The 144179-nt window shown below is 37.9% G+C and overlaps 11 protein-coding genes and 1 non-coding gene across 17 annotated transcripts; 8 read left to right on the forward strand and 4 right to left on the reverse strand.

Annotated features, from left to right (window-relative positions):
* Positions 1-2702: 2702 nt before the first annotated feature.
* Positions 2703-3269, reverse strand: LOC138891874 (uncharacterized). The gene has a single exon (XM_070175555.1). It carries the CDS (start codon positions 3267-3269, stop codon positions 2703-2705), a length of 567 nt encoding a protein of 188 aa, XP_070031656.1.
* A 936-nt stretch (positions 3270-4205) lies between these two features.
* LOC138891875 (uncharacterized) lies at positions 4206-4670 on the reverse strand. The gene has a single exon (XM_070175556.1). It carries the CDS (start codon positions 4668-4670, stop codon positions 4206-4208), a length of 465 nt encoding a protein of 154 aa, XP_070031657.1.
* A 19125-nt stretch (positions 4671-23795) lies between these two features.
* LOC104113937 (UDP-glycosyltransferase 75C1-like) lies at positions 23796-25911 on the forward strand. The gene is made up of 2 exons (XM_009624259.4): positions 23796-24140; positions 24708-25911. The coding sequence occupies exons 1-2, from the start codon at positions 23827-23829 to the stop codon at positions 25795-25797; spliced, it is 1404 nt and encodes a 467-aa protein (XP_009622554.1). The 5' UTR covers positions 23796-23826; the 3' UTR covers positions 25798-25911.
* A 31941-nt stretch (positions 25912-57852) lies between these two features.
* On the forward strand, positions 57853-60226 carry LOC104113936 (large ribosomal subunit protein uL13w-like). Its single transcript, XM_009624258.4, has 4 exons — positions 57853-58213; positions 59236-59352; positions 59441-59528; positions 59890-60226. Exons 1-4 carry the CDS (start codon positions 57942-57944, stop codon positions 60031-60033), a joined length of 621 nt encoding a protein of 206 aa, XP_009622553.1. The 5' UTR covers positions 57853-57941; the 3' UTR covers positions 60034-60226.
* Positions 60227-61967: 1741 nt separating this feature from the next.
* Positions 61968-65984, forward strand: LOC104113946 (probable pectinesterase 29). The gene is made up of 5 exons (XM_018776913.2): positions 61968-62209; positions 62779-62938; positions 63020-63232; positions 63901-64145; positions 65760-65984. Exons 1-5 carry the CDS (start codon positions 61968-61970, stop codon positions 65926-65928), a joined length of 1029 nt encoding a protein of 342 aa, XP_018632429.2. The 3' UTR covers positions 65929-65984.
* Positions 65985-78678: 12694 nt separating this feature from the next.
* Positions 78679-84019, forward strand: LOC104113935 (ubiquitin carboxyl-terminal hydrolase 2). Its single transcript, XM_009624257.4, has 3 exons — positions 78679-78780; positions 79676-82425; positions 83520-84019. The coding sequence occupies exons 2-3, from the start codon at positions 79682-79684 to the stop codon at positions 83755-83757; spliced, it is 2982 nt and encodes a 993-aa protein (XP_009622552.1). The 5' UTR covers positions 78679-78780; positions 79676-79681; the 3' UTR covers positions 83758-84019.
* Positions 84020-84298: 279 nt separating this feature from the next.
* Positions 84299-86574, forward strand: LOC104113945 (xyloglucan endotransglucosylase/hydrolase protein 2-like). Its single transcript, XM_009624268.4, has 4 exons — positions 84299-84458; positions 84548-84648; positions 85244-85437; positions 86068-86574. The coding sequence occupies exons 1-4, from the start codon at positions 84299-84301 to the stop codon at positions 86447-86449; spliced, it is 837 nt and encodes a 278-aa protein (XP_009622563.1). The 3' UTR covers positions 86450-86574.
* Positions 86575-86793: 219 nt separating this feature from the next.
* LOC104113934 (O-fucosyltransferase 1) lies at positions 86794-94720 on the reverse strand. Its single transcript, XM_009624256.4, has 9 exons — positions 94508-94720; positions 94252-94402; positions 92891-92969; positions 92697-92767; positions 91197-91285; positions 90134-90257; positions 89770-90053; positions 89303-89432; positions 86794-88040 (listed from the first exon to the last, which is right to left on the reverse strand). The coding sequence occupies exons 1-9, from the start codon at positions 94513-94515 to the stop codon at positions 87426-87428; spliced, it is 1551 nt and encodes a 516-aa protein (XP_009622551.1). The 5' UTR covers positions 94516-94720; the 3' UTR covers positions 86794-87425.
* A 979-nt stretch (positions 94721-95699) lies between these two features.
* Positions 95700-95794, forward strand: TRNAY-GUA (transfer RNA tyrosine (anticodon GUA)). Its single transcript has 2 exons — positions 95700-95736; positions 95759-95794. It is a non-coding gene; the product is annotated as a tRNA-Tyr (tRNA).
* Positions 95795-100821: 5027 nt separating this feature from the next.
* LOC104113933 (protein PXR1) lies at positions 100822-103895 on the forward strand. Its single transcript, XM_009624255.4, has 2 exons — positions 100822-101323; positions 103605-103895. Exons 1-2 carry the CDS (start codon positions 100895-100897, stop codon positions 103773-103775), a joined length of 600 nt encoding a protein of 199 aa, XP_009622550.1. The 5' UTR covers positions 100822-100894; the 3' UTR covers positions 103776-103895.
* Positions 103896-104399: 504 nt separating this feature from the next.
* LOC104113932 (alkaline ceramidase-like) lies at positions 104400-109332 on the reverse strand. Of its 3 annotated transcripts, none has more exons than XM_009624252.4 (4): positions 109159-109332; positions 106561-106834; positions 106433-106480; positions 104400-105251 (listed from the first exon to the last, which is right to left on the reverse strand). In XM_009624252.4, the coding sequence occupies exons 2-4, from the start codon at positions 106812-106814 to the stop codon at positions 104738-104740; spliced, it is 816 nt and encodes a 271-aa protein (XP_009622547.1). In that variant the 5' UTR covers positions 106815-106834; positions 109159-109332; the 3' UTR covers positions 104400-104737. The 3 variants fall into 3 exon arrangements, with proteins under 3 accessions (XP_009622547.1, XP_009622548.1, XP_009622549.1); XM_009624253.4 differs by lacking the exon at positions 109159-109332 and adding an exon at positions 107202-109059; XM_009624254.4 differs by lacking the exon at positions 106433-106480 and having other exon boundaries at positions 109159-109316.
* Positions 109333-110524: 1192 nt separating this feature from the next.
* Positions 110525-116419, forward strand: LOC104113944 (triacylglycerol lipase 2-like). Of its 4 annotated transcripts, XM_070175501.1 has the most exons (9): positions 110525-110716; positions 111175-111282; positions 112358-112498; positions 112606-112716; positions 113344-113487; positions 113581-113621; positions 114311-114390; positions 114470-114565; positions 115812-116419. In XM_070175501.1, exons 1-9 carry the CDS (start codon positions 110552-110554, stop codon positions 116129-116131), a joined length of 1206 nt encoding a protein of 401 aa, XP_070031602.1. In that variant the 5' UTR covers positions 110525-110551; the 3' UTR covers positions 116132-116419. The 4 variants fall into 4 exon arrangements, with proteins under 4 accessions (XP_070031602.1, XP_070031603.1, XP_070031604.1 ...); XM_070175502.1 differs by lacking the exon at positions 114470-114565; XM_070175503.1 differs by lacking the exon at positions 113344-113487.
* Positions 116420-144179: the final 27760 nt, after the last annotated feature.

Consider the following 144179-nt stretch of genomic DNA (forward strand, 5'->3'; position numbering starts at 1 on the left):
GATTTAGGGGAGGCGGCGGGCTAGGGTTCTTCAGAGGGAAGGGAAATGAGGGCGGCGGTCTTAGAAAAGTGAGGATTAGGGTAGAGATGAGGGATATAAGGGAAGGGGTCATTAGTTGTGGGCCGTTGAACATTTTTATCAACGGCCAGGATTTAGGCGGATTGGGTTGGGTTTAATGAATGGGTAAGGGTAATTGGGTTAGGGGTATTGGGAATGGGCTGGTTTGGGTAGTTTTAGGTTCGAATTATTTATAGAATTAGGGCCAGATTTTAAATACCCGATTTTAATAAATAATAATTTATAAAAATAATAGATAAATAACAAAATATATTATTTGTGTATGAAAATGATTTAAAACAATTTTTTAACATTATAAAAAATATAAAAGTTATTTTTTGCATAAATAAAGTAATTATAAGTACATATGGGCTATTATTGCAAAATGTACAATTTAGCCTAAAAATCCAAATGTAATTATGACAAAATGTAAATAAAATATTTAATAGATAAAATGTAAAAATCCAAATACAATCTTCATAAAACTATTTATAAGGTAATTAATAGATATTTATATAATAAAATGTAGGAATAAATTGATTTAAAGCCTTTTAAAAAATAAGAAATTCATAGAAAATTATGAAAATTGCTTGTATATTCTTATAGATCAAATGATGGTGAATATGAACTATTTTGAAAGTATATATATATATATATATATATATATATATATATATATATATATATATATATATATATATATATATATATATTTGAAAACAAATATGAGGGAAAAATTGGGTATCAACAGCTGCCCCTCTTTACGCGAAAAGGATGAAAGAGTTGCCGGGTAAAGAAATAATGACCGATTTTGACCGAATGAGGTGATTTGAAAAAATATAGGCCGCACTCTGTTCTCTAAGTTGCCTATATATCCCCGGTTTTACAAGAATCAGGCCACGTGTAGTTTTGGATCCAACGGTGGAACGAACCGATGAAGTTGTTGTAAGAACAGACAAAATATTCTGGATAGGACAAATCGGGATTGAGAATGGTTATGGATACTTAAGTAGGTATCAAATGAGAATGGGTAACGGACGATGATCGGTTACGTTTGAAATAATTGAAGGATATGGACGCTGAATGGAAACTGGAGCGAAGATTGCTCCCATTAGGATAACAGTTACTTACTGGATTACCTGCAAACTCAAAACACAATGCATATAGATTATCGCATAAATTTAAACATGATGCAAATTCCCTTTGGACCATGGAGATTGTCTTTGGACGGTGAGGATGACGTCCTTAGACCATGATGTCATGGGCCGTGAATTATGCGGTAAAGGATTCACAGGCCATGAAATGATGTTCTGGGGCTATGAAGATGGTTCCTCCGAACCATGATGCCTTTGAATAATGATGTGCAAGATTAAGAGATCCTCATGCCATGGCATGGTATCTTCCGGCTATTAGGATGATGCCTTCAGACTATGACCTCTTTGGATAAAATGGCGATGTTTCAGCCCATGATATGCAAAGACATGATGCTTGACATGAGACAAGACATAGCTTAATCTTGTGTAAGGTCAGAGGCCGAGCTCAGCCTCGAGAGAAGAGAATGATGTAAGGTTTTTGGAATAGAGCAACATTTATGGTCATGCAAGGAGAGACAATGCTTAGTCTCGTGGAGGGGGGAGGCAGAGCTTAGCCTTATGCAGTTGAGAGACAGGGCTTAGCCTCATGTAAGATTTGAGACAATGTTTAGTCTCATGCAAAGGGAAGGCAGAGCTTAGCCTTATGCAATTAAGGAGGCAGGGCTTAGCCTCATACAAAGATTTGAGACAATGTTTAGTCTCATGCAATGGGAAGGCAGAGCTTAGCCTTATGCAATTAAGGAGGCAGGGCTTTGCTTAATCTCATGCAATGGAAGGCAATGCTTAGCCTTATGCAGTTGAGGAGGCAGGGCTTAGCCTCATGCAGGATGGAGACAATGCTTAGTCTCAAGCAAATGCAAGGCAATTCTTAGCCTTATGCAGTTGAGGAGGCAGGGCTTAGCCTCATGCAGGATGGAGACAATACTTAGTCTCATGCAACAAATAAGTAATAAGTGATAGCGGAGTATTTCTTAGTTGTGTATGAGTTCGATAGCCTTGTAGTTGTGAAGACAGTGATTCTAAGGTGCGCATGTACTGGCGACTATCTCTTATTCCTGCATTCAAAGAAAAATTGTGAGTTTTGCGGGGGAGGTTGGTTCGTGCTTTTGTCTGCTTGTTTTGCTCTATTCCGCTTTGAAATCCTTTCCGAGTTACCATGGGTAGCATCTGACTAAGAATAAAGTTTTCAAAAAATATGCATGCATAATTATTGAAAACATAGTAATGTGCAATTTAAAAATTGATTAGATGAACCAATAACTGTGACACTGTTAGAGACATTGCGACCTTCTTGCCATAGAATTTTGAGGGTCCTCCTCAAAATTCTGCCCCAGTTATTCAGAAGATTTTCTGGATATTCCGCACACAGTGTCGTTGGCTGAGCTTGCCTCGGACTTTTGAGGGTCCTCCTCAAAATTCTACCCCAATTTCTGATTGTGGGGAAAATAAGGATTTTATTGAATTGTGACAGAACCCACAGGACTTCCTACGTATCCCCTCTTAAATGGAAATCAGGTCAAGCGTAGTTCAATTACATCATATGCAAAATGTTTAGACATAGTATCTTTTTACTGCGTCTGAATTAATAGGCTTTGGCCAAATTTCTACATCTATCGCTGCGAGTATGAGTGATCCTCCTATTAGTACCCTGTGAACCATATAAGGCCCTTGCCAGTTGGGCGAGAATTTTCCTTTGGCTTCATCCTGATGTGGAAAGATCCGTTTCAGCACTAGCTGCCCCGGTGTGAACTGTCTAAGTTTAACCTTTTTGTTGAAAGCTTTTGACATTGTGTTCTGATAAAGTTGACCATGACACACCACATTCATTCTTTTCCCATCAATGAGATCTAACTGATTGTAGTGGCTTCTTATCCATTGCGCATCACTGAGCTCAGCTTCTTGCATAATTCTCAAGGAAGGAATTTCCACCTCGGCGGGGATGATGGCTTCAATACCGGAGACCACTAGGTAAGGAGTTGCCCCGGTTGACGTGCGGACTATGGTACGGTATCCCAATAAGGCAAATGGTAACTTCTCATGCCACTGCTTGTGATTCTCTACCATCTTCCTTAGTATCTTATTAATGTTCTTGTTGGCGGCCTCCACAGCTCCATTCATTTGGGGTCGGTATGCTGTGGAGTTTTTGTGCTTGATTTTGAAGGTTTCACACATGACTTTCATTAGGTCACTGTTGAGATTGGCGGTATTATCAGTGATGATGGATTCTGGAACCCCGAATCAACAAACAATACTGTCCCTGACAAAATCTGCCACGACTTTCTTGGTTACAGCTTTGTAAGATGCATCTTCAACCCACTTTGTGAAATAGTCGATGGCCACTAGAATGAACATGTGCCCGTTTGAAGCGGTGGGCTCGATCGGGACAATGACATCCATTCCCTAGGCCGCAAAAGGCCAAGGTGTGCTTGTTGCATTAAGTTCATTTGGAGGTACTCGTATCATATTTGCGTGTATCTGGCACTAGTGACATTTCTGGACATACCGGATGCAGTGTGTTTCCATAGTCATCCAAAAGTATCGAGCTCTGAGTATCTTCTTGACTAGGATGAAACCATTCATATGTGGGCCGCAGGTTCCGGCGTGTATCTCTTCAAGCAGTTTGGAGGCTTCTTTGGTGTTAACACATCATAATAGCAATAGATCGGGAGTTCTTCAATACATAATTCCTCCTCTTTGGAAGAAATGGTTGGACAACCTCCGAAGTGTGCGTTTCTGGGTGTGGTTTGCGTGCTCTGGATATTATCCTTTTGTCAAATATTCCCTGATATCATGGAACCATGGATTCCCATCTGTTTTTTCTTCAACATGAGCACAGTAAGCCAACTGATTATGGATTCTTACCGAAATGGGATCAATGAAGTTCTTGTCCGGGTGTTGTATCATGGAGGACAAAGTGGCCAATGCGTCTGCGAACTCATTCTAGATTCTCGGGACATGTCTAAACTCTATCTTCGCGAACCTATTCATCATCTCTTGCACATGATATAGATATGGTAATATCTTGGTATTCTTTGTAGCCCATTCTCCCTGCACCTAATGTACCAGCAGATCTGATTCGCCAATTACCAGTAATTCCTGGATATTCATGTCAACGGCCAAATTGAGCCCTAATATGCAGGATTCATATTCCGCCATATTATTGGTGCATGGAAACCTGAGTTTTGCGGACACTGGATAATGTTGACCGGTTTTTGACACCAAAATGGCTCCGATACCGACTCCTTTGAAATTTGCAGCTCCATCAAAAAACATTCTCCAACCGTCGTAGGATTCAGCAACAACTTCTCTTATGAAATACACTTCTTCATCAGGAAAATACGTTTTCAGTAGTTCATATTCTCCTCCTATAGGATTTTCTGCAAGATGATCTGCTAATGCCTGTCCCTTGACTGCCTTCTGAGTTACATAGATGATGTCAAACTCACTCAACAATATTTTCCATTTGGCCAGCTTTCCTGTTGGCATAGGCTTCTGAAAGATGTACTTCAGTGGATCCATCCTCGATATGAGATATGTGGTATAAGCACAGAAGTAGTGCCTCGATTTATGGGCTATCCAGGTCAAAGCACAACAGGTGCGTTCCAGCAAAGAATATCGTATTTCATAGGGTGTGAACTTCTTACTCAAATAGTATATGGTTTGTTCTTTCCTTCCCGTTTCGTCGTGTTGTCTCAAGACAAAACCGAAAGCCCCATCTAGTACAAAAAGGTAGAGTAGTGGTGGTCTACCAGGTTCTGGCGGGACTAGGACTGGTGGTGTGGACAGGTATTCCTTGATTTTGTCAAAAGCCTTTTGACAGTTTTCAGTCCAGCTAGTGGCGGCATCCTTCTTTAGTATTTTGAAAATTGGTTCTCATATTACAGTTGATTGCGCTATGAAGCGGCTGATGTAGTTGAGACATCCTAAGAAATTCATTACGTCCTTCTTGTTCTTTGGTGGTAGTAAATCCTGGATAGCTTTGACTTTTGACGGGTCTAACTCAATTCCTCGGCGGCTGACACTGAACCCTAACAATTTTCCGGCAGGAACTCCGAAGGCACATTTTGCGGGGTTCAGTTTCAGATTGTACTTCCACAACCGGTCGAAGAACTTTCTCAGATATGCTATGTGATCTGCGGCCCTCTTGGATTTGATGATGACGTCATCCACATATACTTTTATCTCCTTGTGTATCATGTCATGGAAAATAGTTGCCATGGCCCTCATATAAGTGGCCCCAGCATTCTTCAGACCGAACAACATCATTTTAGCAGTACACCCCCCATGGTGTGATAAAAGTTGTCTTTTCAGAATCCTCTTCATCTATCTAGATCTGATGATATCCCACGAAGCAATACACAAAGGATTGGAGTTCATTCTTGGCGCAATTGTCGATGAGTATGTGTATGTTGGGTAACGGAAAATCGTCTTTGGGACTTGCTCTGTTTAGGTCCCGATAATCGATGCATACTCTGACTTTCCCATCCTTCTTCGGAACTGGCACGATGTTAGCCAACCACGTTGGATATTCAACCACTCTGAGAACCTTAGCTTTGATCTGTCTAGTGACTTCTTCTTTGATTTTCAAACTCATATCTGGCTTGAATTTTCTGAGCTTCTGCTTTACTGGCGGACACACTGGGTTGGTAGGTAGTTTATGAGCCACTATGGACGTACTCAAACCGGTCATATCATCATAGGACCATGCAAATATATCCTCATATTCCTTCAGGAAACGAGTGTATTCTTCTTTCTCTGATGGTGACAAGTGAATGCTTATGCGAGTTTCTTTGACTGTTTCGGAATCTCCCAAGTTGACTATCTTAGTTTCGTCCAGATTGGACTTGGGCTTGTTCTCAAAATTCTTGACCTCTCTGACAATTTCCTTAGGTATCACATCTTCTTCTCCTATTTCTTCCGAGTCACTATCCTTATGTTGCGTTATCTCATTACATGCCATAGTCGTAAGTTCATCGGGGTAGGTAATAATAATGCTGTAGAAAAAGAAAATGTAAAGAATAATAATAAATACTAAAAACATCAATGCATTTAGATAAATCTTGAAAACTTCAAACAGGTGCGACTCGATGACCCGAGCAATTATTTCAAAACAAAACAAGCTTAAAATAAAATGCTGAAAACGTCTTAAATGCTCATAAAATTTACTTTTAAAAAAAATGATGCTAATTGCTAGGCTACCCAGGAACTCGATGGGCCCTTGATGGTGCAGCAGTCTAGTTCTTGAGAACGGCTCCCTTCTCCACTGTTTGGATGATGAGGCTTTCTTCCTCCTCCTCCTCAACTATCACACTGCAATCCATGTCTTCACCTTCCAAGAACAAATTCCTTAAGCCACCTAGAACTTCATCTTCTTCAGATCCCCACATCATGTCGACCTGATGAAAGGATTGGCTCAAATATGGTACCGGCTGCTCAAGAGTGTAATAAGGACCACGCCATGGCGGCGACCAATCGTCATACTCCTGCCAGGTGTACTGATATCCAAGTCCAAAGGTCGTTCCATGATGTTTTAGTTGTATCGGTTTGGTAATACCTTGGAGGTTTTTTCCGAGCCCTTTGCCAGGTTCATACCCTGCCCACGCTAGTATGATTTCTATTTTGCTTCTCCACCACTTGACTTTCTCAATTGCATTGGTGGGCTCGATGCGATGATAAGTCTCCCCACCTAACTTCCTTCTATTTTCCACGACCGGAACAATTTGGTTGGTATAAATGGGATTACTCCCGTCTCCATGAATGATCACCTCCTGATGATTCCATTCGAACTTTACAGCATGGTGCAAAGTAGAAGCCACGGCCCCGGTGACATGTATCCAAGGTCGTCCCAACAACAGATTGTATGAGGCGGATATGTCTAGCACTTGAAATTCAACATCAAACCAAGTCGGGCCCATCTGCAAGCATAGATTGGTTTCCCCAATTGTGTCCCTTTGAGACTCATCGAACACCTTCACATTCATAGTCCCTGCTCGTATTTCATGCAAACCTTTACCCAACCTTTTCAGAGTAGTCAACGGACAAATGTTGATATTGGACCCCCAATCTATCAAAACCCTGGCAATGAATTTATCCTCGCATTATACTATGATGTGCAACGCCCTGTTGTGGCTTAATCCCTCTGGTGGCAGTTCGTCTTCATGAAAGGTGATCTTGTGGCTCTCCAGTACTTGCCCTACCATGTTAGCCATCTCCCCACTGGTGATATTGTTAGGTACATAAGCTTCATTAATTACCTTCATCAAGGCATTCCTATGTGCCTCAGAATTCTGCAGTAATGATAGGATGGATATCTAAGCAGGAGTTTTGTTCAGATGGTCTACCATAGAATATTCTCTCGCTTGCACCTTTCTCCAAAGATCATCCGGGCCAGTTTCAATGATGGGTTGCTTGGAAGTAGCTTCTATACTCGTTCCTCCAAAATTCTCAGGTGTATAAATTCTACTAGTCCTGGTCATCCCTTGTGCTGCACCAGATTCTTCCATTTTTGCTTTTCCTTTCCTCCTGGCTTCTAAAAACATAGTCCCAGGGTACGACATTGGATTTAAAGGACGGTGTGGATGCTATCGTCAGAGTGAAGGGTGTGGTTACTTCTACTTCGAATGGAGTAGGTACAGCTGCAGGTGTTGTTTCCACCTCTAACGGTGTTGGTGCGGCTACTTCAACTTCAACCGGTGGTTGTATCTGTACCACAATAGGAGTAAGAGTGACCGCAGGTTTCTTTGGGTCATCCCCTTCTTGAATAAGCACAATCAACCCTTCTGGGTCCCATTCTTCATCAGTATCTATCACATTTATTCCCTCGCCTCTATGATCCGGGAGGGGATTGTTGCGGATATTAGGTGTAGCCTCATTTGCTTGTATAACCTTGGTATCGATTAGTGTCCGGATCTTGTCTTTCAGGGTGCGACATTCATCAATGGTATGACCTTTCATGCCGGAGTGGTAGGCACATGTTTTGTTTGGATTAACCCATTGAGAGGAGTTTTCCATGGCAACAACGGGAATATGGGTGACATATCCAGTAGCTTTCAGTCTCTTGTATAATTGTTCGATGGGTTCAGCAATAGGGGTGTATTGTCTGGGTGGCCTGCGATCGAAATTTGGTCTGGGTTTATGATAGTTTTGGCGGGCTGGCAGTGAGTGATAATATGCTGGCTAGGTGTTATAAGTGTGGTAGGTAGTGGCGGGTTGTGGATATCTGGGAGGTGAAGACTGATATGTGGGTGGAGGTGTTTGGTATGTAAGAGGAGATTTTGGACCTTGGGCTACCATCACGTCCCCTACTTCTTTCTTCTTGGATATACCCCCTGACTGTAATGCTTTGTTTGTAGCCTGTAATGCCTCAAAATTAGTTACCATTCCTCTCTTGATCCCTTCTTTAATCCTTTCCCCCAATTTGATGATGTCGGAGAATTTGTGATTCTCGATAACTATTAACCTTTCGTAGTATTGTTGATCCTGGGATCGGACGAAGAACTTGTTCATCTGCTCTTCTTCCAATGTCGGCCTTACATTCATAGCTTCCGATCTCCATCGACTAGCATACTCGTGGAAAGTCTCTGTTGGCTTCTTCTTGAGATTCTGGATATAGAAGACATCTGGCGCATTATCCGTATTAAACCTGAACCGATCCATGAAATCTGATGCCATGCTTACCCAGCTAACCCACTTCTTTGGATTTTGGCTGATGTACCACGATAGGGCGTCTCCAGTGAGGCTTCTCATGAACAGTTTCATGCGAATCCTTTCATCTTTTCCAACTTCTACGAGCTTATCATAGTATGTCTTTAGATGTACATTTGGGTCACCTATTCCGTCAAACATCTCGAACTTAGGAGGTTTGTAACCCTCCGACAGTTCTACGTCTGGCTGAATACACAGATCTTCATAATTCAAACCCCCTTTCGACACCCTGAACACGGATTGTGGGCTTCTTAAGAACGGATTGTGGGCTTCTTAAGTTCCTCTGCCATATTCTTGATGAGTAGGTCCTTCTCGGCGGATTCCGGTGTGTATGGGGTTTGTTGAGTGGGGTGAGGTAGGGTTTCTACATATAGGGTGTTACTTTGTTGGATACCGGGAATTTGGGTGTAGTGATGATCATTGGTTGAGTTCTGCAGATCGGGGGTAGGTTGCAGTGTATTTTGAGGAGTATGGTAGGTAGTAGTTTGTGGATACTGAGTCGGAAGATGTTGGTGTTGAGAAGGAGTTGGCACTGGTGGAGGGTTAGGATTTTGAGGAGGTGTGGCGTATTGATGAGGTGCGGGAGGATTTCGTGGATGTTGGTTTGGTGTGCTTTGAGGAGGTGCTGGGTTTTGGGAGTTCTGTTGGTTAATATCCGGGATGTTTAAGGTGAGGGAGAGGTTTGCCAAGTTGCGGACCTGCTCAAGTTCCTTGTAATTCCAGTATTTTCTGCTCCAACCATAGAACAAAATCATTATGTGCCGGAGTACTCCGACCTTCTAAAGTTTCAACATTTTCCGCATGTGCAACGTTATCTTTTTTGATACCACTCATGTCATCCATATTAGCCTTTCCCTTACTTTTAGGATCACTTGGAGGAGGAGGTGGTAGAGGGCCTCTGGATCTGGTATGATATGCTGATGATGCCAGTATGCAAGAGTCAACCTTAGGGGATGGGAATAATCAAAACAAAGAAAAGCAAAAAGGTAAACAAGTTAGTAGGATATTCTGGAAGGATATTTGCATGTATTGCGGAATTATAAATTCACGTCCTAATTTTTGGGGACCTCATTGTGCCTGAGGTAGGCCTAGAAACACATAAATTTGGAGAAACTTGATGATGATAACTGCCTCATTTCATTAATGTAATAAATAGATCAAACCCCCTATAATGACAATAATTAAAAGAGTTGCTAGTGGCATTTGCCTTATTACAATCAATTTCTAAAATGACTCTAGAAAAGCAAATAAACAACAATTCTATTCTATTTGGTCCCAGAGGGACCCTCTCCAAGCTTGGCCTTCTTGGCTCCATCGATCAGATTCCCCAGGTCGCTCATGTCCAGCAACAGATATGCCCTTGCTAGGTGTCCTCCTGCGTTGCCCTCTACATTCTGACAATCCACGATCCTTTTCCTCATCTTCCCTTCAAGTTCCATCAGACCCTGCTCTAAGTACTCCATCCTCTCTGTTGATTTTGTAGCAACTTCCCTCCATTCATTGATTGATTCCATGTCTATCTTGTGTTGTTCCAAATGTCTGGCTTCAGACTCAAGGATTCTCTTGCGCAACTCTTGTATTTTACTTATGCTTCAGCAGCATCGTCTGTGACCCTGTTTCCTCGATCGATCCATGGCTCGACTTCTCCTGCTATGTCATCATCCAATCATGATAGGTAGAAATACACATGACCGGCATGGTACCGATCTGGTTTGATGGTATACTTTTCCAATATAATCTTCAGATGCCACATGTGTTGGGCCTCACACTTGAATGGAATGGCACCACCCTGAAAGTCTGCTTTATAGTGAACCATCTTAGAAACTCGCGATATGACTTATTTTCTCCCAGCCTGTCTCATGACCCTGATAGGAGCATAAGGATAGATACCCCTCAACCCGATCAGCACTAAGTGAGGAACATCCCTGGACCTGATGATGAACTCGCTAGTAGGGAACCACCCGAACATCCAGTGGACCTTGTCATCAGTCAAATTGCTAAAGAAGTGTACCCTATCCATGGCGTTTTCCGGTTGTGCAAACATGTCTGGGATGAAAGTCATTCTTTTTGGATGGTTAAAAGCTATGTGGTCATTCCATGGTCGCCGCGGAAATTCCTGACGGTACTGTCCTCTTTGAAGATGCTCCAATAACCATATTTGCAATAACAAATTACAACCCTCAAAATGTCTGAATCCCTTCTTACAACGGTCCAAAGCTCGGTATATCTCTGCCACGATCATTGGGACAGTAGTGTAAGTTTGTCCCTCAATCCCTTCCATTAAGTTCTTGGTAACCATAGCCAAACGAATGTGAATCCTGTCTCCTTAAATTGGAAATACTATCATACCCAAAAAACAAATGATGAACACGAAAACCCGATGATGAGTCCAGCCCAGGGAAGTGATGGCAAACTCTTCATGATAGATATGATAGGATGTGTTGTTCCCATAATGCTCGTAGAGGAAGTCGAAAGGTATGTAGGACTTTTTCAGGCAGACTAACTCTAGAAATATGATTTTCCGGTACCAGCAGACCAGGGCTATCCAAGGGTAGCCCGGCAAAACCTCTTATTTCCTCAAGAAGGGGGGTCATCTCTATGTTACCAAAACGGAAAACAACCATCTTTTCATCTCAGAACATAGTAGCAGCCTCGATCAGTACATTGTTTGGCTGAATGTCCAACAAATGAGGTAAATTTCCAAGAATTATTTTCGCATGGTTCTTGTCGCTTGGCGAGAGATTTTCCCACTAGTCTAGAAATAGAGGTGAGATACTTCGGACCATGCCGAACATGGGGACTTCGTGCCTCATTTCTATAAAACAAATAAAGTTAGCCCTTTCCCCTCCGGGTTTGACTACTTACACATTAATGATTAGCATATCGGCACATTTTCTCCAAATAATGCACATATCATGATCGTGCCCGTTGGGATTATAGAAATCCCAATGGACTTTGGGCAAGGCTTTTCTTAGAGAGTTATTATGCGAACAACATTCTAACTTATGGTAGGTTTGGACATGATGCATGCACAGTTAACATCATAGTAGGGTTTTCTATAAATGTCTAGACCGGTACCCTTAAGCGGACAACTTGAGAGGGAAATGCACGGAACCGTCGACTGCACCGCTGATCGACTAGTTTTACCGCAAATAAGCATTTCCAAATTTAAAAAGAGTAATATAGGAAGAGTGCAGACACTCATCAAGTGCCGCTATGGTATTAATTGCGCACGAGTGTAATATGATGTAAAGCATGTAATTATGCAACAAAAAAAATACCTTGTCAAGTATTTTGCATGATGAAGGCGATAAATGTGGTATTTAATAAATGTAAAGAGAGGAAAGAAAGAAAAACAAAGAAGGAGTTAGTTCGCATAATGAAAAAATTATAATAAAGCCGTAAAAGGGGTAGGGATTGGGGAAGACATGAAGATTGAAGCCAACAAACAAGGTTAAACAAAACGTTGCATGTAAATTCATGTAAAAGGGAAAATAGGGAAGGGGGTCATGTAGCAAATAAAAGGTGAATTTGAGCATAAAATAATAAAGACACGCTTATCGAGGGAGACTAATTCACACAGACCAAGTTCATTATGGTAAGAGCCTAAGGATATCCCCAGCAGAGTTGCCATATTGTCGTGCCCCTCTTTCTCGCAAAATAGGGTTTCGGCATCGTGACAACTCTTTTAAAAAGGGAGGAAGGGTTATTAAAAGAGAGAGAGTTGCCACCTAATGGATTAAGGTGCGTTAGGGAACCTATTTGCAAATGACTCAGGTTTACTAGTTTGAGTCACCAAAGATCGGGTAAGGGCTCAAATTACCTCGAGGAGAAGGTGTTAGGCACTCCTCGAGGTCCACAATGGTGGGTCCTGGCCGAACTCAAATCATGTGAATTAGTCTAAGAGAAAAGAAATAATTTGGACAAAGAAAGAACTATTTGAACATGAATGGGGGGTCCTAAGTATTTTAGCCTAAAGGATCACCCCGTGCAACATAAATAATACTTCGGAACTCCCTCAAGACAGGGTGTTACTCATATTATTCAGCGGGCACAGACTACCATCTCCTGCTACCCGATTAATATCTTTAAGTTATTTTCCTAAAGTGCTCTATTTGATTCTAAGTCGTACCCTATGCGTGCACTACCCGTCCCTTGCCTATGGCCCGGGAGGCGTTTGGACCTCTATTTTGGATGGTTCTAGACTTAACTTAGGTTGCTCAAAATGATAAAACTAAGCGACATATAAAACAAGTTGGACATTTATGTAAAAGCAAATAAGGGCTCAAGTTAGCCTCCACACTTAGGCAGCAAATGCACGCAAAGAAATTAGGCGTTTTGACAGTTTCAACAATTAAAGTTGTTAAGTCCTATAGACATGATTTCTATATGATTTTGGATTTTAATCATGCGAGTAGTTATGCAAAGTATAATTCCTGCGTGACTGCACAATTGCCTACTGATTATGGGTATAAGCGGTTAAAACCTATAGACATGCTATCTAGATGATTTACTCAGTATTTGGCAGTAATAAACACGAGAGATATTCAGAATAACTCAGTAGTTCCTATAGGCATGCTTTCTACTGGCGCTCAACGAGGCAGTGTTTTAAAGCCTGATTTTAGTGCTTAACACAGATAGTGATTATCCTATAGACATGATTCCTACCCTTGATGATTAAAACTGGTTTTAATTTTTATATACTAAATGAGCAAATATGACAATAGCATATCAATCAATTAAGAACCCTATGGGCATGACTTCTAAAAATGCATATTTATAAATGACCCTATGATCATGATGCCTAATGAATATGCTGCAATACAAATTGAACTTTGATTATTTTATTCCCTATAGGCATGGTATCTAAAAAAAACAGAATAGGCAGGTTATCCACAGAGCTTATTCGAGCAAAATAAATACCTATAGGCAGGTTATCTAACATACAATAGCATAATGTATTTGAATAAAGTAAACCCCTATAGGCAGGTTATCTAACACAATAGCAGAATGAGGAAAGTAAACACCTATAGGCATGATTTCTAACACAATAGCGGAATGAGCAAAGTAAAACACCTATAGGCGGGATTTCTACCCATTCTCATGCAAATGTTAAAATAAACCCAGTTTCCCAATTTACTAATACCCCAATTGTTATTACAAATAATTATTACAGACCAAAATTTATTGAATGAATTACAAAGTATATAAAACTATAGGAAGTCTGCAGCAGACCCAAATGCACCTGGACAGGCCAAGCCTTCAACTCATAGTGGCTCCAAAAGCCCATGTTCATAGATACACCATAACCGGCGGTGAATGATTCACCCATATCTCAAGGATAAGCATACATAACCCAAATCTCTAGTGTGTCAGAGTTTTCAAGGGCTTCAAGAACCCAGGGCAGTGCTCACACTAGAGAAGAATGATCTGAACAGTTCAAAGAAGACTAGGGACCAAATCCTAGTGTGTCAGAGTTCACGAGGGTTTCATATAAACCTTGAGCAGTGCTCACACTAGGGAGGCTAAGGGACAAAACCTAAATTGATTTGGCTTTCAGCCAGCAAATAGTGATAATTCAGGAGAGTAGGATGGGATTATAGGTACAGAATCACACATAGAACACAAACAAATAGCAACATATTTGAACCTAGGCAAACTTAATTCAGTTTTCAGAAAATAAACTCAATCACATGCTAACAAGACAAGTCATAAAACAAATTTATAATGATAAAGGAGGATCCAGATTAAGTTAAGTGCAGAAACTAGTGTCATAACAAGAAATCAATTAGCAACAGATCATGACATGTTAGGAACTAATTAGGGCAGTTACTAGGCGTGTCAAAATATAACAGAAACAAAGTCAAACAGGCCACATTATGATGCACTCAGAAATGGACTGGTTATCCTATTAAGGAAGACACTTATACCTAGTTAACTATTCTATACTAGGAGATATGAGAACATGTTCAAAGAGCAAGATAACAACAAACTTAAACTTCAAGAGATTGCTATCAGTGACATATAGGTTAAGCAGAATCGAACTAACAAACTCAAAGTAGATTCAAGCATGTCTCAAACTACAAATGTAATAGCATTTAGGATAACATAGTCTAATTGCAGTAGCACATTAAACAAATAATCAGAATAAAATGGCAGAGATATGATAACTCACTAGTTAAGATGAAGCAAGGAAGAAGGAAATCCAACAGTATTGTGAGTATCACCAAACAAAGCAAGAACTTAGCAATTTCTGGCCTTGGCTTTCAGCCGGCCAGGAATAAAAAATACAGAACAAGTTTATTCGAGAATGAAGAATGTTAACCTTGGTTCATAGTTTTTTTTTAATGGGATTTACCAACCTAACCAAAAGGGAGTGGGGAGCGTTTTAAATAGTGTAGGAACTAAACACATAAATATGGAAATATAATTATTTCAAACAATCAGTAAAGAAGAAAAATTTTGAAACCCTAGTTTATAGGTAAACTCCACAAAATTGGCAGAAATAAAGGCAAAGAGTCACATATTGTATAAAATGAACATAGACATGAATAGTATTCACAAAACACAGAACCGAACCAGATTTGGTTCAAATAAAAAAGGATTTGAAACCCTAATTTAGGGCAAGTAAAAAGAAATCGGCAGAAATAGACAGATTCATACATAATAAGGCGAATATAGACGAGATAGTACTTAATATTAAAGCTTGAACCAATTTCGGTTATAATCAAAGAGAATTTGTAAACCCTAACCTTAGGGTTAAGTATGAATCAGCAAGATACGAACAAATCGGACTCACACTGTGCAAAATAACGTGTTTGGACTTAATATCATCCAGATTCAAGAGATGAAGATCGATTAGGACAGAATCAGAGTAGGGTACTTGCCATGTTTAGGCAAGTACTAAGTAATACCGTAAAGAATTAACCAATAAAGGAAATATGTCGAAATGGTAAGTAAATGGGAAGAAAATCCCATTAGGAACGGGATTAGGGGAGGATTTTGGGGAGGCGGCGGGCTAGGGTTCTTCAGAGGGAAGGGAAATGAGGATGGCGATCTTAGAAAAGTGAGGATTAGGGTAGAGAGGAGGGATATAAGGGAAGGGGTCATTAGTTGTGGGCGATCATTTTTTATCAACGGCCAGAATTTAGACGGATTGGGGTTGGGTTTAATGAATGGGTAAGGGTAATTGGGTTAGGGGTATTGGGCTTGGGCTGGTTTGGGTAGTTTTAGGTCCGAATTAGTTATAGAATTAGGGCCAGATTTTAAATACCCGGTTTTCATAAATAATAATTTATAAAAATAATAAATAACAAAATATATAATTTGTGTATTCAAATGATTTAAAACAACTTTTTAACATTATAAAAAATATAAAAGTTATTTTTTGCATAAATAAAGTAATTATAAGTACATATGGGCTATTATTGCAAAATGTACAATTTAGCCTAAAAATGCAAATGTAATTATAAAAAAATGTAAATAAAATATTTAAAACCTAATATGGGTGTAAATGAAAAGTGTAGATGATAAAATCATCATAAAAATGATTTATAAGGTAATTAATAGATATTTATATAATAAAATATAGGAATAAATTGATTTAAAGCCTTTTAAAAAATAAAACAAATCATAGAAAATTATGAAAAATGCTTGTAGATCAAATGATGGTACATATGCACTATTTTGAAAGTATATATATATATATATTGAAAAGGATAAATTGGGTATCAACAATACTAATCCGGATACTAGGGTGGAGTCCCTCAATAAAACGATGAACCCTCTCTCGAACTGTGGCAACCAAGGCCGGAGCATGTCGGGCCAAATCACTGAAACGGACTGCATACTCTGACACAGTCATAGCACCCTGGCACAGCTGCTCAAACTTTGTGCACCATGAGTCCCTGAGGCTGTGAGGGACATACTCTCTTAAAAACATGTCCGAGAACTAAGTTCATGTAAGTGGGACTGCGTCGTCCGGACTACTCAACTCATAAGCACGCCACCACTGATAGGCTGCTCCTCTAAGCTGAAAGGTGGTAAAAGAAACCCCACTCATCTCCGCTACGCCCATAGTACGAAGAATACGATGACACTCCTCTAGAAAACCATGAGCATCATCTGTATCCAATCCGCTGAAAGTAGGTAGGTGGTACTTCTTGCGCCCCTCAAGTCTGAGTTGCTCTGCCTCAGAAACTGCTTCCCTAACCTCGGGTTGAGCTGGAGCTACCGGTTGCATCAGTAAAATCTCGGGAACCTGGTCGACCTGAACCCGCTGCTCTGGAGTACCGGCGACAGGAGTCTGTGCTCCTCCCTCGGCCTGAGATGTGGCAGGAGCAAGTGGAATCAATCCAGCCTGAGCTATGGTGCTGAACATGCTTAGAAACTGGGCTAGAGTCTCCTGGAGGGCTGGTGTAGCAACAGGTACCTTAGGTGTCTGCCCTCCAACTGGAGCTACTGGGGGCTCCTCTGTAGCAGCTCGTGCAGGTGCTCTGGCTGGACCGCGTGGACGCCCTCGGTCTCTACCCCGGCCCTGGCCCCGGCCTCTCGCGGCTCTAGCAGGGGACGCAGGTGCCTGGTCAACAAATCCTCTGATACGGGTCCTCACAATCTGTGGGAAATAATATAATACAGAAGTTTAGAAATTTTGATGTCAACAAATTTCGCACGACAAGGAATCAAAGAAGTATAATTTTTTCTAACAGTTCCATAGCCTCCCGAAGATAAGTACAGACGTCTCCGTACCGATCCGCGAGACTCTAATAAACCGGCTTGTGACTCACGACACCTATGAACCTATAGCTTTGATACCAACTTGTCATGACCCAAACTCCCGCCGTATAACGTCGTGACGGCACCTAGTCTCTACGACTAGGTAAGCCTAACAAATTGCGGTTAATAACAAAACGAAAGTAAAACTTGGGAACTAACAGCAGTGGATAACTAAATAGCTAGCAACAATGCCGCTCAGCATGTACAATAACCAATACTCTATAAATATACAATCTTCCCAAAACCCAAAACATCATAAATCATAAGCAACAGGAGGAAAACTAGTATCTCTATACACCAGATTCTAACAAAGAAGTACGGAAGATAAATGACATAGGAGAGAATAGAGGGAAACTCCGAGGTCTGCGGACGCGGCAGATGTACCCTGAAGTCTCCGTACAACAGCAAGAACTCTCAGCTAGTAACGAGGCTGATAAGAAGTACCTGGATCTGCACAACAAAACATGTGCATAAGAGCAGCATGAGTACACCACAACGATACCCAGTAAGTGCCAAGCCTAACCTGGGTTGAGTAGTGACGAGGTCAGGTCAGGCCAACTGGTATATAATAAATAAAGTAGGAGAATATACAGTATAATAAGAGACTAGAATTTAACAAAAGGAAAACACAGCAAGGCAACAGTGCAACACACAGGGGTAAACAATAGGGGATATCCCGAGATACCATCTCGTAGTCCCAAAATAAATATATAGGGAGAACTCCCGAGGTACCGCCTCGTAGTCTCAAAAGTAAATATGCAGGGAGAACTCCCGAGAAATCGTCTCGTAGTCTTAAAAGTAAATGTGCAGGGAGAACTCCCGAGGAACCGCCTCGTAGTCTCAAAAGTAAATGTGCAGGGAGAACTCCCGAGGAACCGCCACGTTGTCTCAAAATTAAATATACAGGGAGAACTCCCGAGGAACCACCTCGCAGTCTTAAAAGTAAGTGTGCAGGGAGAACTCCCGAGGAACCGCCTCGTAGTCTCAAAAGTAAACACGCAGCTCAAACCGAAAAATACAACAGTTAACAACAAGATTTCTACAGTTATACTGATAAAGAACAAGAAAAAGCAGGGAATCAACTAGGCATGCTTCACAGAGTTCAAATAAGCAGTTAAAACACGTAGACATGCAATATTAGACTAAACAGGATAACTATACATATTGGAATAGCCCAATTTAGTATGAAAACAGACGAATATTCATTTAAACGGTATAACTATTAAAGAAAAACAGGCTGCTACTCAGTAAAATAAATCGGCTTTTTCAACAAATACCTGTGTACGTACTCATCACCTCACGTACACGGCGCTCACATATCACAACAGTGCCAAATCCTATGGGGATTTTGCCCACACAAGGTTAAGCAAGCCACTTACCTCGAACCAAGCTCAATCAATCGGTAACAATGTCTTTTCCACGAATATCCGACTCTGAATGGCCCAAATCTAGCAAAGAATAATTACATATCATAAATACAACTATAATAGACTAATATAATTAATGAAATTAAGACTTTAACAACAATTTCGAAAATCGTCCCCAAAAGTCGACCCGGGCCCACGTCTCGAAATCGGGTAAAAGTTATAAAATATGAACACCCATTTACTCACGAGTTCACTCGTACCAAAATTATCCAAATCCGAATCGAAACTCAAAAATTTATTTGAAGAATTTCTCCCATTTTCCCCAAAATTTTCAACCCAAATCCGAAATTAAAAGATGGAATTAATGATAGATTAATGGGATATAACCAAAATGGAGTGTAGAATCATTACCCAATCGATGTCTCTGAAAATCTCTCAAAATCACGTCCAAATCTGAGCTCTCAAACTCAAGGTTTGATAAAAATGGTCAAACCCTCGTTTTGAAATGATATAAGTCTGCCTAGTGATTCCTTAATCGCGATCACGGAAATAGCCTCGCGATTGCGAAGAACAACTTCGCTGCCCCAGGATTTAACCCTATGCGAACGCGTAAAACACCAAGCGAATGCGATGTACTAGCTCTCAGACTTACGCGATCACGAACGTCCTCACGCGTTCACGATGAGCAAAGCGCGTGGCCCAGCTTTAGTCTCCTTAACTCTACTCGAACGCGACATTGGCCACACGTTCACGAAGCACCATTTCACACCACTATACGTTCGCATCCTTCTGCCCGCGAACACGAAGAACAAAACTTCTTCTGCCCAGATAAGCCTACGCGATCGCGGACCCTCTCTCGCGATCGCGTATAAGGAAACCAGATGCACCATATCACAGAACTTCAACCATTTCTCTAAGTCCAAAACGCATCTGATAATGATCTGAAACACACCCGTGCCCCCCGGGACCTCAATCAAAGATACCAACAAGTCCTAAAATACCATACGAACTTAGTCGAGCCCTCAAATCACATCAAACAATGCTACAAACACGAATCACCCTCCGATTCAAACTTAATGAACTTGAAACTTCCAATTTCTACAACCGATGCTGAAACCTATCAAACTATGTCCGATTGACCCCAAAATTTGCACACAAGTCATATTCAACCGTACGGACCTACTCCAACTTTTGGAATCGGAATTCATCCCCGATATCAAAAAGTCCACTACCGGTCAAAATCTCCAAAAAATTTGGCTTTCGCCATTTCAAGTATAAATGAGTTACAGACCTCCAAAACACAATTCGGACACGCCCCTAAGTCCAAAATCATCCAACGGAGCTAACGGAACCGACGGAACTCCATTCCGGAATTATCTTCATACAGTTTCGACTACGGTAAAAAAATCCTAAGACTTAAGCTTCCGTTTAGGGACTAAGTGCCACAATTCACTCCGAAACCACAACAACAATCTCCCGACAAGTCACATAAGCAGAAAAAGATACGGGGGAAGCAGTTAATAGGGGATCGGAACTATTACTCTCAAAACGACCGGCTGGGTCGTTACACGCTCGCATAATGTGGTTAGACCTTTAGGCAACTTTGAGCCAACCTGGACTGTCTCGTGCCTGCACAATGAGTTCATGGTGTGAGCTTGAGCCGCTACGGACTGTTTGGCGCCTGCATAGCGTGCTAAGCTATGACGTAAAGTATCTGAAGAATTTCCCATGACTTCACGAGATATACAAGCAACATGATTATTGCATATGTTGATTCTTATTAAAACACTTGTACCAACTTTTAGAGGCGCTTCGAGTTATACATCACTCCATTTGCTTCTACTAGTGAGCCCCCACTTATGATTCTGTGGCGGCGTTTTAATTATTATAATTCTTTTTTTTTTCATAGTTGGGTTTGTTTTTGCATTGCCAATGTCCCTTGTTTAGACTTTATTTTGAAATGAAATGAATGTCCCTTGTTCAGTCCTTTTCTGTTATTTTGATATCCCTCTAGATTTAGATAACCTCTAAAGCTTTAGAGACGAACACAAATTACTTACAAGCATTGGAATAAAATGGGTTTGAATAAAATGAAGTTTGATGTTGTTGATCAACTTGTTTCTTCCTTTCATCAAGTTAGCAATTTTAAGACGAGAGAATAATGCATTATATGTAGAGATCCAAGGTTTGGACCAGGTGATTTGGAGAAAATAGAAGAGCTAAAAAATAGCAGCAAAAAAATTGAATATTTTGAGCTTTCACGAGTATTTTACTCGTACGATAGACTGTATCAATGGATATAATTTTGGTGTATTCCGATATATTCAATTTACTATATTTATTGGGTTGTATTAAAAAAAATACAACGGTATTTGGTTGTATTCATTAGTAGCTATTTTTACACTATATTCGATTCGGCTGTATTCAAAAATAAAAATATTCAAAAAATACATGCTAAAATACAAAAAAGTCTCTTTCGAAATACAAAAGTATATGTGAAATTGCAAAAAGATACATTGTATTTACACTCCAAAATAACGAATACACTCAAATCCAGCCAGATCTAAGAAATACAAGAAATAAAATACACTCAGATCGGAGAAATACAATAAAATAAAATATAATAGTATAGCTACGGTAGGTAATTAATTTAAATTATAGTTACCGTAAGTAAAAACCTCTTAGATGTTATCTACACCATGTAAAAATTACTAAAAAGAAATAGAATGTGATTGAAACTGTGATCCAATAGATCCTATACTTGCGACATAATAACTAGGTGGACCGAATAATACAAAGTACATTTTCCTAATAAAATAGAACAACTTTCACGTACCATTAAAACAAAGAGTACCACAACATGAACTAATAAACAATGAGCGATAAAGTACTATACCTCCTTCGTGTTAAAATCCGGAGTCCGCTTCTGCCTTCGAGTCTGTAGTTTTGAACTGCCAGAATCTAATTTCAAACCCCGAGTCTAAAGTTCTTACTTAGGTCAGTGAAAAAAAACTTAGAGGTACCCACCTTTTTGAGTGCTTAGGGGTAGGAGGCAGTGGCAGTGGCAGAGCTACTCTTTGCCAAGGGAAATTAAGTGACACTCATTCGTCCTAAAATTATACTACGTATACAAATTAATTTTTTATTTTTTATATATATTTTATATATGTTGAATCTCCTTGATTTCTTTGTATGTTTATTTATTTATATTTTAACTCTCCTTAATAAAAATCCTGGCTTTGCCACTGCTAGAAGGTACCATCATTTTTGTTTTCAACCTTGAAATCCTAGGTAGGCTATAGGTATTTTTATTATATCTAAAGATGGATACGTAATATTACAAATTTATGAAAGATGCACATAAAAAGAAACTAATATCAAGAACTCTAGTGCTAGGATTAGGTACATAACATACCAAATCTCCTAGTAATACAGAAGCACTTCTATGTAAGAGGAATACTTCTCACATAGGATTTATCATAAGACAGCGAAGCTATCTACTTCGATTAAGTATTGACTAGGCAAGTTATGACAGGAATACAATAAAGAAGATCCCGAAATAGTCGGTTATTCAATCGTTTACACTAAAAATAGTCGATGAATGTATACTCTATATATATAATATATTTATAATTATGTATAATCAGTGTACAATCTATATATACTGACTAGGAAAAGTAAATTGTGAATCCGGCCTACTATTTATGTAAAAATTCCTACAAATTACTTGCGTTCGCTCTAGTGATAGTTGTAGGATGTTGCGTGAAGGACAAGTAGTTAAAGGTAGTAGAATAGGGTGAGGTGGTACCACTTAGATTGCGGCCAATTTTTCCATCTGCATATCATATGGGTGAGAGCGTGTGAAACTCATAACTACCTCGTAAAGGTGTTGAAATTAGTGCATATAAAACCACACATTTTGTAAGGTTTATTACAATGTTGTCCTTGGAAGAACGACTCGCTTTATAATGTTGACACATAAGATAAGTTAAAATTTGAATTGTTTAATGCTTGAATAAAAGAAAAACATATTTGTTAATATGTTACTTCTTGATTTTTGTATAATATAATAGATAACCACTATATTAGTAAAAGGAAATGTAAGTCTGAACTATTGGGATTGTTTTTAACATGCTCCATTATAACCTATTAATGATAGACATGAGACAACTAAGGATTGTGGTGGAGTGATAAGTAATTATTCATCTTTAACTAGAGATTGCGAGTTCGAGCCTTGGATATGATGTTGTTTTTGTTTGGGAGCGTTTTACCCATCTCTCCCCCTCCCACAATAACAAAAACTATTGAGTTTGATAGAATCTGTAACTGACACTCTAGCTCAGCCTCTAAAATAGATATGCTAATCGACATAATGCCATAGGCCACCCAATCTAAATTGTCATCATAATACACTGATTTAAAATTTTCCCCACAAAGGGGTTGTTTAATCGGTTGGTACAAGTTGCCAAATATTATATCCTCTTACGTTGCCAAATATTATCCTTGCTTTCATGTGACCAAATCGCAGGGTAAATTTCACAAATTGTCATATAATTATGACTTTTTTTTTTTATTAAAGTCATATAATTTTATTTTCTTACATAAAAATCATAAAACTTTTACTAACTCTTATAAAAATCATAATGACCGAAAAACACAATTTTAGATCATATAACTATTACGGTAGTATTTTCTTATTCAAGTTTTTTGTTTTGTTTTGTTTTCCGTTTTTTTTTAGGTTACTTATTCTGAGCTTCATTCATAAAAATTGAACTCTTATATATAGGCTTCAAACTTCTTTAGCTTACATATCCAAAGACACAAAATAGATGGCAAAACTGAAAGATAATTGTCATGTTCTTCTTGTAACTTTCCCATCCCAAGGCCAAATTAATCCATCTCTTCAATTTGCCAAGCGTTTAATCAAGCTTGGAGTAAATGTCACCTTCTCCACAAGTCTATCAGCACTAAACTGCATATCTAATAATCTTCCCTCTGTCGAAGGCTTAACTTTGGCTCCATTTTCTGATGGCTATGACAATGGCTACCCCAACGTTGGCAAATCCCTCGATGAGTATCGAGAGTTCTATGCTTCCTTCATTGCTCTTGGGTCCGAGTTTGTGTCCGAAATCTTTACTGACAGGTACTACTAAAAAATAGGAATTAGCGACAAATATTTTGGTAATGTTGGGCTAAGTTAGCTCAAAGATACTGTTAATATGATATGATATCATCCGCTTCGAAACAAGTTTGCACTATTAAGAGTATATTACAATTTATATGTAGCTTCTTTTCTTTTTAACTATCAGTGTGGGAATTCAACAACAACAATAACAAACCCACTATATTCCACAAGTGGAGGTATTGGAAGAGTAGAGTGTATGCAAACCTTACCCCTGTCTAGTGAAGGTTGAGAGGTTATTTCCAATAGACCCTCGACTCAGAAAGGGTGAGAAGAAGAAGAATATAAGGAGAAAAGAGCGAATAAGGACATAGATATATATGTGAAAAATCATTAAAATTTACACGAACATAATTAATTTCAGCCCATAATTATAGAAGTATGATGAAAGAACCTTAAAGGTTGACTCTATCAAATTTATATTCTGGAGTTGCTTCTAGTCATTAATCCGACGTTAAATATGATTAGCGACGAACTTTTCTGTTTAGCGACGAAATTTATCCTTCGCTAATTCCTGTTTTTTTGTAGGGCGAAGGAGGGGCGCCCATTTTCGCGTATTATCTACACGGCCGTGCTCTCTTGGGTTGGCATAGTGGCAAGAAGGCTTAATGCCCCAGCCACACTTCTATGGATTCAACCAGCCACACTTTTAGACATCTACTACTATTACTTCACTAGTTACAAAGAAGCATTCAAGAATTGTCCTGATGAGGACAAATCACTTGAGATTCCTGGGCTTCCATTCTTTGTAGGTACTCGTGAGATTCCATCATTTTTGCTTTCGAGTAATGGACTTATGGATTGGCTAATTCAAACAATAAAAGAGCATATTGAGTTAATAAATAGTGAAAGTAATGAAATAGTACTTGTGAACACTTTTGATGCTTTGGAATTTGAGGCATTGAGGGCTATAAAGAATGTGAATATGGTAGGGATTGGCCCTTTGATTCCTTCAGCTTTTCTTGATGGAAATCCTTCTGATACTTCTTATGGAGGCGATTTGCGACAATGTTCAAAAGATTACATGGAGTGGTTGAATTCAAAGCCTAATGCATCTGTAGTTTATGTAGCATTTGGTAGTTATACTGAATTACCAAAACAAATGATGGAAGAGATTGCTCAAGGATTGTTACAAAGTGAGAGGCCATTTTTGTGGGTAGTTAATGGAGAAAATACAATGGAAAATTTAAGTTGCAAAGAGGAACTTGAAAAACAAGGGAAAATAGTGTCTTGGTGTTCTCAAGTGGAGGTTTTACAACACCCTTCTTTGGGTTGTTTCTTGACTCATTGTGGATGGAATTCGACTCTGGAGAGCTTAGTTTCTGGGATTCCTGTCGTGGCGTGTCCACTTTGGACCGATCAAGGTTGTAATTCTAAGCTTATTCAAGATGTTTGGAAGACTGGTGTGAGAGTGAATGTAAATGAAGACGGCTTTGTTGAAGGGGCCGAGTTCAAGAGGTGCATAGAAATTGTGATGGCGGATGGAAAGGAAGGAGAGGAATTGAGGAAAAATGCTAAGAAATGGAGGGACTCAGCTAAAGATACTATTCAGGAAGATGGTTCATCTAATGTGAATCTCAAGGCTTATGTTGATGAGGTTCTTAATAGCCATGCATAATCTAATAAAGCAAGAACTATAATACATAGATTGATATGGGATTGTACTACGATGTTTAGTTTGATGTATTCAAAATTTTTATACAATGTATAATAAGAATGTGTTTATTTTTTATTTTTTTTTAGCTTATTTGCTATTAAAACATACTCTATCTGTTTCAAAAAGATTGACATTATTTTCTTATTAGTCTGTTCCAAAAAGATTGGTACCTTTCAATATTTCCTTAATGGGAAGTAATTACAACCACACAAACGCTATGGCAGGTTTCAGACCACAAGTTTCAAAAGTTTTACCATTACACAAGTGTTATGGCTTATTTAAGATCATATATCTTAAAAGTCTTACCTTGTTTATTAAAGTTTATGTCAAGTCAAACTAAAACATTTTTTTTGAAACGGATGGAGTAGTTCGTTTTGTAACTTTAGTTATTTTTAGTCCATACATTACTAATACTTACATTTTTATTGTACATTTATCAGGCATAAAATAATACATTGCGCAACTTCAAAAAGGTACTGTACAATAACCAAACATTGTGTTAATAATACTAGACTTCATGTGGACATCAGTTTTTCCTATCAAACCAACCAAATGACTCCTAAGGATTCGTTTCTTCACCAATGGCTGTAGATTATCCAAAGAATTGCACGATCCAAAATCCTGCCTCGAGGTCGTGATGGTACCTAGCCAAACTTGCTAAGCAAATCAACTCACAATCCACAAAATAAAATTCATTTCCTTTATTAACAATGATATAACATTAGTAAAGACAATAATAATCCAAAATAGTTTTTAAAAAAAAGAAGAAGGAAGATTTGATAAAGTCATAAAACGGTCTAAACACGGCCAATACCATATAACCCCTAAAATTAGGTGGCATAAGTACACGAGTAAACTAAGAAAATAAGATCAAGTCCGCATACATGTCAAGCTTTCTGAAATATAAATAGATAGGAATAATAAAGGAGCATGGATTCGGGAACTACGAAGTAGATCCATGAAGTGCAGCTCACCCTATGTCTCTGTATAATCTTCTAGCTCAATCAGGAAGCTCTGCTAGGAATCACTCGAGGATCTGCACAAAAGATGTGCAGAAGAGTAATATGAGTAATCCATTATCGGTGCCAGTAAGTATCAAGTCTAACCTCTAAAAAATAGTGGAGAGGCTATATGCTTTCGGGTACTTACCGCCGATATAATAATAGAATTAAGAGTCGAAACAATAGATAATATCATGAATAATAAGAATCATACATATCAGCAGTTGAAGAGTATTAAGCATGCTTTTCCAGTACAGAAATAAGCATAAAGCTACTCGGATATAATAATAAAAGATAGCATGCTCAAATAACGGAGTTGGGACTCCAAACTAGTATATAAGGATGTCAAATAACAATTAACATTTAAATGAGTACTCCTAAATGAGTCAATAATATGAATGCATGCTCAAACTGATACAAGGTCCATGTATCAACGTAACCCGATACAAAATTCATGTATTAACCCGGTATAAAATCTATGCACCAATCACTCTCACATGATCCAAAGGGTTATCACCTAATTCTGGAGGGACGGATCCAAATTCAAGCGCAAATAGGGGCATAATGGCATCCCTCATAAATCAATATCCGATCATCATTCTTATGTGCCATAATTGTACCTCAACTGCACGCTTACCCTTCATGCCAATATCCTCAGTCCAAATCAAGTATCATCATTCAACATGTATATATATGCTCAAGAAATACAGGTTAAAGGTGCGTAAGGACTTAATAAAAACTCATATGGATATGTGCTCATAAAATCTTTATATGACTACGGACAATTTAAGCAATTCAACATATCAAGGATAAGTTCTCATGCCTTCATAAATAATCATAAATGTAAGCATGATTTCTAACATGAATAAGAGAGCAAAATAGTCATATACATCAAAGAAATCCTGAATCAAATGAACATATAGTCAAAATAAGGCATAAAATATTTCAACTCTACACCGGTCATGATATAAATTCGGTAAAAGCATATCACTCGCCTCCACATATATACACCATCCCCAATACCTTAAACACATAGCAAACAAGTCAAATCCTAGGGGTTTTCCTCGTAACAAGGTTAGCCAAGAAACTTACCTCTACCCGACAATCTAAAATCACCAAAAATGCAAAATTCTCAAAATTCAACTCCAAACAGCTCGAGTCTAGTCAAATACTGCCCAAAAACGTCAAACAAAGCCTTAGAAATTGAACCTAAACAATAAAGATTAGATGTTTAATCAAATACTCAAAGTCAAGCAAAAAGTTAGTCCGGTCCCGCCTCCTGGAACCCGACAAATCTCATAAATCCCAAACACCTCAAATTAGAGTTCAAATCTTAATTATTCACTTTTCAAAAGTTTTGTCAACCCCACTCCACCCACCTCACTCAAATTTTACTTTAAAATTCAAGTTTTTAGGTGTAGAAATCCATGAAAAATCATGATATAAAGTCAAATCTAAGTGTAAATTGCTTACCTCCAATGATGTAGTAAAATAGTTGTTCAAAATCTCCCACTCTCGAAGTCTAGGACTCAAGGTATGATAAAGTGGGTCAAAGTCCCAAAATTTCAACTTAAAGTGGTTTTGTCGAGGCCCCGATTCTCCTAAAATATTTCAGGCCCATAAAAAATGACCTAAAGAACAATAGTCTTTTTTCGTCATGACCGTTCCTCGTTTTTGGCATTTTAGAGCCATAAAACAGGAAATTAGGTCGATTCCCAGATTTTCGTGTGCTATAGTGCACGTCATTTACATGATTTCAAGCGACCGACCCCATTTCTCCTAAAATTTTGTGGGCCCATAAAAAATGACCTAATGAATAATAGTCATTGCTTCTCCATGACCATTCAGGACGATTCCCAGATTTTCGTAAACTATAGTCCATGCCATTTGCATGAATTCGGGTGACCGTCACTGAATCTCCTAAAATTTTGTGGACCATCAAACACAACCTAATGAACAATAGTCATCCCATCACCATCTTTTTTTGGCATTTTAGATCCATAAAAGAGGAATTCAGGACGATTTCCAGATTTTTATTTGCTAAAGTCCACGCCATCCGCTTGAATTCGACCGACCCCGAATCTCCTAAATATTTCGGGCCAATAAAAATGACCAAATTAATAATAGTTATTGCTTTGTCATGACCGTTCCTTGGTTTTTAACATTTTAGGACCATAAAATAGGAAATCGGGACAATTTTCAGATTTTCATGTGCTATAGTCCCCGCCATCTACATGAATTAGGGCGACCGGCCCCAAATCTCCTAAAAATTTTCTGGCTCATCGAAAATGACCTAGTGAACAATAGTCATCGCTTCGCCATGACCGTTTCTCATTTATTTGCATTTTAGGGCTAAAACAGGAATTCATAACGATTCCTAAATTTTCATGTGTTATAATCCACGCCATCTGCATGAATTCGAGCGACCAGCCCTGAATCTCCTAAAATTTTGCACGCCCATCAAAATCGACCTAATGAACAATAGTCATCACTCCGCCTCGACCTTTACTCATTTTTTGGTATTTTAGGGCCATAAAACAAGAATTTAAGACGATTTTCAGACTTTCATGTACACTCCATCTACATGAATTCGAGCGAACAACCCAGAATCACCTGAAATTTTGTGAGCCCTTAAAAAATGACCTAATGAACAATAGTCATCGTTTCGCCATGGCCCTTCCTTATTTTTTTTTTTGTTTTAGGGCCATAAAGCACAAATCTAGTACGATTCCTAAATTTTCGTGTGTTATAGTCCACGCCATCTGCATGAATTCAGAGATCGGACCCGAATGTCCTAAAAGATTATGGCCCATCAAAAATGACCTAATGAATAATATTTATCGCTTCACCCTAACCATTCCTCATTTTTTGGCATTTTAGTGCCATAAAATAGGAATTCAGGACGATTGCCAAATTTTTATGTGCTATAGTCCACGCCATCTACATGAATTCTGGCGACCGGCCCCGAATCTCCATAAATTTTGTGGACCCTTCAAAACCACCTAATGAAAAATAGTCATTGTTTCTCCATGATCGTTCCTCATTTTTTTAGCATTGTAGGGCCCTAAAACAAGAATTCACGATGATTCCCAAATTTTTGTGTGCTATAGTCCACGCTATCTGCTTGATTTCAGGCGACCGTCTCGGAATTGTCACGACCCAAACCGATGGGCCACGATGAGTGCCCGAGTCCTACCTGTCGAACACCTCTGAGCATGCAGCTAAGATATAAACATAAATAACATCTGCTGAATTACGAGAATAACATACATGAGGGAAATATGCCCAAAAGACATATGTACACATATGTGCGGAATACGTAGGGCGAGCCGACAAGGCTGCTATAGACAACTATATACCCAAAACTGGAAGCCGGCAAGGCCACATACTATCCAACTATACATACTGTCTACCGACCTCTAATAGAATATACAACTGTACAAGGAAGGGATTGGGCCACGTCATACCCATATATGTATACAAGCATATTGTACCACAATCAAAGGCAGCTCCGGATCAAATGGAGCACGCCAACTCTCGCTGATCAAGGATCCTAGAAGGGGGACCGTCTTCTTGTCCACCTGCACCTGCGGGCACGAAACGCAGGCCCCGGGAAATAGGGCATCAGTACAAATAATGTACTGAGTATGTAAGGCATAAAAATCAATACATAACAGACATAGATGAAACATGGAATAAAGAATTTCGTCTGTAAGTCTAAATCATTTTGTAAATCCTGAAATATTTATAATGTCATTCACGTGTGTGTAAATGTCGTGTCATGCATGGGTATAGGTGTACATAATATCATCAAGCCTCTGAGGGCATCCCATCATATCATCTCGGCCACTATGGGTAAAATCATCAACATATACCAGCTGATCAGGTGGTGTACGTATATAACACTGTAACCTTTTCCATATCCCATATATATATATATATATATATATATATATATATATATATATATATATATATGCGTATATAACGTTATCTGGTCATGGGTCAATGTATATGTATAGATGAATGTAATGCATGAGAAGTACGTCAATAAAATCTCTCGAAATGTTATAAGACCATTATACCTCTGATTAATATCATGAAATAAACTTTATCAATTTACGTATTTTCTGAGACCCATGAACAGACGATATAGTAATAAGACATATGGGAATTCCAGAACGTAGGCACCTCTAATACTTCTATGAACAGAGTCATTTATGAAAGTTGTGCATTTGCTCGTTTCGTTTGTGTCGTATAGGTCATGCCAAAAAGAAAGAAGGGATAGCCTTAGCATACCTGAACCGATTCTCTTGACAATCCTTCTAACACACGCCAATCGCGACGAAACATGTAATAGCGAGATCGAAATAGGGAACAATTCGTATGAAATGCTTGAAGCAATAACGTTGCTATTGCAAAATCATCTCTGTTGAAACTTTCTTCTTAAGATATGAGTATCACGTTGCTTATGCACAATAATGTTTGCTAAAACTCTTTCTTAAGAGAGGAATATTAACGTTGCTATGCAAAGTAAGCTTTTGCTGAAACTCTTTCTTAAGAGCAGAGTATTAACATTGATATGCAAAGTAAGCTTTTGCTGAAACTCTTTCTTAAGAGATTGCAATTGATTTTGAACTAGTAATGTTACTTTAGGTGGGAACCACTTAGGATGAATAATCCTTTGCTAAAGGCTTCTAATTTGGCCACCTAGATGTAATGAATCCTATTCAATTCTTGGGGCTGCCACGTTTTTGGGCCTCTTAGGTCTTATCCCAACATCTTAATTAATTACTAATATCTTATTTAACTAATTAATGTCTCATTAACCAATAATTAATCTATTATCCACATAATTAAAAATTATCTCAAATTACTTAAAATACTACTCACTTTTAACACACTTTATGTACCCTACTATCGCGGTCATGTGGTACCTTGTATGGCACTAGTCCATAAATACCGGGTATTATCGGTCGGACCGTATTTTAACCCAAATCAACAACCTTCAATGAAACTCATTTTCTTTGATTCGTTTACCCTTTAACCTTTACGGTACTTACTTATCACTTGTTATAAATAGCATAAATTCTCATAACCTCAAGAATAATTTCATCCCCGAGTCTACGTCGATTAACTTACGATGAAACTTTTACATACAAAATGCGGGATATAACATCCTTCCCCCTTAGAAACATTCGTCCATGAATGTTTAATTCCCCGGGATCTATATAAACCTTGGCAGAGTCGCCTTTGTAATAGTACTACTATCAATCCTTCATGTAGAGAACTCAATAATTCAATGCCACACGTTGCCACAACTATCACTCACGATAATGGCCTCATACAACCAATGATAATAACTAATACAAGAATCCATACACGTACCTTAAGGTTGTGATGTCTCAGTCGGACCCTTCCCTGGGAGAGGAAATAAGTGAGGATATCTAGACTTCATGTCTTCTTCGGCTTCCCAAGTCATTTCTTCCACATTATTGTTTTTCCAAAGTACTTTCACCGAAGCTACGTCTTTAGTCCTCAATCTCCGAACCTGTCCGTATAATATAGCAATGGGAGTTTCCTCATATGATAGTTGTCCTGTGACTTGAACGTCGTCAACTGACACAACTCTGGAAGGATCTCCGATACATTTACGGAGCATAGAACATGAAAGACTGGATGTACAGATTCCAATTCAGAAGGCAAGTCTAACTCATAGGCTACCTGGCCTACCTTGCGCATGATCTTATATGGTCTAATGTACCGAGGGCTAAGTTTTCCTTTCTTTCCGAACCTCATAACACCTTTCATCGGTGATACCTTTAGGAATACCCAATCGTCAACCTGAAACTCCAAGTCTCGCCGTCGATTATCTGCATAAGACGGCTTTGAGCTGCTAATAGCCTTTCCTGTATAAGATTAATTTTCTCGATTGCCTGTTGTACCAATTCTGATCCTACAAACATAGTTTCCCCAATATCGAACTACCCTATAGGCGACCTACACTTCTGTCCGTAAAGAGCCTTGTATGTAGCCACCTGAATACTAGAATGATAGCTATTATTATACGCGAACTCAATAAGCGGCAGATGATCATCCTAGCTACCCTTGAAGTCTATCACACAAGTCCGTAACATATTCTCAAGAGTCTGAATAGTGCGCTCAGCCTGTCCGTCTATCTGGGATGAAATGCTGTACTAAGACTTACCTGAGTCCCCAATCCTTTTTGGAAGGACCTCCAGAAATTAGTTGTAAACTGAGCTCCTCTATCCGAGATAATAGATATAGGGACATCATGCAGTCGTACTATCTCCTTAATGTAAAGCCTTGCATAATCCTCTGCGGAATATGCAGTCCTAACGGGCAGAAAATAGGCTGATTTTGTAAGTCTATCAACAATTACCCATATATAATCGAACTTACATTGGGTACGAGGTAAGCCTACGATGAAATCCATATTGATTACTTCCCACTTCCAAGTCGAAATCTTCATAGCCTGTAATAATCCACCGGGGTTTTGATGCTCAATTTTGACCTACTGACAGTTAGGGCACTGAGCAACGAACTCTGCTATATCCTTTTTCATTTCGTCCCACCAATATATTTCCCTGATATCATGATACATCTTTGTTGCTCCTGGATAAATGGAATAACGAGAATAGTGAGTTTCTCCCATGACCTGCCGACGTAGCCCTGCAACATTAGGGACACATAATCGTCCTCGATTTCTGAGGACCCCATCTTCTGTACTCTCAAATGGTGTCTTCTCCTTCTGAGGGGTTGTATCCTTATAATGAGCTAACACATGATCCTCGTATTGGCATTCCTTTACTTCAGTTACTAAAGAGGATGTTGTCGTGTCCTGAATAGTAATTCCGGTATCACCTGAATCCAATAATCGAACTCCAAGACTGGCTAGCTGATGAATCTCATGGGCTATTCCCCTCTTCTCTGGCTGTAATATGACAGGCTACCCATAGATCTATGGCTGAGGGCGTCGGCTACCACGTTCGCCTTCCCCGGATGGTATAAAATATCAACGTCATAGTCTTTAAGTAGCTCCAACCATCTCCTTTGATGCAAATTCAATTCCTTTTGCTTGAAGATATACTGGAGGCTCTTATGATCCGTATAAATATCAACATGAATGCCATACAAGTAGTTCCTCCACATCTTTAGCGCATGAATCACCGCGGCTAACTCTAAATCGTGGGTCGGATAATTCTTCTCGTGCTTTCTTAGCTATCTAGAAGCATAAGCTACAAACTTACCATGCTGCATCAGTACACAACCCAATCCAATGCCCGAAGCGTCACAACCTTACATAACCGTCAGTCTATTTTGGGAGCGTTAGAACCGGTGCTGAAGTTAATCTATCCTTTAGTGCCTGGAAACTCCGTTCGCAAGCATCAATCCATTGAAAATTTGCTCCCTTATGAGTCAACTTTGTCAAAGGTGCCTAAAGAGAACAAAATCCCTCTACAAACCTCTTGTAATAACCTACCAAACCGAGAAAGCTACGAACCTCTGTCAGTGTCGTGGGTCTAGGCCAAGTCTTTACTGCCTCAATCTTTTGTGTATCAACCTGGATACATTCACTTGAAATGACATGCCCAAGGAAAGCTACAGAACTCAACACGAATTCACACTTAGAGAATTTTGCATACAACTTTTCTCTTTGTAGAACTCTGAGCACAGTATGCAAATGATCTGCACGCTCAGTCTCTGAACGAGAATACACCAATATATCATCAATAAATACAATTACGAACAGATCTAGAAAGGGTTTGAACACATGGTTCATCAAATCCATGAATACTGCTGGGGCATTAGTTAAACTGAATGGCATAACACGAAACTCAAAGTGCCCGTATCTGGTCCTGAATGTTGTCTTTGGAATATCTTTCTCTTTAACCCTTACCTGATGGTACCCGGACCTCAAGTCTATTTTTGAGAAACACTTGGCACTTGCAACTGATCAAATAAATCATCAATCCCTGGGAGGGGGTACTTATTCTTGATCATCACCTTATTCAACTGTCTATAATCTATGCACATCCACAAGGAACCATCTTTCTTTCTCACAAATAACAGAGGTGCTCCCCACGGTGATGTACTAGGTCTGATAAAGCCTTTTTCAAGCAAGTCCTTTAGTTGTTCCTTCAACTCTTTCATCTCTGCGGGGGCCATTCTATAGGGAGGAATAGATATTGGTTGAGTATCTGGTAGTAGGTCAATAGTAAACTCAATTTCTCGCTCTGGCGGAAGACCCGGAAGCTCATCAGGAAAAACATCGGGAAACTCATTAACCACAGGGATAGATTGAATGGTTGGTGACTCTACTTTCACATCCTGAACCTGAACTAAGTGATAAATACAGCCATTTCTGATCATCTTCCTTGCCTTGAGATAGGAAATAAATCTACCTCTCGGCGATGCCGTATTACCTTTCCACTCCAAAATAGGCTCCCCTGGAAATTGAAATCGGACCATCTTTGATCTACAATCAATGTTGGCATGACAAGAAGCCAACCAATCCATACCCATTATAACATCAAATTCTACAATATCTAACTCGATTAGGTCTGCTACTGTAGATTGACTATGAACTACTATTATACAATCTCTATATACTCGCCTAGCTATCACTGAGTCCCCAACATGTGTAAACACCTCAAAAGGTTTAACCAATTCAGGTTTTATTCCAAACTTACTAGCAACCAACGGAGTGACATATGATAAGGTGGAACCTGGGTCAATCAGTGCATATACATCATATGAGGAGACTGATAATATACCTGTAACAACATCGGGTGATGATTCTTGATCCTGCCATCCTACTAACGCATAAATGCGGTTCTGGGGACCTCTCGAGCTAGATGCTCCACCTCTGCCTCTACTACAACCCATTGGTGTTTGTGAACCTTGCCTAGGGGCGTACTGATGATGACGAACCAGCTATAGATCTCGTTTGTTGAGCTATGCTTGCATCACCTCTCGTCGGACAATCCCTCGTAACGTGGCCTGGATAACCACAAGTATAACAAACACCCAACCCCATACGGCATTGCCCGGCATGCTGCTTACCATACTGAGCACATCGCGGCAAGGATGGCCTTATCTGTCTTGACTCACCCCTATACTGAGAACTTGAGGCCCTGGAATTCTGACCATGCCCCGAATATGTGGAACGATCAAATCTTTTACCGGTAAATTAAGAGGGTGCGCTAGCCGATGGTTGGGCTGGATACCTCGGGTATTGTTGTCTCTGACCACCTCGAAACTCACCAGAAGAACCCGAAGACCTCGCTCTCTTATTCTGGGCCCTATCATGCTCACGATCGTCCCTCTGCTTCTGCTTACGCTCCTCTGCACCCTGAGCATATGCCTGGTTACGAGAAATATCCATGTCTGTCTGAAGTGAGACCGACATACAATCGTTAAGCAGGTAAGGCTCCAACCCCATCACGAACCGATGAACCCGATCCTCCATCTTAGATACAATAGTGGGAGCATACTTAGCCAATGGGTCAAACTGAAGACTGTACTCCCGAACACTCATGTTACCCTACTGAAGGGTCAAGAACTTATCAACTCTGGCATGTTTGAGCTTTGGTGGCAGATAATGACGAAGAAAAGCCTCTGTAAACTCCTGCCATGCTGCTGGAGGGGAATCCTCACCTCTGGACAATTCCCAAGACTCTTGAGTCTATATGAAGCTAGCTCAACTGACTCAGTCGCAGTGGCCTTCATTACCCTTAAAGTCCTCTGCATTCTATCGATAAATACCTGAGAGTCCTCATTTGGATCTGCTCCAGTGAATACCGGAGGGTCCAAATTAATGAAATCATGAACCCTCGCACTAACGGACCTATCTGCATGACCAATACCTACTTCCTGACGCCGAGTCTGTGCGGCTACTAATCGAGTTAATAGCTGAATAATATCTCTCATCTCCTGACCCGGTGCATCTGGTTGAGGAGCTGGATGTACAGGGGGGCGCTGGAGCTGGTGCCCCTCGGAGCTCTTCTGGAGGGGGCGGGGTACGTGAGGTCTGAGATGGAATCTCACTATGAGACTCTCGTCGAGCCCTAGTAACTTGTGGCGTTTGACTAGTAGTCTCACCAGCCACAGACTTGCCCTTCTGGGCGGCTGTAGTCTTCGGAGGCATCGCTGAAAACGTAACATATCGTTAGGAACATGAATTCTTATATCGCACGATCTAAGATAAGAAGGGAGGATAACATCATATATGTCCTGTAGCCTCATGTCTATAAGTGTGGTGTACAACACACCCATAAACAAGACTCTACTAGACACGGTCTGTAGATAACCCTAGGACAAAACTGCTCTGATACCACTTTTGTCACGACCCAAACCGATGGGCCGCGACGAGTGCCCGAGTCGTACCTGTCGAACACCTCTGAGCATGCAACTAAGATATAAACATGAATAACATCTGCTGAATTATGAGAATAACATATATGAGGGAAATCTTCCCAAAATACATATGTATGTATACATGCGGAATACGTAGGGCGAGCCGACAAGGCTGTTATAGACAACTATATACCCAAAACTAGAAGCCGGTAAGGCCACATACTATCCAACTATACATACTGTCTATAGACCTCTAATAGAATATACAACTGTACAAGGACGGGACTGGGCCACGTCATACCCATATATATATACAGGCATATCGTACCACAATCAAAAGCAGCTTCGGATCAAATGGAGCATGCCAACTCTCGCTGATCAAGGATCCTAAGAAGGGGGACCGTCTGCTTGTCTACCTGCACCTACGGGCGTGAAATGCAGGCCCTGGGAAATAGGGCATCAGTATGAATAATGTATTGAGTATATAAGGCATAAAAATCAGTACATAACAGACATAGATGAAACATGGAATAAAGAATTACGCATGTAAGTGTAAATCACTTTGTAAATCCTGAAACATTTATAATGTCATGCACGTGCGTATAAATGTCGTGTCATACATAGGTATAGGTGTACATAACATCATCAAGCCTGTGAGGGCATCTCATCATATCATCTCGGCCACTATGGGCAAAATCATCAACATATACCAACTGATCAAGTGGTGGTGCGTATATAACGCCGTAACCTTTTCCATATCCCATATACATATATATACATATATACGTGTATATAACACCATCTGGTCATGGGTCAATGTACATGTATAGATGAATGCAATGCATGAGAAGTACTTCAATAAAATCTCTCGGAATGTCATAAGACCATTATACCTCTGATTAATATCATGAAATAAACTTTATCAGTTTACATATTTTCTGAGACCCATGAACAGACGATAGAGTAATAAGACATATGGGAATTCAAGAATGTAGGCACCTCTAATACTTCTATGAACAAAGTCATTTATGGAAGTTGTACATTTGCTCGTTTCGTTTGTGTCGTATGGGTCATGCCAAAAAGAAAGAAGGGATAGCCTTAACATATGTGAACTGATTCTCTTGACAATTTTTCTAACACACGCCAACCGCGACGAAACATGTAATAGCGAGATCGAAATAGGGAATAATTCGTATGAAATTCTTGAAGCAATAACGTTGCTATTGCAAAATCATCTCTGTTGAAACTTTCTTCTTAAGATGTGAGTAATCACGTTGCTTATGCACAATAATGTTTGCTAAAACTCTTTCTTAAGAGAGGAATATTAACGTTGCTATGCAAAGTAAGCTTTTGCTGAAACTCTTTCTTAATAGAGGATTATTAATGTTGCTATACAAAGTAAGCTTTTGCTTAAACTCTTTCTTAAGAGTATGCAATTAATTTTGAACTAGTAATGTTACCTTAGGTGGGGCCCACTTAGGATGACTAATCCCTTGCTAAAGGCTTCTAATTTGGCCACCTAGATGTAATGAATCCTATTCAATTCTTGGGGTTGCCACGTTTTTGGGCCTCTTAGGCCTTATCCCAACATCTTAATTAATTACTAATGTCTTATTTAACTAATTAATGTCTCATTAACCAATAATCAACCCATTATCAATATAATTAAAAATTATCTCAAATTACTTAAAATACTACTCACTTTTAACATACTTTATGTACCCTACTATCGCGGTCATGTAGTACCTTGTATGGTACTAGTCCATAAATACCGGGTATTATCGCTCGGACTGTATTTTAACCCAAATCGACAACCTTCAACGAAACTCATTTTCTTTGATTCGTTTATCCTTTAACCTTTACGACACTTACTTATCGCATGTTATAAATAGCATAAATGCTCATAACCTCAAAAATAATCTCATCCCCGAGTCTACGTCGATTAACTTACGACGAAACTTTTACGTACAAAATGCGGGATATAACAGGAATCTCCTAAAGTTTGTGGCCCCATAAAATTGAATTAATAAATAATTGTCATCGCTTCTCCATGACCGTTCCTCATTATTTCTGCGTTGTAGGGCCATAAAATAGGAATTCAGGATAATTCCAGATTTTTGTATGCTATAGTCCACGCCATATGTGTGAATTCGGGCGACGACCAAGAATCTCCTAGAATTTTGTGGTCCCATAAAAATGACCTAATAAACAATCGGCATCCCTTCTCCAGGATTGTTCCTTATTGTTTGGCGTTTTAGAGATTTAAAACATGAATTCAGGAAGATTCCTAGATTTTCATGTGCTATTGTCCTTGTCGTCTACATAATTCGGGCGATCGACTCTAAATCTCCTAAAATTTTACGAACCCGTAAGAAACGATCTAATAAAAAATAATCATCGCTTTGCAATGATCATTCCTCATTTTTTGGAATTGTAGGGCCATAAAATATGAATTCAGGACGAATCCAAGATTTTCATGTGCTATAGTCCACGCCATATGCATGAATTGGGGCGACTGGCCCGAATCTCCTAAATTTTGCGATCCTATAAAAAATGACCTAATGAACAATAGTCAATGCTTCGCCATGACTGTTCCTCATTTTTAATGTGTTAGAGCCATAAAATAGGAATTCATGATGATCATCAGATTTTCACTATCTGATGATCCACGCTATCTGCATGAATTCAAGCGACCGGCCCCGAATCTCCTAAAATATTGCGAGCCCATAAAAAATAACCCAATGAACAATAGTCATTGTTTCTCTATGACTGTTCCTTATTTTTGGCATTTTTGAGCCATAAAATAGGAATTCAAGACGATTCCTAGATTTTCATATGCTATAGTCCATGTCATCTGCATTAATTCAGGCGACCGGCCCCGAATCTTCTAAAATTTTGCAAGCCCATAAAAACGACCTAATAAACAATAGTCATCACTTTTCCATGACCGTTCCTAATTTTTTAGCATTTTAGGACCATAAAATAGGGTTCAGGATAATTCTCATATATTCGTGTTCAATAGTCTATGCCAGCTGCATAAATTCGGGCAACCGGCTTCAAATCTCCTAAAATTTTACATGCCCATAAAAAATAACCTAATAAGCAATAGTCATTGCTTCGCCTTGACCGTTCCTCATTTTTGGCATTTTAGGGCTATAAAACAGCAATTCACGATTCCTAGATTTTCATGTGTTATACATCTGCATGAATTCGGGCTACCGGGCCCGAATCTCTTAAAATTTTGCTGGTATATCAAAATCGATATAATGAACAATAATCATTATTTCTCTATGACCAGTACTTGTTTGTAGGCGTTTTAGGGACATAAAGCAGGAACTCGGGGCGATTTCCAAATTTTCTTGTACTATAGTCCACGCCATCTGTATGAATTAGGTTAACCGGCCGTGAATCTCCTAAAATTTGGCCCATAAAAATGACCTAATGAACAGTAGTAATCATTTCTTCATGACTGTTCCTTATTTTTTTCCGTTTTAGGGTCATAAAACAAGAATTCAGGACGATTCCCGGATTTTCGTGTACTACAGTCCATGTCATCTGCATGAATTCGGGCGATCTGAATCTCCTAAAATTTTACGAGCCCATCAAAAATAATATAATGAACAATATTCATCGCTTCGCAACCGTTCCTTAGTTTTTATCGTTTTAAGGCAATAAAACAGGAATTTTAGACTATTTCCAGATTTTTGTGTGCTATAGTCCACACCATCTGCATGAATTTGGGCGACCAGCCCCGAATTTCCTAAAATTTTACAGGCCCATAAATTGATATTATCATTAATTATTGTTTTAATTTTTTCTGATTTTCTTAAAAACAAGCTCAAAAAAGGAAGCGTGTTTTCGGGGAGAACCGAAGAGAAGTTCAGCTTCCATTCCCCAAACTGTTAAAAAATAAAAATTATTTTTTTTAGCATTACTATTCCTGAGTGTAAGTTCAATGATTCATGCCATGTTGGATGAGCAAGACATGCAGAAGATGGGCCTTGTCTAACAAACAACGACTTTCGATTCTTCACTACAAGGAGTAGAATCGATGCCCAACCCTACCTACATAAAAGAAAAAGAATAGTTCAATAGGTCCAGAGAAATTCTACCTTATTTCCATTATCCTGACACTCATGTGTCCCCTTTCTTCCACTCTTTTAAAAGCTTTCAATAAAGCCTTCTTAGTTGTGGAAGCAGCAACAGGTGTTGGAACCAAAAATAATATTAGTCATAGTGAGTATTGCTCATAAGGCTAAATCTGATGGATATACCAATTTTTAGGTCGATCGAAGTCCATCAACCAAATTTAGAAAAGTCATCATGTATATAAACACATGAAAAATAAACAAATTTTTTACTTCCTATTTATGTGGTAGTACATAATATTCTTATGACCTCAAAATGCTAAAAATTATGTTACTCATGGTGAGTATTGCTCACAAAGCCGTATCTGGTGGATCCATCAATTTTTATGTCAATCAGAATCCGTCAACCAAACTCAGAAAAATTATCATGTATATAAACATACGAAAAATAAACATACTCATTAATTCCTATTTCATGATTACGAAATGCCAAAACACGATGTTCTTCATAACGAAGAAATGAGTATTAGTCATCAGACTATTTCCGATGGATCCAGTAAATTTTAATTCAATAGGAGTCCATCAATTTTTTGAGCACCGATAGGATCCAAGAGTGGTCGTGTATAACATGAGTAGGTTCCACATGGTCATACATAATACTTTTATGAGCACAAAACGCTAAAAACAATGTTAGTCATGGTGAGTATTGCTCATAAGGCCATAGTTGATGGACCCACCAACTTTTAGGTTGTAACGACTTGGAAGGTCATTTTGAGTGTATTAGCCCCGATCCTCAATTTACTATTTCTCCCTTACCTTTTTCTGCTTATGTTACTTTCCGGGAGGTTTTTTTTTGGGTTTCGGAGTGTTTTGGGACACTTAGTCCCTAAAATAAGAGCTTAAGTCTTAGGATTTTGACCGTAGTCGGAACTATGTGAAGACGACTCCGGAATGGAGTTTCGTCGGTTCCGTTATCTCTGTTGGGTGATTTTGGACTTAGAGGCATGTACGGATTGTGTTTTGGAGGTCTGTAGCTCATTTAGGCTTGAAATGGAAAAAGTTAAATTTTGAGAAATTTTGACCGGTAGTGGACTTTTTCATATCGGGGCCGGATTCCAATTCTAGAAGTTGGAGTAGGTCTGTAATGTCGAATATGACTTGTGTTCAAAATTTAAGGTCAATCGGACGTGATTTGATAGGTTTCGATATCGGTTGTAGAAGTTTAAAGTTCATTAAGTTTGAATCGGAGGGTGGTTCGTGTTTTAGCGTTGTTTGATGTGATTTGATGGCGCGACTAAGTTTGTATGGTGTTTTAGGACTTGTTGGTATATTTGGTTAAGGTCCCGAGGGCCTCGGGTGTATTTCGAATGCTTAACGGATTGAATTTCGACTTAGGCTAGTTGCTGAAGATTTTCTGGTTTCTGGTGTTTTCGCACCTGCGGAGGGGAGACCGCAGGTGCGGGATCTCGCATATGCGAAGGAAGAGCCGCAGATGCGGCCAAGAAGGAGTTGGACAGGAACCGCAGGTGCTATGCATTTTCGCACCTGCGATAGTCGCAGATGCGGTCGCATAGCCGCAGGAGCGGAACCTGGGATTCTAAGTGGAATCCGCACCTGCGATGGCATTTCCGCAGGTGCGGCGTCGCAGATGCGACAGAGAGTCCGCATGTGCGATATTTCTGGACTAAACACTTAAATGCAAAGGTTCGTGATTTTTGCTCATTTTTAACATTTTAAACTCGGGTTTAGCGATATCTTGGGAGCATTTTGAGGGGTTTCTTGAGGTAAGTCCCTTGTGCTTATTTTTGATCAATAATCTTGCTTCCCCATTTATTTTCCCACCTAGTTAGTATATATTTAAAGTGGAAATTGGTAGTTGGAGGTTAGGGATTTGAAGAGTTTGATTTGGGATTTTGAGTAGTCATTTGAGGTCGGATTTTGATAAATTTGGTATGGTTGGACTCGTGAGAGAATGGCTTTCGGATTTTGTGAGTTTTGCCAGATTCCAAGACGTGGGCCTGGCTCGACTTTGTAGGGCGAATTTTGAAATTTTTGTTAAAGTATTGATTTCATTAATTAGATGAGGCTATTATAGTTGTATTTATGATATATAATTATTTTTGGCTAGATTTGAGCCATTCGGAGTCGGATATTCGTGGAAAAGGCATTGTTACCGATTGATTGAGCTTTGTTCGAGGTAAGTGGCTTTTCTAACCTTGTGTGGGGGAAATCCCCTTAGGATTTGGACTGTTTTTGATATATGAGCGACGTGTACGTGAGGTGACGAGTACGTACACGGGCTAATTGTGTAAAAACCCGATTTTTCTACTAAGTAATAACCTGATTTCTTTCTTATTTGAGTTTCATCAGCATGTGTAGTATCCTGCTAGATTAGAATAGCATATCTACTTGCCCTAACTGTTTGCTTGAACTACGTGCAGCATGTCTAGTGAATTTACTTGTCTTTCCTTAACTGGTACTTAGGTTGAACTGTAGAATTTTGTGTCGTAACTATTGAATTCTATTGTTTAGCTGCATATTTACTTTGGGACTACGGAACGGTATTCCGGGAGATCCCCTTGTACTGCATATTTACTTTGAGACTACGGAACGGTATTCCGGGAGATCCCACTATACTGCATATTTACTTTGGGACTACGGAACGGTATTTCGGGAGATCCCCCTGCACATTTACGTTTGGGACTACGAGACGGTATCTCGTGAGATCCCCTGTTGTTATCTCTGTGTACTGAGCTGTTGTCTTCTATGATTTCATTTCTGTTAAATTTCAGTCTTTATTTTACTGCGGTATTTCATTCTACCTTGTTTTTATTATATATATATATATACTTATATATATATATATATATATACTAGTAGGGCCCTGACCTGACCTCGTCACTACCCGACCGAGGTTAGGCTTGGCACTTACTAGGTACCAATTGTAGTGTACTAATGCTACTATTTGCACATATTTTTCGTGTGCAGATCCAGGTGCTCCTTATCAGTGAGCTGGGACAGCTTTGGAGACTTCAAGGTATATCTGCCGCATTCACAAACCTCGGAGTCCCCTTCTACTCTTTCACATGTCTATTATCTTCTGTATTTTTCTTTTGTTAGACTCTGATATATAGAGACACTAGACTTTCCTTCTGTAGTTTGTGATTCACGATGTTCCGGGTTTTGGGATTATTATGTATTTTTGAACAACTAGTTGTTAAATTTATGTTTTCATTTCATTATTCCGCATTGTTAGGCTTACCTAGTCGTAAAGAGTAGGTGCCGTCACGACGTCATACGGAGGGGAAATTTGGGTCGTGAGAAGTTGATATCAGAGCTCTAGGTTCATAGGTGTCGTGAGTCACGAGTCGGTTTATTAGAGTCTCGCAGATCGGTACGGACACGTCTATACTTATCTTTGGGAGGCTATGGAACTATTAGGAAAATTTCACTACTTTGATTCCTTGTCGTGTGAAAATTTTTGACTTCAAAAAATTCTAAACTTCTGTATTCTATTCTCTCACAGATGGTGAGGACATGTACAAGCGGATCTGATGACCAAGCACCCGCGCCCCCTGCTAGAGTCGCGAGAGGCCGGGGCCAGGGTAGAGGCCGAGGACGTCCACGTGGTGTAGTCAGGGCACCCGCACGAGCTTCTACACAGGAGCCCCCAGTAGCTCCAGCTGGAGGGCAAACACCTGAGGTACATGTTTCTGCACCAGCCCTCCAGGAGACTCTAGCCCAGTTTCTCAGCATGTTTAGCACCTTAGCTCAGGCTGGATTGATCCCACTTGCTCCTGCCACATCTCAGGCTGGGGGAGGAGCACAAACTCCTGTCGCCGGTACTCTAAGGCAGCGGGTTCAGGTCGACCAGGTTCCAGAGATTGTACCGATGCAGCCGGTAGCTCCAGCTCAGCCCGAGGTTAGGGCAGTAGCTTCTGAGGTGGAGCAGCTCAGACTTGAAAGGTACAAGAAGTACCACCCACCTACTTTCAGCAGATTGGCTATAGATGATGCTCAGGGTTTTCTGGAGGAGTGTCATCATATTCTTCATACTATGGGTGTAGCAGAGACGAGCGGGGTTTCTTTTAATACATTCCAGCTTAGAGGAACAGCCTATCAGTGGTGGCGTGCTTATGAGCTGAGTAGTCCGGATGAGGCAGTTTCACTTACATGGACTCAGTTCTCGAATATATTTTTGAGAGAGTATGTCCCTTAGAGCCTCAGGAACTCATGGTGCACGGAGTTTGAGCAGCTATGCCAGGGTGCTATGACTGTGTCATAGTATGCAATTCGCTTCAATGATTTGGCCCGACATGCACCGGCCTTGGTTACCACAGTTTGAGAGAGGGTTTGACAGTTTATTGAGGGACTCCACCCCAGCATCCGGATTAGTATGGCCAGGGAGTTGGAGATGGATATTTCTTATCAGCAGGTTGTGAGTATCGCTATGAGATTGGAGGGCATGCTTGCCCGGAATAGAGAGGAGAGGGAGGCCAAGAGGTCTTGAGAGACTGGTTCTTATTCTGGTGCTCGTGCCCCAGCAGCTCTCCATGGTAGGGGTTATGTGAGCCACCCCGTTCATTCAGCTCTTCCAGCCGCCAGCGATGTTCCAGCTCCTTCTAGGCCCCAGTATCTAGTGTGCCTCCTGCATAGGGTGTTCCTAGAGGCCAGTCCAGCAGACCTGGCCCGAGCCAGTCACAGCAGCCACGCCCTCTCAGAGTTTGTTTTGAGTGTGGTGACACTCCCCATATAGTGAGGGATTGCCCCAGATTTAGGATGGGTGCACCTCCACAGACTTTTCAGCCACAACGTGCTCCACCAGGTCCTCAAGCTATGATTACAGCACCAGTGGCCACCCCACCTGCTCGGCCAGCTCGAGGTAGAGGTCGGGGAGGTAAAGGTCTCCCTAGAGGGGGAGGTCAGGCCAGATATTATGCCCTTCCTGTTCGTACAGAGGCAGTCGCTTCTGATTCTGTCATTACAGGTATTGTTCTAGTCTGTCATAGAGATGTGTCGGTATTATTTGACCCAGACTCTACATATTCTTATGTGTCCTCTTATTTTGCCCCATATTTAGGCGTATCTCGGGATTCTTTGACTTTCCCTATTTATGTATCTACTCCTGTGGGAGATTCTCTTGTTATGGACTGCGTGTATCGGTCGTGTTTGATTGCTCTTAGTGGTTTTGAGACCAGAGCCGATTTATTATTGCTTAGCATGGTGGACTTTGATATTATTTTGGGCATGGACTGGTTGTCGCCCCATTATGCTATTCTTGATTGTCATGCCAAAACTATGACACTAGCTATGCCAGGATTACCGCGATTACAGTGGAGAGGTACCTTAGAGTATACTCCCAGTAGAGTTATTTCATTTCTTAAAGCTCAACGAATAATTGAGAAGGGGTGTGATGCGCATCTAGCTTATGTGAGAGATGTCAGTATTGATACCCCTACAGTTGAGTCAGTCCCAATAGTGAGGGATTTTTCAGATGTATTTCCAGCTGATCTTCTGGGCATGCCGCCCGACAGAGATATTGATTTTGGCATTGATTTGTTGCCGATCACTCAACCAATCTCTATTCCTCCATATCGTATGGCTCCTCCTGAGTTGAAGGAGTTGAAGGAGCAGTTACAGGAGTTGCTTGATAAGGGCTTCATTCGGCCCAGTGTGTCACATTGGGGTGCTCTTGTCTTATTTGTGAAAAAGAAGGATGGTTCTAATCGGATGTGTATTGATTACCGCCAGTTGAACAAAGTTACAGTGAAGAACAGGTATCCATTGCCTCGTATTGATGACTTATTTGATCAGTTACAGGGTGCCAAGGTGTTTTCCAAGATTGATTTACATTTTGGCTATCATCAGTTGAAGATTCGGGAGCCAGACATCTCGAAGACTGCTTTCACGACTCGGTATGGTCACTACGAGTTCCTTGTGATGTCTTTTGGGCTGACCAATACCCCAGCAGCTTTTATGCACTTGATAAACAATGTGTTCCGAGCTTATCTCGACTCATTTGTCATTGTGTTTATTGACGACATTCTGGTATACTCCCGGAGTTGGGAGGATCATGAGCAGTACCTGAGGATTGCGCTTCAAACTTTGAGAGAAAAGAAGTTATATGCAAAATTTTCAAAGTGTGAGTTTTGGCTAGACTCAGTGGCATTCTTGGGTCATATAGTATCGAGTGAGGGGATCCAGGTGGATCCGAAGAAGATTGAAGCAGTGCAGAGTTAGCCTAGACCGTCCTCAGCTACAAAGATCCGGAGTTTCATTAGATTGGTGGGGTATTACAGTCGGTTTGTTGAGGGATTTTCATCTATTGCAACGCCTATGACCGGGGCTGACCCAGAAGGGTGCTCCATTCAGGTGGACAGAGAAGTGTGAGGAGAGCTTTCAGAAATTCAAGACAGCTTTGACTATAGCCCCAGTATTGGTATTGCCTTCAGGTTCGGGGCCTTATGCAGTTTATTGTGATGCGTCGCGAGTTGGTCTCGGCGCGGTGTTGATACAGGACCGTAGGGTGATTGCCTATGCGTCCAGACAGTTGAAGGTGCATGAAAAGAACTATCTTGTCCATGACCTTGAGCTAGCAGCTATTGTTCATGCCTTGAAGATTTGGAGGCACTATTTGTACAGTGTCCCTTGTGAGATCTATACAGATCACCGGAGTTTGCAGCATCTGTTCAAGCAGAAGGATCTTAATTTGCATCAGAGGAGGTGGTTAGATCTACTTAAGGATTATAACATCACCAATTTGTACCATCCTGGGAAGGCCAATATGGTGGCCGATGCTTTGAGTCGTCGGGCAGAGAGTTTGGGGAGTTTAGCATATCTACCAGTACCAGAGAGGCTTATGGCATTGGATGTTCAGGCCTTAGCCAGCTAGTTTATGAGACTGGATATTTCTGAGCCGAGTCGAGTAGTGGCTTGTGTGGTCTCTCGGTCTTCTCTTTATGATCGTATCAGGGAGCGTCAGTATAATGACCCACATCTACTTGTCCTTAAGGACACGGTCCAGCACAGTGATGCTAAGGAGGTCACTAATGGGGATGATGATGCATTGAGGATGCAAGGCAGTCTATGTGTGCCTAATATGGACGGTTTGCGTGCGTTGATTCTCCAGGAGGCTCACAGTTCGCGGTACCCTATTCATCCGGGTGCTGCAAAGATGTATCAGGACTTGAGACAGCATTACTGGTAGAGGAGAATGAAGAAGGACATAGTAGAATATGTAGCTCGGTGTCTGAATTGCCAGCATGTAAAGTATGAGCATCAGCGGCCAGGTGGATTGCTTCAGAAGCTAGAGATTTCGGAGTGAAAATGGGAGAGGATCACTATGGATTTCATTGTTGGACTCCCACGGACTCAGCGGAGGTTTGATGCAGTTTGGGTGATTATAGATAGGCTGACCAAGTTATGTCATTTCATTCCTGTGATGACTACCTATTCTTCCGAGCAGCTAGCTCGAATCTATATCCGTGAGATCGTCAGGCTTCACGGCGTACCGGTATCTATTATCTCTGACCGGGGTATGCAATTTACATCACGGTTCTGGAGAGCTATACAGCATGAGTTGGGTACTCTGGTTGAGTTGGGCACAACATTTCACCCTCAGACGGATGGACAGTCCGAGCACTATTCAGATACTGGAGGATGTGCTCTGCGCTTGTGTGATAGATTTTGGGGTGCTTGGGACCAGTTTTTTCCATTTGCGGAGTTTGCCTACAACAACAGTTATCAGTCCAGCATTCAGATGGCACCATATGAGGCTATGTATGATAGGCGGTGTCGGTCCCCAGTGGGATGGTTTGAGCCGGGCGAGGCTAGATTATTGGGTACGGACTTGGTTCAGGATGCCTTGGAGAAGGCTAAGGTGATTCAGGATAGACTTCACACAGCCCAGTCCAGACAGAAGAGTTATGCGGATCAGAAGGTTTGCGATGTTGCATTCATGATTGGAGAGCGGTTCTTGCTTCGGGTTTCTCCTATGAAAGGCGTTATGAAGTTCGGAAAGAGGGGCAAGCTGAGCCCAAGGTTTATTGGTCCCTTTGAGGTGTTGCGGCGAGTTGGGAAAGTTGCTTATGAGCTTGCCTTACCTCCCAGCCTAGCAGGAGTTCATCCGGTATTCCACGTTTCTATGCTCCAGAAGTATCACGGTGATCCGGCTCATGTATTGGATTCCAGCTCAGTCCAATTAAACAAGGATCTATCTTATGTTGAGGAGCCAGTGGCTATTTTAGACAGGCATGTCAGAAAGCTAAGGTCAAAGAACATTGCTTCTGTGAAGGTTCAATGGAGGGGACAACCGGTCGAGGAGGTGACTTGGGAGACCGAGCAAGATATGCACAGTCGTTATCCTCATCTTTTCACCACTTCAAGTATGTCTCTATGCTCGTTCGAGGACGAGCGCTTATTTTAATAGGGGGAGGATGTAACGACCCGGCCGGTCGTTTTGAGTGTATTAGCCCCATCCCCTATTTACGTTTCCCCCGTACCTTTTTCTGCTTATGTGACTTTCCGGGAGGTTTTATTTTGGGGTTTCGGAGTGTTTTGAAACACTTAGTCCTTAAAACGGGAGCTTAAGTCTTAAAATTTTGACCGTAGTCGGAACTGTGTGAAGACGACTCCGGAATGGAGTTTCGTCGGTTTCGTTAACTCCTTTGAGTGATTTTGGACTTAGGGGCGTGTACAGATTGTGTTTTGGAGGTCTGTAGCTCATTTATGCTTGAAATGGCGAAAGTCAATTTTTTGGAGATTTTGACCGGTAGTGAACTTTTTGATATCGGGGTTGGATTCTAATTTTGGAAGTTGGAGTAGGTCCGTATTGTCGAATGTGAGTTGTGTGCAAAATTTGAGGTCAATCGGATGTGATTTGATAGGTTTCGACATCGGTTGTACAAGTTTAAAGTTTCAAGTTCATTAAGTTTAAATCGGAGTGTGGTTCGTGTTTTTAGCGTCGTTTGATGTGATTTGAGGGCTCGACTAAGTTTGTATGCTGTTTAGGTCTTCTTGGTATGTTTGGTTGAGATCCCGAGGGCTTCGGGTGTGTTTCAGATGCTTAACGGATTGAATTTGGACTTAGGCTAGTTGCTGAAGATTTTCTAGTTTCTGGTGTTTTCGCACCTGTGGAGGGGAGACCGCGGGTGCGGGATCGCATGTGCGAAGGAGGAGCTGCAAATGTGGCCAAGAAGGAGCTGGGCAGGAACTGCAGGTGCGATGCATTTCCGCACATGAGATAGTCACAGATGCGGTCGCATAGCCGCATGAGCGGAACCTGGGATTCTAAGTGGAATCCGCACCTGCGATGGCATTTCTGTAGGTACGGCGTCACAGATGCGACAGAGAATCCGCAGGTGCGAGATTTCCAGACAGAACACTTAAATGCAGAGGTTCGCGATTTTTGCTCATTTTCAACATTTTGAACTCGGGTTTGGCGATATCTTGGGAGCATTTTGAGGGGTTTCTTGAGGTAAGTCCCTTGTGCTTATTTTTGATCAATAATCTTGCTTTCCTATTTATTTTTCCACCTAGTTAGTGTGTATATAAGGTGGAAATTGGGAGACGGAGGCTAGGGATTTGAAGAGTTTGATTTGGGGTTTTAAGTGGTCATTTGAGGTCGGATTTCGATAAATTTGGTATGGTTGGACTCGTGAGTGAATGGGCTTTCGGATTTTGTGATTTTTGCCTGATTCCAAGACATGGGCCCGGCTCGACTTTTTAGGGCGAATTTCGTAATTTTTGTTAAAGTATTGATTTCATTAATTAGATGAGGATATTATAGTTGTATTTATGATATGTAATTGTTTTTGGCTAGATTTGGGCCATTCGGAGTCGGATATTCGTGAAAAATGCATTGTTACCGACTGATTGAGCTTGGTTCGAGGTAAGTGTCTTGCCTAACCTTGTGTGGGGGAAATCCCCTTAGGATTTGTACTGTTTTTGATATATGAGCGACGTGTACGTGAGGTGACGAGTACGTACACGGGCTGATTGTGTAAAAACCCGACTTTTCTACTAAGTAATAACCTGATTTCTTTCTTATTTGAGTTTCATCAGCATGTGTAGTATCCTCCTAGATTAGAATAGCATGCCTACTTGCCCTACCTGTTTACTTGAACTACGTGGAGCATGTCTAGTGAATTTACTTGTCTTTCCTTAACTAGTACTTAGGTTGAACTGTAGAATTTCGTGTCGTAACTATTGAATTCTATTGTTTAGATGCATATTTACTTTGAGACTACGGAACGGTATTTCGGAAGATCCGCCCTGTACTGCATATTTACTTTGGGACTACGGAACGGTATTCCGAGAGATCCCCATGTACTGCATATTTACTTTGGGACTACTGAACGATATTCCGGGAGATCCCCATGTCTTGCATATTTACTTTGGGACTACGGAATGATATTCCGGGAGATCCTCCTGCATATTTACGTTTGGGACTACGAGACGGTATCTCGGGAGATCCCCTGTTGTTATCCGTGTGTACTGAACTGTTGTCTTCTATGATTTCATTCCTGTTAAATTTTAACCTTTATTTTACTGCGGTATTTTATTTTACCTTGTTTTTATTATATATATATATATATATATATATATATATATATATATATATATATATATACTAGTAGGGCCCTGACTGACCTCGTCACTACTCGACCGAGGTTAGGCTTGGCACTTACTGGGTACCGATTGTAGTGTACTCATGCTACTCTCTGCACATGTTTTTTGTTTGCAGATCTAGGTGCTCCTTATCAGTCGCACTATCAGTGAGCCGGGACAGCTTTGGAGACTTCAAGGTATATCTGCCACGTCTGTAGACCTCGGAGTCCCCTTCTACTCTTTCTCATGTCCATTATCTTCTGTATTTTTCTTTTGTTAGACTCTGATGTATAGAGACACTAGACTTTCCTTCTGTAGTTTGTGATTCACGATGTTCCGGATTTTGGGATTACTGTGTATTTTTGAACAACTAGTTGTTAAATTTATCTTTTTATTTCATTATTCTGCAATGTTAGGCTTACCTAGTCGTATAGACTAGGTGTCGTTACGACATCATACGGAGGAGAAATTTGGGTCGTGACATAGGCCAATCAGAGTCCGTCAACCAAACTAAGAAAAATCACGATGTATATAAACACACACACAAAAAAAATGGATATAATCATTAATTTCTATTTCATGTGGTCATGCATAGTATTCTTATAACCCCGAAATGCTAAAAATGAGGTTAGTCATGGTTAGTAATGCTCACAAGGTCATATCTAGTGGATCCACCAATTTCTAGGCCAATTGGAGTCTAGCAACCAAACTCAGAAAAATCATTATTCATGTAAATACAAGAAAAATAGACATAATCATTAATTCATGTTTCATGACCCCAAAATACCAAAAAAAATAATGTTAATCATGGCTAGTATTGCTCACAAGGAAGTATCCAATAGATCCATGAATCTTTAGGCCAATCGGAGCCCATCAACCAAATTTAGAAAAATCTACATGTATATTAACACACGGAAAAATAAACATAATCATTAATTTTTGTTTCATGTGATGTGCACAGTATTCTTATGACCCTAAAATGCTACAAACAATGTTAGATATGGTGAGCATTGCTCAGAAGACCGTACATGATGGATCCACCAATGTTTAGGTCAATCGGCGTCCGTCAACCAAATTTAGGAAAATCATCATGTATATATACACACGAAAAAATGGACATAATCATTAATGTTTCATGATCCCAAAATGCCAAAATATGATATTAGTCATGGTGAGTATTGCTCACAAGACCGTATCAGATGTATCCACTAATGTTTAGGCTAAGCGGAGTCCATCAACCAAATTTAGGAAAAATATAATGTATATAAACACACAAAAAGTGGTTATAACCATTAATTTCTATTTCATATGACCGTGCATAATATTATCATGACCCCAAAAGTTAAATGTTGTTAATCATGGTGATTATTGCTCACAAGAAAGTATCTGATGGATTCACTAATTTTTAGGCTAATCATAGTCCATCAAGCAAATTTAGTAAAATCATCATGTATATAAACACATAAAAAAAGGACATAATTATTATTTCGTGTTTCATGTAGCCGTGCATAGCATTCTTATGAACTTGAATGCTAAAAATCTATGTTAGTCAGTATTGCTCACAGGACTGTATATGGCGGATCCACCAATTTTTAGGTCAATTGGAGTCCGTCAACCAAACTTAGGAAAATCATCATTTATATAAACTCACAAAAAATGGACATAATGACTAATTCCAGTTTTATGATTCCAAAACGTCAAAATTTGAGATTTGCCATGGTAAGTATTTCTCACAAGGTGTCACGATCCCAATTTTCCTCTGTAGGATGTCGTGATGGCACCTAGTCTCTAAGACTAGGTAAGCCTAACAATTTGCGGAATAACTGAATATAAAACTGAACTCAAATCTCAACACATGAAATGTTAATAGAACATACAATTCAAATAATTACAACTCCCAAAATCCGGTAGAAATAAGTACAAGCTTCTAAGATAAAATACTAAGTGTCTCTATACATCAGAGTCTAAAGATAATAAGGAAAACAACATAGTAAGGATAGAGGGGGACTCCGAAATCTGTGGACGCTGGCAGATATACCTTGAAGTCTCCATGTACGGCCCAGCTCACCGGTATCTGGTATGGTTGGAAGAACCTAGATCTGCACAAAAAGATGTGCATAAGTGTAGTATGAGTACACCACAACGGTACCCAGTAAGTGTCAAGTCTAACCTCGGTAGAGTAGTGACGAGGTCAGGTAAGGGCCCTACTGGAATAAAATGACATGAGGCAGAAAATATAATAATACAATGAAATGACTGAGAAATGAACAACGAGGAATTACAGAAAGGTAACAGCACAGCAAATAGAGGTAAACAACATGGGCGCTCCCGAGGAATCGCCTCGTATTCCCAAATGTAAATACACAACAGGGGAATCTCCCTAGGTACAACCTCCTAGTCCCAAAAGTAAATATGCAATAGGAGATCTCCCGAGGTACTGCCTCATAGCCCCAAAAGTAAATATGCAATAGGAGAATTTCACGAGGTACCGCCTCGTAGTCCCAAAAGTAAATACACGACAGGGGGAGCTCCTGTGGTACCGCCTCGTAGTCCAAAAAGTAAATACGCAACTCATAACCTATGGAACAATGAATTTACAACAAGAAATCATACAGTTAAAGACTGAATACAAGATCACGAAAGCAAATAATTCGACTAAGCATGTTGCACAAATTTCAAGTAAAAGTTAAAACATGTAGACATGCGATACTAGGCTAAACATAACAGCTACACATACTAAGGCAACTCAGTTAAGGAATTTAAAAGAAGATTACTCAGCAAGAACTAGAATTTCCACATTTAGCCCGTGTACGCACTCGTCACCTCGCGTACACGGTGCTCACATATCACAAATTGTTACAACAGTACCAAATCCTAAGGGGAGTTTCGCCCACACAAGGTTAGACAAGTCACTTACCTCAAATCTCGCTCAGTCAATCGATAAGAATGTCTTTCCCTCGATTTTCTGACTCCGAAAGGCCCACATCTAGCCAAAAGTAATTACATACTATAAATACGACTACAAGAAACTAATTTAAATAATAAAACTACGACTTTAGCAAAAAATTAAAAAATCATCCCAAAAAATCGACCTGGGCCCACATCTCGGAATCAAGTAAAAATCACAAAATATGAACACCCATTTTATATCGAGTTCACCCATACCAAAATTACTCAAATCCGATACAAAATTCTCGATCAAAACCTCAAAATTTGGCCTAAGGAGTTTTTCACCTTTTTCACAAATTTCACAACCCAAATCCTTAATTAAAGGAAGAATAAATGATATCTTAGTGGAAATTAATCAAAAACAAGTCAAGAATCCTTACCCAAATGTTTCCTCTGAAAACCCCTCGAGATTTCGCCTCAATCCGAGCTCTCTAGGTTCAAAAAATGGAGAATGAAATTAAACCCTCGAAATTGGCCCTTTTTCGCCCAGCGAAGTCACACCTGCGAATCCACAGCCGCATTTGCGGCTCCGCACCTGCAGTCAATCTTTGGGCAGTTGCACCAGAACTGGTGCACTTCAGCCATTCTTTAAACTTCAACTTGATCCGTTAACCATCCAAAATCAACCTGAGGCCCCGGGACCTCAACCAAATATACTAACAAGTCCTAAAACATCATATGAACTTAGTCGAGCCTCTAAATCACATCAAACAATGCTAAAAATATGAATTGCGCATCGATTCAAGCCTAATGAATTTTAAAACTTCAAACTTCTACATCTGATGCTGAAACCTATCAAATCAAGTCCGATTGACCTCAAATTTTGCACACAAGACATAATTGATATTATGGACCTACTCCAACTTTCAGAATCGGAATCCGACCCCGATATTAAAAATTTCACTCCCGGTATTAAACACACAAAAATTGAACACACAAAAAATGAACATATTTATTAATTCATATTTCATGTAATCGTACATACATTATTATGACCCCAAAATACTAAAAAATAATGTTAGTCAGGGTGAGTATTGTTCAAAAGGTCATTCTCAATGTATCCACCAATTTTTCGGTCAATCGGAATCTGTCAACTAAACTCAGGATAATCATTATGTATATAAACATACGAAAAATGAACATAATCATAGATTCTTGTTTCATTTTCTCAAAACGCCAACATTTGATATTAATCATTGTAAGTATGGATCACAAGGCAATATTCGATGGATCCACCAATATTTTAGGCCAATCGGAGCCATCAAGCAACTTTTAAAGAAATCATCACGTATATAAACACACAAAAAAGGGGACATAATCATTATTTCGTATTTTATGTGGTCGTGCATGGTATTCTTGTGAGCCCGAAATGCTAAAAAATGATGCTAGTCATGGTGAGTATTGCTCACAAGACCGTTTGATGGATCCACCAATTTTAGACCTATGGAGTCCGTAAACCAAACATAGAATGAAAAATGGACACAATCAGTTAGTCTTTCATGATCCCAAAATGCTAAAAAATTATATATGTCATAGTGTGTATTGCTCACAAGGCCGTATTCGATGGATCCACCAATTTTTAAGCCAATCGGAGTATATCAATCAAATTTAGAAAAATCATCATGTATATATCAAACAAAAAATTGGATATAATCATTAATTCCTGTTTTATGTGATCGTGCATAGTATCCTTGTGACCCCAAAGCGGGTCCGAGTAGGAATAAATTGACTAAGAAGTAGGGCATACAACAATAGATCATTCATTCAACGAGATTTGTTCAGATCAAACCAGGATGAATGGGATTAGTCTGACCTCTCGCTCGGATGTAAGACTCCCGCCGCTGACAGATGTCCCATGAGCTAAAACACGAAGGTAGTCATGGTGAATATTGCTCACAAGGCTGTATCTAATGGATCCACCAATTATTAAGCCAATCGAAGACCAACCTCAGAAAAACTATCATGTATATAAACACACAAAATGTAGATAATCATTAATTTCTGTTTCATGATCCCGAAACGCCAAAAAACGGTGCTAGTCATGGTGAGTACTGCTCACAAGGCTGTATCTAATGGATCAACTAATTTTTAGGCTACTCGGAGTCCGCCAACCAAACTCAAGAAAATCATCATGTATATAAACACAGGAAAAAATGGATATAATCACTACTTACTATTTCATGACCCCAAAAAATAATGCTAGTCATGGTGGGTATTGTTCACAAGCCGTAATTTGATGGATCCACCAATTTTTAGGTCAATCGAAGCCCATTAACCAATATTAGAAAAATTACCATGTATATAAACACACAAAAAATGAACATAATCATTAATTCATATTTCATGTGGTCGTGCATAATATTCATGACCCCAAAACGCTTAAAATGATGATAGTCATGGTGAGTATTGCTTACAAGGCCTTGATTGATGTACCAATTTTTAGGTCGATTGGAGTCCGTCAACCAAACTAAAAAAAAATAATCATGTACAAAAATGGACATAATCATTAATTCATGTTTCATGACTCCAAAAATTCCACCCTTAATTTCTTAGCAATTTATTTGCACTGTATGACCTTTTTTTTAGATTACTCTTTCAATTCTAACCCTATTTGTCCAATGAGATAAATTTTATCATTAATATTAGTCGAGTGAATTTTTATTTTTGCAGATAAATTTTGCTCACAGATCTAATTGATGACTTAATTTAAACAGTGGCATAAAATAAGGGATCTTTATATAAATAGCCGGCCATATTTATTATTTATTTTTTCTAGCCATATATATAGATTATATATTAATTATATACAATCATACACATTTAATATAAATTATGTATATATTATACCTCCACCGACTATTTTTAATTTAAGTTGTTGGGCAGGCGGCTATTTTGGTTAATGTGTGCAAAAACCTCATTACTAGCCGGGCTCTACTGGACCAAATACAAAAAAAGCCCAAAACATGTACCCATTAGCTCACCTCCATATAATGAAACCCTAATCACTTCGTCTTCAAAAACCCTAGCCTTTTCCCATTTTTATTCCGTCAGCTGTTTAGCAAGAAAAGAGAGCAAAAAAATGGTGTCAGGTTCAGGGATCTCCGCAAGGAGGGTGGTGATTGACGCTCGCCACCATATGTTGGGCAGATTAGCTTCGATTTTGGCTAAGGAATTGTTGAATGGACAGAGAGTTGTGGTTGTTAGGTGCGAAGAAATTTGTTTATCGGGCGGACTTGTGAGACAGAAAATGAAGTATTTGAGGTTTCTTCGTAAGAGGATGAATACTAAGCCTTCTCATGGTCCTATTCACTTTCGTGCTCCTTCTAAGATCCTCTGGCGTACCATTCGTGGGTTAGTTTTTTTTTAAAAAAATTTTGCTTTGGGTTTTAATTGATGATTGTTTTTAAGTAGTTGTTTTGCTTAAGATAGAATTATTTTTTGATTTTGTAGATTTAGTTGTAACTGTGTGTGTGTGTGTGAGTATTTGTAACTGTGTGTGTGTGTGTGTGTAGGTGTGCATTCGTTATTTGTAGATTTACTGTGTTATTCTCTTGTACTTAGTTATCATACATGTATACACAGTTCATGAAATGAAAATTGAAAAACTAGGGAATGAATAGTCCGATTACATTTTTTCTGGTAGATTGAATGTTCGGGATATACAGTCTTTTTTTTTTTAATGGAGGGATGATTAATAAAAATAAAGTAAAAAAGGCTGAATATTTCAGTAGTTGGAGATTAATTACTATTAGTAGATTGAAATACTTAAATTTTGTTCTTGGATTTGCTATAGTTTGATGTATGAACTATTTATCGTTGGTGGCTTGATGCTTAACTGGTAGATATAACTTAGTAGATTTTTGGTGGGCTGTATTTTACTATTTTTTAGCTGGTTTCTGTGTAACAATTAAATTTGAGTAGTTTGCCAAATACTTCATATTTATAGTGCTTAGTGTGCTTGGTATAACGTCTACTTCCAAGACTATTTTACTGATTTTTTAGAATTTAGCTGGTGCATGTATAAGAATAAATTGGAGTATCTGATGTTAGTTTGCGAAGGACTTCATACTTATAACAAACAATGTGTTTCTTATAATGCCCACTCCATGGCCATTTTAACACTTGTGAGTCTACTAGGATTGTAGTTTAAAACTTGCTATATAAGCCCTTTCATCTGATATGCATGTCAATGAAGAATTTGTACAATTTGCAAATTGGATTTGTCCTAATGATTCACTGATTATTTGTTACACTTAACTGTTGTTTTGCTTGTTGATTTGTTGGATGGTTAGGGTAAACTTTGCACTTTGTTAATGGATAGTGTAAATTCTGCTCTATGTTGTGTCTGATCAGATCTATGTATTTTTCTTTAGGATGATTCCCCACAAGACTAAGCGTGGAGCTGCTGCACTTGCCCGCTTGAAGGTTTATGAGGGTGTTCCACCACCATATGACAAAATCAAGAGAATGGTCATTCCTGATGCTCTCAAGTGAGTTGCAAGGCTGTGCAGATGCTTACTTTGTTTTAATATCAATCTCGCTGTTAACACTGAAGTGTTTGCCCTCTTTTGTAAATAGGGTATTGAGGCTCCAAGCTGGACATAAATACTGTCTCTTGGGCAAGCTTTCATCAGAGGTTGGATGGAACCATTATGACACTATTAAGGTAAGTTTCTTGCTTTATCCTTTCTATTTGACCTACCTTGATTATTTAAATAATGAGAGTATAGAAGCATGTCAAGTTGTCTTGCACTTTTATAAGATATGAAAACCATACACTTGTCATTGTGCCTCCTTTGAATGTGCAGTCACTATTTTCAGAAGTTTGACTCTTCTATCTGCGTGTTATTGTGAATTTTAGATGGTTGTAGGTTTCACATTGCTAAATCAACTTTATGCCCTTGTTTACATAGTTGCATTACTAATGAAAATATGGTTTCATTTCGTTGGTTATCTGTGTTTCCGTATTCATTACCATGTTCCTGGAGTAGTTGCTTACTTCTCTCTTGCAAACATGATTACTACAGGAACTTGAGAACAAGAGAAAGGAGAGAGCCCAGGTAGCATATGAGAGGAGAAAGCAGTTGGCTAAACTTAGGGTTAAGGCTGAGAAAGCTGCTGAGGAGAAACTCGGTCCCCAACTTGCTGTTATTGAACCTATCAAGTATTAGAGTGCAAACTTAGTTATCTTGAAGTGAAATTTTGCTGGAGATTGAGATTTCAGCTTATCTGTTTTTTTAAAAGTTGTACCGCATGGTTTAGTATTTTGCTTCTAGCAATATTTGAGCAGACTTAAATTGTTTTAACTGTCTTTTTGAAGTTACAATTCCCTCATGGTTTTATTGGTAAAACTTTGTTTTCTAATCCTTGCTAGTTTGCATCTTATTGGTGCTGTGAAGAAAGCCTCAGTTAGTGATACTAACCTTAATTTGCTGCTTAGGCTGGCCAGTTTCAGCATCCATAATTTTTTCAATTAAAACAGCAAGTTTTAACCTCTAAAATTCTCTTGGATTGGTTGTCTATATTATTTTATGTATTTAAGTGTCCAATCCACGAACTATATTACTCTGTCTTGCCTTTTGTTATAGTAATTCTCCGTGCCATATTCACTTTTTAAACTTCAATTTCCAGACTATGCAGTCTTGCTTTCTGTTGGTAGTAGGTTAGTTTTGTTGCTTTTATATGGCTTTTTGATTCTATATTTTCACTAATGTGGTGTTTATGTTTTCTTGAGCCGAGGATCTATTAAAAACAGTCTGTATATCTTTAGAAGGTAGGGGTAAGGTTTGTGTATATACTACCCTCTTCAGACCCCACAACATGGGATAATACTGAGTATGTTGTTGCAGACGATATTACCATTGTGTCTATTGGGATAAATAACTTCAACATAAACTAAAATTTGATTTTCTTATATGCCCCAGCACAAAATAACATTTTAAAAAGAAACTTTAATAGGAATAAATAGTACGTTATATATAACGTAAGAGTTATTTGAGATGTTAGTATTATATGGTCAATATTACTGAGAGGATTTTTTTTTCTCAATTTCATTCTCAAAAGAAGCAAATGGAATGGTGCAAACTCAAATCAATAGCACTATCACTTTATAACAGACTGGCGGAATTTTTTATTTAATGCAACAGTTAGAAGATTTAAATTGTTTATAACTAAAAGAAAGATAAATATGCAGGACTACCCTTTACTGTGCCATTTTTTTCGTTTGCTGACCAAACAAAATGTATCCAATTTCTTTGACGTGTAATACATCACGTACAGAATTTAGGGAAAATTTCTTTAAAAGCCATGTAGTATTAATTTATCAATGTGATAGTTTATCAGCAAAGGTTATAATGGAGTGATAACCACTCCTCGATCCTTACCGAGAGATCTTACGTTCGAACTCTGAATATGAAGTGGCCTTTAATAGGAGCAGTTTACCCTCGAAGTGGGGCTTTACGATGCAAATTCGGATTAATCGGACCTCAAAGCTGATACTGGACTGAGAAACCAAATAATAAATTATCATAGTGATGGCTCATCTCATGAGCAAAATCAAATCAAAGCGACTTCCCTTGATTAGATACTACCATTGTTCACGTTCATACTTTCTAAATAATTGCAGATTCTATGCCTTTAAGTTGGTTTTTAATTTAAACCACACACGCTTTATTCTTTTTTTACATTTTATAAAATTCATTTTCCAGCTTTTTGTTAGAAAATAATTTATTTTCCATATTTGCTATCCTCCCCACCATTCACTTTCCATGTTAGACTCCAATCTCAATTACAAAAATCATTCGGAGGATCAATCAATGGAAATTAAAAATTTACAAAATCTTCCTCAAGAAATAATTTTTTCTAAGAAAAGTTAAAAATATTACTTAAGAAAATCAAGTTTAACTCTTCAAGAAAATTACTTAACATATTAGAGCAGATTTTGCAAATCATTTGAATGATTTCCCCGTTGAAAATTTTTCTTTACTTAGACTCATTATTTCCATTTTAATTTTAACTCCTTATATAGAGTTGAATCCAAGTAGGGGTTTTACTTGTTCTTCATCTTTTATTCATACTAAAACTTCTTCATTTTTTTCTTCTAAAAATGGCTTCTTTTCAATGGTTTTTCTTCATAATTCTTTTTCTTTACTTCATGTGTTTTGTTGAACAAGGAAATGCAAGATTTCACAGACTTTTTCATAGGAAAAAACAAATAGTAAATTTACCAACAGTGTATGTTGATCCATCTGGTCATGGAAATTTCACAACTATTCAATCAGCCATTGATTCTGTTCCTCTATATAACCAAAAATGGATCTGTATTTACATAAAAGCTGGAAAATATAGGTATTCTCTTCCCACTTCACTTAACATTTTATTCTTTTGATTTCTTTTAGTCATATTAATACGTTTACTTTACGTCTAATGTTTGTTACTAAAATTCTTTTAGTCCGTTTAGAGATTTGTATGTGAGTAGAAAAGTGGACAATTTCTAATACTAGAAAAACTAAAGTTTATGTAATATTGGATTGAGACAGACTTAAATAAAGTGACGTGGATAAATAATATTCATATAGCCCTGGAGCAATGATCAAAGTGTCTTCGTGTGACCTGCAGTTCACGGGTTTGAATCGTGAAATCAATCACTAATGTTTGTATTAGGGTAGATTGCTTACATCACACCCCCTTAAGGTGTGGTCCTGCCCCGAACACTGTTCGAGCCGTGAAATCAGCCATTAATGCTTGCATTAGGGTAGACTGCCTATATCACACCCGCTTAGGATACGATCTTTTTCCGGACCATGCGTTAATACGAAATGCTGAGCTGCTCTTTTTTTTTTATTGCCGACCCCAATATAATAGGCGTAGTTGTTGTTGTCGTCGTAATATTCAATCATCATTCACTTGTATTGCAGGGAACAAGTGAGAATTCCTCGAGAGAAGCCATATATTTATCTCAAAGGAGAAGGAAAAAGAAAAACAAACGTTACATGGGATGGTCATAATTCAATTGCTACAGATGCTACATTCATTTCTGAAGCTGATTATACAATTGCTAAAAGCATAACATTTATAGTAAGACAAAAAAAATTTTAAAACTTCAATTTCTTCATTTTAATTATTTTTTTTTATAAAATTTATGTTTATTTTATGCAGAATTCTTATAATTTTCCTCCCGAAGGCAATGTTTATCCGATGCAAGCAGCAGTGGCTGCTATGATATCCGGAGATAAATCCACATTTTATAGGTGTGGATTTTTGGGATTGCAAGATACATTATGGGATGTTCAAGGAAGGCATTATTTTAAGCTTTGTACTATTGTTGGAGCTGTTGATTTCATCTTTGGTGCTGGTCAATCTATTTATGAGGTAAAATAATATTTATTCTTACTATTTAGAATAAAAGTTATATATACATTTTTTTTTCAACTTATTTTAATCGGTTATAATAAGCTATTATTCTGTTTTTCATATTACCATATCAAACTTGTTATTACATATTGTATAGGTCAACATTGTTGTGTGATTATTTAGTTGGGAAGGGGGGGGGGGGGGGGGGTTTCTCCCCTAAGATTTCCTGTCGTAAAGTTTATCTTAATTTGACTATACACTATTAGAGTTTAAGTTCTATGTACTAATATGCGCCTACGGCAACAACATGTAACTCTTGCAACAACATGTAACTCTTCATTACAAATACAGTAACAACTTGCTAAACCAATTAAATTGAATTGATATCTTAAAAATTATTACATTGTCAGTACATATAAACTAATATTATCATTAGCCTATCAATTTCCACACAAAAAGAGATAGTGGGTGTGAAGAAGGTTACTAATTAAAGTAGTAATTAGTAATCATTTTCATTTTCTTAAAAGAAGTAAAACTTACATTATGGTAGATTGTTTATATCACACCATTTGAGGGAGTGATCTTTTCCGGAACCCTGCGTGAATGCATGATGCATTATACACCAAACTGTCCTTTTCTTTAAAAGAAATAAATCATGTATTAATTTTTTGTTTGTGTATATGCAGAGATGTACAATATCAGTAAATGCAGGAGCTTTAGATGGCTTGATAGGGTATATTACAGCACAAGGAAGAATAAGCCCAAATGATGAAAGTGGTTTTGTTTTCAAAGATTCTGCAGTATTTGGAACAGGACTAACTTTCTTGGGAAGACCATGGAGAGATTATGCTAGGGTTCTTTTCTATAACACCACCATGTCAAATATTATCGTTCCTCAGGGTTGGGCTGCTTGGTCTTTTGTTGGCCGAGAGTAAGTTCTTTCCTTTCCTATACTATACAAATATCTTCTTCTCATTTGAGTTATATACATTGGAAGATGATTCACATTAATTAATACGTTGAAGGAGAGCTTTGGAACATTGATAAAGCTATCTCCATGTGACCTATCGGTTACGGATTTTTTCACTGATGTTTGATAGGACTGGTAGGCTGCCTACATTACATTCCCTTGCAATACGACCCTTTGTTCAACCCTGCGAAAATGCGGGATACTTCGTGCAATGGACTGTCATTTTTATAGCACAAAGATTTTAGTTACACAATTCAATTAGTGTCGTAGGAAGCCTATTATTGAGAGTAAAGGTGGGTGTGTGTGTGTTTGGGGGGGGGGGGGAGGGGAGGGATTAGTCCTTCATATCGATGCGGCCCTTTTCTAAATCCATCGAAAATGCGGGATGATTCGTTCATCGGACTATTCTTTTGTTAGTATAAAGATTTTAGTTAAACTAATTCGATTAGTGTAGTAAAAAGCCCATTATTGAGTGGGGGTAGTCATTCCTATCAATACGACCCCTTTCTGAATCCATCAGAAATGCGGGATGCTACGTGTATCAGACTGTCTTTTTTAGTATAAAAATTTTAGTTACACTAAATCGATTAGTGTCGTAGAAAGCCCACTATTGAGTTGGGGGGGGGGGGGGGGATTTGCCCTACCTTTCCAAGGGGACTATATTACTTTGGTCGAATCGAGATCTCTAGTTAAGAGTAGATAAACCTTTACCATTCTTCACCATACTCTTTGATGGTACTAGGGTTCTTTTCTATAACATCACCATGACAAATATTATCGTTCCTCAGGGTTGGGCTGCTTGGTCTTTTGTTGGCCGAGAGTAAGTTCTCTTTTTTCATATACTACAAAATTTTCTTCTCATTTGAGTTATATATATAGATAGTATAAAAATATTTACATTAATAGTGTAAAGATTTTAGTTGAAGGGAGCCTTGGAGCAATGATAAAATTATCTCCATGCATGTGATGCCCTATAAGTTATGTGCTTGCATCAATGTAGGACCGGTAAGCTGACTACATCACACCCCCTTGCAATGCGATTCTTTTCTAAACCTTGCAAAAATACGGAGGATGTTTCGTGCATTGGACTGTCCTTTAACATAAAAATTTTAGTTACACTAATTCGATTAGTGCCATGGAAAGCCCATTATTGAGTTAGGGGATGGGGTGGGGTGGGGGGATAATTAGCCCTTCCTATCGATATGCTTGCATCAACATAACACTGATAAGCTACCTATATATAAGTACACGCCCCTTGTAATGCGCACGATCCTATGCTGAACCCAACGGAAACGCAGGATATTTCGTGCATAACAATACTTTATTTTTTAGTATAAAGTTTTAATTACACTAATTCAATTAGTGCCGTAGAAAGCCCACTATTGAGTTGTTGGGGAGGGAAGTGGGGGTGGGGAGGTTCCCTTCTTATCGAAGGGGACTACATTACTCTCGCTCGAATCAAGATCTATAGTTAAGAGTGAATAAATATTTACTATTCTCCACTATATTCCTTGGTGATAAATGCATATACACCATAGTTGTTATCATAACCGTACTCACTTGTTTATGATGTAGGAATCAATTGACCTTTTCTGAGGAAAATTGTAAAGGAATTGGATCAAACACAACGCAAAGAGTGTCATGGGAAGCCAAATTGAGCCAACAAGAGTTACAACAATTAACAAGCCTCTCATTTATTGATAATGAGGGTTGGATTATGAAGCAGCCCGTCAAAGTCCTATAGTTATTATAATATAATATATAATAAATCTTTTTAAGACATGACAATTATGCTTGGAGTCCACGGCTGACTTATTGCTAGAATGTATTAACAATTTACTGCTAGAAACTTATTTGAACCCTAATTTTACTCAAGTTGGACTTTAAATGTTTTTTTCAATTGTAAGTTTGTAATTGTTATATGTAAAACTATGCATCCTATTTATATGGGAATTATGTGTTCTTTGTTTCAAATATACGTATTAGATTAAAATGTGTGTGATTATGAGTCTTATTCTCTTGGATTGAGATTATTGCAAAAAAAAATGGTCTTTTTTTAAACTTTTCATTGGTTAACATATTACCCACCAGAACATATACATGAAAATATCTTACTTCATGCAAAAATGCACACCAAACTTTGTCTTTTTTTGCATTCAGAAAGTAAATTGGAAAAAGTAGACGCATAATGAATTGAAGTGCGACAACACTTTATTATTTTTAATCGCACACACCATCATTATTTTTTAATTTGTCCTGATATTCGCTATCTGATTGAGATCCTGACTAATTTAAATTATATCGTGGGAGATTATCGTTGAATATGGGAAATCAAGAGAATTTATTGTCACAGCCCAAAATCCTAACCTGTCATGATGACGCTTATCTCAATACTAGGCAAGCCGACAATCTTAATAAATCACAATTTCTTTTAAATACGGAAAACATCATAATTCTAGCTTAAGTAAAAATCTCACAAATACTCGGTAAAACATATTCTCAAAACCTGTTGTCACTGAGTACATGAACATCTAGTATGAATACAAATCTAAAAAATAAGGTCTATAATAGTCTAAGACCAAATATAGTAAATAAGAGATAGGGAAGGAGAGGCAAGGTGTGCAAAATACGATAGCTACCTCTAAATCTCTGAAAAATCAACCGTACGAAAGAATCAACACCCGCTATGTCCGGGAACACCTGGATCTGCACACGAAGTGCAGTGTGTAATATGAGTACAACCAACTCAGCAAGTAGCAATAATAAATAAGGAACTGAAGATAGTGATTATAGTACATTTTCATTAATTCCAGCATAGATTAGATATGCTTTCAAATTCAACATTTTAAGTCAAATCAATTCTATACAGTTCAAGTTCATGTATTCCGGATATAAAATCTTTCAAAAAATTTTACAATAATGACAGATAGCAACTAAGTGCAACAACAAATGAAAAGAAATTACAACCTCTCACGACAACAATCACTTACTGGGCTCCCAGCCCTCAGCAGTCACACTCAATAGGTACCCGCGCTCACTGAGCGTGTACAGACTCCGGAGGGGCTCCTACAGCCCAAACGCTATAATCTGCACGGCCAACTCACGTGTTGTACGGACAACTCATGTGCCATAGTATCAATATCTGGATCCGCACGGCCAACTCACGTGATGCACTGACAACTCACGTGCTATAGTATCAATATCTAGATCCGCACGGCCAACTCACGTGTTATAGTATCAATATCACAATCAGGCCCTCGGCCCCACTCAGCATAAATCTCTCTAGTCTCCCGGGCTCTCAATAATCATAAAATCAACCCAAACAAAAATAATATGATGCATCAATAATGAACGATATAGACTGAGATAAAATAAATAAGTAAACTGTGACTGCGTACCAAACAATAATTTAGTAGATAATTCAACATGTACACGACCTATGTGGGTCCCATCAGTACCAACATATAGCCTAAACATGGTTTATAACATGACTTACAGTCAAATTTCCACAACACATAGAGAGAATATAGCTAACAATAATATATGCAACTTTACAGTTTCATGGGACGGACCAAGTCACAATCCCCTCGGTGCATGCCCACACGCCCGTCACCTAGAATGTGCGTCACCTCCAAAGTAATTACATGATACAAAAATCTGGGGTTTCATACCCTCAAGACCAGATTTAAAACTGTTACTTACCTCAAGTCGGGAAATTCTTATTCTGCAATGTCTTTTCCTCGTGAAAATGCTTCCAAACGCCTCGAATCTAGCCATAAATAATTCGTTTCAGTCAATAAAATTTATTGAAATTAATTCCATAAGAAAATACAAGTTTTTCATAAAATTCGAAATTTAGCTCAAAAATTGCCCGTGGAACCCACGTCTCGGAACCCGACAAAAGTTATAAAATTCGAAAGCACATTCCACCACGAGTCTACCCATACTAATTTTACCAAAATCCGACCTCAACTCGATCTCCAAATCATCAAATCTTATTTCTAAATTTCAAAGTTCAAATCTCCGATTTACACCTCAAAACATGTAATCTAGTCGGATTATTCGATGATAATTCAATATTATGGAGTAGAAATGATCACAAGGGACTGACCTCAAGTTTTTCTTGAAAATCTATCAAATATCGTCTCTCCTCAAGCTCCAATTCGTCAAAAATGGGGAATGGGACGAAGTCCCCTGCTTTATAATACTGCCCAAACAGCCTCGGTCCTGCCTCGACCTTGGCCTTCGATCATGGTCCTCGATCCTGGGCCTCCATCCTGGGCCCCGATTCTGACCCTCGATCCTAGCCCTCGATCATGGCCCTCGACCCTGGCTTCGATCGTGGCCCTCGACCCTGGGCTCGATCATGGTCCTCGACTCTGCCTTCGATCGTGGCCCTCGACCCTGGGCTCGTTCGTGGCTTGATTCTGGGCTCAATTTTTGGGCTCGAATCTGGGCTCGATTTCTGGCAGAAGGAATTTCCAGCAGAAGGAAATTGCAGCAGCTATTGTAGTTCAATTTTTGATCCGTTAATCATCTGAAACTCACTAGAGGCCCTCGGGACCTCAACCAAATAGACCAACAAGTCCTAAAACATCATACGAACTTAGTCGAACCCTCAAATCACCTCAAACAACGCTAAAATACGAATCACATATAGATTCAAGCCTAATAAATTTTGAAACTTCCAATTTCTACAAATGACGCCGAAACCTATCAAATCACATTCGATTGACCTCAAATTTTGCACACAATTCACAAATGACATAACGGAGGTATTCAAATTTTCAGAATCGAATTTCGACCCCGATATCAAAAAGTCAACCCCCCAGTCAAACTTCTCAAAGTTTGACTTTCGCTATTTCAAGCCTAATTCCTATACCGACCTTCAAAAATTTTCGGACACGCTCTTAAGTCTAAAATCACTATACGGAGCTATTGAAATTATCAGAATTCGAATCCGAGGCCGTTTACACATAAGTCCACATTCGTTCAACCTTTCTAACTTAAATTTTCAATTATGAGATTAGGTGTCTCGTTTCACTCCAATTCCTTCCGGACTCGAACCAACTAACCTGGTAAGTCATAAAATAATTGTAAAGTATATATTGAGCAGTAAATGGGGGAACATGGTTATAATACTCAAAACGGCCGGGCAGGTCGTTACATTCTCCCCCTCTTAAACAAACATTCATCCTCGAATGGGTTTAGAATCATACCTGGAGTCTCAAATAGATGTGGATATTTTTACCACATCTCCTATTCAATCTCCGAAGTAGCTTCTCCGATTGGCTGGCCTCTCCACTGTACCTTCACTGATGCTATGTTCTTTGACCTCAGCTTTTAAACCTATTGGTCTAAAATAGTCACCGGCTCCACATCATAAGTCAAATTACAGTCCAACTGTACTGTACTAAAATCCAGAAAATGAGATGGATCTCCGACATACTTTCATAGCATGGATACGCAGAACACTGGATGAACACCTGATAGATTAGGTGGCAAAGCAAGTTCATAATCTACCTCTCCAATCTTCTTAAGTATCTCAAAAGAACCAATATACCGAGGGCTCAACTTGCCTTTCTTCCCGAACCTCGACACACCCTTCATGGGTGAAATCTTGAGCAGAACCTTCTCCCCAACCATATAATTAACATCACGAACCTTTCTATCGGCATACTCTTCTATCTAGACTGTGTCGTGTGAAGCCATTCCTGAATCACTTTGACCTTCTCTAAAGCATCCCGAACCAAGTCAGTACCCAATAGACTAGCCTCACCTGGCTCAAACCAACCCACCGGAGACCGACATTATCTCCCATATAAAGCCTCATACAGAGCCATCTGAATGCTTAACGGGTAACTATTATTGTAAGCAAACTCCGCGAATGGCTGAAATTGATCCCAAGAACCCCCAAATCAATGACACAAGCGCGTAGCATATCTTATAATATCTGAATAGTGTGCTCGGACTGTCCATCCGTTTGAGGGTGAAATGATGTACTCAACTGAACCTGGGTGCCCAATTCTCGTTGCACTGCTCTCCAAAACTGTGATGTAAACTGCATGCCCCGATCTGAAATGATGGATACTGGCATACTATTTAGGTGAACAATCTCGCGAATATAAATCCCAGCTAACCGCTCCGAAGAATACTTAGTACCAACTGGAATAAAATGCGCAGATTTGGTCAACCGAACTACTATCACCCAAACAACATCAAACTTTCTCAAAGTACGTGGAAGCCCAACTACGAAATTCATTGTAATACGCTCCCATTTCCATTCCGGGATTTCAAGTCTCTGAAGCAATCCTTCCGGCCTTTGATGTTCATATTTCACCTGTTGACAATTTAAACACCGAGCTACAAACCCAACTATATCTTTCTTTATTCGCCTCTACCAATAGTGCTGCCTCAAATCCTGATACATCTTCGCGGCACCTGGATGAATGGAGTACCGCGAACTGTGAGCTTCCTAGAGAATCAACTCACACAAACCATCTACATTAGGCACACATAGCCTGCCATGCATCCGTAATACACCATCATCTCCAATAGTGACTTCATTGGCGTCACCGTGATGAACTGTGTCCTTAAGGACAAGAAGATGTGGATCATCACACTGGCGCTCTCTGATGCGATCATATAAAGAAGACCGAGAAACCACACAGGCCAAAACCCGATTCGGCTCGGAAACATCCAATCTAACAAACTGGTTGGCCAAGGCCTAAACATCCAAGGCTAAAGGCCTCTCTGCTACCGGTAAGTATGCTAAGTTGCCCAAAATCTCTGCCTTACAACTCAAAGCATCGGCCACCACATTGGCCTTTCCGGGATGACAGAGAATGGTGATATCATAATCCTTAAGCAACTCTAACCACCTCCGCTGCCGCAAATTAAGATCTTTCTGTTTAAACAAATGTTGTAGACTCTGGTGATCGGTATAAACCTCACAATGGACACCGTATAAATAATACCGCCAAATTTTCAAGGCATGAACAATAGCTGCTTACTCAAGATCATGGAGTGGATAATTCTTCTCATGTACCTTTAACTGTCTGGACGCATAGGCAATCACTCTACCGTCTTGCATAAGCATTGCGCCGAGACCAATACGCGACGCGTCACAATACACAGTATAAGACTCTAAACCTGTAGGCAACACCACTACTGGAGTTGTAGTCAAAGCTATTTTGAGCTTCTGAAAGCTCTCTTCACACTCATCCGACCACCTGAACGAAGCACCTTTCTGGGTAAATTTAGTCATAGGTGATGCAATAGACGAGAATTCCTCCATGAAACAACGATAATAACCAGCCAAGCTGTGAAAACTCCAAATCTCAATAACTGAAGATGGCCTGGGCCAACTCTAAACTGCCTCTATTTTCGTCGGATCCACCTTAATTCCTTCACTGGACACTATATGTCCCAAGAATGCCACTGAACTAAGCTAGAACTCACACTTAGAGAATTTGGCATAAAGTCTCTCCTCTCTCAGCCTCTATAATACAATACCCAAGTGTTGTGCATACTCCTCCTGGCTACGTGAGTACACCAGGATATTATCAATAAATACTACAACAAATGAATCAAGATATGGATGGAATACACTATTCATCAAGTGTATAAATGCTTCTGGGCATTGGTTAGCCCAGAAGACATCACAAGAAATTCATAGTGTCCATAACGAATTCTAAATGCAGTCTTTAGAATATCCGAATCTCGAATTTTCAACTAGTGATACCCAGATCTCAAATCAATTTTGGAGAACACCCTCGCTCCCTAAAGCTGGTCAAATAAGTCATCAATACGCGGCAAAGGATATTTATTCTTGATTTTAACTTTGTTCAACTACCTATAATCTATGCACATTCGCATAGTACCATCTTTCTTTTTCACAAACAGAACTGGTGCACCCCAAGGTGACATAATAGGCCTAATAAACCCCTTTTCAAGGAGTTCCTGAGGTTGCTCTTTCAATTCTTTTAACTCAGTTGGTTCCATAACGGAGGAATAGAAATAGGCTAAGTGCCCGGCACCGAGTCAATACCAAAATCAATTTTCCTGTCGGGTGGCATACCCGTCAGGTTTGTAGGAAATACATCCGGAAAGTCTCGCACGTCTAGTACTGAATCAATAATAGGAGTATCAACATCAACATCTCTCACAAAGGTCAAATATGACAAACATCCCTTTCCAACCATACGTTGGGCCTTCAAATAAGAAATTACCCTGCTAGGAACAAAATCTAGAGAACCTCTCCATGCAACCTTTGGCAACCCCGGCATCGTCAACGTCACGGTTTTTGCGTGACAGTCCAGAATAACATGACATGGAGACAGCCAATCCATACTCAGGATTACATCGAAATCTACCATACCGGGTAATAAGAGATCAACTCTAGTCTCCAGTTCCCTAATAGTTACCACACACGACCGATACACACGGTCCATAGTAATAACATCACCCACCGGTGTAGATACACAAACAGGTGAAACTAAGGACTCACAGTGCATATCCAGATAATGAGAAAAATACGATGATACATATGAATAAGTGAAACCAGGGTCAAATAATATAGAAGTCTCCCTGTGGCACACTGAAACAATACATGTGATCGCTGCATATGAGGCAACAACATCTTGCATGGCAGGAAAAGCATAGAATCGGGCATGACTGCCACCTGATCGGCCTCTCCCTCTTGGGCGACCCCTAGTTGCCTGACCCCCACCCCGAGCTGGCTGGGCGGGTGGTGGAACTGCTGGTGCTGGTGTCGTCAGTCGAGGACTCTACTGTGGAGCCCCACTCAATAGCCTAGGACACTCTCTCTTGAAATGACCAAATTCTCCGCACTCGAAATAACCCCTCCTCTGAAGGAACTGTTGCGCCTGATATCCTGAGGAATTACTTGTAGAAACCTGTGCGGACGAGGCATGATGAGAACTCTGCGCTGGTAGTGCACTGAATGAGGACTGGCTTGAGTGAGCACTCTAAGGACCGTGGCTAGCTGATGCACCACGATGATCTGGACGAACCGTCTGAGCATGTCTGTAAGAACGACCCCTACAACGGTAAAACTGACCCCATGAAGGAACACCGCTGAAATCACCTGGACTACGAGGCCTTTAAGCCTCCCTCTCTCCACGTTCCTGGCTATGAACCATCTCTATCTGCCGAGCAACGTCAACTACCTCATCAAAGGTAGCACCAGATACTCTCTCTCTAGTCATGAGTAACTGCAGCTGATATGTGAGGTCATCAATGAACCTCCTAATCCTCTCCCTATCAGTGGGAACTAACCAGACTGCGTGACGAGCCAACTCAGAAAATCTCATCTCGTATTGCATCACAGACATGCCATCTTGACGTAACTGCTCAAACTGTGTGCGCAACTCCTCTCTGCGAGACTGCATCACGAACTTCTCCAAAAAGAGAATGGAGAATTCCTGTCATGTAAGTGGTACTGTAGCAACTGGCTTGCGCCTCTTATAAGCCTCCCACCATCTGAAGGCAGCCCCAGAAAACTGAAAAGTAGTGAACGCGACCCCACTAGTCTCCAAAATACCCGTTGTCCGAAGCATCCGTTGACACTTATCCAGAAAACCCTGAGCATCCCCTGACTCCTTACCGCTAAATGGTGGAGGTCGAAGCCTCTCAAATCTCTCAAGTCTCCTCTGCTCATTATCTGCCATAAAAGGAACTATCGGGGCCTGAGCAGCTGCAACCGGCTAGTCTAGTAGTGCCCCCGATATCTGAAGTCCTTGTACTACCTGGTCTGGAGTACGGGCAGTAGGGGTATGAGTACCTCCCCCGGACTGAGAAGTGGGAGGTGCGTCCTGAGCTGAAACAACCTAAGCAAGACCATTGCAAACTGTTAATATCTGGGCCAAAGTCTCCTGAAGGCCTGGAATCTCAATGGGCACAGCTGGTGCCTGAGCTGGTCTCGCCGGCTCAAATGTATCCGGAATCTGCTCCTGAGCTGGAGCAACTGGTGGTACTATATGTACTGTTCCAACTGCTGCACGAGCTATACCTCGACCTCTACCTCTGCCACGGACTCTACCACGGCCCCGATCTCTCGTGGCCCTAACTGGTGGCACTGGTGGCTGACCGTCCGATCCGATAGTATGTGTCCTCACCATCTGTGAGAGAATAGAATAACAGAAATTTAGTTTCCGGAATCAACAAATTCGCACGACATAATACAAGAAAGTGAAGTTTTCCTAAGGGTTCTGCAGCCTCTCGAAGATAAGTACAGACGTCTCTGTACCGATTCGCAAGACTCTACTAAAACCTGCTCATGACTCGTGATACCTATGTAACCTAGGCTCTGATACCAACTTGTCACGACCCAAAATCCTAACTTGTCGTGATGGCGCCTATCTCGATACTAGGCAAGCCGACAATCTTAATAAACCACAATTTCTTTTAAATACGGAAAACATCATAATTCAAGCTTAAGTGAAAATCCCATAAATACTCGATAAAATATATTCCCAAAACCTGGTGTCACTGAGTACATGAGCATCTAGTATGAATACAAGTCTGAAAAATATGGTCTATAATAGTCTAAGACCAAATATAGTAAATAAGAGATAGGGAAGGAGAGGCAAGGTCTGCGAAACATGGCAGCTACCTCTGAATCTCCGAAAAGTCAACTGTACGAAAGAATCAACACCCGCCATGTCCGGGAATATCTGGATCTGCACACGAAGTGCAGGGTGTAGTATGAGTACAACCAACTCAGCAAATAACAATAATAAATAAGGAACTGAAGATAGTGACGAGCTACATAGTTATAGTACATTTTCAGTAATTCCAGCAAAGAATAGACATGTTTTCAAATCCAACATTTTAAGTCAAATCAATTCTATACAATTCAAGTTCATGTATTCCGGATATAAAATCTTTCAGAAAATTTCACAATAATGACATATAGCAACTAAGTGCAACAACAAATGAAAAAGCAAGTACAACCTCTCAGGACAACAATCACTCACTAGGCTCCCAGCCCTCAGCAGTCACACTCAATGAGTACTCGCACTCACTAGGGGTGTACAAACTCTGGAGGGGCTCCTACAACCAAAGCGTTATAATCTGCACGGCCAACTCATGTATTGTACAAACAACTCACATGCCATAGTATCAATATCTAGATCCGCACGGCCAACTCACGTGTTGCACGGACAACTCACGTGCTATAGTATCAATATCTAGATCTGCACGGCCAACTCATGTGTTGCACGGACTACTCATGTATTATAGTATCAATATCTCACAATCAGGCCCTCGACCTCACTCAGTCATAAATCTCTCCAGTCTCTCGGGCTCTCAATAATCATAAAATCAACCCAAACAACAATGATATGATGCATCAATAATGAACGATAGAGACTGAGATAAAATAAACAAGTAAACTATGGTTGAGTACCAAACAACAATTTAGTAGATAATTCAACATGTACGCGACCTCTGTGGATCCCAGCAGTACCAATATATAGCCTAAACATGGTTTATAACATGACTTACAGTCAAATTTCCACAACACATAGAGAGAATATAGTTAACAACAAGATATTCAACTTTACAGTTTCACGGGACGGACCAAGTCACAATCCCCTCGGTGCACGCCCACATGCCCGTCACCTAGCATGTGTGTCACCTCCAAATTAATCACATGATACAAAAATTTGGGGTTTCATACCCTCAAGACTAGATTTAAAATTGTTATTTATCTCAAGTCGAGAAATTCTTATTCTGCAATATCTTTTCCTCGTGAATTGGCCTCCAAACGCCTCGAATCTAGCCATAAATAATTCATTTCAGTCAATAAAATTTATTGGAATTAATTCCATAAGAAAATGCAAGTTTTCCATAAAAATCCGAAATTTAGCTCAAAAATCGCTCGTGAGGCCTATGTCTCGGAACCCGACAAAAGTTACAAAATCCGAAAGTCCATTCCACCACGAGTCTACCCATACTAATTTTACCAAAATCCGACCTCACCTCGACCTCCAAATCATCAAATCTTATTTCCAAATTTCTAAGTTCAAATCTCCGATTTACACCTCAAAAATATGTAATCTAGTTGGATTATTCGATGATAATTCAATATTATGGAGTAGAAATGATCACAAGGGACTTACCTCAAGTATTCCTTGAAAATCTATTAAAAATCGCTTCTCCTCAAGCTCTAATTCGTCAAAAATGGTGAATGGGATGAAGTACCCTACTTTATAATACTACCCAGACAGCCTCGGTCCTGCCTCGACCTTGGCCTTCGATCGTGGTCCTCAATCCTGGGCCCCGATTCTGACCCTCGATCATGGCCCTCGACCCTGGCTTCGATCGTGGCCCTCGACCCTGGCTTCGATCGTGACCCTCGACCCTGGGTTCGATCGTGACCCTCGACTATGGGCTTGATTTTTTGGCTCGATTCTGGGCTCAGATCTTGGCTCGATTTCTGGCAGAAGGAAATTGCAGCAGCTGTTGTAGTTTAATTTTTAATCCGTTAACCATCTGAAACTCACCCGAGGCCCTCGGGACCTCAACCAAACACACCAACAAGTCCTAAAACATCATACGAACTTAGTCGAACCCTCAAATCACCTCAAACAATGCTAAAAACACGAATCACACATAGCCTAATGAACTTTGAAACTTTCAATTTCTACAAACGACGCCGAAACCTATCAAATCACATCCGATTGACCTCAAATTTTGCACACAAGTCATAAATAACATAACATAGGTATTCAAATTTTCAGAATCGAATTTCGACTCCGGTATCAAAAAGTCAACCCCCGGTCAAACTTCCCAAAATTTGACTTTCGCCATTTCAAGCCTAATTCCTCTACCGATCTCCAAATAATTTTTCGGACACGCTCCCAAGTCTAAAATCACCATACGGAGCTATTGAAATTATCAGAATTCGAATCCGAGGTTGTTTACATATAAGTCCACATCCGGTCAACTTTTCTAACTTAAATTTTTAATTAAGTGTCTCGTTTCACTCCAATTCCTTCCGGGCCCGAACCAACTAACCCGGTAAGTCATAAAATAACTGTAAAGTATAAATTGAGCAGTAAATTAGGGAACGGGGTTATAATACTCAAAATGACCGAACGGGTCATTACATTTATTTAAGGTGTCATGTTCTCGACATCACGCACATAATGAACTTAGGCTAACTCACTAGAAGATGAAATAAAACATATGGTGCGAAACGTGGCACATAAACGAATAGGTCTTCTTATGAAATTCTTGAGTTACCAAGTTTATTTTTTGAAATGATTTTGGCTAATACTATGACGCCCATGATGGAAGGGTCAAGTAGGACTAACAAACTTATACGCTGATAAGCTGCTGAAAAAGATGTACATGTCGCCTTAGACAAATTCTACATCAGAATGAGAGAGGAAAATGGAGAGTTTTATAAGGCACAACACAATATGGTATACATGCTTTTGGAGCTCGATGTGGGCGTAGCTTGAAAGACAAATCTGTGCGGGCCTAGGACCAAATCGAACGATATGTGTAATGGACTTGGGTCGTAACAAATATGGTATCAGAGCCGATTATCCCTCAGTACGGTGGTGGGACAAACCTCACCGAGGATGAGTCCCAAAAGGGGGATAATGTGACACCCATGATGGAAGGCGGGTTGACAAGGGTGGATCAAGCAGGACAGGCTTCTAGGTTGGCAAATTTTTGAAGAACATGTGCACATGTCACCTTAGGCAAATCTCATATCAGAATGAGAGAGGAAAGTGAAGAGGTTTATAAGGCACAACACAAGTTGACATGGTATACGCACTTTTGGGGCTCGATGTGACGCAGCTCGAAAGATAAATCTGTGCGGACCTAGGTCCAAAGCGGATAATACGTGCCATAGACTTAGGTTGTGACAAATACCCATACGGAATTTAAATTTTTTTACGCTATCCGGCTTCTTTTACTTATTATAGCAGGAAAAATGTCTTATTTACGAAATTATTGTTTCTTTTGAATGACGCAATAATGTAAAAACATTTAACACTCTCGATACACATAAATTAATCTCTTTTGCAATATGCATATATAATAAAGACTATGTGTCGCATTATTAATTTATTGAAACATCAAATTGTGAATATATAAATAAGAAATTTTTATATAAATAGTAAGCCGAATTTGTCATTTATTTTTAATATTTATATAAATAGATTATATACTAATTATAAACAATTATATATATAATATATATTATATATTAGTCAGATAATTTTAATTTAAGGATCGGACGATTATTTGAGTTAACTCTTCTAAAAATAATAATAATAATAATAATAATAATAATAATAATAATAATAATACTAATAAGAAGTAATAACCCAAAGACAGGTTTTTGAATTTGCCCCACTGCTCAACCGGAGATTTTTACCCCCTCAAACAGAAACACAATTCCCCTTTGGCAGAAGAATACGGGGAGCTCCGCAACCCCCCCCCCCCCCCACCCCACCCCCACCCCACCCCTTCTCTTCTCTCTCTCTCTCACACACACACACACAGAGACAGTAAGGAGTAATTTCTCTGCCTTTTTTCACCATAGTTTCTGGTAAATCTCTGTAAAATCCCTTCTCTTTAACTTGTATCTACATACCCTTTGAACTACAATTCATGGATATATACCTGAAAGAATTAAACCAAACATTCTTTTAGTTGTTTATATTTTACTGTATATGGTTAGATTTGTCGTATTGGGGAGACATTTTTTCGGGTATTTTATAATTACTAGATGATGATATTAATTAGAATGAAATTCAAAATGTTTAGTAGACTTGCAAACCTAGTTTACGTTATATACACTTTCAGTGTAAGGCAGGTTAAACTGTCTTATCTTAAGAAGGCTTAAGATATCCTTAGTGACATGTTAGTGTAAAAAGTTCTTTACTTTGACGGTTTATATAGCTTAAACTCCAACCTTTATCCCCCCTCTTCAATGCAAAAGCTAATTTCTTTTTTAATTACTGCTTTAATATAACATTGTACTTCTGCGTGTTTCCATTTGATTTAAAAAATACTTATATTATCAGGTCATGGAAAAGCGAATCACAAGTAAATTTCTACAATAAGTACATATTTGTAGCCTAAAAATGTTGTAGCTAACCTTTTTTATATCGGTGGTGTCCATGCTAGCTTGCATGCACCTCGATTATTTCACTGGGTACCTGTTACCTCCTACCAGCACAAGCACCAAATAACTCTGTCCATCAAGGCTTGGGCTGATGGAAGAAAGTACCTAGTATATTTTGCCTCAGTTGGGACTTGAACGGTTGAACCCTAGACGTCATGGTTCTCCTTCCACTTCATTGATCACTAGGCCTTACCCTTGGGTGCTATGTTCTAACTAACCTTCTACAACCAGTTAAATTATATAAATAGTGTAGAAATAATTTGCACTGTTAGTATGTACAAGTTAAATCCATTTTGATGTTTGTGGTCGTGTTTAGGGAATAATGGGGAAAAAGGCTAAGAAAAAAGCGAGAAGTGGTATCAAGGAGAATCGGAATCCCTTAGCATCAGCAAATCCTATTGATCAAAGGGGCAGTCAGAATATTGATACTCCTGATGTTGCAGTTGTTGTAAACGATAGAAATGTATGTCCACATGTCGAGAAGGTTATTGATGTGGAGAAAGTCTCCGCTAAACTTGAGTCTTCGGAACCTGTTCGGTGTGAGGAGTGCAGGGAAGGAGTAGCTGATAGACGAGCTAGTAAGACGAAAGGCAAACATGGAAAAACAAAGGGAGGTGAGCAAAGGTCTAAAGCCATTTGGGTCTGTATAGTATGCGGCCATTTCTCGTGTGGAGGTGCTGGGTTCCCTACTACACCTCAGAGCCATGCAGTTCGGCATGCAAGACAGTACCATCACCCTCTTGCTGTACAGTTTGAAAATCCTCAACTGCGCTGGTGTTTTCCGTGTAATACACTGATTCATGCTAAGAAAGTAGAGAATGACAGTGAACAGAAAGATGTATTTCAGGACATTGTCAAGATGATTAAAAAGCGGCCGTTAGAAAGGCCGACTATTGATGTGGAGGCTGTTTGGTTTGGGAGTGGGAGTATCACTACCGGGATCAAATCAGAAGCTTCTGCTTCACTTGATGCTGATGGAAAAAGTGGTTATATAGTTAGGGGACTGGTTAATTTAGGGAACACATGTTTTTTCAATTCAATAATGCAGAACCTACTGGCAATGAATAGACTACAGGATTACTTCCTTAAGTTTGATGGATTTGCTGGTCCTATTACTGCTGCTCTGAAGAAGCTCTTTTCTGAGACAAGCAATGAAGGTGCCTTGAAAAAAACTGTAAATCCAAAAGCTTTCTTTGGTTCAATCTGTGCAAAGGCTCCACAATTTCGAGGATACCAACAGCAGGACAGTCACGAATTGCTTCGTTGTTTACTTGATCGTCTGTGTACTGAGGAATTGACCGCCAGAAAACAAATCAAATCTTCTCAGGATGGTGGCAAATCCCTAAGTGCATGTCCAACTTTTGTTGATAACATCTTTGGTGGTCGACTCTCAAGCACCGTTAGTTGTCTGGAGTGTGGGCACACGTCAGTAGTGCATGAACCATTCTTGGATCTCTCATTGCCCGTTCCAACTAAAAAACCTCCAGCTAAAGGAGCTAAATCAGTATTCCGTGCCAAAAAATCAAAACCTCCTATGAGAAGTGTAGAAGTTCGCCCTAAAGTTAGCAGAGATGCAGCTCCTCTTAATGCTCAAAGTGCCCAAGGAGATGAGGAGAAATCTGTCTCTCAAGGAATGGCAGTTCCTTCTGCTGATGTATTGCAAGATTCCATTGATGCTCGTGTTATGGCTGAAAATATGGGATTAACTTCACAGAACTTATGTTCCTCTCCTAAGTCTGATAATGCACAAAATTGCGAGGGCATGTGTAGGCAGTTGGCTTCAGTGGACAATTTCACATGGTTGGATTATCTTGATCAGGATACACTGCCAAATGGTGATGACACGCTTTCACGAGTTGATCGCATGCTGACTGATCAGGTTTCTGAAACTGAAAATTCTGTTCAACCTGTTGACGCTTTGCAGAATAATCTGCATACTGATACAGAGATGAAGTTGACATGTATAGACAGCGCTTGTTCTCCTAATGATTTAATGTGCTTGAATGATCAAGGACAATCCAAATCACCAGACTGCGATATAGCTTCTGAATTCAGTAAAAAGTTACTGGTTAAAGAATCTGGAACGATAGATGCTATAAATGTTGAGCATAGCTCAGCATTCTGCAGCCAGATTTGCTCTATGGATTCAAATCTTGGAACAGATTCATATACGAAGCTGTCGGAAGATGAAACCCCTCTACGGTTGCAAGATTCCGAGGTTCTGTTACTTCCTTACAAAGAAGTAACCTCAACTGCTGGTGACATGTTAAAAGGAGGTTGCGAGGTATCCTCAGCTGCTGCTGTTTGTGAACCGGATTCATTGGACTTCAATGGTTTTGGAGACTTATTTAATGAACCTGATTCTGACGCACAACCTTCTGAACAGCCTTTGTGTAGTGCTGCTGCTTCTCAGGCCAATGGTAGCGGCGAGTCTGATCCGGAAGAGGTTGATAATAGAGATGCTCCAGTGTCAGTGGAGAGTTGTTTGGCTTATTTTACAAAGCCCGAGCTTCTTTCCAAAACTGAACATGCTTGGAAATGTGAAAATTGCACAAAAGTTCTGAAAGAAAAGAGGATGAGATTTAAGAATAAATTGGCGAAGCCTAGATCGCATAATATGATGAATGGACACGAGGACCAAAATCCAAATGGTGCATCTTCTTCAGGAGAAATTTTTGACGACAGGTTGTTGTCCCAAAAGGGAACCAGTCCTCGAGTTGAGCAAGATTCAGCCTCTTGGCTATCAGAAAACGGCACACAGGAAAATCAGGGTGAAGCTAATAGTCAAATGAATAGTGACTTTAAGAGCAATGACGTTCAACTGCTGGAAGCTCCATTGATTTCTGCTAATTCTGAATCTGAAGAAAGTGAGACTGAGGCGACAGATGTTAAATGTGTTAAAGTTGAGAGAGATGCAACGAAAAGGATCCTAATTGATAAGGTCCCTCCTATTTTGACAATTCACCTGAAGAGGTTCAGTCAAGATGCTCGAGGGCGCCTAAGTAAGCTGAGTGGCCATGTAAATTTTAGGGATACCATTGATCTCAAACCATATATTAAAACCAGGTGTGTTGATTCTCTTTCATTTGGACTTTATGTTATCTCTGGGCTTTTGAGTATCCCTTGTTCATTAGACTAAGATTCGTGTGTTGGTTGACATTTTATTATCTCTGGACTTTTGAGTATCCATCATTGTTAATTAGATTGAGATTCTAATAATTTAAATCATATTTCAAGGAAAAAACCCAACAAATATCAGTCAAAAGCTTTGGAGTCCATATTAGGAAGCTCAGATGACAAGCTAGAAGGCATTTTGTTTAAAAAGCTTCTAGACATCATTAGATAGTATAATGCATACTTCTTACCTATTAAAAGTCAAGGATTAGACATCATTTGCGGGTTAATAAATTGGGATTTTGTCAAAGACCTCTGCCTTACTGTCTAATCCTTCACCTTTGAGCCAACACCTTTGGGTTTAAGTTCATTAATAATCCAACATTCTCTCTGGTAGTTAATTAAGCAAACTTCTTGCGTTTTCTATGTCGTAATGATCATATCATACTGTGAACTAGAAGATACTATATTAGAGCAACATTCTCTAGCTTGCTTTCGTAATGAATTTGATACGAAATAGTGCAAGACTAACTGAAAAAAGTATGGAGTAGGAAGTGGCAAAAATCATAGTATTGGAGAAAGAAGGTAAAAGTTGACAAGACTGCAGTTTATTCTTAGGACCAAGTATGGCGACAAGGGCGGATTTAAAGGGAATTTATGGGTTTACGTGAACCCAGTTACTTTTCTCCAAACCATATATATGTATTAAGAAGTCTACCAAATACTGATAAATATTTGACTATTAACCCTGTTATTATTTTATATTAACTTGAGGTCGTTGTAGGAACCCATAATTTTAAAATCCTGGATCCGCCTCCAAGTAAGGGGATATTTTAGTGCATGTGGTGCTCGCTTATATTTGCTTCTCAATACAGCTTCGCAGCATGTTAGCTTGAACCTTTATATAGTATGTCATCAATAGCAAATATACTTCCATAAAATGGTCATATGTTCAATTCACATGCAATATGTCATCTTTCTAAGAGTTTCTGCAAAAAGGAATTTCTGTGCTGAAATGGCTTGACGATAACTTAATGCCGTTTCAGGTGCCTGCAGAAGGAGATATACAAATACCGCCTTATTGGTGTAGTCGAACACTCAGGGACGATGAGGGGAGGTCATTATGTTGCTTATGTTAGAGGAGCTCCTAAGATCACTGGGAAAGACAAGAACACCGCGGAAGATTTTGTATGGTATTATGCAAGCGATGCTTATGTTCGCGAGGTCTCTTTGGAAGAAGTTCTTGGCTGTGAGGCATACATTTTATTCTACGAACAAACTTGATATATATATTTTTTCTGAAATTTATGATTATTTTGGGGCATACAACATACACACAGAAGGAAAGGGAAGGGGGTGTGATGTAGGGGAGATTGAGTGTATTACTACAATCTCTCAGTATTAACACCCATATTTTTGTTTTTTTTTTCAAATTTTGATGTGCTATAAGCTTAAGGAAGTACATCTTCGAAAAAATTGTAACTTAAGAATGAGAATATGATTTATTTATAAATTTAGAGAATACTATTGATTTTGCCTTTTGACACATCAGTTATTTAAAATCCCCCCCCCCCCCCCCCGGGCCCTTAAGCTTTTTATTTTTATTTTTATTGTCAACAGTTACTTCACTTGAGCACAAAACTAACTTGGATGAATTGAAGGCATATTTATTGATCTAATTCAATTTAATCCACTTTAAGTTCTTCACTTACTCATTCAATCCAATTTAAAGGGAAAAAAGTAACAACCTTGTTAATATCTTAGAGAATTAGATTTTATTTTCTTAAAAAGGGATCAGTTTTGGTGAAACTTTGGTAATTACTGAATGGATTTCCTTCTACTAAGTGTTCTTTTGGTATTAAGTAGAGTTTTTGAAGGTCAAGCTTTACCATTTGATAAAAATTACAGGATTTCTTGGGGGGACAAAAATGTGAAGCCCTTTAGAAATGGAGAAGAAATTCAGCTATCCCTTAATAATTTTTCTGGTGATATTCCTTTTGTATTTTTTTTTTTGCAGTTTTTATTCTTAGAATCCTAAATATCAAAATAATTATTTTTAAAATACAATCTGCAGGATCTGGAATTCAGTCCAAACTAAGTTATGGCTCGGGATCCTTCAAAATGAAAATAAAGCTACCCAGCAAAGACTCAGCTGGAGTAGTGACGTCCTTCTATGTAAGAGCATACACTTAATTTTTCACTTAATTCTCACAAGTTATACAAATTACTTTTTCAACCATAAGTTTTTATGAATATTTATCTCTTAGAATTCACACAAACCTGGTGTCTAAATAGCGCACAATGAGAAGGAAATAAATTTATATAGGTGATATTAATTAGTTGAGGTTAAGTTTTAATCATGTACGTTTACGTCTTTTAACCTTGTGAGAGATTTATGTACTAATAAAACACAAAACTTTTAGTGTTGAAAAAATATTTTTTTATAGCTATTGACTAAAATGGACTCTTAAAGTGAGCTACATAGACCGTGAAGATTCATATAGCTGACGCCAACTTGTTTGGGATTGATGACCTAATTGTTGTTTGTTGTTACTTTGTCCATGTTTTATGAATATTTCATTATATTAAAAACATAAATATTTATAGTCGAGGGATTTATTTTTTTCTGTAGATTTTGAAGTTAATGAATTTTATCTTAAGCAACTAAATTAATATCTGTTTGTTGGAAGAAACTAGTTGATTAAACTAGTTTATAAGTTGTATTATTATTTCTCTCTTTTTTAAAACTGTTATTTTAACCTTTTGGCAGCTGATTTCACATAGAAGCCAACATGATGAATTAGATTTCGAGTTTTTAGGTAATAGAGAAGGAAAACCATACACATTGCAAACAAACGTATTTGCAAATGGTATTGGTGACAGAGAGCAAAGGATTCAGCTTTGGTTCGATCCAACCGCCAACTTTCATGAGTACTCAATCCTATGGAACTCACATCAAATTGTGTAAGTTTATTTATGTTCTATAGAATCATATGGTTCTTTTTCTTCTTCTTTCGGTTTAACCATCTAGTATCTGTAATTTACTGGTCCGATTAATTTATTTCTCATCAAATAGGCCCACTAAGGAAGGTTAATATTCATATTCTTAGCTTTCGCTCTTTCCTTCACTCGCCTATCGTATTGGCTCGGCTTCATCGTAGAAGCTACTGCTTCATAATCTTTTCTGACCCTTGATATTGTAAAAGGGGCAGCATGGTGGACAAAGCATCCCGTATCAAGGCAGGATTCTGGAAAGAGCTGCACCCCAAGGGGTGTGATATAAACAACCTACCCTAATGCATAAATTAGTGGTTGCTACCACGGCTCAAACCCGTAACCTATAGGTCACACAAAGACAACTTTACATTGACCCTTAATGTTGTATCTGAGACTTTTTCCTATATTTCTTTAAGAATAAAGCAAGACATAATTTTTTTCCTAGTGAAATGTTTTTTATTCCTAGGATTGAAACTGAGACCTCTGGCACAGAGTCGAGGGATGTCAACCATCCTACCATACCTCTCGATGGTCATATGGTGTTTTCATTTAGCTATTTAAGACATGATTATGGTCTAATTAATTTGTTTATTACAGATTTTTCGTAGACGAAGTACCCATTAGGGTTTACAAGAACAAATCCCATAGAGGAGTTGGATACCCTACACAACCAATGCAATCAGAGGCTACAATATGGAATGGAGAAACTTGGGCAACTGAAAATGGAAGTGCCAAAATCAATTGGTCTAATTCTCCATTCACAGCTCAATTCCAAGGCTTTACTATTGAAGGTTGCCCATTTTCTAATTATAGTTTGAACTGTAATTCTACCAAGTTCTGGTGGAATTCTAAGCAACTTTGGAAACTAACTTCTGGTCAAGAAAAATCATATAAAGACATTAGACGCAAATATATGACTTATAATTACTGCAAAGACACCAATAGATTTCAAACCCTTCCCCCAGAATGTACGAAGTGATGCTTAATTTGAAAGAAAATGGAGACCAAGTAGAATTGCTCAATACTTTCTAGTTACGTTTTCCTTTGTTGGTATATGAATAACACCTTCCAATTAACGTTAAATACCAGCGGCACCCAATGGTCAATGAAGTGGGTAGAACCATGAGGTCTCAGGTTCAAATTCCAGTGGAGGCAAAAAACACTTACTGATTTCTTCCCATCTATCCGAACCTTGGTGGATAGAGTTACCCGGCACCTATTGCTGGTGGGAGGTGGCAAGTACCCCGTGGAATTAGTCGAGGTGCGCACAAGCTGGCCCGGACACCACGGTTATCAAAAAAAAGAGGGGTTAAATACCAGCAGTAAGACCTGAAATAACAAATCTAATGTATAACTGCGGATACCCGAAACCAGTAGTAGTAGTCTGATATTAAACACATGATGAAATGTAGGGAATAATCTATTTTCTTATCTGGAAAAGATATCAAATCAGATACAACAATGATTCTTGTGATGAAGTAGGCATCCTCGGACACCAAAAGAGAACCTGAAAAAGTGAGCAAAATAAAATGTGCAGATTTCGATAACACCAGCATCGAGTGGCTTGGCAAATGACTCCTTGATACTGCTTAAAGAAGGTGCCAATTCAGTCCCTTGGTCCTACATATAAATACTTTCTGGATTCTCTCGTGTCGGAAAAGTAATTCAAACGCCAATCTCAAATACCAATCGACCATATTCTCCATACATCTAATTCCTGTAAACCTAACCTCCCACTCAACCCATTGGCAGCTACATTTATTGTTGTCAGGTGGTCAACAAAAATGTACAAGTATAACATCACAATAGATCGATAAGAATGATTTGAGATAAGTGATACCTTTAATGCCAACCTATAGATAACAAAACCCAGGCTCATTTCTTCCATTTGACCTCATGGTGCGGCATCATTTCAAAATCCAAAAATATCACCCCAGAAGTTTCACACAGAACATCTATTTATCCACAGCTGACGTTAAATTTGATCTGCTTGCGTCGAAGTCACTGATTCCTTCATTCTCCAGTTGACTTTCTAAGATATCTTGAATATCATCTGGTGGACATTTATCAGCAGGATTTACAGCTGATTTTTGACAAAAGCACTCAGGCCAAGAATTAGTATAAAATGATTCAGGTGAGATCCGCTTATGAGGTCCACCAAAGTTTGTCTTTAACATGGCACGCCTAACTGCTTCCTCAAAACCTGCTGTATGACCCTTTTCACGACCGATAAAGATAGGGGCCAGCGCTTTCCTATCAGGTCGGATTGTTGTGCGAAAACCATAGTATAGCCGGTGACCAAGGAGATTGTTCGCAAAATTGCTTGGACCGTCATAAGTTGGCATGAAAATATCAGAGAGAAGACAGACCATATAATCCACAGCTGAGCCTAACAAGCCCCTTGTGTTCTTACCTAGCTCACCCGTGGTGTCCACTGTACTATGGTTCTCCAAGCGTGGGAACATGGACCGGAAAGGTTTCATGAATCGTTCACCACCAAAAAGCTCGCCTGCAGCAAGGTATATCCTGGTAGAGTTGTCAAAACCCATTGCACGTAAAATAAGACCCACCTGCCAAATTAAAACGGAAAATATCAATACCTGAATAACAATTTCCAGTTAACAATACAAAGTATCCACGTTTTTACTTAAATAATTAACAAAGAATTATTGAATTCCCTATTGTTTGAACGCCTTTCTACTGTGAACACTGGCGCGCATGTTAAGTAAAGTTAAAGTTGAGCTTCATCAAACAAGAGAAAGACAATTCTGTTTCACAAACTCATTCAAGTCATTGGGAGGAAACTAAACGACAGCATCTTCTCATACCCTGAATATCCTCACCTTGCTCTGTCATTGCTTCTTAAAATTTCAAAAAATGGGATTAATACAAATATCATCATAAAGAATCACAAGGAATTTACAAACTCTCTGCCCGTCTATTTTTGCACCTTCCCATTGTGTTCCAAAAGGAGTTCGTTGAAGGTGGTATTAAATGATATCAAGTTCCAATGACTAAGAGGGTGTTTGGCTAAGCTTATAAGCTGGTCAAACTGGCTTATAAGCACCTTTTGGCTTATCTACGCGTTTGGTAAACACTCAAAGTGCTTATAAGCCAAGTGCTTATAAGCTAAAATCAGTCATAATTCATAAGCCGGTCACCCCCAACTTATGGCTTTTCAACTTATAAGCACTTTTAGTTTGACCAACACTTTTACTAGTTTATCCTTAATAATATTTTCTAATTCACAAAATACTTTTCCCAAAATAAATTTCTTAACTTTCTCTTCATTCCATAATTCGTTATTAATTCTTTTCTTTACAAAGAAATTTTTAATTTATAATCTTTTGAAAAAGATTCAAGGGTATTTTAGTCATTTTAACAAAAGAATAGCTTATCAGCATTTTTTAATCAAACACATCAACTGCTTATTATCAGTTTCAGCACTTCTATCCAAACACGTAAATGCTTATTTTAAAAATCAGTTTCAGCATTTGAAAAAAAATTTCAGCACTACAAGCTTATCAGCTATTTACAATCAGCTAATCCAAACGGGCTCTAAACTTCTATAGTGATTTCCAGAGTTCCTCTTTACATAGATACACTTCCTTAAATGCCAAGTTATTTTCTCGGAAAAGCAGAGTCTACTTAAGATACAGACTATTGTTATCAGAAAGCATTAGAGCAACCTTTAAAAATCTTTAACCTCTACTCTCATCCAAATGATACATATTCACCCATTTTAAGATGGCTTTAAATCAAAAAATTATAGCAGGAAAATTGTAATTTTGAAGAAGATCCACACATTGTGTACAAGTATCTACAAGATTACCTCTTCTGGAGTTAGTGGACATTTCCCAATCGCCCTTCTTTCATCGTAAACAAGTCTTTTTTCTGCAAAATTTTCCTGCCTATACTTCTTCAAAATCTTTTGCTCTTCAGGAAAAAATATGTCAAAGCACCTGCAGAAATAAGTCCAAGGTTAAACAGATCTCAAACTCATGCTAAAAAAACAGACTTTTGGTCTACACTACTAGACACCAACTGGAAGTACTTCATGGGCTAAGGATAACAATGGAATAGAGCAATTACTTTTGTAATCAGCTCATAAACTTTCCTGGCCACAAAAGGAACAGGAAAAGAAACAAAGTGAGAAAGAGAAAAGAGATTTGAAGCTTATGACACTGTTTCAGTTTTCCTCTGGGCCACGCAAGGAAAGGACAGAGGATGGGGTACTAAAGCACCACTTGAGCTTTAACCTTTAATCTACTTGGGTGCACGCAGCAATGAATAACTTACCCAGCAAATGCTAGCATATCCATCTCAAAACGAAGGTGTATCGTCATAAAGTGGCCTTGCGTACGAAGTTTATTGACTATTGAGTTGCTTAACTCCATAATATGAGGCTTAAATTGAAGAGCATGATAATTAACTCGACATCTCAACCGCTGGTACTCAGGATTATCAATCTCTTCTGCCAGTCGATGTGAAAAAGGAGTAAGATAAATGGCACCATGTTCCTTCATCGTCTTTAGAGCCTCTGTTGTATACCAACTGATAGGAGCATCTCTAGGTGGTCGAATCTGGAATAAAAATGCTTTCATTTTAAGTCCATGAGAACCTCAAGAAGAACATTATCAAACTCTGCTTGCGCAATATATACCTGTTTTGCTTTTATCTTCTTGACCTTCCCATTTTTCCGAATTTCTGGAATGCTTTCCACTATTCTTACATCATACTTCAATGTCTTGATAAAATGTTCAACATCATAGATACCTTGAAATCCACTGAACATTAATAGAAATAAAGTAACATATTATGACTTAGTTAATGGTAAAAACTCAATCTACTAAAAATATTGTGAGGAATATAAATCAATCAACAGGAAGCTTGGGGACTATGTGAATGGTAACAAACTAACTCCACCAAAAACTTTGAGGGACTGTCTAAAATACATCAATACCAAATTCAAGGGCAAGCTTCCTCCTTGAGCTATAAAGACATTGATGCAACAGTCTCAAACTTCTCGCTGTAAACACCATAAGGCCATAGGATTTCTTAGCTGAGTTTAGTCCTATTTTCTAGTAAACCTTTTGTAGAGCAGCACCAGAAACAAGAATAGCAAAATCACTCGGTAACATATCCAGTAATAACATCAGCAGCATAACAAATAAAATTCATAAACATTAAGTAAAGAAAACTAAGAGTCTTGATGCCCATGATTCAAATTGAGTTACTAAACTTCAAACTGTTTCTAACTCTTAGATGTCCTTTAATTTGTGAAGGCCATCTCTATCAGAGAAAATCCACCAACAAATGGGTGCATGACTAGTACGTATACTTCTATATGCATAAAGATTCCCTTTTCTTCTTAAAAATTTCTTGAAATGGTTATCATTTCAAGAATAAAAAAAAGTAAACAGAGAGCACAAATATCACGCTCAAAATGATTTCCCACGTGCAATTAAGGTACAGAATTATTTCAAGAGTATTAGATAAACTGCTTTCTACTTTCTTTTGACAGGTAAAATGTAACTTCATATTGGCCAGCCTGTTTTCTACTTTTTCTGATAGATTTGGAATAATACTGTGCATCTTATTGAGACATACTTAGAACCAATGCCATTATAGTGCAGAAAATTTAAGCAACATACTCAAATAAAAATTTCGATCTTGATACATGTTCTAAATGGTAGAAGAATTAGGAAACTCGAGGAAATAAGTACCTATCATCGTGCCAGAAGGAATTTGCATCCAACTCAGGTAGCACCAGTGTAGCATTCATAATTCTTGCAGCAAGAACTGCATTACAGATCTATAAAGTCACAAGTATTTGTTACGTTGAGTATAAGCAATTTATGCAACATAAATGATGAAAAAAGAGATACCAATCAATCAACAATCAGTTGCATGTCAATCCCAAATTAGCTAGATCAACTATATGAATTCTCATTCTGGCCAGGTTCAATTCATTAAAATACAAAATAATTGTCTTTTAAGACGAATCAGGAGTTTTTAAAAATTACAGGTTCTCTAAATCTCACATGTATCAGTACAAAGACATACATATGTCTAGCCAAAATAGACGGACCTTAACAAACATCACACATAATATAAGTGCAACAACAACAACAACAAAAAGTCTTCATCCTTACCTATGTAAACTTTTGTTTGCATTATGTCCGTTCTTAGCTAAACATGCATTGATTACGAGAGACTACTCCAAGTCCTTTTAGATAATCTACCTTCACATGGATTTAGGTCTATGTCATCCTCTTTTATCACCTTCAATCATGAGATTGTAAATGATCAGTGCATCTGGAAGTGCACAGAGGATATGGTCAAACTATTTCAGGCGACCTTACGACATATTATTCTGGTATTTTCACCTTCAGTCGGACTGATCATTTCTGATCTTGTGCAATCTTCTATGACTGTGAATCCACTTAACAACTGCATTTTAACAAAATTTATCTTGCGGACATCTTGAGCTAGGCCAACGAGCACTCCTATATAACACTACTGGTCCCACAACCATTCAATAGCACTTGCATTTCAGACCCTTTCACTATATTTTATTGACCTCACATAGAACATTGTGAATCTATTTAACACCTTATTTAAGAATAAAAGAACAAATACTTGTTTGGACGGTATCACAGATCTATTGCACTTAATGAGGGCCCTAACATACAGATGCAGTTGTCAATGGAATCTGACGTGAATCCATGGTGAACTCACATTAGCAATGAGAAGCGGTCAACACAAGAAATCATCGTGACTTCACCACCACTTCGGTCTAATCATTGTTAGGTATCTATCACATATCACTCAACTTATTTTATCACTCCTATTTAAATTCTCAGTATTACATTTTCATCTACCATGCCACTTTACTAGAACACTAAGCCTAGATATGTGAATTGTTTGCTTAAACATCAGAATTTTATTGACTTTTCTGTCCACAAGCTTATATTCCAACTACATATCTGAATATACTTTTCTTGCATTAGCTTCTTTGCACATCCTTCCAATAAGATGAGGAAACCTTTCCTATCTAGCTCTACTTCCGGAAGTTGATGCTGTTTGACTAACTATGTTACCTACTTCTGAAATCGATGTTCTTTGATAAAAACAACAACAAAAGGACACAAGGAATTTACTCTGGTAAACAGATTATAGGAAGAAAATATTCATAAACCTCACACCAAGGATCAGTTACACACCGCACTACGTTGTTGGTTCAGACCACCATTACATCGAACCCGTAAATAGCCATTGCTTTCACTTGGAGGAGCTGCAAAAGAAGAGAAAAGATGCAGAAGCATTGACATAAAGCTACAGCATTGAAGATTTAGAGATTGTAACTACTACGTTCATTTTAAATTGGTTTAGGACATCGATAAGTAAAATTGCATACGAGGCCAATCTGATCGAGGAGCAGATGACGGCCTCCAACCCTTAGAATCTGCAGTTCCCCAGAGTGTCTCCGCATCGATCTGCTCAGATAGGGCAAAACATATAAATACATACCATAATAATCAACTGATGAAAAGTGAACTGCGAGTTCAGATTCCATGATGACACAAGATTAAGCATTAACATACAAAGATTAAGAAATGGCTCAACTCATGCAAGTATTACATATTAGGTAGTATGTGTTACTATATGCTAGTGTACAGGCTCATCTTTTGGGACTACGCAAGCATGGCCAATTCTATGAATCAAGAATCCTCGCCTCATTTAATAAGAACATATTTCTTGTCTCTACATCCTTCTACTGCCTATGACTTCAAATGATCAGACTATACGTCTATACCCTAGTCTTATTGACCCTAACAAGGGACATCTACTTTGATTAATGACAAATCCATATTTGAAGCAGATAGATCGATTATGAGAGTACATGACCAAGTTAACCTCATAGAATTATCCTCACGTACTTCAGTATTAAATTTTCTCCAAAAAGGTGCATATAACGTATTAGGAAAGGTGATTAAGAGCTATCTGCTGCAAAAAATTTCACAAGAATGTGAAATATATAGATAATAAATTTAGAGAAAGAGCATTACAAAGATAAAACCATCGCAAGGCCTTTAGATATTACATACTTGTTGAACAAGGTCAAGATGAATTTATTAAGAAAAAACAAAAACATAAAATTAAATTGAACCAAAAAAAAAAGAATATTAAAAAGAGTTTAAGTTCTATGCAAATAATTATTCAAGTTTACTTATTAGGTAATCACTTGATAAACATTAATTGGTAATCTAGTAAAAATGATAACTAATCTACTATCACAAGTTAAAATTCACTAATAGCATAAAAAAACTTGTTGTATATAACTTAAACCCTATTAAAAATGACAACTGTAACACTAATCGACTGTAGAATCCCTAGAAAAACTAAGGATTCAATTTTTATGCATTGACAATGTAATGTATTTTTTACACCATCAATGCAATTTAACCATTTATAGCAAGTTACATACCATTTATAAAGATTACCAATCAAGTTATTAAATAGAGTTGCCTACACTTACTTTACAAGTGACGGATTATGTAAATATTATTTACACTGCTGGTGCACATAACTTAAATCATAAACTAATTACAAAAGCAAATTAGAGTAATTTCTAGCTAAATCACCGCATATCTAACAAAATTAAGCGACAAAAAATAAAACTACAAGAGCAAGCCAAGCAAATTCATCACTCGAAATAAACGAAAAACGTTAAAATTTCAAACAATAGCTACATTTACGAACATCTTAAAGCAATACCTCAGCTGAAGGACCGTTACTGTTACTACTCGACATCGTCGTTATAAGCATGAGCATACAGATCACGAGTACGATTACAGCAATCGAAAGCCTCGCGAACATAGCCTTAACGCCTCCTAATTGTTGCTTCAGCGGTTGCCGATGCCCTGGCCTGTGAACAAAAATCCGCCATAACCATCAGATCCAAAACGTTACTAAATCAGCAGTTTTTTTTGTGAATATAAGAGATTTATGTATGGAATTAGGTGAAATTTACCTCCGCATTTTTGTTGAGATCTGAGAAATAGAGAATGCTGTGGAGATTCAAATGTGCAGTACTGAGTGTGAAGAATTGAGTGCTGAATCTATGGCGAAATTTGCCGACAGTACGCGGATGGAGAATTAAGGAAACTAAGAGGGAGAGATAGTATGAATCGTGTTATGGACGTCAATTGCTTGTTAATTTTGTATAAATAGTATAGCTCATCTCTCGAGTTCAAAGGTCGGAAGTAGATGCTTATATTTAAACTAATATTTATTAAACATCATTTTTTCTGAATTTAATAGATTATTTTGTGAATACCAATTAGTTGAAATTAAGGCATACTCTTAATTTCAATTCCACATCAAGCCTTCTCAGCTAAAAGAATGACGATATTGACAAATTTCATACTTCTTCCGTTTCGTTTCAGTTTAGATGACTTAGTTTGATTCGGCATAAAATTTAAGAAAAAAAAAGACTTTTGAAACTTGTGGTATTAAAAATTTAAGGGGTAAAAATTTTATGGGGTCATGATATTTGTGTGGTTATAAAAATTTCTCATTAAGGATAAAATTGATAAAATAAAGAGTTTAAAGTTGAATTATTTCCAAATTTAAAAATATGATATTTATTTTGGAACAAAATAAAAAAGAAAGTACCTCATCTAATTTGAAACATAGAAAATAATATTTTACCTATAATCTATAACACATGCTGATAGCTAAATGAATTACTTTGAGAATTAAGTTACGGTTGTAAATGAAGATATCTTAGTTTAGAATTTTTCCCTTAAAATTCGAAAAACAAATGAATGATGTGAAAGGCAATTAAGTGTAACTAAATGCCAAAGTATTATTTAGTCCTACTCTTCCCCTTACAATAAAATGTAAATTGGAAATTAACTTGAGATATGTCCAACGATTATAACGGGATAGAATCTTGCCCTTAATTAGAAGTCTCGAGCTCGAACCTTAAGAATGAAAAAAATCTTGGTAAGGAATACTTTTTTTTCTTTTATGTATATTATGAAATGTGAATTCATATTAATAGGGTTTCAATGCGAATACCTTACACCAAGTAGGAAACCATTAAAAAATATTAACTTGACATCGGGTGAGAAACAAAACAAAAAAAATTACTTGAGAAGAGTTAAATTTAACTTTATATGAATAATGATATTATAATATTAGTGTGTGTTACAATCAAACCGACCTTAGCTCAGTTGGTAGAGCGGAGGACTGTAGTCGGGTGAATAGCCCACAGCTAATCCTTAGGTCACTGGTTCGAATCCGGTAGGTCGGACTTTGTTTTCTTTTTGGAGCGTTTCTAATAATATATTTTAGTAGTTTTACTCTAAGAATTTTCATTTAACTATGGAGAGAATTAATGGGAGAAATTTTGAGCTGTACTAGTGTTTGTGTACAAGTAAGCATAACTAAGATTTTTGCATGGACTGATAAACATATGTGCTAATATATAATACACACAAACATAAATTTAAAAAAACAAGGTTTTTGAAGAAAGCCAACCTAACTAAATGCGTGTGATAACTAGAAATTCACCGTTATAAAGTGTCTCGAGCAGGGGCGGCCCGACGTATTTTGGGGCCTAAAACCAAATTTTAATGAGGGGCCTTAATGTTTTAATTTTTTTTTCATTATTTGAAGTCAAATTTTCTAGTTTTTTTAGATGCAATGTTACTAATAATTTTCTTATAATCAATTTCTCCTAATAAGTCTTTCTCAATTGACAATATAGCTAACACATTTAATCTCTCTTGAGACATTGTTGATCTTAAGTAAGATTTTATCAATTTTAATTTTGAAAAATTTCTTTCCGCTGAAGCAACGGTAACTGGAATTGTTAACATTATTCTATAAGCAATATAGGCATTTAGAAAAGAATCAAGTCTCTTTATTTGATTGAGTATATCGATTAAACTATTATCTTCTACTTGTACTATTTCTCTTAATACTTTCAACTCAGAAAATAAATCTAAACCATCAATATCGGATTGATTATTATGCTTTAAGAAAAAATCAAAATTAAGGCAATGTGTTTTTAAATTTTCATCATTTAGTGATCTTATTTTTTTACCACTAAATAGAAAACCAAAAATATTTTCATATGCTTCAATTGTTCAAATCTATTTTGAAGTGAAAAAATAGCCTTGTCTACTATGTATAAAAAGTAATCAACTATAAAGGACTCTTCAAGAGACTTTAAGATTTCATTATCAACATTCTCATCAAATTTTTTCTTCCTAGATATCACACGTTTCTTACGAAATTCGGGTTCGATATTCATTTCAAATGCAATTTCCTTGGCAGAAATCATAGCAGTTACAAATCTTTCTTCTCTATATTTGTTAAAAAAAGAAATCAAATCTTTTAATTGATCTATGGCAACATCAATATGTATGTCTTTTGACTGCATACTTTTGCTAACTGAATTAACAACAAATAATATATCATACCAAATAGTCATACCCAATAAAAATTTAAAATTTTCGAGTTCATATGTTACTAAGGAATTAGCTTCACTTTTAGTTTTTGGATCATCACTAATTTCTACTAATTTCAGTAAAGCATCTCCTATTTGTGGAGTTTGAAATCTTATTGCTTTAATACTTTCAATACGACTTTCCCAACGAGTTTGTGACAATGATTTAAGAGTTAGACTAGGTACACTATCCTTTAATACTTTCCATCGCTTAATAGAAGATGAAAATAGTGAATATATACGTTGTACCACTCCAAAAAATATATAGCTTTTGTACAAGAATTAGCCATATCACAAAGTAACAAATTTAGATTATGACAACCACATGGTGTATAAAATGATCTAAGATTTACATCAATAAGTCTTTTTTGCACTCCTTGATGTTTTTCCTTCATATTTGACCCATTATCATATCCTTGCCCTCTTAAATTTTCAATATCAAGTCCAATATTTTTTATTTCATCTATAATAACTTCAAAAAGACCTTTTCCTCTTGTATCATCTACTTTTAAAAATTCTAAAAAAATATTCATTAATTTTTATTGGAGTTGTCGAAATATCCACACTCCGCAGTATAAAAGACATTTGTTCTTGATGACTTGTATCTGGAGTGCAATCAAGTATGATAGAGAAATATTTTGCTTCTATAATTTTTTCTATAATTTTATTCTTAATTTCACTTGTCAATAAGTTTATCAATTCATTTTGTATTCTATGCCCAAGGTAATGACTATGAATTTCATCATGTTTAATTCGTCGAATATGTTCTTGCATGACGGGGTCAAATTCTGCAAGCATTTCAATTAAACTTAAAAAATTCCATTATTCTCTTGATATATCTTTTCATTTTTTCCTCTAAATGCTAAATTATTTTTTCCAAGAGTTTTGATCACGGTAATAATTCTTGACAATATATTTTTTCAATGCTCTTTATCTCTATTGATTTGTTCTTGAACATCTTTATCGATTGTTTTATCTTTTTGCAGTTTTATTTCTAAATCAATTCATGCATCCATGTTAATAATATGTTCATTTGTTATTTCATGAGTTTTGAACTTAGTACTAATATTTCTCCAATCATTACTACCTTCACTAGCTAGTTTACTACTACAAGTTCCGTAACTCAAACTAAACAACTTACAACAAAAATAAAATACTTTATCTAAGTCTTTAGAATAAACTAACCATCTTCTATCATGTCTTTCACCATTCACCAATTTTTGAATATAATGTGTAGTAGAAAAATGTCTTGAAAATGTATCATTCGGAAAATTTATGTCAATTATTCTAATCGGCCCCTTTTCTACTAATAGATCTCTCAACTTTGTATCTACATTAGTCCATTGACTAGGATCATATATATTTATAGGAGTTGAATTGTTTATTTCATTCATAAGCATCAATGTATTATTTTGAGGATCTATTTTCGACTTGTCACTTACTTGTTCTTTTTTTACTTGAATATTATTAATTTTAGAATTATCTAACTCAACCGAATTACTAACTTGCTAATCTAGAGAACACTCTCCCAAATTTTCTGATTCAAATTTTTTGTTATTCAATAAAAATTTGTCAAGAGCACCTTTTTGAGATTGTATTAGATTTTGAATTCTTCTTTTTTTCTTGAGTTTTTCATAACCAGATTCACACTTTCTATTTGACATATTTATCTTCTAATAAATAATCTAAAAATGCACTAAATAGCAAAATATTAAATTTTAAATGAGAAAATAATAAAAAGATAGAATAAATAGCAAAATATTAAATTTTAGATGAGAAAATAATAAAAAGATAGAATGATAGAACCTGGTTCAAGAACGGATAGCTTGATATGAAATTAAATTTTCTGTTCGAGTATGCTTGTTGTAAGACTTGAATTATGAAAATAGAACAAACAAAAACACTCCACTATTTCTTGAATCAATACACTGAACTCTGAAGTCTAAAAATCCACAATAATGCTTTGATCTTTAGCTATTGAAGAATGGAGTGTGATTAATTGAAGAACAAAGTATAAAAATATAATATAGTGGTATAGTGCTATTAGTGCACGCATTGTCTTCATTTTTTTTTTGGGTAAAACAGAAAGCTTTTATTTTCAATTAAAAAAACAACAACTTTACAATGTCTTGCCTCGGCATACCAGTGCCCCTGACTTCTCCACCTCTCTTTCTATCTCTCTATGTCTATTTCCTTTAGTTCTTCTATCATTGTTTCCTATACAATTGATCTATTCATTTCCTTTCCCTCCTACTACATTTCTTCTTTAGTAAATGCACTACTTTAGCCTTACATTCATGCTGTATCTGTGCACATATGCTTCTCGGTGTAGGCACTCTTTGATTCCATAATGCTTCATTTCTTGCCCATCATATCTTGTATATCAGCGATGCAATCACTGCTGTAATGAACTCCCTACATTTCTTCCCATTGATACCTCCTATTGATTGTTTCCATATCCCCTTTAGATCGTGTTTTATTGTCCCTCTTTGCATCCACTCCAGCATCATTTGTAGGCATTTCTTTGAGAGTTTGCATTCAAAGAATAAGTGTTCCACGGTTTCTGCTTGACTTCCACATATCACACACCAATTGTCTGGGCTTATTTTCAACCTTAGCAGTCTTTCCTTCGTAAGTAGCTTCCTATGCATGGCAAGCCAGCTAGTGAAGCTATGTTTAGGCACATTCATCCGACTCCATACTTCTCGATACCATGGTTGTTCCTCTGCTTATCCTTTGCACCATTGGTATCCACTTCTCACTGAGTATTTGCCCCCTTGTGTTAGCCATCCATTATTAACAAAACCATCAGCAAATTTGTCCTTGACATAACAAATTTTCTTTCAGTACCAGCAACTATCAGTCGGTGGGGAGTATTGCCACCATGGTTGGCTTTTTATGTATAAGTGGTTGACCCATTTCACCTAAAGATTATCCTCCTTGTTAGCTATATTTCATACATATTTCACCATTGATGCTTCATTCCAGATTACACAATCAGTTATCTTCACTTTGCTCGACAAAGTCAGTTAGTCACGTTGTCTTCATTTCAGCAGCTCCACGATAATGTTCGCTTTGCTCAACAAATAGTGTCATAGCTATTAGTGCACAGTGTACACGTTGTTTACTTGTCTTCACTTTGCTCAACAAAGTTTTGTTTGAGAAAGTTGTGGACTTGTGGTCCACTATCTCAAATTTGTGTTCAAACTTTCCGTTTTATTTTATAATATTTTATATATATAATTTAGATATAACCAAAAAATGGGATCCCCATAAATGTGGGGCATAAAGCAATTGCTTTATCCGCTTTATGTTCGGGCCACCCCTGATCTCGAGTTTTCTATAAGTAGTTACAAGATTCAGACAGAGTTTAGTAGTTTACTATGTCTATCTTATCCACCATATATAAAAATAAACGTTATCCGATACCATTATACAAGATAGAGCAATGTTTAACTTGTAGTTTATTGTCCCTTCAGCTAAGTTCGCCACGAAAATGTAAAGGATTTGTGAAGGCTTTATTACGAATTTATCAATATGGACAAAATCTGTGAAGGAATATGTGACGGATTTATTTTTCCGTTACTTGAATTTATGATGGATTATAAAAGAGAATGACAGGGGGGAAAGGAGAAACTTATTAAATTATATAAAAAAGTATCTATAAAAAATAAAATAAATATAAATAATTTTATAATATATATTATTGTCTTGATATCATTTTTTTTGTTTACTACTAGCCAAATATGACTGATTTTTAAAAAATTTATACCAAACTAAAAAATAAACATTATTTTCATTCAATTTTGAGTCAAAATACACATTATTTTGATACACGTCATTTTCATAGTGAACTTAAAACAGAAATAGATTCGGCACCATCGTTGATAGAGCACAAAAATGTCGCTTTCCCGGCACTTCCTCCGTAAAATCCCATCCCAAACCCTAAAACCCTATCTCCGATCCATTTCCACCGCCGCCGCCGATTCCTCCACCACCGCACCGTCGCACCACAACCACCACCAGCGCAACCACGAGTTCCTTCCGCCGAGCAACTATCTGAATTCATGGACAGCTTGTAAGGATCCTAAGGAGGCGGAGGCTAAACTCGCCCTTTTACGCCGCGAATATGCGAAAAAGGTGAAGGAGGTACGGAAAGAGTATATACAAGAAATGGAACTTCAGAGGATTGAGAAGATGAGAAAAGCTGAAGCTAAAAAGGAGGCTCAGAGGATTGCTAATGAGGAGCGTAAAGCTGCTAAGGCCGCTGAGAAAAAAGCGAAGGCGATGGAAAGAGAGGCTGCTGAAGAGGAGTTCCGCAAAACCCTGGTATGTGATTAATATTTTTTTTTTGTTTTTACAAAGTTTGGATATTACTTGTATATGCTTAATTTTTCTTGTTATTATTGTTCTCCGAAACAGTGTCATTTCTCGATTTGCCTAATCTCTACTGTTTTAAATCACAATATGCAATACAATAATGATTTGTTAGTCAATTTTTTGACATCTAAATACTACTTTTCCTTATTTAATCCAATCAAATCAAATGTTACTTGAGGCTTTCAAATGTTCTTCTGATTAAGATTAAAACTATGCACCCACCTCATCTTAGTAACCAGTCAAACTTAGACATTCATTGTAAGCAACTAGTATTCTCTTCCCTTTAGCAGGTGTTTTTCAAATGCTTGATTTTTTTTCTTATGTGTAGATGGTTTATGTAGAGCCCCTTCCACTTCACTCTTACTTATGTTGTATCTCGATAGACCTATAATATATGGAGGCATTGCTAAAAGCTTGTTTAAGCTGACACTAAAGTATATGTCTATTTGCTGTTATTATATTAAGTTTTATTCTTTGTTAAAATTGTCAATTCCGAGTCTGAATATACAGTCAGTTATGGTAATTGATGGTCAGCATAGAACTAGTCGTCTTATGATAAATCGTTGCAATATGTCTTATTTTATGAGGCGACAAGCCAATTCGCAAGCAACTCAACTAGTTTACTGGGTAATTGTCACCTTTCTCCAACACAAGTATTAGGCACTGCCCGCATCAAAGTTAAGGCGGATTGGGAGAATTCAACTAGTTTTGTTGATATAATAATTTAGAGATTGGTTCTCAAGGTATCATAGGTTCTGAATGGGGATTATGCGTTTCAAATTTATATCTAACTCTATCTATATTTGTTGGTCTCTCACTCTCTCTGACACACACAGTGTTTGAGTCGAAAATTGTTGGTTGTGTACCACAAAACTCACGTTGAATCTCCCACTGCTTCGACTGGTAGGCCAATCCTCACAATACACATGCCAAATAGGGAGAAATAAATGTAAAGGATTCATATAGCCGAATGAACTAGTAAGCATGGTAATGTTGAAGTACACCAATAGCTTCTGTTTAATGAATTCTTCCCAAGCAGACTTTTCCAAGAGAACAACATGTGATTTTTGCAACTACGGAGCTATCACTTGAAACAAAGAACAGTCGAAATGAACTCTAGAGAATGCTAGGACTGTAAGCACACTGCTTGATGAAATTCACCCATAGGCTCTTTTTATTGAATTAACAAAAGATACTCTTTTTGAGATGATCAAAAACTCTTACAGGCCTGCCATCTCTCACTATATTTATTATATGGGTGAATACTACTCTACTGAAAGTAAATGTGCCTTGTCATCTGGCTTTGTCTTTTACTCCATATTTTACCTTGAACTTAGTGCATGATGAATAAATTTGAATATTTGAGGAGGTCATTTGTCCTCAACACGAGTTTGAATAGAGTGGATCATCATAATCTGTACTTCATAATGTATATTTTGCATCATTTGTTAGTCCTCGACTATCTTCTGTGAACTCTCTCAGTCGTTAATTATATGTGCAATATCCTTTTCCTATCCTTTCTGAATTAGTGTCCTATTTTTATTTGCTTGATATTGGAAGTTGTAAATCATGTTATACAACACAAGTATTTAGATGTGATTCTTCTCTTTTTTTGGACTTCTTCTTACTACTATCCTTATTTTAAATCCAAACAAATCAAATGTTACTTGTGGCTCATGTTCTTTTGAGTAAGATTAAAACTATACGTGTTCTCACCGTAATAGCCAATAAAACTTGGACGTTCAATGGGTAAGCACTAAGCAAGGGTATTATTTTTCCATCTAGCAGGTGTTTTTCAAATTCTTAATATAATCTTTTGATGTGTCATCATAAAAAATTAAAAAAAAATCTTTTGATGTGTGATTCCTTAGTAATTAATAGTATATCATATTGCGCCCTCTTCAAGACAAATCCATGCACGATGAGGCATATGCCTTGGAGCCTTGTTTACTAAAACACTGCCTAAGTGAGGCATAGTCCTCAGGACTCTGCATCTTGTTTAAGGGCTTAAAGGGAGCCTTTAACAACATTGTTAGTATTCTTTTGTTCCCCCACCCCCTTTTTTGGAGAGGATACTTTCACTTCAATTAGCAGGTACAGCTCTAAACTAGGTTTTAGAGCGTAGTTTGCTCTAGTCTTGAGTATTTCCGAAATGTATATAGCTTTGCTTGCATATATTCTCAATCAAGTATAAACTAAAATCCCATGTGTGTTTAATTATTATGTTCAGCTTAAAGAAAGACAGGAAAAGCTTGAATATTGGAGGATGAGGGAAATGAAGTTCTCAGAGAAGAAGAAAGATAAACGCGACCTTGTACGACGGCAAAGTTCTATATGGATTGATGAAAAAGAGTTGGAGAAAAAGACACTTGAGGTTATTTGTGATGCTATTCAACTTTGATTTTTTTTTCCTTCTCGAACGACTTTGATCGAAGTGTTGTGTTATCCGTTGGAGTTGATTTCAATAAATTCCAAAATGTAAACTTGATATCTCATTATCTAGCCTCTAGTTTGTAGTTCATCTACCACCCTTGTGGACTCAACCCCTCTCCTGGGAACAATTTTGAGAAAATTATCTGTTTTATTCCCAAATAACCAAGTCTGGTAATTTTACAGTCAGACAGATTTGGGATGCTTTGTAGTGAAAAGTGTATTTTTCTCGCTCTAGTGCTTAATGCTTATAAGTAAACTCAAGAGTGTGGGCTATCAAATGAGAATCGCGTTAATCTGTTTGGCTAAATGCTTCTACCAAATGGCAATTGGAACATCAGCCCTTAGCTATTACACTGACAAGGGCATGGTGCATAGATTCTTTCTTTTTATAGGGTTAGGTTGTTCAATAGAAGCAATAACAACAATCCAATATAATCTCACAAGTGGGATGTGGGGAAAGTAGTGTACGCAAACCTTACTCCTACCTGAGTGTAGAGATGCTGTTTACGATAAACCCTCGGCACAAGAAGATGAGGCTGTTCAATAGAAGCATAAAACAGAAAACCTAAAGATTTCTTTGACTATCCATACATGCATTGCCAGATAAGCTTACGTAATGACAAAATAAACAATGTTAAAACAGTTCCCTAAAATGCAAAAGCAAAAACATTAGGAAAAGACTACTAGTTAGTCCATGTCAGACTTCTGTTGGAGTATAAATATATGGTACACCGGGAGAACACTAATTTTACAGTCAAAATTTTGATCACTACCCAAAAGCCAAAACTAATTCAAGCTTTCATTTACATAAAATTCTGCAAGACGGAGAAGAGAAAGAATCACGGGTGCTGGCACTTGTTCCTTGGCGCCATTTTTCATATGCCACTTTTTTTCCCCCTTACAGACAAGGCTCGGAGTTAATAACTTGTGCTACTGAGCTTTTGGTTTCTGGATTTTTACGTATGGAAAAAATCCGAGGAAGTGCTTGATTTTTGGATTCCATTCTCTTTGCTGAGCGCGACAATACATCAAGAAAGTATTAGCAAAGTACGCGTTAAAACCCATAAGGCCATGCCATAGTGCGTGACCCTGTGGATTAAAGTACCAGCGGGCAATGTCCTTGCAGAATAGACGATCACACAGCCAGCAAACAGCTCCGAGTAATAAAGTGGCCACATATAACTTTGCAATCTGCTTTGCAGATTTGTCTTCTGTATGAATGTAATACTTATATGTGCGAGGAATGCAAAGAAGGCACAATAGTGCATAATGTAGCATGAAACCAATATCAAAGCGAATCTGTGAATGCGCAATGGCAAATAGTGCACCGTAAAGGAATAAAAACGTGGGCATTGTACTCTTGTAATGCCAATCTGGTGAATAAAGGATGTAAAAATAGAGAAGCATTTCCCAGACCATGGGTGTCTCATCACCTTGCTGTTGCCTATCAATTTAAAGCAGGGATCATAATGCATTAGAATGACCATCAAATTCAAGACATATTACAAAGTATTATCCAACAATCTGGATATATGACTATCCATCCAATCTGTATGCACAAAGCAAGAAACAGTTTATATCTAACAAGAAACTTCAAATATTAGACATACACCATTCACACAACAAGCAAGAGGGATCATAAAAAAGGTCAACTTGGTATCTAGTTCATAATCAGCTTTATCCTGTAATGCAGCAAATTGACAACATGAGATTGTGGGCATTCGTTTATGCAATATTTAATGATGCAAAATACAAAAACTGGCTAGTTGGCTGAAACTAATTGCATTTGCTACCCGAAAAGTGTATAAAATATGTATTATATTTTGCATAAATACAAACACACACACACACACACACACACACACACATATATATATATATATATATATATATATATATATATAAAATATACATTTTGTCGGCTATTATTTTTAGGAGCGGCTAAAGGTGTACATTTCTATTTAATATCCAATGGAGCTACATGGCTCCAGTGTTGAAAAGTAGCAACTTGGAGGTAAAGCAAATTGGAACTTTAGAGGAAAAGTTGTGAAGGGCTATTCTTTTCTAAGTCTTTTGGACATTATGGAGAGAAAGATGAAGGAGACGTTTGACCCCAGAGTCCAATGTTAACGGTTAAAAGTTCCCTTATTATGTTTTTAAGTATAAAAACACCTATTTGAGTAGATAGGTAACTATATTTTTAAAGGTTTCATTAATTTGCAAATTAAGACCACTTTGACGTAGCCTCTTTTCTTTGGGGATAAATCAATTTTCTTTAATCAAATCTTTTGGTTGATGCAAAGAGGGAAAAAAAGTTGATTGATCCACAACAGCACCATCCTATCCTAAAGACATGGTGCTGAATGGGCAAGTTGAAGAGATATAAATTACTTCCAAGACAAGATGCAAGAAAAAGAAAAAGAGAAAAGCTCATCCTAATAATCTCCTATCAAGTTAACTCACCAAAAAAGACAATAAATGATCTTCTGTCAAAGCTTAAACCAAAGCATGAGCTTCTTATAAGTACTAAGGTCTAGCTCCTTTTACCAAGCTTTAGGCTTTCAAAAATCCTGGCATTCTATAAGCTTCTTCGAAAGTTCAATATAGAGAATGAGACTGACTTACATTTTCATTTTATAGGTAATCATGTCAATAATATGGATTACCTTCTTCCTGCATGTAGGTAATACACAACAACAAACCATCATTGTTTATGGATAAACAAAATGGGAAATAAGGGAAAAAGTGCTTACATCTGCCGCAACGTGGCATGGTAAATCATGCTCCCTATGGCAAGTATTATATTTGACATATGGAGGACACTGAACCTTTTCTCAAACCGCTGTCTGAGGGCATTCACAAGACCAATCAAAGCCAGAATAATGCATGGGACATTTGAGATGGTATTAAAGAACTCTGCAATATAGGAGGAGAGGACATAATTTGGCTCACACCACTCTTTAGTAGATGTTACAGGACCCCAAAAGCTTGAAATGTCATCTGCCATTCTTCAAAATATGCATGCACCTGAAATGAAATAATCGGCTAGTAGCTGTTGCAATATTTTTTTGATAAAAATGCAATTACAATATTTTGTGTAATGATTAAAGTTAAAGCATGTCTTATTAGTTACTGTCATATCAAGAAATCAAATTCTCAGTACTTCTCTACAGGAAGAAGAATATTCACAACCAAATATAGACAGGTGGGCATTTGTGATTGAGTTTTTCAACAACTAATATGTGCACAAAAATATTTAATGAATCACTTAATAAAATAACAGAACAATGAGATTAAGAATGGAAGGATAAGAGTCTAACAAGTGTTAACACTGCGAAGTGTCACAAAATCTACTTGACACCACAAGAGTTTTCGATAATAGGTCTTTTATTACCTTTCAAATGTATGCAATGTGCTTGCTCAACGCTTGGTCACCACGTCTCACAAGTCCTTCGAGTACATATATAGACTTGTTTATTACTAGCTTTTCAAGTTTAATGCTCTATATAGTAAGTTTTATGCATACTTCATCTCTGTATTGATCAATCAATCAATCATATGACTTCTCTAATGAAATGCACATTATTCAAAAGAGAAACATATCTGCTCACAAAGATCAGATGAGGTCACTTCTGCCCAGAATATCCGATCATATTTGCTAAACCAAATAGGTGAACAGCAAGGTTTTTTCTGGTCCTATCAAGAAACATTGAGAAGAAAATGTTTTTCCATTTTTAGTTTTAAAAAATTTAATAAAAAGTTCATCTACCCCTTCTCTTTCAATACCTACAGCCAATACAAATTGAAGGGAGAAAGCACGTAATATCAACATATCTGGATTCAATTAGTAAACTTCATAGCAATCCAGCCTATGTCTATGACCTATCAACAAAGAGCAGATACAAGAGACTGAAAAGAAGAATCAACAAACAGTTTTTCACTATAAAAAAAGCAGGTAGTATCATCAATCTCCATGCTTAAACCAATTTAGTTATCACACAAAAACCAGCCTAGCAGAGGCCTTTCATAGTATACTACTAGACATAGTTTATCATTTCCTTTCCGAGCAGAACTTCTTATGTTAACCTTTCCTCTGAGATTCTCAATCAAACTATCTCGTTTTGGCACATTTTGTTATATCGCTTTATAAGAGCAGCCACCAAATTAATAAATCCATTTTCAAGGATTAAGATGCACAAACCCTTGAATCACCACAAAAAATACAAAATTTCCTTGATATCCTGCTAAAACAAAACCTTCCCAACCACGAACCAGCGGGGGTATTCAATATGTGTGGAAAAAGCAAAGGTTTACTTTAACAAAGGTGATCACAACTCACACATCGACCCGGGAAATCACACATAATATGTATCATTTATTTTATGCCTCGATGTTTTTTTGGCAACACCGAAACACGATAAACTCTACGTTTGCTCCCAACTCCATCTCGGTCAGCATCTTCCTCTCAGGGGTAAGGGGTTTCTTTCGATATCAGAGAGGGGCTCGTCGGGCTTAATTATTAAAAGAAAATATTTTTTTCTCAACCATATTTCTATCTTAAAATAGACAATGAATTATATTCAGAGCATTTCCCAAACATTCCTATTAATTATGCCGATTCCTCCCACATGTATACTTGATGTATAATCTCTGCAGCATCTTTTATCAAAACCCCGAATCGGCGAAGAATATGTCCTTTAAACTTTGCTAGAATGGCTGAACTCATAGAAGACCAGCATATATAATCAACTCCATGACCTATAAGAAAATCTGTCCCCATAAAACTCATGCCCACAAGCATTCTATGTCAATTGTGGTATCTTGCTTCACGCCCTAATTAATATGCATTATGTTAAGACCTATAGGTTAGGGGTTCGAGCCGTTGAATCAGTCACTGATGCTTACGTCATGATAGGCAAGGGTGTGATCCTTCCGTCGACCCGACGTAAACACAGGATGTTTCATGCATCGCGTGGCCCCTTTTATGTATGGTAATTAACTTCAAACCAATCAATTTATTCACTATCCACTAATCCATGTATTCGACATTAATCTAAATAGTCAAATGGATAATGATTAGCAAAAATCAACTCCAAACATCTGTTTTTACACCTCATTCCCAACTTATCACATAAAAAACTTGTATATACCGAAACTAAACTTTGAGATCACCGCGAACGAAATTACAAAACAGAATACAACAAATAAAAGAATCCAATAGCTTTACATCAAAACACAATATAAAAAAAAAAACAAATAAAAATATATGCATGTGTTTGTAAATGTATCAATTTATATAAACTGATTTAGCAAGTACAGAAAATACTTGCAAATAAAGTACATTTTTTTACCTTTCAAATGAGATCCAATCCGCCCAAATTGAGTCGCTGTAATCTGTAGAGAATGCTCCCAAATATATATATGTTTCTATATATGTGTATATAATATACACACTCTCTCTCTCTGCTAGGGCTAGAAAAAGCATAAAACAATTGGATTTGTACGTTTTAAAACTTCGAGTTGCTATTAAATGGAGAAAATGACAAAAATGGTTTTAAAATTGTCTCTGCTCTCGAGCAGTTTTGATTATTTTTTATTTTTGTAATTTTTGATATTTTAAGTTAGTCAAACTTTATTATTAGATTTAAAGAGTTGTGCAAAATAATTAACAAGAACCTCATTCAGTTATTTTTCTTACAATTCTCATTAAATTTAATAGCCAAATTTTGTTAGATTTTTGACGAAATAATAAATACCCACTTATTTTTAGCAAAAGGCCCAAAACTCCTTAAATTGTATTTATGTGAAGAGAAATACAATGTTTGGATAGATTGTATTGTTGTTTTATGATGTCATGAACCAACAATATGAAAAATAAACTTACAATATTACAATGAAAAAGTGAGGTACGGGGTATAATTATTATATAAAAAGGTATGATAAAGAATAAAGTATAATTATTTAATAATATAGAAATGCAAGATGAGAGAGAAAAATAAGGTAACGACACGACCACACCAAATCGATCGTTACATAAAGTGATACTTTCATCGTTATGTAACGACGTATTTAACGATACGATACAATAAAATCTAAATAACAGTCAAAACAAACATTATATTTAAAGTAACAATACGATACAATACACGGGTAACCACCGTCAGAAGTCCAAACAAACGCTTAGCTTCTGGCCTACATTATTACTGATGTTCTAAAGTTTATTACTTCTTCATTTTGCCTAGCAACTTATACTTCTTTTTTTTCACATAGTTTTTAAATATCTAAACTCCAAACTTAACCAAACTGTAAATTGACTTTTGAAAATTCAAAAGCAAACAACTTTTCTTTTCATAATTGAGTGATAGTTCACTGGTAGAAATATTAATGTTTTGGATACCTTTTAAAATTTGCTATTTGTTATGTTAAAACTTCATTATTAAATTTGTATTAGAATTAAATCCAATTAACTGTTGCGTACTATAATTAGTCAGTGTTAACAACAAAATTAAAGATTGACATAAATTGATAATACTACACATCGTTAGGACAACAACCTGAACTTATAAAAAGACAATATACCGAATTACCGATAGAAAAGAGAAGTTTTGATTAATACCATTTCTTGGAATTAACTTTATACCTTTTTCTGTCTCTTCTTTATTGGCACTAATTACAACTATTATAAATAGGAAACAAAATTAAACTTTGGATATAAGAAAAACACAAAAGTGAATAGCTTGAGTTATGGCTTTAATTAGAAAGCTAATTACTACAATTTTAGTAGTTATTTTCTTTGTATCAATAGTTTCTGCAGCTAGGAATAGATTGCAAATATTGAGTGATCAAAATGAAGATGGTATTTGTATTTCTATGGTGGAAACTCAAGGCTATGGTTGTGAAGAACATAAGGTATATGTTCAAGATCTTAGAAAAGTTACAAAATTGGTGATTATATAAAATGCACTTTGTTGGTTTGAACCCCCTTTCTCGATCGAGCTCGTCGCAAGCACGGGCGGAGCTAGTGTTAACGTTACGGGTTCGGTTGATCCCAATAACTTTGATCTAAACTTTGTATTTGTCTCAAGAGAATTCATTGAATATGCATAAAATATTAATTTAGCACAATAACTTAAAAGAATTAGAATCTCGAACTCATAAGCTTCAAATATTGGTTCCGCCTCTGGTCGCATGGGACTTGTCTAATGCAATTTAACTCTCTAGTGTGGTTTGCGAGCTATTGCACTAGACGTAGTTTACCCAGACCACTATCGAAGGGTAACAGCTATGAGTTTCCTAGTTTACAAAAAAAATATAATATTCACCTTGTAATTTTTTTAATAATTTGTTTTTTTATTTTTTAATTTTAGGTGACAACTGAGGATGGTTATATTCTCAGTTTACAGAGAATTCCTAAGGGAATATCTGGAAAGGCAGCAACTAAGCCACCTGTTCTTCTGCAACATGGACTATTGATGGTTATAATTCTTCACTTTGATTCTAATTATGTTCTCTATATTTAATCTTTGGCTTGTTCAAGATAAACATATTTATTCTTTTTAGTATGATTTTTTATTAATAATCAAGAAATCCCTGGGAGTTAGTGGTGTACGGGTTAGAATGATTAGATAATTGGTCCATCTCTCTATCCTTCTTAACTTAAATATTATGTTTTTGTCGGCAATGGAGTTCAAACTCATAATGTGCGATTAGTTCGCATATTATACTCTTACCACTAACCAAAGTCCTGGAATCTTTCACACTTGTTTAGGCAAGTGAAAATACTTTCTTAGCCATGTCACTAGGATAAATATAATGAGAGGCGGAGACATATAGGTTGAGGGGTCACCGTCACCCGAAAACTTCGGCAAAAGCTTCATATATACTTGTACATGTCTTTAAGAAATAGTCAGATATTAGCATAGCCCCCCGTATCCGTTTTTATAAGTAGTGATAAAATTATAGTAAATATCATGGTGCCCCTGCATCAGCCAAATCCTGGGGAAGAATTAACCCAAATAGCCGTTCACCCTACCACTTAAACTAAAAATAGCAGGTGAATATATAATATATGCATAATTTATGTGTTACATGTGTATAATTGTGTACAATCAATATATAATCTATGTATATGGCTAGAAAAAGTAAAGAATTAATATGACCGGCTATTTATGTAAAGATCCCATTATGTAAAGATCCTGAGTTTGGGTCCGACTCTGAATATAATGGATATCATTTGGACAAAAACAAAGGGATAATAGATCATCCGTAAAGTTTATGTATGTACGGAATTTTTTTCAAGCAAAATATGTTTTTTTTTCTTCTTTTTCTAGAAGAGCTTATTGACCTTTGACGAAAAATAGAGGTTAAATTCATGTTCTGCTAAATGAGTTTGGGGTATTATCACTTCTAACCCGTACCAGATAGCGAAAAAAGTGCATAATTTTTACATATAACATACGAAATGTATATATATTATATACAAATTTTATACATTCTTTTGGCTATTATTTTTGTAGCGGTCATTTTTCCAATGAGTTTTTACAATTACAGGATGGAATTACATGGCTGTTAAATCCTCCAGATCAATCTTTAGCTTTCATTTTAGCTGATGAAGGTTATGATGTTTGGATTGCAAATACAAGAGGAACTAAATATAGCCAAGGACATACTTCACTTAGTCCTCAAGATCCAGTTCAGTTTCATTCTTTGTTCAGTCCTGTCTCACATACATAAATATTTATTAAATTAGCCAAAAAAACAATTTCTATAATTTTAATTTGTTCGTTAATTATTTACAGGCATATTGGGAATGGTCATGGGATGAATTGGTGGATTTCGATTTACCTGCTACACTTAAGTATGTTCATGATCAAACTGCCCAAAAGCTACACTATGTTGGCCATTCTCTGGTAATTTCTTTTTTCGTCAGTGTCTATTTTTAGTATTTTGCACATACTTTATTTTTTAATCTCAAAAATAGGGTTCGTTTTACGTATGGCCATTAAACTTTTAATTTATTGGATCAAAGTCGCAAAACTAAATTTTGTCACTCAAAAATCTATCAGCCGACTCGAAAATCCAAATATGCATGCCAAATCAGCAAAAGTGGCATGCTATTTGGATTTCTTGTGTCTTCTACTGAATTTTCTAGGCATTTAATTTTTCGAATAATGTAGAAAAAAATTAAATTATTTTTAATTTACAAAATTAAGTTATTTTTAATTAACAAAAACTAACTTTTGTCACTCGAAAATCCATCATCGGACTCGAAAATCCAAATATGTATGCCAAATCAGCAAAAGTGGCATGCTATTTGGATTTGTTGTTTCTGCGGATGGATTTTCTAGGCATTTGATTTTTCGAATAATGTAGAAAAAAATTAAATTATTTTTAATTAACAAAAAATAGTTTTATGACTTTGGTGCGATAGGCAGATGATTTAATGATCATCGATGAAATTAACTTCTCAAAATGTAAACACATAAGTAATATATTTAAGAAATAACTAAATTGGATTTTTTTGTTGTTGGTGGCAGGGGACCCTAATTGCATTGGCTGCAATTTCACAAAATAAGTTGGTAGACATGTTGAGATCAGCAGCTTTGTTAAGTCCTATTGCTTATTTGGGGCAAGTGAGATCTCCTCTTGCAAAAAGTGCTTCTAAAGATTTTATAGCTGAAGTAAAGAGCTAATTTTTCTTCTTCCAATTCTGTGTGTTTTTGGATTCATTTCAATAAAGTTGGATCACATTTCTTTTTTTATATTTTTTACAGGGTTTGTATTGGTTGGGAATCCATGAATTTGATCCAAGAGGGTAAGATATTCCACCCATTTCATTAGTGTTTTTTTACTTTTTATTTTTATTTAAGAAAACAAGCAATCATAGATAAGTTTAGTTTCATGCCTCAACTCTTCTTTGGGACGTTCTGAAATCATGGTAATCTTTTTTTGAAGATTATTGGCAATGAAAATGTTCCTGGGTTTAAAACGTTAACGAACATACTTAATATCTGTTGCCATGGAATATATAGGTAGAAATTATTTTATATTCTTGGAAGCTTGTTTCGCGCTCTCTATCCCCTTTTTTTGGGATTCCCATGAACCGCTTTTTAGTATTCGTATTCGCCTTTTTTCTTTCTTCCCTTCCACACGAAAGGATCATGAGGTTCTCGCAACATACATATCGGGGTTGGAATCATCATCCAGACTTTAAATTACACAAAAGTCATAAAACTAAATCTTGAAATGGAAAAATAACTCAATGCTAGCTTATATAGCATATTAAAAAAAATGCCCAAAAATACCAAAATCTTGCTATGAAAAACACATATTATATAACCACGTTCTTAACTTACCTTATATAATATTCATGTGGCACTTTAAATAAACAAATAAAGAACCCTTGTTATGGCTTCTTTTATGTAGTTATTTATCTCACATCAAAAGACACTTCATGTTTGTTAAATTAATTTGAAATTTCGCACTTATGGCTGAGTTAAATAGAGATGCTGTTGTCAAACTTTTGCAAAAAATCTGCCAAGATCCAGGCAACAATTGCAGTGACTTGATGTCTTCTTTCACTGGTATTTCAACTCTTCACCAATTCATTCTTTTCCATTTTTATTTGATTTTTTTTAATCTTTACTATTGTGACAATAATAGGTCCAAATTGCTGTGTGAACTCTTCAAGAACTGATATTTTTCTTGAGCATGAACCAGAGGCAACAGCAACAAAAAACATGGTCCATATTGCCCAAAGTAAGTTTGCAAATGCAATGTAAAAGAAATACATATAATTTTTAAATTTGTGTTTGATACGACGAAAGTCATTTTTAGAAAAATAAGTTTTCTAAGGAAACTGTTTTCTTGCGTTTAGCTACCAAATAATAATATTTTCTGAGAGAAAAATGACTTCTTTCACGTATGGACCAATATTGTTTTTCTTACAGCTAGAGGAAGAAATTAAAGGAGGAGGATTTAATTTAGGGATTTAATTTTAGAGGTTTTAGGTCGATAGGGGTTAGGTTAGGTAGTTGGATCAGGTTATTCATTAGCGACTGGGTTGGATCTTTTCGTCCAATAACAACATGCCCACGTGGACTTTTCCGGCTGCGATGGAAGAACTAAGGGGTCGTTTGGTATGAGGTATTAGAAAAAATAATGCAAGCATTAACTCTGTGCATTACTAATATCTTGTTTGGTACATTTTTTCAAACTTTGTATAACTAATACTTATATTAGTTATACACCATACTTGGTATTATCCTATGTATAAGTAATGCATACAAAACTATGACATTAGTCATACCAATGCTATTAATGCATGCATTAGTATAGTTAAAGACTAAATTGTCCTTAAAGTCCCTTAAAGATAGAGAATATGGAGGTCATTTTTGTAAACATCTATTTTTCTTTAAAATTCTACAATGCATTATAATTTTTAATACACCACACCAAACAATAGATAAGAAATAATATCTGCATAACTAATGCTTGCATTACTAACCCATGCATTACTAATCATTGCATTACTAATACACCTTATTCCGCACTATTCTTATATATCCTACCAAACGACCCCTAACAGATGAGGGGTAAAAACAAACCTAAAGTATAGCGGTAAGAGTAGATTTATTAACGAACTGAAACAGAGGACAAATATAACTTATTTTCGATAGTAGAAGGGTAAATATAGTCCTTTCCGTTAATTTTAACTTCATATTACTTACTACAACTAACAACTTAGACATTATTATTAATCCTTACTACCCAAATTTCATTAAAAAAATTCTCCGATTGCTAATACTACTAATCTTGAATACATATCTTTTCTCGGAAAAATATACTTTTCGCTCATCAATTAAACAGTGGACTAATATTGATCCATTTTTCAGAGAAACATTTTTTATATATGAAAAATGACTTTTGTCATACCAAACACATTTGAGTACTCTTTTTTCTTAATTTCTCAATGGAGTTGCAATTTATATGATTTTTTGGACAGTGACAAGAAAAGGGACCATAGAAAAATATGACTATGGAAATGATGAAGAAAACAACAAACACTATGGTCAGCCAACACCTCCAAAATATATAATGGCAAATATCCCAAATGATATACCTCTTTTCTTAGGCTATGGAGGGGCAGATTATCTTTCTGATGTGACTGATGTGCAAACTCTATTAGATAAGTTGCAAAATCATGATCCAGACAAACTTGTGTTGCAATATAGAGAAGATTATGCACATGCTGATTTTGTTTTTGGTATGAATGCTAAACAAGTTGTATATAATCCTCTAATGGCTTTCTTCAAGCTTAATTGAGAAGATATTCAAGTCTTGGTGCACAAAGTTATCGTGTGGAATTAGTCGAGACGTTCGCAACCTGGTCCCGATCACATCATCGCAATGATTTAAAAAAGAAGACTTAATTTAGAAGATTAGTACTTTAAGATGATACAAAAATTATAAAGTTGATGTAGGATTTGTAATTGTTCTTCAATTATGTAGATATTGTACTTGTGAATCAAAGTTGAATAATTACTAATTAAGCACGTTATGTATGCTAAATAAATCATTATATTTGTGTTAAAAATGAGACCTTTACACAAATATCCAGTTGGATTTATTATTTACATTTTTGCTATAGACGACGGTATATATAGATTATACACGGCTATATATATAAGGGTTATGCTTATATTATATATTCATTCACTATTTTTTAATTTAAGCTATTGGGTAGGCGGCTATTTGAGTTTATTCTTCTTAAAAATTGGTCATTTTAGCAATTTACTTCTGTATGTGGTAACATTATCCCAAATCGTGTAATCTAATTAATATGTCACCTAAATATTCCTAAATTAATTAGTTGTCTTGGGACAAATTAGGGTAGATTATATGAATAGCTAGTTAATTATTTAAATTTTCTCAGGCTAATATTATACAAAAAAAAGAAAAACGGCTAAAGGATCAAGAAACAAAGGATAGGAAAAAAGTAAACATACCATCTCGTTTAACCTAATTTTTAACCTTCTAAGTTTTGACAACACCTAAGTAATCAAGATTGAATATACTGCTCAAAACAAACAGCCACTAAAGAATGAAAAACTTCATATAAAGAAAGAACTGAGCACTAAAATTTGGATTACTTATTTAGTTATGATAAAAAAAGAAAAAGAAAAGAGGACGTAACCTTGAAGTTAATTGGAAACACAAGATTTTCCCTATAATTTTCTCTCGTCTCCATAAGGGTAAATTAAAAGAAAAAGGCAAGAACATGATCAATTGAAGAACAAGAAGCTAAAAACTGGTTCTAAATTTCAAAAGCAACATTCAAAGACATAATCTAAGATACGAAGAGGCAAAGAAAAAACAGTACGGTACACAAAGTATTCCGCAGGGTCCTTGTAACGCACCCCAAGGGGTGAGATGTAGACAATGTACCTTAATATAAGTATTAATGATTGTTTTCACGGCTCGAACCTATGACCTATAGGCAGAGGCGGATCTAGGATTTAAGTTCTATGGATTCAACCTTTAAGGTTCTTAGTATTGAACCAATTATATCCTAAAGTTATGAGTTCATATCTATAATTTATTGCGATTTTAGTGAGTTTTTTACATAAATTTATGCCCCGTGTCAAAATATGTGTTCAATTGAACTCGATGTTATAGAGCTACATTCGCCCTTGCCTACAGGTCAAATGGAGAACTTTACCGTTGTTCTAAGACTCGACTCCTAATATATGAAGAGTCAAATATCAAAAATCGAAATAAAAGAACAGAAGGATTAAGAATACGTTCATGAGTTCATGTATGGTGTTATAAGTAAAGCATATAATATAATGTTGGTGAAAATAGAGGGAAGAAAAGGCATTGACAAACACACTGCTGCTCATTAATAATTAACAAATCATAATAGAATATGATACTAAGGAGCAGCAGAATGCTTGTCAAAGTCTTTTCCCCACTATGCATATAATGATATTAACATTACGTTTTAGGGTTTTAGCTATGTATATATAAGCAACAAAGAAGCAAACGCACCGCCATACAAAAGGCAATTTATGGAAAGTTATTATTAATATAAACCCAAATTCTTATTGGTTTCGTTCTCTTACAAATATGGAAACTTTTATAAGGAAATTTCAGAGAAATTAAGAAAAAGGGAACTTTCCATAAAACTTGTAGTGTATATAGGGTTTCTTTTTTTTTTTTCTAAACAATAATTTGCACATTTTAGGAAGCTTGAAAGAAAATCAAGATTCTAACTAGTTTTTTTAATTTTTTTAATTTTTTTATATTATGTTTTTCCTCTTCTTCTTATTTATTCGCTACCTCAAAAATAAAGTCATTACTTTTTTTTAAGTTGGTGTTATTTATTTATTCATTAACACTTTGGGAAAATCTATTTAAATTTTTTCTCAGAATACTTTATCTACCTAAAATCAACGAATTTTGCTTTAAAATTTTAAGGATTTATTAACAGGTTTTATTTAACATTTTTTGAAATATATTGAAATCTATAACCAAAATTAAAATCTTGTTTAGAGATAACAAAGTTGTTATTTACAAACAAAAAAGTAACCAAAAGAATTATGAACTAAAGCTAAACTAATACAAAGAATTTAATGAAGAGAGTTTATAAGCTATCAAGATTATTTCAATGATGAGAGGATCTGATGTAAAGAAGAAAAAGAAAGTGCTAATTACTTAGCTTATAGACCATGCTTGTACATGGATTTTCTGCCAAGATTTGGACCAATATGAGTGTGCATCTGCCCTGTTATTATTATTATTAGCTTTCGTAGCGACTAAGTTTGACACAAAAACTAAAAATTGCACTATAAAATGTCACACCCCTTTTCTACCCCAAAAAGATAATGTGTGTTGATTGTGGATTAAAGATTTTTTCCAATTAAAGTGACAAACTTGAGTAGGGATTATTTTACTGTTCAGAGTCGCCACTTGAAATTGATTTTTTTTGGGTGTTCCAAGTCACCTTTTATTTGAATCCCTAGTCAAAGGAAGGTTTGACTCTATTATTATTGATCTGCGAAAATAAAGTTCAGGTAAGAAATTCTGTTGACCGGGGAGAAGGTGTAAGACATTCCCCGAGTCCCGTGGTTCTAGCACGGTCGCTTTATTGACTTAAAATTTGGCTTGAATTAATTTTGGACAAACTGTGATTTATATGATTTTCATGTTTTACCAATCCACTTTTAATACTTGCTTTATTATTGAAAGACAAAATTACATTGTAAATAACATTATAATTTTATTATGTCTTTGCATTTAAGGTCAAGTTACACAAATGTGCACTCGAATTTGGAATTACGTACCATGATTATGCCACGAAAATCGTACCCATAGTCACGATAATGTATTATTGGCCACACCTAAAGCACACTACGTTATTCAAAGTTGTTTAATTATTTGCTAAGTTTGGGATTATTGTAAGGCTCAAAGGTTACGGAGTAGAATTACGGAAAAGGTAAGATTAATTATTAAAGATTAAGAGAGGTATCAATTATGCCGGGTATATGTATGATAATGTGACAAGAAAATAAATTCTACTTATTCATTCTACTTTATCTATACTTAAGAAAATTAATGGAATAAAGTGAAAGCTTGCTAAACTCCAACGTGATCTCTACCAAATCAAACAATAGCTCATTTGATTTTTCCAATTCATGATTAATACTCACACCCAACATAAAGCCATAAGAACCCCACTTGACAAAAGTAACTATTAAACAAGATATGCACTTAGTAAAAGATTGATTCAAAACACAATAGCATTTGTCCTTGATGAAGCAGAGAGCAATAAATCACTCAGACTTTCATATTGATTCAACAGTTAAACACATAATCATACCGATAATTCAAAACATAAAACTTTAATGAAAATACTGATAAGAGCATGGAAACGGACCTTGAACATTCAACGGTTTTCAAATATATTGATAAGAAAAAATCTCCTACTTGTACATAATCTCGTCCAAAGTGAAGAGATCCAGAAACAAAAACGAAACCTTCGTCGTCAACTCGTAACTAACCGTATGCCGGAACCTCGAACCAAGACCTCGTCGGGAACTTTTTTCGGACTGTTTTCACTCAGATTTTAGCGACTAAGAGTGGCTTTTTCCTGCTGGTTTTGTGATGTTAGCAAGCTGGTTTTTTGGAGGGAGAATCACTGCGTTTTTGCGGCAGTTTTGAAGCTGAAAATTGGCGTTAATGGAGGTAGATATTGCAGCTATGTTGCTGCATTTTTGGACAGTTTTGCTGTAATTTCGGGCTACTTTTTGCTGAAATTCAGGGTGAGATTCGTTGCTATTTTTTGCTATATTTTGGGGGTAGTTTCAGTTGGTTTTTGTAGGTAAAAGGGTGCTGGATTTTGAGGGTAGTTTAAGGCTGATTTTGAGGTAAAAATGGGACTGTTTTATGGGTGGGAAAAGACGCTGCTACAGTAGGGTATTAGAGCTAAAAGACATGAAAATAGAAGGAGCTTTTTCTTTCCTCTTGTTTTTTCTATCTTTTCCAGATCTATCTTCCCCTTCTGCTTTTCATGTCTTCTTTTCCTCACGTGTGTACATATAATAAGAAAAGATGAGAGGATTTAAAATAAATTCTTCCGCCTTTTATGTAATAGACTTTGTTTAAAATATTATATATTCTCTAATAAAACCTACTAATAAAATAATATAAAAGTTAAAATATCAAGATTAAACCTAGAAAATACTAAATACAAAAAAGTGATAAAAACTCAAATATGGTCAAAAATTAGGTGCTCACAACATGCCCCTCTTTTCTTGGAAACATGAAAAGTTTTCAGGCAAAGAAACAGGTGAGCTATGTGATTGACTTTTACCATATCATTATTCAAAAGGGAAGAAATAAGAGAAAAGAGTGAAAGAGTGCAACCGAGTCCTGGTTTTGGACAGCCTACATATCCCGGGTTATAAGGAAATCAGGTCGCGTGTAGTTCAAGAAAAATTTGGTAGCTGGGATTACCAAACACTAGATTTAAGACTGTTGTTGTTGCTGTTGTTGCTGTTACTTTTACTTGCCGATTACATCAAAAGGAAAAGAGAAAGAACTACATATGTTTGCAAACTAAGAGTTACAAAATTCCTAATCTATGTGCCTTGTGGAGTCAAATCTTGATTCTTGACCTGCTCGCTTGTGTTGACCTTAGATTGGATCTTGATGCTCTTTGAGGAAAATATCATGGCTCATTCTCGATTGCTTGCTTTCCAGATCAGAATTCGAGAAAATAAAACTCGAGAAGCTGGGCTGATGACACATTATCCATGCTAACTCCAACTATCTTGTGACCGAAAAACTTCTTTATTCTGATGAGAAAGCTGAAACTGCAAGCTTTAATCGTCACTTTTGCTATGCGGCGAGGCCTGCAAAGCCATCAAAAAAGAACAAAACGAACAAAATTTTTCTGCCCCAGTTTGGCACTAGGAAAATTTTGTGAGTTAGAGAAAGCTAAAGTATCTAATTTGTTGAAATGAAGATAAACGGGAGTAGTATAAACTAACTATGTGAGGATATGCAACCACGAGGGGAAGTAACTTATGTTACCAAAGGAAATGAAATTAGATGATGGTACCCTGTATTACTGAAAGAGAATGTAACAGGGGGTTGGTACCCTGTATTACTGAAAGGAAATATAACTAGGGGTTGGTACCCTATATTACCGAAATGAGTGTAACCAAGGGTTGGTACCCTGTATTACCGAAAGGAATATAACCGGGGGTTGGTACCCTATATTACCGAAATGAGTGTAACCAGGGGTTGGTACCCTGCATTACAGAAAGAAGTGTAACCAGGGGTTGGCACCCTGTATTACTGAAATGAGTGTAACCAGGGGTTGGCACCCTGCATTACTGAAAGAAGTGTAACCAGGGGTTGGCACCTTGTATTACTGAGAAGGAATGTAACCAGGGGTTGGTACCCTGTATTACCGAAAGGAGTGTAACCAGGGGTTGGTACCCTATATTACATAAAGGAATGTAACCAGGGGTTGGCACCCTGTATTACTGAAAGGAGTGTAACCAGAGGTTGGTAACCTGTATTACTTAAAGGAGTGTAACAGAGGCTGAAAACCTGTATTGCTGAAAAAAGTGTAACCAGGGGTTGGCACCCTGTATTACTGAGAAGGAATGTAACCAGGGGTTGGTACCCTGTATTACTGAAAAAAGTGTAACCAGGGGTTGGCACTCTGTATTACTGAGAAGGAATGTAACCAGGGGTTGGTACCCTGTATTACTGAAAGAAGTGTAACCAGGGGTTGGCACCCTTTATTACTGAGAAGGAAAGTAACCAGGGGTTGGTACCCTGTATTACCGAAAGGAAATGTAACCAGGGGTTGGTACCCTATATTACCAAAATGAGTGTAACTAGGGGTTGGTACCCTGTATTACAGAAATGAGTGTAACCAGGGGTTGGCACCCTGTATTACTGAAAGGAGTGTAACTAGGGGCTGACACCCTCCATTACTGAAAGAAGTGTAACCAGGGGTTGGCACCCTGTATTACTGAGAAGGAATGTAACCAGGGGTTGGTACCCTGTATTACTGAAAGAAGTGTAACCAGGGGTTGGCACCATGTATTACTAAGAAGGAATGTAACTAGGGGTTGGTACCCTGTATTACATAAAGGAGTGTAACCAGGGGTTGGCACCCTGTATTACTGAAAGGTGTGTAACCAGGGATTGGTACCTTGTATTACTAAAATGAGTGTAACCAGAGGCTGGCACCCTGTATTATTGAAATGAGCCTAACAAGGGGATGGTACCCTATATTATAGATAAGAGTGTAACCGAGGGCTGGCACCCTGTATTACTGAAAGGATGTTGAATCTCCTGGGCGAAAATGTTCTACTTATGTTAAACTACGAAAAGCAAACCTGGGCGAATAGTACTTCTACCCGAAAACATAAGCTGGAACCCCCTAGGCGAAAAAGTTCTACCTGGGTTAAGCTACGTATAACAGCCTTAATAAATATTACTTCTACCCGAAAATATGAACTGGATCCCCTAGGCGAAATGGTTCTACCTGAGTTAAGCTACTATAAAACATCTGAGCGAAGAGTACTTCTACCCGGAACTATGAGCTGAATCCCCCCAGGCGAAAAGGTTCTACCTGGGTTAAGCTACGAAAAGCAAGCATGGATGAAGAGTACTTCTACACGGAAATATGAGCTGGATCCCCATAAGCGAAAAGGTTCTACCTGGGTTAAGCTACGTGAAACATCCTGAGCGAAGAGTACTTCTACCCGGAATTATGAGCTGGATCCCTCTAGGTGAAAAGGTTCTACCTGGGTTAAGCTACGAAAAACAACTTGAGCTTAGAGTACTTCTACCCGGAACTATGAGCTGGATCCCCCTAGGCGAAAAGGTTCTACCTGGGTTAAGCTACGAAAAGCAACCTGAGCGAAGAGTACTTCTACCCGAAACTATGAGCTGGATCCCCCTAGGCGAAAAGGTTCTACCTAGGTTAAGCTACGAAAAACAAACTAAGCGAAGAGTACTTCTACCTGGAACTATGTACGGGATCACCCTAGGCGAAAAAGTTCTACCTGGGTTAAGCGACGAAAAGCAAGACTAGGCAAAGAGTACTTCTACCCGGAAATATAAGCTGGACCCCCTAGGCGAAAAGATTCTACCTGGGTTAAGCTACGAAAAGCAACTTGAGCGAATAGTACTTCTAGACGGAACTATGAGTTAGATCCCCCTAGGCGAAAAGCTTCTACCTGGGTTAAGCTATGAAAAGCAAGCCTGGGCGAAGAGTACTTCTACTTGGAAATATGAGCTGGATCCCCCTAGGCGAAAAGGTTCTACCTGGGTTAAGCTACATAAAACATCCTGAGCGAAGAGTACTTCTACCCGGAACTATGAGCTGGATCCCCTAGGCGAAAAGGTTCTACCTGGGTTAAGCTACGTAAAACATCCTGAGCGAAGAGTACTTCTACCCGGACCTATGAGATGGATCCCCTATGCGAAAAGGTTCTACCTGGGTTAAGCTACGTAAAATATCCTGAGCGAAGAGTACTTCTACCCGGAACTATGAGCTGGATCCCCCTAGGGGAAAAAGTTCTACCTGGGTTAGGCTAAGAAAAACAAGCCTGGGCAAAGAGTACTTCTACCCGGAAATATAAGCTGGATCCCCCTAGGTGAAAAGGTTCTACCTGGGTTAAGCTACGAAAAGCAACTTGAGCGAAGAGTACTTCTACCCGGAACTATAAGCTGAATCCCCCTAGGCGAAAAGGTTCTACTTAGGTTAAGCTATGAAAAGCAAGCCTGGGCTAAGAGTACTTCTACCCGGAAATATGAGTTGGATCCCCCCAGGCGAAAAGGTTCTACCTGGGTTAAGCTACGTAAAACATCCAGAACGAAGAGTACTTCTACCTGGAACTATAAGCTGGATCCCCCTAGGCGAAAAGGTTCTACCTGGGTTAAGCTAAGAAAAGCAACCTGAGCGAAGAGTACTTCTACCCGGAACTATGTGCTGGATCCCCCTAGGCGAAAAAGTTCTACCTGGGTTAAGCGACGAAAAGCAAGCCTCGGCAAATAGTACTTCTACCCGGAAATATAAGCTGGACCCCCTAGGCGAAAAGATTCAACCTGGGTTAAGCTACGAAAAGCAACCTGAGCGAATAGTACTTCTAGACGGAACTATGAGTTGGATACCCCTAAGCGAAAAGCTTCTACCTGGGTTAAGCTATGAAAAGCAAGCCTGGGCGAAGAGTACTTCTACCTGGAAATATGAGCTGGATCCCCCTAGGCGAAAAGGTTCTACCTGGGTTAAGCTACATTAAACATCCTGAGCGAAGAGTACTTCTACCCGGAACTATGAGCTGGATCCCCCTAGGCGAAAAGGTTCTACATAGGTTAAGCTACGTAAAATATCCTGAGCGAAGAGTACTTCTACCCGGACCTTTGAGATGGATCCTCTATGCGAAAAGGTTCTACCTGGGTTAAGCTACGTAAAATATCCTGAGCGCAGAGTATTTCTACCCGGAACTATGAGCTGGATCCCCATAGGGGAAAAAGGTTCTACCTGGGTTAAGCTACGAAAAACAAGCCTGGGCAAAGAGTACTTCTACCCGAAAATATAAGCTGGATCCCCCTAGGTGAAAAGGTTCTACCTGGGTTAATCCACGAAAAGCAACCTGAGCAAAGAGTACTTCTACCCAGAACTATAAGCTGAATCCCCCTAGGCGAAAAGGTTCTACCTGGGATAAGCTATGAAAAGCAAGCTTGGGCTAAGAGTACTTCTACCCGGAAATATGAGGTGGATCCCCCTAGGCGAAAAGGTTCTACCTGGGTTAAGCTATGTAAAACATCCAGAGCGAAGAGTACTTCTACCCGTAACTATGAGCTGGTTCCCCCTAGGAGAAAAGGTTCTACCTGGGTTAAGCTACGAAAAGCAATCTGAGCGAAGAGTACTTCTACCCGGAACTATGAGCTGGATCCCCTGGGTGAAAAGGTTCTACCTGGGTTAAGCTACGAAAAACAAACTGAGCGAAGAGTACTTCTGCCTGAAACTATGTGCTGGATCCCCCTAGGCAAAAAAGTTCTACCTGGGTTAAGCGACGAAAAGCAAGTCTGGGCAAAGAGTACTTCTACCCTAAAATATAAGCTGGACCCCCCTAGGCGAAAAGATTCTACCTGGGTTAAGCTACGAAAAGCAACCTGAGCGAATAGTACTTCTAGACAGAACTATGAGTTGGATCCCCCTAGGCGAAAAGCTTCTACCTGGGTTAAGCTATGAAAAGCAAGCATGTGCGAAGAGTACTTCTACCTGGAAATATGAGCTGGATCCCCCTAGGCGAAAAAGTTCTACCTAGGTTAAGCTACATAAAACATCCTGAGCGAAGAGTACTTCTACCCGGAACTATGAGCTGGATCCCCCTAGGCGAAAAGGTTCTACCTTGGTTAAGCTACGTAAAACATCCTGAGCAAAGAGTACTTCTACCCGGACCTATGAGATGGATCCCCTATGCGAAAAGGTTCTACCTGGGTTAAGCTACGTAAAACATCCTGAGCGAAGAGTACTTCTACCCGTAACTATGAGCTGGATCCCCCTAGGGGAAAAGGTTCTACCTGGGTTAAGCTACAAAAAACAAGTCTCGGCAAAGAGTACTTCTACCCGAAAATATAAGCTGGATCCCCCTAGGTGAAAAGGTTCTACCTGGGTTAAGCTACGAAAAGCAACCTGAGCGAAGAGTACTTCTACCCGAAACTATGAGCTGAATCCCCCTAAGCAAAAAGGTTCTACCTGGGTTAAGCTATGAAAAGCAAGCCTCGGCTAAAAGTACTTCTACCCGAAAATATGAGCTGGATCCCCCTAGGCGAAAAGGTTCTACCTGAGTTAAGCTACGTAAAATATCCTGAGCGAAGAGTACTTCTACCCGGAACTATGAGCTGGATCCCCCTAGGCGAAAAGGTTCTACCTGGGTTAAGCTACGAAAAGCAACCTGAGCGAAGAGTACTTCTACCCGGAACTACGTGCTGGATCCCCCTAGGCGAAAAAGTTCTACCTGGGTTAAGCGACGAAAAGCGAACCTGGGCAAAGAGTACTTCTACCCGGAAATATAAGCTGGACCCCCTAGGCGAAAAGATTCTACCTGGGTTAAGCTACGAAAATAATCCGTAATAGTGTTGCATGCTGAAAATAAAAGAAAAATAGAGATTTTGTGAAACTCACCTTTGGTGACATTCGTTCTTTCGGAATCGCCATTCTGCACTGCTTTGTTCCTACTTGCAAACAAAGAAATATTGTTAGTTTTTAAAAGTGGTGGTCGGTTTGTGGCCTTGATGTCTTTGGCAGCTTGGCTTTGTGCCCATCCTTTTTATGATAATTTTCTGAATATCACGGTTGGTCGCATGGGACTTAACCTTTTCAACTTTATTTTGACTTTGTGGCATTTCACTTTCGACTTCTTTCCTCAACACTTTCAATTTCAGAGCATTGGGGAACCTTTGGCTTTTCAAACTTTGCCAAAACTGTTAGCCACTTAGGACTTAACCTTTTCAACTTCATTTTGCCCTTGTAGGCACTTTCAATTTGATTTCATCCTTACAAGAGTTTTGATTTTGAAGCATCGGCCGCCATGGCCAGTCAGGGTCAACTTGATGCCCCTGCCGAGTCTAGGTGCCTTTTTTACATATTAGCTTGTATCAAACCGGAGTCATGTAAATTAGTCTTGTTATCCCTTCTTTGCCTTAGTTTTGGAACAGAGTTAGACCGAAAGGGATTCAAAGAAAAATAAATAATGGAATGGATAATGAATTTTGACAAGAGGTATCCCTTTCGGGGAAGAAAAATAATAATACTTATCTGGAGTACATGCGGACTTCAATGAACATGACATGCCTTTTGGACTTGATGTCTGATCTGTGTAAACCGTCTGACTCTTCGAAATGCATCACAACCTTTGCCTTGAAACCTAGAAACCTTTCCCAGGACTGTCAATACCAATGGCTGTGAAGATCCTCTTTTCGATCAGTAGTGCCCTTTGCGGGTTTTCACCAGCTAATCTCTCTTATTTCTCTTCTCGCAATCGCCTTATAGTGCCCTTTGAGGGTTTTCACTAACAAGACTCTCTCATTTTTATTTTCTTTGCTCGTCATCGCCCTATGGTGCCCATGAGGTTTTTCACCAACAAGACTCTCTCATTTTATTTCTCTCATTTTGGTGGCATCAGATCCAAGTGACTGTATCCTTCAATTCTTGAACATTCTCGTTGATTGATCGGAAGGACTTGAAAAGGATTTGGGTAAAAAGGATTTGGATTGAATTACAACTTTGGAACCTCTCAGGCGAAACCATCGCCGAACCATTGTAACACCTGCCCCAGTTTCAAATGTTGGGGGAATGCAGATTTTTATTTTGGTATGACTGAATCCCAGAGAGAGGCTGCCTACGTATCCTTTCGGAATCAAGTCGAACGTAGTTCGATTCACTTTGTTTTGATTTTCTTTTCTTTTTTTTTTCTTTTTTTCCATTTTCTTTTCTCTTTTTTTTCATAAAACTTTCAGGATCCAAAGAGGGTAATCAAAGAAAAGTAACCGGCTCAAAAGGGTTTGCAAAGGGTTGATAGTGTTTGGGTAGCGAGAATAAAAGCCTTCGTCATCCCAATCAGAGAACATTAAAGATGCGTAAAAGGGTCAAACATAATACCTTCTGACAGTGTCTGTATAGACAGTTGTCTCGGAGATATTTCCTTCGATATCTCTCAAATACAATGCTCCATTTTGGCAGTAATCTTGTTACAATGTATGGATCTTTCCAATCTGTATAGACAGTTGTCTCGGAGACATTTTCTTCGAACTTTCTAGGCCGCACTTTCTTGTTGTAGGCACGGGCCATTCTTTGTTGGTACAACTGCTCGTGGCAAACTGCGGCCATACGTTTTTCATCATTCATAGTCAATTGTTCCAAACCGGTTCTTGACCCAATTTTTATCCTCAATCTCGGCTTCGACAATGATCCAAAGAGAGGGAATTTAAACTTCTTCCGATTTCATTTGGATCTTGGCTTAGGCCTAGTGTTCCACTTCTTTGCTTATTTTCTCACAAGCCTTATCTTCAACACATTCTACTTCTTGATTCATTATTTCTAGATCTGACGGCGTTTTAGGATATGGGCATGAAGTCCGCAAGCATGTCATGTTATTAAAATCTGCATTAATAGAATTGAAAAGAGAATAAGAAAGGTGACAAGATTAAGAAAAGAGACATTCCTAGACAATAAAATATTAATTTTATTTAATTGATTTTATTTTTTTGAATTTGATTTTTTTTTTTTGAATTTTAAAAATAGAAAGGTTTACAATGGAAAGTAAGACAATAAAGTAAAACATCCGGATTACACCTTGAAATAATCTGGACGCAGAAAAGATAGCAAAACTGGCTACCGAGACTCCCGTCTGATAGGGGACTTTCAGGCTTGGCAACCGTTTTTTTTTCTTCTATCTCGGCAATGGCTGCAATGGCCTTCAGTGATAGATCAAATTCCTCATCTTTGCAGATCATTCTGACTATTGGCCCATTGGTGTGAGTAGGAAGAGAATTATTCATCATATTAGGGGCTTTTTTATTCCTAAGCACTACTGTCTTGACCTCGTTAAGGTCTTCCATTGCTCTCTTAAGAGTCCAACAGTCTTCCGTATTATGTCACACTGCTCTAGAGTGGTATTCACATCTAGCATTAGTCCGGTGCGAGGGGACTCGGGGTTTGTCCGGTTCAGGGCTATTGGTTGCAGTAGACCTAGCCCGATTAGCTTTTGAAACAAACTTGAATATGATTCACCAATAGGGGTGAACTGATTTCTTCTGAGGGGCTCTCTTGGGCGAGGATTGTATTGGGGAACATTTGGTTGGGGATTATATGAAGCTTGGTAGGGACATGCATTTCTGGGATATGGAGCTCGGTTTTGTGTATAATGCTCTAGCCGCGTGTAAGGTTGCATGTTCATCACCGCATAGGGAGGCGGTGCCACGACATAAGCATCATCTTGATGGGGATAATAGTGTTGTGGGACCGTAGGAAGCATATATGATTGGTTGAATGACCCGCGGGCTCCCCTCGAGCTCGAAGCCATCATGGCTCCCTCTTCCCTCCTTCTTCTGTGAACCATTTTGAACGGTCTGTGATGTGTCCTTAAAGGCAGCATGACTCAAGATTCGGCCCGTTTTTAAACCATTTTCGACCATCTTCCCAATTTTGATAGCCTCGGTGAATGGATTACCCATAATGGACATCATATTCTGGAAGTAGTCCGTCTTTTGGGCCTGTAGGAAGACCATAGCCATTTCTGCTTCGTCCATTGGAGGCTTTACCCTGGCGGCTTGCTCGCGCCATTTGACGACATATTTACGGAAACTTTCTACTGTTTTCTTTGTCAAACTAGACACAGTGTTCTATTTTTGATTTTTCACTCTTGCCTTTTTTTTTTCTTTGTTATTTTTGTCACTCTTTTCTTTCTTTTTCTTTCTTCCCTTTTTTTTTACTCAGTTTATTTGATGTAAATGATCGAATCCGATGGGGATTGCCTACGTATCATGACGCCGCATGAATCCGATCTTGCGTAGTTCGGGCAAATAGGGAATAAAGTAAAATAAACTAACTCTTTTTTTTTTACTCATATTCAAATAATCCCATAAAAGCTGCTAACAAGGAAAAATATTTCGGATTTTGTTTTTTGAATTTTATTTTTTTTTTTGTTGAAAGAAAACTTCTAAAGACAGATTTTTTTTTATTTTGTTTTTCTTTCTTTTTTTGGAATCTTCGAAAGAAATACTTTTTTTTTTTAAAAGAAAGAAAATATTTTGATTTTTTTTTGTAAATTTAAAAAGACAAAAAATATTTTTTAGCATTTTGATTTTTTTTTTTTTGAATTTTGGGACAAAGACCTTTTTTTTAAAAGGAAGAAGATATTTTTAGAATTTTGGATTTGACGTCTCAAAGAAAGACTTCTAAAGAAGGAATTAAAAAAATATATTTTATTTGGATTTTTGAAAATTGGGGGGCGGAATATATGAGGTTTGCCTACGTATCACACTTACAGTGAGAATCAGACCCGCGTAGTTCGGTTAAAACCGACTATGTTCTTTTTTTTTGATTTTTTTGAAAATTTATCTTTAAAAACCTTATGCACTAGACCACATCATTTTTTCTCTTTTTGTTCAACTGATTTATGCTAAAGTCGGCCGACATGCCAGCCTCCCAAATAATGCAACAAGTAGCACATAATATGACATAATGGTCTCAACAAGGTACCTGTCCTAAAACAGAACTCGACCCTTGCGTCGAACGCTGCTAAGTCAAATGCACATGATGCAAATAAAGCGTAGCCTACTAGGAATATTGATTGCTTGTGGCTTGTTCTTCTAAGTTTCCAAATCCTAAAGAAGATAGTATCTAAACCTGGCTTACCCGGGCGGACAACCCGAGCCGAGGAGCGTCAAGCGTCACTAGTAGTAGAACAGCACTGGCTAGCTAACGGCTCTCCCGCCTAAGCATGTGTGACTAAATCCTTCACCATAAGCTGGTAGGCTAACTGTTTTATCTCAAGAAAGAAATTTTGTGATGCTGGTAGGCAAAACACAACATAACTAACTATAAGAAGACTTAGAGGGGTGCGAGAGGATATAATTTATATGTACAGCTCAACAATATCAAAACGGAAAAAAGTGGACAAGTAACACATTAGGCCCAAATAAATCACAATATATACAAAAATTAATAAAGCCAAACAAAGTCAATGTACAAGCTCGAATTCTTGAGACTCTCCAGCAGAGTCGCCAGAGCTGTCACACCCCTTTTCTACCCCCAAAAAGATAATGTGTGTTGATTGTGGGTTAAAGAGTTTTTTCAATTAAAGTGACAAACTTGAGTAGGGATTATTTTATTGTTCAGAGTCGCCACTTGAAATTAATTTTTTTTTTGTGTTCCAAGTCACCTTTTATTTGAATCCCTAGTCAAAGGAAGGTTTGACTCTATTATTATTGGTCTGCAAAAATAAAGTTCAGGTAAGGAATTCTGTTAACCGGAAAGAAGGTGTAAGGCATTCCCCGAGTCCCGTGGTTCTAGCACGGTCGCTTTATTGACTTAAAATTTGGCTTGAATTAATTTTGGACAAACTGTGATTTTATATGATTTTTATGTTTTACCTATCCACTTTTAATACTTGCTTTATTATTGAAAGATAAAATTACATTGTAAATAACATTATAATTTTATTATGTCTTTTCATTTAAGGTCAAGTTACACAAGCGTGCACTCGAATTTGAAATTACGTACCATGATTATGCCACGGAAACCGTACTCATTGTCACGATAATGTATTATTGGCTACACCTAAAGCACACTACGTTATTCAAAGTTATTTAATTATTTGCTAAGTTTAGGATTATTGTGAGGCTCAAAGGTTACGGGGTAGAATTACGGAAAAGGTAAGATTAATTATTAAAGATTACTAGAGGTATCAATTATGCCGGGTATATGTATGATAATGTGACAAGAAAATAAATTCTACTTATTCATTCTACTTTATCTATACTTAAGAAAATTAATGGAATAAAGTGAAAGCTTGCTAAACTCCAACGTGATCTCTACCAAATCAAACAATAGCTCATTTGGCTTTTTCAATTCATGATTAATACTCACACCCAACATAAAGCCATAAGAACCCCACTTGACAAAAGTAACTATTAAACAAGATATGCACTTAGTAAAAGATTGATTCAAAACACAATAGCATTTGTCGTTGATGAAGCAGAGAGCAATAAACCACTCAGACTTTCACATTGATTCAACAGTTAGACACATAATCACACCGATAATCCAAAACATAAAACTTTAATGAAAATACTGATAAGAGCATGGAAACGGACCTTGAACATTCAACGGTTTTCAAATATATTGATAAGAAAAAATCTCCTACTCGTACATAATCTCGTCCAAAGTAAAGAGATCCAGAAACAAAAACGAAACCTTCGTCGTCAACTTGTAACTAACCGTACGCCGGAACCTCGAACGAAGACTTCGTCGGGGACTTTTTCCGGACTGTTTTCACTCAGATTTTAGCGACCAAGAATGGTTTTTTCCTGCTGGTTTTGTGATGTTTGCAAGCTGATTTTTTGGAGGGAGAATCACTGCATTTTTGTGGCAGTTTTGAAGCTGAAAATTGGCGTTAATGGAGGTAGGTTTTGCAGCTATTTTGTTGTATTTTTGGGCAGTTTTTGCTGTAATTTCGAGCTATTTTTTGCTGGAATTCAGAGTGAGAGTCGTTGCTATTTTTTGCTATGTTTTTGGGGTAGTTTCAGTTGGTTTTTGTAGCTAAAAGGGTGCTGAATTTTGAGGATAGTTTAAGGCTGATTTTGAGGTGAAAATGGGACTGTTTTATGAGTGGGAAAAGACAATGCTACAGTAGGGTATTAGAGCTAAAAATACGTAAAAATAGAAGGAGCTTTTTCTTTCCTCTTGTTTTTTCTATCTTTTCCAAATCTATCTTCCCCCTCTGCTTTTTCATGTCTTCTTTTCTTCCTCTAGTGTGTACATATAATAAGAAAAGATGAGAGGAGTGTTGAAAAGGAATGATGGGAAAAGGGGTGGATGTGACAAGTGAATAGTCTAGTAGGTAGTTGATGTGACAAGAAAATAGTATAGGAAAAGTAGAAAATAATTTTATTAGATTTGGTCCGTGATTTAAAATAAATTCTTCCGCCCTTTATGTAATAGATTTTGTTAAAATATTATATATTCTCTAATAAAACCTACTAATAAAATAATATAAAAGTTAAAATATCAAGATTAAACCTAGAAAATACTAAATACAAAAAAGTGATAAGAACTCAAATATGATCAAAAATTAAGTGTTCACACAAAATAAATTTTAGTTAGAGATATTAGCAGTACCTTTTGGTGGCGACCAAAAGGGGGTTGCTAGGAATATAGTCACCGAAAAATAGCTTTTGTGGCAACTAAGCTTGATGAAGAAAGTAAAAAATTGGGCCAGAACGGATTGTAGATGTACCTTTAGTGGCGACTATTAAATGTTGCCACCAAAAGTTGTCAGTGAATACTTTACGGTCGCTAGGTCGCTCCTGAAACGACCTATAACCTTTGTTGGCGACCAAAAGGGTTTGCCATGAATGTCGCCACTAAAAGTTTTATTTCCTGTCGTGTTCCAACTTCTAACTAACGACAAACATGGACGTAAATTATTGACGCCAAATAGATTATCCTTCAAAGTATCATTTGTTATAGAAAATATTGGCTAATTCAAACCATTTTTATTTTTATTTTTATATAAATTGTATAAAAGTTTTCCGCCAAGATTTAAATAAATGTGAGTGTGCATCCATCCATGTCATATTGTTGTTATTATTATTATTATATTTGGTGGTGCCTAAGCTTAGACACAAACAACAACAACAATAACATACCCAACATTATCCCACACCGCGAGGTTTGGGGAGGGTAGTGTGTACGTAGACTTTGCCCCTACCTTGTGAGGATAGAGAGGTTGTTTTCAATAGATCCTAGGCTCAGGAAAGTATAAGCACTACATTAATGAAAATATAGACAAGAAGGGACAGTACCAAAAAGCCATATAAAAGTAGAATAAAATAATAAGACAATAAGGTGATCAACAATGAAAGAAAATAACGGTTAGGCATAAATACCTACTACCAACAGGAAGCGAGACTGCGTGCCAATACTACTGTTATGAACACTCTAGACTACCTACTCTACTACCTTAATTTTCGACCTCTATACCTTCATATCAAGGTTCATGTCCTCTGTTAGCTGAAGCTGTGTCATGTCTTGCCTAATCACCTCTCCCCACCTCTTCTTTGGCCTACCTCTACCTCTCTGTAGGCCCTCCAATGTCAACTTCTCACACCTCCTCATCGGGGCGTCTGTGCTCCTCCTCCTCACATGACCAAACCACCTAAGTCGCATTTTCCGCATCTTGTCCTCAATAGGGGCCACACCCACCTTGTCGCGAATAATCTCATTTCTGATCATATCTAACCTGGTGTGTCCGCACATTCATCTCAACATCCTCATCTCTGCTACCTTCATCTTCTGGACATGAGCGATCTTGACTGGCCAACATTAAACCCCATACAACATCGTTGGTTTGACCACCACTACGTAGAACTTACCCTTAAGTTTCGGTAGCACCTTCTTGTCATACAAAACAGCCGAAGCGAATCTCTATTTCATCCATACTGCCCTAATACGATGGGTGACATATTCATCAATCTCCCCATCCTCCTGAATAATAGACCCAAGGTACTTAAAATTCCCTCATAAGGATGACCTACGAGTCCAGCCTCACCTTTCCTTCCCCTCCTTGAGTCTCCCCACTGAACTTACACTCCAAGTATTCTATCATGGTCCTGCTTAACTTGAAACCTTTAGATTCTAGGATCTGCCTCCATACCTCTAATTGCGCGTTCACCCCGTCTCGCGCCTCGTCAATCAATACAATATCATCTGCAAATACCATGCACCACGACACCTCCCCTTAGATGTGGCGCGTCAGTATGTCATCACCAGAGCAAATAAAAAATGGCTGAGTGTCGACCCCTGATGCAACCCCATCATAATCAGAAACTGGTCCGAGTCCCCACCCACCGTCCTCACTCGAGTCTTTACTCCATCATACATGTCCTTAATCAACCTAACGTAGACAACCGGTACACCTCTTGCCTCCAAACATCTCCACAAAACCTCCCTCGGAATTTTATCGTACGTTTTTTCTAAGTCGATGAACACCATATGCAAGTCATTTTTTATCTCCCTATACTGATCCATCAATCTCCTAACAAGGTGGATGGCTTCTGTAGTCGAACGCCCCAGCATAAACCCGAACTGGTTCTCGGAAATAGACACACTCCTCCTCACCCTTAGCTCTACTACTCTCTCCCAGACTTTCATAGTATGGCTAAGCAGCTTGATACCCCAATAGTTATTGCAATTTTGGATATCACCCTTGTTCTTGTATACAGGAACCATCGTGCTCTACCTCCACTCTTCGAGCATCTTCTTCGTTCTAAAAATGACATTAAATAACCTAATAAGCCACTCCAAGCCTGCCTTGCCCGCGCTCTTCCAAAACTCCCCCGAGATTTCATCCGGCCCGGTTATTGTACCCCTGCTCATCTTACGCATAGCCCCCTCAACTTCATCAACTCTAATCCGCCTACAATACCCAAAGTCACAACGACTCCCTGAGAGTTCCAAATCACCCAATACAATGCTCCTGTCCCCCTCCTCGTTCAAGAGACTATAGATCGTCTGCCATCTCCGATGGATAAGCCCCTCATCCAACAAAACTTTACCTTCTTCTTCCTTGATGCACTTCACTTGATCCAAGTCATGCGCCTTCTTTTATCGCGCCTTGACTAATCTAGACAACCTCTTATCCCCATCTCGGCCCTCGAGTTCCTCGTACAAATGATTAAAAGCTGCAGTCTTGGCTTCCGTGACCGCTAGCTTTGGATTGACAAATCCCTTTGCTTGACACAAAAAGTAAAAGATAATTGCGCCACAAATTTGGATTGTAGGTAGAATAGAATGATGAGTTGGTCATGACAATTGAGATCCATTTTGGCGGTGAATATAACTATCAACTGGTGTATCTCTTTTTTCCTTTTTACTTAGTCTTTGTCGATTTCAGTAATTATAATGTATTCTTATATATATTACTAAAAACGACAAATTCGTGAGCAAAGCAGTGACAACAATGGGCAGATGAAATGAATCCAAGAAAATAATTAAGTTTCGGTTTAATTAAGTCATATTATAACACCTTTTCACTCTGATACTGCTGCAAACAAAAATTAATTATTCCATCGGCCACCTCAAGTTAAAAATCTTGCATTAGAAAATGATATCTAACTTTTGAGGTATTTGTTAAGGGTCCACAGGAATCAAATATTGAATTTTATTTTAAGATCAGGATAAAAAAAGAAGTTGCATTAATAAGTATTAAGATGATTATATATAACTCTTTGTACAATTATTTTTTATTTTTAGTATTTTAGTAAGGACGAAGAGACACGTCGAAAGTATTATCTAAAACTCAAAGGGATTTGACATGAAAGATGGGAAAACTGTAAAAGATTCAAATTGCCGAACAAAGTGTGATAAAAAATTTACCTATAGTGGCTAATGTTCATGCATAAAACACATGCAGGTGCATAATATCCTTATCTGCAAGATTAGTTCATATTTTTAAAAGTCTTATTAGGTCTCCTAAAATATAATTACATATAATAACTCACGATAAGTAATGAAATTAGTAAACTAAAAAATAAGACAAACAACCACTTATCAATAGTGGACAAAGAATTTTGGACAATCGAGTTTAAAATAAACACGATCATAGCAAAAAATAGAAGCGGCATGAGGCATATATAATTCACTACAAGAAATCAGACCTTTAGCGGCGACTTAAGTCGCCACTAATTCACAAAATATCGCCATTAAAACCAATTAGTAGCGACCTTTGGGTCGCTCCATGTACATCCGTTACTAAATGTTATTTGTGACGACTGCTGAAGATCGCCACAAAAAGCACTCATTTGTGGAGAACAATATCACCATTTTTGTTCATTAAGATAGTCGCCACAGTAGGTAAAGAAAATCTGCAACCACAAGTAGGGGTGTCAATGGATATTTAAAAACCGATCGAACCGTACCATACCGAACCGATTTTTAGGATTCATTTAATAAAACCGTAGGTTTTTATATAAATCTATAACCGTACCGATAATTAGGGTAGGTTTTTTATTTTGTGAAAATAAATTGAAAAAATACCGAACCGTACAGAATAAATTCCCATCTAAAAAATATATTTATATATTATAGTTAAAAATAATAAAGCATTAGTGTTTTTTTTGGCATTGGAATTATAAAAATGGCTAAAAGTCAACGAGTAATTAAACTCAAAATCCTAATTTCCAAAATTATTATGCTACTCCAATTGAAACTAAATTATTTCCAGCATATTCGCTAGCAAGATACAAGATATTCTAGTGATTATGAGTAGCAAACTGCAATGTATTGAATATGTTTCCTTTCGTATGATTTAAATTAATTTTTTTGAATATTTAATCTTCCATATACTTTATTCTTGAATCCCAACTTGGTTAATATATTTCATTCGTGTGATTTATATTTTCTTTGTCATTGCTTAGTTTCTTTTATGTTGTTGTAGAATAGTTGACGGATTTAATACTCTGATCATCTTTCATGTTTTCTTAATTCATCACTCTTAAAATAGTAAAAATGTCTAGAGAATTTTGTAAAGCCCCATAAAAGTACGTATGTTATTGCATTCTACCTCTACTAGTGACTTTTACCTGACATTTAAAGAAATATCGAAAATTAACCGAACCGTACCGATACCGAAGAGAAACCGACATGATTGAGAATGTTTCGGAAAGTCTAATTTTGGTTATACATAATAAAATAACCGAAAAATTAGTATGGTACAAATTTTTATAAAACAACCGGCTGAATCTAACCATTGACACCCCTAACCACAAGGTAGCTTTGTGTTAGGTCGCCACTGAAGAAATCTTGTAGTAGCGACTACAGTCGCCACAAATACTATGATACCTTCAGTGGCAGCTCTTATCGCCACTATAGTATGTGATTTAGTAGCGAGAATTGTCGCTACAAATACTAGTGGCGACATATAAATACAATCATTTATGGCAACTTATAGGGTCGCCACTGAATCACTCTGCGGACCGCATAATGGCCGCAGAGTGAGGCAGTTAATTGGACCAATTGGAAGCAATTATGCGGTCGACTATGCGACCACATAACTGTTATGCGGTGCATTATGCGACCGCACAATGGTTATGCGGACCGCATAGTGACCGCATACACAGGCAGTTCTTTTGGCTATTTTGTAACCAACTATGTGACCGATATGCGGTCCGCATATCGGTTATGCGATCGCATACCTTGTTCCGGAGCTCCATTTTTGGGTTTTTAAAACCCGACCCTATTTCGTTAAATACACTCTTTGGATCATTTTTGAGCTATTATCTGACATTTTAGAGTGAGAGAGGGTGCCCTAGAGTGAGAAGGTGTTCTTCAATATTTGCCCTTCAATTCTTGCCCAAGTTTTGGAAGAATAAGAAGGGAAACTCACTAGGTCTTCATCCTAGAGGTAAGGTTCTACACCCTAACCCTCAATTTCAAATTTTGTGTAGAAATGGAAAATAAGCAAGATAATTTCTGGGCAAGAGGATTGGTTATTTTACATGCATGTTTTATCAAAGGATGTAGGAAGATTGTTGAGCTAAAAATGGTAAAGATTGGGTTGTGGGATGATGGAATCCTCCATAAAAAGGGCCTTGAAACCTTAATGCACACCTAGTGTTTGTTAAAATGCTCAAATGAGCTAGAACCATAATCATCTTCCTAATTTTAGTTCAATTTGCTATATTTCTAAAATAGATTGAAGTTGCTAAGAATTCCGGAATATTTAGAGTGTAAGAAAGCTCAAGTGAGGTATGTTGGCTAAACTCTTCTTTAAGAATTGGAATTCTCATTATCCTTGTAAGTTCCGATTTGCTGATTATAAATCGAGTATTCCGATAAGTTTTGTGATGAAGATATATGTTCAATTCGTATTTCAAATGCTCTTATCATATTGCATTATAAATTGAGGATGTGTGCCAAACTATGGATTACGTATCCACGTGTTATAATTTCTAGTCGTGATTTATGTGAAAGTTATTATGCCCAGTTGTATAGAGATTGTGATTGTGATACACCTCCACCCGCATACATTAGGGTGAGGCGGCATGACCGCTTTGTGTGGGGATTATGGTATAGAGATTGTGATGGTGATACACCTCCACCCACATATATATTGGGGTGAGGCGGCATGACCGCTTTGTGCAGGGATTATGATATTGTGGGACTGCACCTCCACCCGCTTACATTGGGGTGAGGCGGTACGACCGCTTTGTATACGGTTTTGGTATTGTTGTGGTACCACCACCCACATACATTGGGGTAAGGCGGCGTAGCCGCTTTGTGTTGGTATTGGTATCGTTGATGCATTTCCACCCGCAAGCATTGGGGTGAGGCGGCATAGCCGCTTTGCGTAGGTTCTTGGTACTGTGGTTATACATCCACCCGCATATATTGAGGTGAGGCGGCAGGGCCGATTGATTTGAGTTGTGGTATTGTACGTACACCTCCACCTGCATACGTCGGGTGAGGCGGCGGGGCCGCTTTGTGTGAAGATGGTTATAGAGGATCTCATCTTAAATCCTATAAATATTGTTGATAGCTTTTCATAAGCTTTCTATGGTTGAGACGGTTATCTATATTTTTCTATTGCCGCACTGGTTCATCATAATTATCTTGTATTTTTAAATTCTTAAATTGGTGTTTAGTTTTCATACTAGTACTATTCGACGGTACTAACGTCCCTCTTTCCGGGGGCGCTGCATCTTTAAATGGATGCAGGTGGTTCCACAGCAGGAGACATTGATCAGTGATAGCAGTACACCTTCTTCCCTGCTGACTTGGTGAGCCCCACTTCATCCCGGGGTCATGTATCTTTTGTTCTTTATGTATTATGGTTGAGGTATAGTTGGGGCCTTGTTGCCGGCATTATCATTGTACTCTTCTTTATCTATAGAGGCTCCGTAGACATAGTGTGGGTTGTGTATTGGTGCTGGAAAAGACAAACTATGCTATATTGTGGTTGTATTACTTGTCCATTTGAGACTTTAAAAATGGTAAAACTTATGGTAAGAAATTGGTAATTGCAGACATGACCACTTTATTGTTTAATTAAGAAAAATATATATTCTCTTTATTCATGAATGAGTTTGGGTAGAAGGAATCTAATAAGCTTGCTCGATCGGGTTCACTCGGTTGAGCGTCGGTCGCGCTCCTCGGTTTTGGGGCATGACATTTATGAACAATAAAAGTATATGTTTACAACCAATTGAGTGAAATTAACTCAATTTGTGATTATTATGATTAAGTGTGATGACCCGATAAGTCATTTATAGTTTTATCCGTCATTTCTTTATTTCGAGACCTTAAATAGCTCCGTTTAACCTTTTCGATTTGCGTGCACAGTCAGTGTCCTTTTCCGAGAAGGTTTTTATGAGAAAATTGATGAAAATATGAAATCGTGCCTTAAAACTCATTTGAGTTGACTACGATCAACGTTTTATGTAAATGGACCGGGATCAGTATTTTGACGGTCCCGGTGGGTACGTATCGTAATTTGGGACTTGGGCGTATGCCCGAAAGCGAATTCGGAAGTCCCTAACTTGATTTAACGTAATTTGTTGAAAACTAAAAATTTAAAATCTTAAAGAATTCCTAAGTTTGACCGTAGGTTGACTTTATTGCTACCGGGTTCAGATTACGGTTCCGTAACTTGGTATAGGTTCATTTCAATATTTATGACTTGTCTACAAAATTTGGTGCAAAACGGGATTGATTTGACGTGATTCGAATGTCCGATTGAAAAAATGCATGTTCTTAAGTTTCATTAAAAATTTCATTCGTTTTGGTGTCTGATTCATAGTTTTAGGTGTTATTTTGGTGTTTTGACCGCACGAGCGAGTTCGTATGATATTTTTAGACTTGTGTGCATGCTTGGATTGGAGACCCAAGGGCTATTGTGAGTTTCGGACGCGTGGCGGAGTGTTGAAAGACTTAGGCCTTTGCTAGTTCTGGTGCACAAGCCTCATACCTCGTAATTGCAAGGTCAGGGTCGCATTTGCAATAGTAGAGGGCCTCTGTCACGTTCGTATTTGTGAATTATTCCTTCGCAATTGAGAAAAGGGACTGGGACAACATGGATCGCAATTTGCGATCGATTAATCGCTTTTGCGAAGGTCCAGTGTTCGCATTTGCGAACAAATCATCGCAAATGCGATGACAACAGAGATGTGAGCTTCGTCACATTTGCGAACCCCAGGTCGCAATTGCGACATCTGCGCCTGGACAAAAAAGGAAAAAATGGGATTTAGCTCATTTCTTTTAAACTCTCAACCCTAAACACCCTATAGGCGATTTTTCCAAGAGATTTTCTTCCTAAATTCATTGGTAAGCAACTTTAATCTGTTTCTTTTCAATTGCCCATTATTTCATAAGTTTTCAATATCAAATCTAGAATTTTCATTGTAGAAATTAGGGATTTGGGTAGGATTAGGGTTTTTTTTTATAAATTTGGGATTTAGACCTCATATTGAGGTTGGATTTCGAAACTAATTACATAATCGGGATCGGGGTGAATGGGTAATTGGGTTTTGGTCCGAATCTCGAGTTTTGACCAAGCGAGCCCGGGGTTGACTTTTTTTGACTTTTTGGGAAAAGTGTAAAGATCTTAACTTTATGTATTGTAATTGATTTTCCTAGCATTATTTGATTTTATTGAGTCGATTTTGGTTAGATTCTATTGGTTTGGAGGCGGATTTTAAAGGAAAAGCTTCGGTTGAGCTTTGATTTGCTTGCGGAGCGAGGTAAGTGTTGGGTCTAACCTTGATTTGAGGGAATATGAACCCTTGAGCTATGTGCTATGTGAATTAAATGTGTAGCGGCATATATGGGAGGTGACGAGTTTATATACGCCGTCAAAGTAATTATTTCCATGCTTTTCCATATTCCATTAATTATTTTATTCCATGTCCTAATTGTTACATGTTTTAATTGCCTCCTATGCCTTAACTGTAATGACCCGACCGGTCGTTTTGCTTTCTAGAACCTCGTTCCCCTAAATAAGACTCAAGACTCATCGTACGTATTTTTACTATTTTATGACTTGCGGGAATGGTTAGTTCGGGATTTGGAAGGGTTCGGATTGAGATCGGAACATTTGGTTCCTTAAGGTTGGCTAAAAGGGCTAAGTTTGACTTTGGTCAAAGTCTTGAGCAAACGACCTCGGAATCGGGATTTGACGGTTTCAATAAGTTCGTGTGATGATTTCGGACTTGGGCATATGTTCGGATCGGGTTTTGGATGACCGAGAAACGTTTCAGCGCCTAATAGTGAAAGTTGACTCTTTGAAGGTTTTAAAGTTCTTTAGATTTGATTTGAAGTAGGATTTAGTGTTATCGAGGTCCAATTGGGATTCCGAGCCTGGGAATAGTTCTGTATGGAAATTTAAGACTTGCCCGCAAAATTTGGTGTCATTCCGAATAGTCTAAGTATGTTTCGGCGCGTTCAGAGTAAGTTGGAAGAACTTGAAGTTCATAAGTTGATTTAATTTGGTTTGGGGTATGATTCTTAGTTTTGTTGTTGTTTTATACGTTCAGAGGGTGCGAGCAAATCCGTTTATGATTTCAAACTTGTTGGTATATTTGGACGGGTTGTCAATCGGACTAGGCACGGACCATGTTCGGACTTAGGGGCAGCAGCTGAAGCACCAGGCTTCTGGTGTAATTGCACCTGCGGCGGGCTAGCCGCAGGTGCGATCAAGAAGTCGCAGAAGTAGCCCAGGAAGAGCAGCCTAGGAATCGCAGATGCGGGTGGGCGGGCACACCTGCGAACACGCAGGTGCGATAGAAGAAATCGCAGGAGCGACCAAAGCCGCATGTGCGTCGCAGGAGCGGACCCGCAGAAGCGGAAGTAGGCCACTAGGCAAGGACTGCATCTGTGATGACTTTTCCCCATATGCGGAGCCGCAGAAGCGGCGAACCCTCCGCAGGTGCGAAAATCGCAGAAAACATAACCTCATTTAAGACGGAACTTTAGGCACTTTGAGCTCATTTATTTCAATCCTTGGGCGATTTGTTTGGAGCTCTTAGAGAGGGGGTTTTCACCTAACACTTTGAGGTTAGTAATTTCTACACAATGTAAGTTAAATACATAGATTATGGGTAGATTTAACATGTAAAATTTGTGAAATCATAGGTTTAGATTAAAAACCTAGTTTTTTTGATAAAAATGGGATTTAACCACGGAAATAGTTATGGAATTTAGTGAAAATTTCATATTTGAGTTCGTGAGGTTATGGGTAGCAACTTTCTTTGAAAATTTCCGGAATTCGAGCATGTGGGCCCGGGAATGAATTTTAGAAATTCTTCAATTGGGATTGGGTAGTCACTTTAATAGTTAGAATATGAAATTTTGAGCACGTATTGATTATTTTATATAGCATTTGACTAGTTTCAAGTCGTTTGGCACCGAGTTGAATGTTTAAAGCACATTGGTGGACCGGAAAGTAAGCTTTGAGATGAGGTAAGTCTCTTTTCTAATCTTGTAAGAGGGAATTAACCCCATGGGTGAATTGAATTAAAATGTGCTTCTATTTGTGGGGGCTAGATACATACGAGATGACGAGAGTCCGTACGTAGCTACTAATTAAGTAATTATGCTTATGTCCGGGTAGTTTAGGACCCAAATCATGTTATACTTGCGATGTTTGCACCCTACTTGTTAATTTAAGTGCTTAAATCATATTGAAACTTGATAAAGGAATTGTAAAAGTTCGAATTTCATTTACTTGAGTTTTGGACGGGTTACTTGACCGTTAATGAAAATTGGTGCTTCTTTGAATATTAGCCTCTTAATAATCTTTGAATCGATTGTTTATAAAGTATTTTTCTCTTCTTGTGGAGCTGGCTGAATACCTCGGCAGTAGAATAGATGCATCTATGGTTCGTGACGTTCGACCCTCGACAGTGCACATAATATATGTTTATAATTTTGGATCGGGCTGTACGACCTCGGCATAATTCGTGCGTAATAATACTTGGAGCCCAATTATATTTAGTATTATTTCATTGGCTTGAGTGATTAAATTGTTAAAGGATGGAAAATTGAATTGGGTTTTAC

This window comes from Nicotiana tomentosiformis, chromosome 5 (genome assembly GCF_000390325.3).
Source record: "Nicotiana tomentosiformis chromosome 5, ASM39032v3, whole genome shotgun sequence".
NCBI classification, from domain to species: domain Eukaryota; kingdom Viridiplantae; phylum Streptophyta; class Magnoliopsida; order Solanales; family Solanaceae; genus Nicotiana; species Nicotiana tomentosiformis.

Excerpts from the sequence above, each read along its gene's own strand:
- LOC104113944 (XM_070175501.1), top strand. The coding sequence starts at position 110,552 with ATGGCTTTAATTAGAAAGCTAATTACTACAATTTTAGTAGTTATTTTC. Across the intron at positions 110,717-111,174 it reads ATGGTTGTGAAGAACATAAG|GTGACAACTGAGGATGGTTA; the intron begins GTATATGTTCAA and ends TTTTAATTTTAG. Across the intron at positions 114,391-114,469 it reads CTTGATGTCTTCTTTCACTG|GTCCAAATTGCTGTGTGAAC; the intron begins GTATTTCAACTC and ends TGACAATAATAG.
- LOC138891875 (XM_070175556.1), bottom strand. The coding sequence starts at position 4,670 with ATGGATCCACTGAAGTACATCTTTCAGAAGCCTATGCCAACAGGAAAG.
- LOC104113945 (XM_009624268.4), top strand. The coding sequence starts at position 84,299 with ATGGATTTCCTTCTACTAAGTGTTCTTTTGGTATTAAGTAGAGTTTTT. Across the intron at positions 84,459-84,547 it reads ATCCCTTAATAATTTTTCTG|GATCTGGAATTCAGTCCAAA; the intron begins GTGATATTCCTT and ends TACAATCTGCAG. Across the intron at positions 84,649-85,243 it reads GAGTAGTGACGTCCTTCTAT|CTGATTTCACATAGAAGCCA; the intron begins GTAAGAGCATAC and ends ACCTTTTGGCAG.
- LOC104113934 (XM_009624256.4), bottom strand. Across the intron at positions 90,054-90,133 it reads AGAAGATAAAAGCAAAACAG|ATTCGACCACCTAGAGATGC; the intron begins GTATATATTGCG and ends TTTTTATTCCAG. Across the intron at positions 88,041-89,302 it reads GTCCACTAACTCCAGAAGAG|GTGGGTCTTATTTTACGTGC; the intron begins GTAATCTTGTAG and ends TTAATTTGGCAG.
- LOC104113936 (XM_009624258.4), top strand. The coding sequence starts at position 57,942 with ATGGTGTCAGGTTCAGGGATCTCCGCAAGGAGGGTGGTGATTGACGCT. Across the intron at positions 58,214-59,235 it reads CTCTGGCGTACCATTCGTGG|GATGATTCCCCACAAGACTA; the intron begins GTTAGTTTTTTT and ends ATTTTTCTTTAG. Across the intron at positions 59,353-59,440 it reads GTCATTCCTGATGCTCTCAA|GGTATTGAGGCTCCAAGCTG; the intron begins GTGAGTTGCAAG and ends TTTTGTAAATAG.
- LOC104113935 (XM_009624257.4), top strand. The coding sequence starts at position 79,682 with ATGGGGAAAAAGGCTAAGAAAAAAGCGAGAAGTGGTATCAAGGAGAAT. Across the intron at positions 82,426-83,519 it reads AAACCATATATTAAAACCAG|GTGCCTGCAGAAGGAGATAT; the intron begins GTGTGTTGATTC and ends ATGCCGTTTCAG.
- LOC104113937 (XM_009624259.4), top strand. The coding sequence starts at position 23,827 with ATGGCAAAACTGAAAGATAATTGTCATGTTCTTCTTGTAACTTTCCCA. Across the intron at positions 24,141-24,707 it reads TCCGAAATCTTTACTGACAG|GGCGAAGGAGGGGCGCCCAT; the intron begins GTACTACTAAAA and ends GTTTTTTTGTAG.
- LOC104113932 (XM_009624252.4), bottom strand. The coding sequence starts at position 106,814 with ATGGCAGATGACATTTCAAGCTTTTGGGGTCCTGTAACATCTACTAAA. Across the intron at positions 106,481-106,560 it reads CATGCCACGTTGCGGCAGAT|GAAGAAGGTAATCCATATTA; the intron begins GTAAGCACTTTT and ends ACCTACATGCAG. Across the intron at positions 105,252-106,432 it reads ATTACCTATAAAATGAAAAT|GCAACAGCAAGGTGATGAGA; the intron begins GTAAGTCAGTCT and ends TTAAATTGATAG.
- LOC104113946 (XM_018776913.2), top strand. The coding sequence starts at position 61,968 with ATGGCTTCTTTTCAATGGTTTTTCTTCATAATTCTTTTTCTTTACTTC. Across the intron at positions 62,939-63,019 it reads CTAAAAGCATAACATTTATA|AATTCTTATAATTTTCCTCC; the intron begins GTAAGACAAAAA and ends TATTTTATGCAG. Across the intron at positions 64,146-65,759 it reads TGGTCTTTTGTTGGCCGAGA|GAATCAATTGACCTTTTCTG; the intron begins GTAAGTTCTTTC and ends TTTATGATGTAG.
- LOC138891874 (XM_070175555.1), bottom strand. The coding sequence starts at position 3,269 with ATGAATGGAGCTGTGGAGGCCGCCAACAAGAACATTAATAAGATACTA.
- LOC104113933 (XM_009624255.4), top strand. The coding sequence starts at position 100,895 with ATGTCGCTTTCCCGGCACTTCCTCCGTAAAATCCCATCCCAAACCCTA. Across the intron at positions 101,324-103,604 it reads AGGAGTTCCGCAAAACCCTG|CTTAAAGAAAGACAGGAAAA; the intron begins GTATGTGATTAA and ends TATTATGTTCAG.